Source organism: Diadema antillarum, unplaced genomic scaffold, assembly GCF_040938485.1.
Source record: "Diadema antillarum isolate AM-2024a unplaced genomic scaffold, OU_Dant_1.0 seq00000512_RagTag, whole genome shotgun sequence".
NCBI classification, from domain to species: domain Eukaryota; kingdom Metazoa; phylum Echinodermata; class Echinoidea; order Diadematoida; family Diadematidae; genus Diadema; species Diadema antillarum.
In genome coordinates this window covers 3230459-3358590 of record NW_027271466.1, presented here as the reverse complement: position 1 = coordinate 3358590, position 128132 = coordinate 3230459, and the positions used below count along the sequence as shown (strand labels likewise).

At 37.4% G+C, this 128132-nt stretch overlaps 3 protein-coding genes, 1 long non-coding RNA gene and 1 pseudogene across 7 annotated transcripts; 2 read left to right on the top strand and 3 right to left on the bottom strand.

Annotated features, from left to right (window-relative positions):
* Positions 1-28833: 28833 nt before the first annotated feature.
* On the bottom strand, positions 28834-82990 carry LOC139734197 (uncharacterized). Of its 2 annotated transcripts, none has more exons than XM_071645003.1 (2): positions 82966-82990; positions 28834-31381 (listed from the first exon to the last, which is right to left on the bottom strand). In XM_071645003.1, the coding sequence occupies exon 2, from the start codon at positions 31340-31342 to the stop codon at positions 29582-29584; it is 1761 nt and encodes a 586-aa protein (XP_071501104.1). In that variant the 5' UTR covers positions 31343-31381; positions 82966-82990; the 3' UTR covers positions 28834-29581. The 2 variants fall into 2 exon arrangements, with proteins under 2 accessions (XP_071501104.1, XP_071501103.1); XM_071645002.1 differs by lacking the exon at positions 82966-82990 and adding an exon at positions 39582-39959.
* Positions 45666-46745, bottom strand: LOC139734181 (uncharacterized; annotated as a pseudogene).
* On the top strand, positions 58259-75883 carry LOC139734148 (uncharacterized). Its single transcript, XR_011711145.1, has 4 exons — positions 58259-58336; positions 59225-59290; positions 66546-66640; positions 74589-75883. It is a non-coding gene; the product is annotated as an uncharacterized lncRNA (long non-coding RNA).
* A 28-nt stretch (positions 82991-83018) lies between the features above and the next one.
* LOC139734199 (protein fem-1 homolog C-like) lies at positions 83019-104960 on the bottom strand. Of its 2 annotated transcripts, none has more exons than XM_071645004.1 (2): positions 104850-104960; positions 83019-84819 (listed from the first exon to the last, which is right to left on the bottom strand). In XM_071645004.1, exon 2 carries the CDS (start codon positions 84770-84772, stop codon positions 83036-83038), a length of 1737 nt encoding a protein of 578 aa, XP_071501105.1. In that variant the 5' UTR covers positions 84773-84819; positions 104850-104960; the 3' UTR covers positions 83019-83035. The 2 variants fall into 2 exon arrangements, with proteins under 2 accessions (XP_071501105.1, XP_071501106.1); XM_071645005.1 differs by lacking the exon at positions 104850-104960 and adding an exon at positions 91009-91400.
* On the top strand, positions 104790-115270 carry LOC139734200 (protein fem-1 homolog C-like). Of its 2 annotated transcripts, none has more exons than XM_071645007.1 (3): positions 104790-104930; positions 106858-106938; positions 111670-115270. In XM_071645007.1, exon 3 carries the CDS (start codon positions 111718-111720, stop codon positions 113428-113430), a length of 1713 nt encoding a protein of 570 aa, XP_071501108.1. In that variant the 5' UTR covers positions 104790-104930; positions 106858-106938; positions 111670-111717; the 3' UTR covers positions 113431-115270. The 2 variants fall into 2 exon arrangements, with proteins under 2 accessions (XP_071501108.1, XP_071501107.1); XM_071645006.1 differs by lacking the exon at positions 111670-115270 and adding an exon at positions 107686-109828.
* Positions 115271-128132: the final 12862 nt, after the last annotated feature.

The following is a 128132-nucleotide window of genomic DNA, read 5'->3' as shown; positions in this document are numbered from 1 at the left end:
TCGAAGATTGCTCAGTTAGGCTGAATCTCTATTTGCTATTTTTTAGTGTCTGTATATATATATATATATATATATATATATATATATATATCATGTAACGAAATTCGGTGGAACCGATTCGATTTAACCGTTTCGATTATAATTTGTTATGATCGATTGTGCCTATAGCATAGAAAGGGGGCACGATTGGAACGTTTGGCAAATGCTGTAATGTGGTAGTGCATTATTATGAGTTTTAATATTTATTATTAGATATGTGGTTACTTGTTTGTCATGGGCAAGTTTAGATTATTTCAATACCAACTCCGGTTTAGACCGATGATACATGCCGAATTATAGTAACCATGTACAAGAGATACTGTTAAAACGTATAATCATTGTACGAATTTTGTAACCACGCCAACATTGTAAATAATTTGAATCAGTACTGCGGGTATATACCATGTCGTTCACGGCCGTGCGGGATTGCCTCCTCATTCCGCGATAGGAGGAGAGGCATATAAAGTGGCCGTTGTGTGACATAGTCCGCAACAAGCAGCCCGTGTATGATACATTTCAAGTGTGCTGTTAATGTTCACTTCTATGTATAATAAACTCTACATGTGTTCCTGAATTGCTGTCTTCACTGTGTCTTCTTGAGAGTTCTACCACATTACAACAGCTTGGAGAATGGTTGTACATGTTCCTGAGTTGGAGCGCCGTTCCTGAGAAGACCAACTAGCAAGCCGTTGGATTTCGGGTATAATGGTAATGTGACTTGTCGCATAGTCCGTGCCCAATCCAAGTTCCAGTCGTCGCCATTGGATTTTGGGCAAATTGGTAATGTGACTTGTCGCATAGTCCGTACCCAATCCAAGTTCCAGTCGTCGCCTGAGGAAGTTGGTAACGGTGCGATACAGCACTTTACCCCGTGCCACCAACGATACCTGTGCCACCATATGGTTGTGAAAGGTGTTCCACGTTAGCGTGACTGAGTTGGTAGCAAGAGTTGGTAACAAAACTTGGTAACAAAACTTGGTAGCAAGAGTTGGTAACAAAACTTGGTAGCAGAACTTGGTAGCAAGAGTTGGTAGTAAAAGTTGGTAACAAAATAAGTGTACCAATTTAACATCCTCTACAAGTGACGCTTGGGAGTGACATACATAAGTGATGCTGAACTTGGTATGTGTGCCGCTTGTGTTGGTGAGCTGCTTCTGACACAACATAATACATGGTAGCGTACAGACTAGTAGTTTTAATAATTTAGAGGGATCGTTGTAAACTGCAACAAAACGAACCCCGCCTACTCGGCCATCCTGACACGGCTCGCGGAGACATTTGTACAGACAGTCAAATACACTCTCTTAATTCACGACGAGAAGGCGAGTTCGTCACACATGGTGTCAGGAGTGGGATCCCTATTTGTAAATTTTGTATGAATTAATGTAGTTAACCGTGTTTTCACTATGGCACGCGAAACGCCATTGTTGGAGTTGTCACTTTTGCTAGAGAGCAAGATTAGCGAAATCGACGACTTGATTGCTCAGGTGTCAGAGTCGGTGCGCAAGCAAACTGGAGTAGCACCAACTTCGGTTTCTAACTTACGCTGCTCACCGATGACACTTGGAGGGCGCCGTAACCAGTCGTCACTGTCACGCTCGCCAGTGGTGTCACCTCAGCTGTTTGGAGATGCGAATGGAGAGGTGGAGTTGTCAGCTCCGCCATCGGCAAAGCTACTATCTCAGCAGCATCAAACTCCAATGCAGCAGTCGCATTCATCTCGTACAAGTGACCAGCCTGTTACATTTGGTGGACAACCAGATGTAATGCCACACCAGTTTGGCCCGAACCAGCGACGTCGAACAGAGCTCTGGGACCAGAGACGTCATTATGATGTTCAGGGCAACGGAATCAGCAAACCGGTTGTCATACCAGATAGATATGATGGCAAAGGACCTGTGCTGGATTATCTTTGCCATTTCGAAGCTTGCGCTGGAGTTAACCGCTGGACGGAAGTGGAAGCTCTTCAATATTTGGCTGCCAGCTTGAAAGGAGCTGCTGTCAAAGTACTAGCACAGCAGACGGGACGTCAGTTGACGTACCAAGAACTTGTGAACCGCCTGAAGCACCGCTTTGGACCTGTTTCGCATTCAGAAGTATTCCTGGCAGAACTGCGTACCAGACGACGCAGACCGAAGGAAAGTTTGCAGGAGCTAGGACAGAACATTCGCGAGCTTACATCCATGGCGTATCCTGAGTTCGAGGAAGCGGGCCAAGATAAATTGGCTCGAGGTCACTTTCTCGATGCAATAGTTGACCGGGATATCCGAATCGGCCTCTTCCGGGCTCAGCCTCGTACGCTCGACGAGGCCATCCAAGCTGCTCTCAACACAGAAGCATTCCTGCGGATGGAGAGTGACCGTCGGCAGTATAACCGAGTCTTGTTTTCTCAGGAGGAAGAACAAGACGTGGCTTTGAAGGATGAAGACACTGCTGACAAATCCATGGGGGTGTCTGAAAATAACACCACTCTCATGATCGAAGCAGTCAGCGATCTAATAAAGAAGAAGGAGAAGGAGCAGCCAGCGCCAGTGCCGAGAAACGACTTGGCATTAAAGACTGAGACACTCCCTAAAAGCGAACAGAAGGAGGATAGTCAGCCTTCTGACAACAAGGAGGACACATCCAAGGAGGGTACGAATCCTTCAGACGACGGGTGCACACCAGCCAGAGAGGCACCCGAACCTGAGACATCTCAACCGCCACTACCTAGTTCCCCAGCTTCACTTCTGTCATCCACGTTCCAGAAAGGACTGTACGTGAAGTTGAACGTGAATGGGCAGGAGGTGATGTTTCTGATAGACAGTGGTGCATCGCAGTCATATGTCTCAGAAGAAATGTACCTGCGAATGAGACCTGAGCGAAAGCCACCACTTGAACCAGTGACAAGCATCGTTCGTCAAGCAGATGGATCTCGGTTGAAAACAAAGGGACATGCAACCATGGAACTTCAGCTGGGCTCCTGCTTGTGCCATGTTGACTTGGTAGTAGCTGACATAAGAGCTGAGGGCATCCTTGGTCTGGATCTCTTGATTGGTCTGGAAACCACGCTAGATTTTGAGAACATGCAGTTGCATACTCCATGGGTATCTCTCCCATGTATAAACAATGAGAGACAGAAATGTGCAGCAACGACAGCACCAACATTGGTAAAAGGAACAGAGGAAGCCAACCTTACCGGCCTTGCTGAGGATGACACGGAGACCACGCCTCTCGACGAAGACATATCTCAGAATCGTGTGCCGCCACATCCGGTGGACTTCTGTCAATGCAGTTTGACAGAAACTCCCCCAGAAAGCAATTCATCGGCATACCAGCTTCTGAGAGACGACTTAGAGGTGTTCTCTACAGGCCGAGCAGGAACACGTGTCAGCGTCAGTGCGACAGCACCAGTGGTTGCGGGAAAGCTACCTAGTGGACATCGCCGGTGTGACGACTCTTCCTCACCTGCACGCTATTCTCGGTCACCGGGAAGACCACCTGATTATCTACCCCGGTCGAGGAGCCGCTCTCCGTTGGGGCACGCCCGTTCCTCTCGTCATACATCGGATTCATTCTGGTAGACCATGCCAGGGTGAAATGTGACATCCCTCGTGTCGACCTGTCTGCTGCAAGGGAGCAGCCCGGTCAGGAAATCAAATGAAGAGGCTGTTGAACTCTTAAAAGATGAGTTTCTGACGAACAATTAGTCTATATTATGACAGTTTTGGACAGCTTTGAACTAAAGACTGTAGCTGTCTCATTACGTTATTATGGACTGTACGTAGAGTTTTGCAAAGGAGCAAAACGTTCAATAATGTTTGTAGTAGTATATTTTGTTGTCATTTTTTTTGCTCTCTATGTGTTCGGCTCCAGGGACGAAGCCTGCATGGGGAGGGAAGCCATGTAACGAAATTCGGTGGAACCGATTCGATTTAACCGTTTCGATTATAATTTGTTATGATCGATTGTGCCTATAGCATAGAAAGGGGGCACGATTGGAACGTTTGGCAAATGCTGTAATGTGGTAGTGCATTATTATGAGTTTTAATATTTATTATTAGATATGTGGTTACTTGTTTGTCATGGGCAAGTTTGGATTATTTCAATACCAACTCCGGTTTAGACCGATGATACATGCCGAATTATAGTAACCATGTACAAGAGATACTGTTAAAACGTATAATCATTGTACGAATTTTGTAACCACGCCAACATTGTAAATAATTTGAATAAGTACTGCGGGTATATACCATTTCGCTAACGGCCGTGCGCGATTGCCTCCTCATTCCGCGATAGGAGGAGAGGCATATAAAGTGGCCGTTGTGTGACATAGTCCGCAACAAGCAGCCCGTGTATGATACATTTCAAGTGTGCTGTTAATGTTCACTTCTATGTATAATAAACTCTACATGTGTTCCTGAATTGCTGTCTTCACTGTGTCTTCTTGAGAGTTCTACCACATTACAACAGCTTGGAGAGTGGTGGTACATGTTCCTGAGTTGGAGCGCCGTTCCTGAGAAGACCAACTAGCAAGCCGTTGGATTTCGGGTATAATGGTAATGTGACTTGTCGCATAGTCCGTGCCCAATCCAAGTTCCAGTCGTCGCCATTGGATTTTGGGTAAATTGGTAATGTGACTTGTCGCATAGTCCGTACCCAATTCAAGTTCCAGTCGTCGCCTGAGGAAGTTGGTAACGGTGCAATACAGCACTTTACCCCGTGCCACCAACGATACCTGTGCCACCATATGGTTGTGAAAGGTGTTCCACGTTAGCGTGACTGAGTTGGTAGCAAGAGTTGGTAACAAAACTTGGTAACAAAACTTGGTAGCAAGAGTTGGTAGCAGAGTTGGTAACAAAACTTGGTAGCAGAACTTGGTAGCAAGAGTTGGTAGTAAAAGTTGGTAACAAAATAAGTGTACCAATTTAACATCCTCTACAAGTGACGCTTGGGAGTGACATACATAAGTGATGCTGAACTTGGTATGTGTGCCGCTTGTGTTGGTGAGCTGCTTCTGACACAACATAATACATGGTAGCGTACAGACTAGTAGTTTTAATAATTTAGAGGGATCGTTGTAAACTGCAACAAAACGAACCCCGCCTACTCGGCCATCCTGACACGGCTCGCGGAGACATTTGTACAGACAGTCAAATACACTCTCTTAATTCACGACGAGAAGGCGAGTTCGTCACAATATATATATATATATATATATATATATATACACATATTATGTCATGTATATATATATCATATACTATATATGTGTGTGTGCCTTGTTTGCAGCTGTATGTAATCATCTCTGGTATCATAAATATCATCATTAGTACCATTCAATCCCCCCCCCCCCCAAAAAAAAAAAAAAGAGCCAACCAAACCTCCAGACAACAACAACAAAAAATCCCACAACAATACAGAAAAGTTTTCTGTGCTGTCTCCTACTAATCTTGGATATAAACACACTGTTGATGCAGATTGTTCACCAGATTTGAGCGCACTAATCGGAGTAAATTGTCTGCTGCACGTTGGTGCATGGGCAAATCGTACTCAATATTGCCCAAGTAAGGTGCCCAATCCTATGACGGATGGAACAGTGCCAATATTCCTACGCGCATGGATCTCCTAGACGTTTTGTCGTCTCTTACACGTAAAAAAGACAGACCGTCCATCAGGCCGGGTGTATTAGCAATGAACGGAGTACGATTCGATCCGAGTATCACGGCTGTCGTGCAAACCTTCAAAATTGATAGATTTCTGTTTCTCTACTTCCAAACGAAAGAATACATATTCGCAATAAAGTCATCGATGTTCAAGTGGGCATACGTGGCCTGAAAAGTGAGGTTGATATGTTTATGAGACGAGTTGTATAACCAAGTCAAGATAAACATGACCCGCACTCTCTTCTCCACAGTCTTCGTGTCTGTTCATCCCCATCTCTTTATCTGTCTGTGAGTGAGTACATAATTATGTTGGTGTGCATGTGTGTGTTCTAGAGTATGTATCTTCGTGTGATTCAATTCACTTTACAATGGATGTGACGAGACTTTACATGTGAACAAAGGATATTTCAATAATGAGTGTACATAAGAGAACAGATTTCTGCTGGTGCGTGGCACAAATGTCATTTATCAGGACGTACTTGAATAGGACAGCTACAAATTTACAAAGCAGCAGCTAATTCAGCACTGCTATATCTCTATAATGAACCATCGCAGGAACATATATACCATCTTGGTTATCTGTCTTCGTATGATTTTGCTCTACTCTCTATTTCCATTTGTTGGCACCAATGCTCATTTCGTATGTGAGGTGAAAATGTCGGTTCATGCATATTATTAATATCACTGTGGTGTCCATTATTCATGCGTGTCATTCAAGATTGGTTATTTTGACATTATCCAATCACAGGCGTGGCTTATTGCTCATTCATAATCCTCGAATTTGACGGCTTTTCAAATTACAAGTACCACTGCCAGTCAGTCTCTGGTGCACAAATATCCCGAAGGGTCTGCCGAGAACTTTAATTAAAGAGCCCGACGTTGCCAAATCAACTTTGAGAGATGATGGGCACGCCTTAACACTTAATTCTCTTTCTCTCTCTGTGACCTTAAAGGAACGATATCGTTTTGGTTGAGATGGTATTCGTGTCTTAGTTGGGTTTTTTTTCTGTTAGATATTACACATGCTTTATTAAAGAGCACACAAATAAAAAAGAAATCGAACGTGTATTTCATGAAAATCGGTTGTGTAATGCCTGAGATATCCAGAAGCAAAGAGGTCCTAATAGAAGGTGGGATCAAGCTTCTTCTTTTTTTTTTTGACCACTTTGTTTTGCTTTGTGTTTGGATATCTCAACCATTACAAATCTGATGTTTATCAAATAAACTTGTTAAATACTTTTGGGCTTGTTTGCTATAGAATTATACATATAAACGGTTTCTATCATCTCTTAAAAAGATTTAAAACCCAAATCCCCATCTCAACCAAAACTATACAATCCCTTTAAAAAGAAAAAAATACCAGTTTTACCTATGATGAATGAGCGCAGCTAGTCTAGAACATATCGCAAATTATTTGCAGAGATTGATGCAAGTCAATTGCTCTTTGTACTCCCAATGGAAGGCATAGACTCTGTGGCTAGGGAGGGAGACAGTGTTTGCTGCATCAGATTATTACGTGACCGGTCACCATCTTTCCCTGATTAACCCTTTGTGTCCCCCGAGTGTCAATTGGCCCAGATAAACCAACGGCACTGCAAACACTATTCAATGTCTCTGACACAGAAAGGGTTACTCCACAAACCTTAAAGCGAGACATGCGCACTAAAGACCCCGTCAAATCAAGGTGATCTTACCATGTGAATTTTGTAACCTTAAAAAAGAAATTGATATGAGAGATCCTTTTTATATTGTTCTATCGATATACGCATACTCGCCTAATATCCAAGTCTAGAGTGAGTATCTTAAAGGACAAGTCCACCTTCATTTATTATACATAAGGATTGAGAGAATACAGCAATATTCGTAGAACACATCAGTGAAAGTTTGAGGAAAATTGGACAATCCGTTCAAAAGTTACGAATATTTTAAGTATCTGCGCAGTCACTGCTGGAAGAGAAGACTACTACAGTGTATGATGTCACATGCGTACAACTATATAAGGAAAATAAAAAGAGAATTTCACAAAACTTTATTTTTTGAATAAAGTGCACATTTCTTCGACTTGCTACTGACGTATGCTAAGGGTAATATTATTTCCCCTGCCTTCTGAAAGAGAGAAGTCGAGTGTTCTTTTGTTATGCGAGAAAAATGGAAATATGTTGAATTTTCTTTATTCTTTCTTTATATCGTTGTACTCATGTGACATCACAAGCTATAGTAGTCTTTTCATCCAGCCGTGACTGAGCAGAAACTTCAAAAATTCATAACTTTTCAATGGATTGTCCGATTTTGTTCAAACTCTCACTGATGTGTTCTACTAATATTGCTGCATTCACTCAACCCACATGTCTATGAGGGTGAACTTGTCCTTTAACATGCGTATACATTTTTGATATCTCTGTTTTTTTTTTTATGGTGATGTATCTGAATGTTTAATCTCATCTAGGTTTGACTGGTTTTGGCATTGATGTAAATATTATTTTAATCATAAGTGTGCTTCACTGCTGTTTTTGTTTTAAATATGCCACTCCCTGCTGGAAAGAAAACATTGTCCCACAGTATATGTGACACAACGTGAAACAAAGGGGGGGGGGCACATTGTGAACACAGTGTGAAATTTCTTCACCTTGTTAAATTCGAGCGTTTCAACATTGTTACCACATTGAGAACACAGTGTGAAATCTCTTCACATTATTGAATTCGAGGATCTTGACATTGTGGACACATTACGAATTATCAATTCACAGTGTGGAACAGAACGCTACGATGTGAACACTCCGTGAAAACCACACGACAGTAACATCTTCACACTGTAAAATTCGAGAGTTTCCACACAGCCGACTATGTTCACACACTGCGAACACACTGTGGGACACTGTGTTCTTTCCAGCAAGGCTGTTACAGTGTTTGTTTTTATTCTTATTTGGTAAGTTTAAGTTAGACTGTTCAATCACTGGAAAACCTGGGATCTACTGAACAATAGCACAATTAGGAAAGTATGGTACTCCGCAAATTTATCTATCGATAGCTTAGTGTTGAAAGGACACATTTAGGATAATGCTATTTTATCACATTCATCCCATGATCCTCATGAATAATAATTTTCAGATTCCAATAGCATAATGGATATAGTTTTACTTGCGTGCAATATCTAACACTTTCTAGGCAGTGATAAAGTTGGCCAATACAAATAAGAATGACACTTAGCGTATGCATTTACAAAACGTAGTCGTATCTTCGGATTGACGTTATGTAATTATGTGTATTCTGCCCTCTTCTTTCCGTTTTTATTTTTCTTTAAACCATACTCATGTTCTACAGATTTTTCATGGTTCATGGTGTAAATCTGGTATGTGTAACGTCACCTGATTATTTACATTGGGTGAAGAACAGGTAGACACGCTCTATGAAATAGGAGTGGAAACTAAAATATTACCAACGGCGTAAAAAGAGCTGTCCAAGCAGGGATATCATCAAGCAATGAAAATAGCAAAGGAGTCCTACACGAACTATAATTCACTATGGATATTTTACCGTCCTGTTCGAATCGATAAAATTATGGTTGCTTTAAAGATTGCTTTGCTCGGCGAATGGGAGCATAGATTATCACCCAGACGGCCCGCCGAGATGCGCATTGCATATCCGTTTCCAACACAAGGTCACATGTGCGTCGATGAATCGATAGCAGTCACATGATCTCGGTAAGACTGAGTCAGTAGCTCCTCAGATTTATGCCGTGTCTCAGAGTAAATGTGCGTTTGCACTTTGCAGACGGATTTTAGGGATATTTCGTGTCGTCTGCTAGGTCTTGAAAGCATTCTTTTCTTTTTTCGATCGCAAGAGTGTTCATTGATTAACCGACCTTTTTCGATTTGAGTCTGCAAGTATAGTTCAAATAGGCAAATAGACACTACGTATTATTCCTTCACACGCACAAAAGAGAAATACATCATTCATTATGTACGCATAATGTTGATATATTATATATGTACGGGTATATCATATCATATCATACGTGTATATATAGCTGTACCGTTAGATCTTATGTGTCTATATTATGTTCTTCCTTATACCCTTCACTACTTCTGTGCCCTTAATTTTCATTAATTTTTCCCAATCATCGTCAATCTGATATTGCCTTGGCTATTCTATCAATTGCCATATTTCTATTGTTGTTTGACTGTAAAGCATTCATCAAAGTTCGCAGTATCTAAGTCCCTTCCCTATTCCTCTTTATTACCCTGTTTAATGCGTCATCAGTACAGGAAGGCAATATCGCCAGTCTTATGATAAAGGGACCATTACAGAATTACGAAATTGTCCGCTCGGGACCCCGCCCGCCCCCAAGCGCGTATTGTATTATCACCGCTGCCCTTTCAGTCACTGCCCACTGGCCCCAAGTTAGAGGAGGCCTCTTAAATTGTCGCCGCTGCGTGATGTAGGTCAATCTACAAAGAACCTTACCACGTTCATCCGACAACTGCTCTTGTCCATCGATGCTGGCGATAATTAGGTAGGGCCATGCAGTATTAAGGGCGAAGGTATCGGTGGCGTTGGTGTTGGAGGGGGTGTTGGATGGGGGAGGAGTTGGGACTTCTAACATTACTTTCTCTTGGGGAATATCTGACATCATTATTACCATGGTGTAATGAGAGTCTTTAGGTAAATGTTCATAATTCATACATTTGTCACTCTCACAAAACAGACATCCAACAGCAAATTTATCAAGGGAATCGTAACGCAAACACATACTTCATTATCTGTTTGTCTCTGTGTTATTATTTTCTTTGGATATCAAACGGGATGAATATTACTTAGGACGTCATACTAATTTCGCGGTTGTTCAAATATACATATAATGAGATATTTTAGATTTTTTTTATCGTATGAAAAACAATATTCTTAAATCCTTGGCAGAGAGCCTGATAATGTGTATCAAGATATGGATGCATGGATATAATTAAAACATTATTTCCATGACGAACACCGCATAAATTATGTTCAAGGGTTCTCCAGTTTTACAATAGGTAAAGGCCAGAGTTTCCTCAAGTACTACTTCATGTGGGCTTTTACCATTCAATTCCATCAACAACTGTCCAATGAATCGGGAGAATACAAGTTTATCGTCAAAGTCAATCCTTCAGGGACCTCAGACTTTCACGATTTCTTGCGGTGAGTAAACTAGTCTCTATTGCACTGTGGATACATCAGGAATGAAAAAAATAATGGCAACATTAATTACCCAAATCAAGTTTTTGTGTTTGTTTGTTTTCCTTTGGTTTCTTCCTTACCTAAGCCAAAGGCTCAGTTAACAGATTATGTTCATCGTCCATTGTGCATCGTGCATAAACTTTTTAACATTTTCAGTTTCTTTTTGAGAATGCCATGATGGATAATTATTTTACCAAACTTGGCAGGTAACAGTTACACGTAGTATCCCTGGGGTAGGGTGATATGATCGTTATTTCTTCAAAGGCACACCATGGCTATGCCGTCTGGTTTGCTATATTCTTCCTGGTAACAGTCTGCATGCATGGAAGGTGAACTTGAGATACTCGGGTGAGCGCTCGACCCCTGGGTCTCTTGATTTTAAGTGCTCACACACGACAACAAAATGTGACCCTTCATCACAAAATCTTCACAACGTCGCCAGAATTCTGATAAAAAAGACTCTAAGCTTTAAAATGACATATAATTCAATACAAATGGACTTTCCAAACTCATCTTAATATTCGAAAGAAAACACACACTCTGGAAAGGTGTGGAAGCTTGGAAGTTTAGATTCTAGTCAAGTGCATAAAATATGTATAATTTTATTCAGCTGTACTCTTTGCAGTGAGTGGAACAAAGAACAGGATATAAAACTCCGTGGCAACCACTACGAAGGGATTATCAAACTAAACTGAACGTTTGAACACCATTATACATTCTATCCATGACCGATACTAATTTTACTATTCTTTAGTTTGGGATCGTAACATAAATGGGAAAGTGGGGTTTTTTTTCAGCATTTTTTTTTCTACAACCTTTTTTTTTTTGGGGGGGGGGGATAACAGAATGATCAGGTATGTCTTAGAGTCCCCTTTTCATTTCTTGAAATCCTTTACACACCCTTCACGTTCAGGTCTAATAACTTTTGAAATGATAATTATGTTGCTTTGAAAGTTGACATTTATCACTGACAGAATGTGTTATTCATTATAAGAACATGCTCAATTTAAGCTTAGTCTGATTATCCCTTCATTGTTGTTGCTCCGGTGATTTACATCCTATTTTTTTTGTCCCTTCCATTGCACAGGTAAAGATTAAGCGCTTGATTAGACATTGTACTTCAGAGCCTCTTTCCTCAGTTCACACTTTTCCAGAGTGTTCGCTTTCTTTCTAGAATTTAAGGGAAGTCCATTTGAATTGAGTCATATATCATTTAAAGCTTAGAGTCTGCTCTTAAGAATCTACTCGTAACTAAATATCCACGTTTGATGACTTCTTGTTGGTTTTGTGATGCAGGGTCACATATTATCATTATCAATATTATCACTATTATCATTATCTGTCCTCATTTTGTGTGGGTTTTTTGACGTTTGTTTTGTTTTCTTTTGTTTTCTCTTTTCTCTGGGGGGGGGGGGGGCTCTTACCCTGTTTCAAAGTCTCCATCTATTTCTGTGTTAGAAACACACACACACACACACACACACACACACACACACTCTCTCTCTCTCTCTCTCTCTCTCTCCTCCTCCTTCTCCTTTCCTCCCGTATCAAAATGGGGACTGCAAATGTAATGGACGGAGATACCGGCTTGCCGTAAACGGCAACGGTGATCTAGATGCGTGCTTTCCCGCTGGTCCTGCGAGAAAATCAGATTAGTCCTACCCGGTGGGCTCCGACGGGCAGATTTGGAGAAGATCGCACGTTAGGACGACTCCTGAGCTAATTCAATTTGGATAGTTGGACAGGATAGAGGCATCTACATTAGCACATGGTGTTGGTGAGGCGTCTTGCCACGAAAAGAGCGACCGATATCCTGCGTAATGTTGTATTCTATCTCCGAACACCAGGCTTTGACCGTTGTGTTAACCGAATTGTGTTAGATGTCACTTTAGCCGTGATACATGAACTCGCCGTCTCTCGTTTTCTGCTTCATAATTCTCTTTCTTCCACAGCTTTACAGCAATGATGATACACATTGTAAGGCACTTTACAAGGACACCTTTAGTGAGGACGCGTGTCCATCGAGTCGAAATGGTGCTGGCATATCATTTCATTACACAAAAGTAAGAAACAATAATTCGTAATAATATTAGCACCATGTTGCATGCATGCTAACATGTCCTTTCAAGTTTCCATGCACATATTGGTATCATCAGCCTATATTCTCGTAATGATAATAATAATAATGCCTTATTATCTTTCTTCTGACGATAACAGTTAGTCTCACTACACACTGAAGGCATGATTTTAACGCTGACTCCATTTTGATTTTGGTGTTTTTTCTCCTCAGTTTTCATCTGAAACTGCAAGGTCTTTACTGCTACCCGCGTTTCTGATCTTCTCTTGAAAAAAAAAATGAGATGGGCGACGGTAATCAAAGGCTTCAGAAAGAAGTGTAGTTATGTTTCCTTAATTAACATCTTGTCAAATTGTTAAGAGTCAGGAACCACGACTACAATAACAATACCTAAAGAAAATTAACTGCAGAAAGTTAGTGATAATTATGATTATCGTTACCAAGGTTAGATGTTACTGTTTACTGTTTTTAGATCTTAAACAAAACTGACTGATATCGCATCTGCCTGTAGGTGTATGTGCTAATATGTGTGTGTTTCCGTGTGTTTGTATGTATTGGTGCTCGTGTATACCTGCATGCATACGTATAATTGAAATTATACACGAATGACAATAGTAACAATAATAAACATAATTCATGTTTGTAAGGTGTATAATAATCATCATTAATTCTCTGTGCGCTTCGGACTACATGTATCACCAATGCCCTATCAGGTTAGTTTTCAGCGTCTCTTTGAAAGATTCAATAGAAGATGGGCTCCTTGCTATATAAGGGCAATGGATTCAACAGAGTTGGAACTGATGATGAGAAGGACCGATTAGCATGTTTTGAGTGTGTACAGGCTCGACTGACAAATATGTTGTGATGATAATCGAAGAATGGGAATTTGCTGATGAATAAACTCTGTTGTGTATCTGGAAGAAGGACGTTTTCTGAGCAGTAAACACATGGACACATGTTTATCCATGATGACACCAAGGTTGCGTGCTTTGCTGACCGCAGGGATACCAACGCCACTCACGGTGACGAGAGGAGGGAACGGAGAAGACGAATTAAGCTAACTTAGATGTATAAGTATAAAACTTCAGTCTTTGACGCAGTAACGAACTGATTATTTTTGAACGACCAAGATGTGATGTTTTTTATGCAGCTGTTGATGTGCCTGATCGCCACCCCCCCCCCTGTCACTTGGTTTGAATGCCAAATATATTTGGAAATCATCTGTATAAGAATATCATTGAAAAAAAGTTCATGCGCATTAATAACAATTATACAGAGGGGCACTGTAGAACATGAACAAGGTGAAAACATGAGGACCTATATGATAACGGAGCGTTGTGGGACCCCAGGGTCATCTGCGACTGAAATGGAATGGCAGTTTCCCATAGCCGTAGTATGGGAACGTCCATACAGATATGGAGAGAAACAGTTTATAACAGAGCCTCCTAAATCCATACCGCCTTGCGGGCTGGTCGAGTAAGACGGCATGATCGATGGTATGCTGAGCTGAAGTCCAGCAATGCCAAAATAGCTTCCCATCACCGATCTAAACAGAGTGCGATGCGTGGTTTTGTACAAGCATCAGTGCAGTCTCCACACTATAATGTCTTCTGTATGCCGATTGGATGGGAATGTAACTGTTTTTTCTGTAGATGTGTAGGATGTGGTTTGTACACTCGTCAGCGCAATCTCCACATCACGCTGTCTTCTACATGCCGATTGGATGGGTATACACAAACTATTTTCTATTTATATAGTAGTAGTCAATAACTTGAATAAAAGAATACAAGTACACGAAGTAGGTAAAAGGTCGTAAAAGAAACGAAAGCTCGTATGAGGTATTCCATAATTGTTCCTGGGTTTTTATCGTGTTTTATACACACGGGAGGTATTCTCTATTTTTGCTTTTCTCATTTTATAACGCAGGCTCTAATTTCAATCAAAGTGTGCGAGTATAGGGCTCCTCTTTCTTGCTATTTCATGCTGTAGCTCGGCGTAGAAGAAAGAAATTGCTTTATACTATATAGGAAGGATGACTAATAAAAAAGAATTCAATTAAAATGTCCAAGTGTAAGGGAGAGGGCCGAAAGGGCATTCTAGTGAAGGATATTACTGTCGACTTACCCATTGTTCCCGTTTACTTCGGGAACCATTGTATACGTGCATTGCCTGAGCAGAGCTGCCACAGCCTTTTAATTTCAACGGTCCCTATGAGGCAGGAGTCAGTCTATTATTTCCTTGGGGTACCAAGCAGCTTCTTCGACAAAATGCGCATTGATATACTTTGCCCTTCCATTTTTTCTTTCTTTCTTTTTTAATTAGCTCCACCATCGCGCTACTTGGCAAAAATACATTAAAATATCGAGCAATATCCAACATCAAACTGTGTTAATGTTAAGAAAGTGAAGCCCATTGGAGAACGTGCACATTCGTAGACATACCAATATCATCATGGAAGTACTCTCTCTCTCTCTCTCTTTGTATGTTTGTCTGTCTCTTTTATATCTCTGCTCTTAAAGGATAGAGTTCTGTTCCGCTAAAATTGAATGTCATTGGATGCACTTAGTATGGTCATTGAGACAATAAAAAGAATGCAATATGGCAATGATAAGACATAATACATGGTGATGCTTCGTCATATATAGATTTAAAGGGTCGTTTGAAAAAAAATAGAATGTTATTTTCCCAATTTCGGCCATGATGTTTTGTCAGGGTCAGATTTTATCGGTGTCGCGCTCGAGATTTCGGTAGACAATAATTTTAATAAAGGGTACTATTGACCTAACCAGCGCTATGAGTGTGAGGCCTGACGTATTAATCAGTATAGTATAATGTTATGCTCCAGTGGTTGTTAATACCATACCCATAACCCACATCATAAATTGTAAAACTTTGTCAGACAGCTTGAGCTAGTATAATGCTGATATCAATACAAATCATGTTTTATATTTCGTTCCATCCGATTTCATATTGAATGAAAGTAACCACTTTTGTTTAAAACTCGCTAACAACTCAGCGACAGATACTGCATTATTCCTTTTTTTGAAAGAATATGATACATCATCAGTGATCATTTTACTATAAAAAAAAGAAATTACAGGTATTTAAAGAAAAAAAATACGGAAAGAGTCGTACTGAAGTTGGTAGTTTAATGGTGTAGACAGGTTGTTTTTTGAGATGGGACCAGAGAGAATATTATGATCTAACAAACAAACACACACACACACACACACACACACACACACACAAATATCCACATATTCATGAAATAATACGGGCTTATCCCATGTCTATTCTTGATGAATCTAATTCTTCAACATGACATTTAAAGGGTCCTAGAGTGAAAAACCTTAATTAGAATAAGCGGATACACTTGCGAGTAGGATATCTGTGGCAACGCACTCCTAAATCAATTTATTGTTTAAATGAAATCCCGTAAGGCTGTAATAAATGTATATTACGTTGAGACCGGTAATACGGTACCATGTTATGCCTCTGCGCACGTAATATAGAGCTTTGTATTTTTAGGAAGTTACTTTCTCGGAATTGCATGTTAGACTGTTCAACGTTGTAAGCTCCAGCCAATTCCGGTGGGTTGCTCGGTAGCCAATGCTAAGGTACTGTAACTCGATTACCGACGCGCTTAAAATCGATGATTAGGCATGATACGCTGCTTGAACACGATATCTTGAAACACGAGAATGGATTTGTTAATGTCCTTTAGAGGGTAAGCCAGGCATGGACAGAAGGGGAAGCACAGACATACAAAAAGAAAAAAAAAAACGAAGAGAAGGTAACATTAAATATGCTAATCACGAGTAAGGGATGAAGGGGGAAAGAGAGAGGGAAAGAGAGAGAGAGCAGGTCAGATTGATGATAAATAGAAACAAATTGTGATTATATCGGATTTCTTTTCTTTTCTAGTAATACAATCTTGATTTTAAGATGAATTGAGTATATGAATATAAGAACGACCCAAGTCCAATTTTGGGCCAAATTCAGTTGACATGGGAAATTGTAGCTTATGCATGGACTCATCTTGTGTGCAAATGCTAAGTCCTAATTACCCCCGGAAGTGCCTGAAATAAATGAGTTAAATCTTATATGAATGTAAGAATGAAGGACTTGGGTCATTCTTACATTCATATCATAGCGCCCTCTCTCGTCCTTCTCTCATCTCTATAGCAGAATATCATGTAGGCCTATATGAATCAAAGAACGACCCAAGTCCATATGAATCAAAGAACGACCCAAGTCCATCACACAAAATGGCGTCTCCACAATTAATGTTCATGTTAATTGTCATAATAATAATGTTCTAATTAGTATATACAATGTTGCCTCCCCATCACAGTTAAATAGAATATTATTGGACAAACAAAAAAGATATGAAGTTTTTTTTAGTTTACTCGAAATGGTCTTCCATGGACTTGGGTCGTTCTTATATTCATATACTCAATTGTATGGTTCTTCTCACCAGTTGTTTCTTACTAGAAGAATGTGAACGTGTAGGTCTTAGACGTTTTTGCTGTCAATGAGGACAATCTTTTATTGTGAGGGGGTTGCTTGTGGGAGCGTACAAAACAAATTCAAACAAAGAAATGGCGAATAATCTATGGAAATTATATATACATTTATGTGTAAACATTTCTATCTCGGTGACAGAAAATGCATTATTTACTTAGGGGGTACTTCCCACAGTCACTGGTGTTATTTCTGTTACCTTGGAATCCAAAATTTAAACCAGCGATTCTCAGTGCAAAGAATTAGTCTTTCATAACTTGGTCTCCTTTTGTTCTCTTGATCTGGCAAGACTATTGGGAGGTTTATAGCATCTAATCTCCCCCTCCCTCTCTCATTTCATTCCCTTTCAATTCATTTATTGCATTTCATTAAAATTCATTTCTAACAAAGTATAATTACAGAATGGCATTCACAAACACACAATCATAGTAATACGAAGTTAAATAGATGCATTTCATATAAAAAACAGAAATAATAAAAAGTAATGAAATAAAATCTCTGTCTCCCTCTCTCTTCCTTAATCCTCTATTCTACGAGCATCATGTTGGACTCCTTTGTTTTGTTTTATTGTATTAATGTTATTCATTATCGGTTGCCAATTAGTCAAGCTTTGTACTTATCCATGGTTAATCGTTGTGTGTGGAAATTATGCCGCATGTGATTATTATAGATGTATACGAATATAACAAAAGTTGTTAAAGTAAGAAGATTTAGACACATTATGTGAGGCCATATTTGTACTTAGAATATCAATGAAATTGCTGAAAACTGATGAAACTATGTACCGTGCCATACAGACAATAAATCACATTAAAATCAAATCGAATCAAATTGAATACAATCAAATCTTAACTCCCATTCCTGACACGGCTGAAACGAATTTCAGGTCTGTGTTGAAGGTGAGCAATAAGATTAGAAAGATCAGTGATTTAGAGGTAACATTTTATATTCTAAGAATCATCTTTATTTGTATACAAATAGTGGGAAAGCATTTCAGGATTTATTTGCAAATATTGTAATGTTTATCTAACTAAGATATGAATTATAATAGAATGATATCATGGTATAGGTGAAGTATCGTAGATGCTGTTGTAATTCCCTGAAATATTCACAGCCATATATTAATGAAATTGATAAAATCTAGTCCAAAGAATTACGAAAAGATCAAAGAAATAAAGAAACAAAGTTATAAAAGAAAAGAAAATATTTTAATGTGGTCTCGAAACGCCGCAAAAAATTCGAGCAGTGCTCAATTATTAACTTTGTGAAATAAAAGGTGCGAATGCTAGGGAGGTATAAGATTTAAAAAAAAAACAATCCTATCTTCTTATCACAGTAATTAATGATCCGTTTGAGAATTGCTGCCATTATAATATAAAAATAAAAAGGACAGCTTTCAGAATTTAATGAGTTTCTTCTCCCATCATCTTTCATGCCAACTTCTATCTGTATGTCTCTCTCTCTCTCTCTCTCTCTCTCTCTCTTTCTCTCATCTTCCTCTCATTGAAAGGAATGGTATGGTCGAAATGGGGATTCAGGTTTTAATTATATCAAATATTAAACTATCATACGACCGTACGAGAGATCTGTTTTTGATATGGCCTAGATATCCAAAAACAAAACAAAACAAAAAAAAAGAGGTCATGATGATATGTGGCTCACATCATTTATTGCGATCTATTTGCTTTTGGGTATCTCAGCCATATCAAAACCGATCTTCAAATAGACGTTGATCTCCCCCTTCAGTGATTATTATTCTCTTTATTTCATATGCATAGTTTCTATCACCTCGCAAAAGTTAAAACCTGAATCTCCATAACAACCAAAACCATACCATCCCTTTAATCTTGGCGTGTTCGATGATGTACAATTGAATCATGGAATGTCCTTAATGGGAACATCTCCTTGTGTATGATATTTGTCTGCACGTTTTATTGTATTAGCTATTGCATTGTAATATCTCTTCTACGGGTCGATTACATAACCAAGTTATAGCGACAGTCTGCACTCCTGTATCTTATGATTTTGGTCCCGCATGTCTTTGCGGTCGCAAAGATACTTTTGGATGAATGGTGAAATATTCTGAACTGAATGGAGCAGCGGTAGCCTATACGAAATATTGGCCATAGGAATTCACAAGAGAAGTGCATATTATTAGCGCATTGATTACCCTGATGGAAAGAACACAGTGTACCACAGTGTTCAAAGTGCGTTCACGTAGTTGACTATGTGAAAACGCTCGGATTTAACAACAGTGTGAAGACGATTTTACACCATGGTGTGTTTTTTCACAAGAATTCTCGTAGTAATGTCCTATTTGATCCTATGAATTGCTGATTCATAATGTATTCACAATGTTCAAAACTCTCAAATTTAACAATGTGGAGAAATTAAAACACTGTGTTCGCAATGTGTTCACACTGTGTTTCATTTAGTGTTTCACACTGTGGGACACTGTGGTCTTTCTAGCAGGGTAAAAATTCCTTGCCCACGACTGATATCATACTGAGTAGAGAACAACACTTACAAATTTGATAGAATATTCTTCATATTTTTGTCCTCATCGGGAAATAACATTGATATTAATATTTTGACTAGACAAGTATTTAAACACGCCATGATCATCGCTTTTCCTTGCTGATAATGATAATTAGACAGGCATAATTACCCATACTAACTCTCTCCACGTGCGGCTCTTACTTACTTTGAATATCCTGTAGGGGCTCTCGAAGATGCTGCACACTTCACCGTCTTGTTCGGGGGGCTTCTTGCGGAGCAGGGCCGCCTCCCCGTCTGACAGCACTTCCCCGTCAAAATCGTCGCAGCCTTTGCCCGTCTGGCACTTCTTTGACTTGTGGCGCCATTTCCAGAGCCCGGCTGCGCGAACAGGCGACATGGTTGTAGGCTTGTTTAGTTTCTCTTCGACGTTCTCATCCATTTGGGCGGGAAAATAAGTCTTACCTTCTTTTGTCAGCAAAACGTCACTTTGATGATGGGGAAGAATCTAACAGCATGTTTGTTTTATTCACTTGTTTTGCCTCTGTTTAATAGCTATTTTGTTTCTTATGCAAGCGAAATGGTGATGACAGACATGCTTTTTGTCACCTAAAATTCCTTGAAATGTTGGTTAAAAGCATTATTCCTTGGATGTTTAATTCCTTTGATTTCCTTGTTTAGGCTGTAGAGAATATCACTACAAGGGGGAAAAAGTACGACACTCTTTGACGAAAAGTCAAAACTTATTGAATACTATCATACATTCTCCTACAAATATATTTCAGGGGAGGTACCGAGTGAAGAAGCGGAGGTATGAAGGGAACTTCTTTTAGTCGCAAATCCAAATTATTGGTCAAATTTTGACTTTCCTTTCCCCAAGCCTTTTATTGTCCAAAACACAAAAGGTGGAGTCGATATTTCCTAGTATATCCGATCGGAAAATTTGATCACCGAGGAGAGATCACAGTTGTACTTGCTTTCCGCACATTCTTACGCCGCCTTCTATTCCAGGTGCATGACTTCGCATCGTGTAACGACTGAAGTAGGGATGGCTGGTCACTCTGGATCATTTCCAGACATTAGACATGTCAGATCTGACAAATTAATCCGGGAGGTTTAGTCACGGTTCGGCTAGTAATTAATCACCTTCCAAAATCCCTTTTCCCGAACTGTAAGCAGCTCATTCATAAAAGATTCAGGGTAAACCTCCAGAGAAAGTTGTTACGAACAATATTCCATGAAGTCATGTGACCATCGCGTTTTGTGAATGCGAAGGGTGGATTGGGTCATGATACTACCGTTGCAGAAGTGCGCTGTGCGGAGATCCGACGATGATTGAATTCTCGTTGGTCTGAGGGAATCGTGGCGTGCACTGACGTCACAAGCACTCTGCTCATCACGTGCTAACTACGCCCAATCAAATGCACTGATTGCATTTTACATAAGTATCCTTTGCGTGTAAGAATCTGGGGTGTGCCCTTTTTACATTTTTGTGGCTGGATGAATTTGATGGATTGATGACTTGGATGACGTTCCATTTATTCGAGCTTGACTGAGAGTTACGTGTATAAGAGCATAATATACGCGCTGACACACGCACGCAGGAACCCACACAGACGCACACCAACCCCCACACACACGCACACATAATGGGCCTACTACAATGATACAGGGAACTGTGTCGTGATAACCCTTTCGTTGACGACAAATTTTCTGGAACATACCAAATAAAGGTACAAAAAAAAATGTCAATCCATCTCAATTTACTGACATTACAATTATTTCCAAAAACGGTTTCACATCCGAACCTTGACGTTTCATCAGCTTGTCTGATTTCTCGCCTTTGTAGGTCCTACCAAGCAATTAATTAATGATATACCGTTTTAAATCTTTTATGATTAGTTTGTTTCAAAAGCTGTTTGTTATGTACATTGTACGTTTAAGATGTATTAGAATGTCTTTTGGAAACTCAACAGGGACCGTTCAAAAGCGATGATTCATGTATTAGGTGCAATTTTGAAGGAAAGCGGGGTAGTCGATAAATGCATAGTCTTCTTTCTAGGATTGTTTGAATAAAGTGAAGTGGCCCTGTGTAGTGCCTTCGATGATAATGTGTTCTTACAATGTATATAGACCTATGTGGGTGTGCCTAGGTTTCTGTTATTCCGCGCGCGCGTGTGTGTGTGTGTGGGGGGGGGGGGGGAGTCTGCGCTGGTATTCATATATTAAGCATTCATGTAAGTGCATTATTGTTGTCATTGGATGGGCATTGCGCATACACTTATAATCCCATAAACTCAAAGGTATAACTAACGTGAACTTGTATCGCTTTTAGTAGTAATAATGGCGTCATCATACTAGTATTAAGCTTTCAAATATTGAGTATGGAACGGACAAAGAAGAACACAGAATATAATCTTACCTAAAAACGCAAGCCATGCTCGACTTCCTCTAAATGATCCAAGATATTCTGATGACATTTGACCCCAGTCGAGCTTGCCTTGGGTTTATGCTTTGTCTTGGCTCAAGTATTGTATGAAATCATTATTTTCTCTCCTATTTTTTAACGTCGTGTTGATATAAATAACGTAAAGCTCATTGCGTCTCGAACAAGTCAACAATAATGTCGAGAAATGTTGAGTACCCCTCCTTTTTATCCAAATTCAATCAGGAACTTTAATGTGTGAAATACAATTGTTTGTGTGAGATATACAAACTTGTAGATCTATATCTTCTTCGTCTTTACAAAAAGAAAATTGTCTAGTATTACATCATTTCTAGAAGTTGAAATTCAGATGAGGTAATACTCATTGTCACTGATTTTGATTATTTAACAATAAGAAGCATCATATTGAGCGAGCTTTCTAATTTTCTAACCAATTATCTGTAGATCTGCTCTTCAGATATGTAATCTGATCAACGGGTAACGGGTTACAGTTATCATTTCTTGCTGCAGCCAAGATAGCATAACCGAAAGTGTATAGCTAGACGGATGCGGGTTTCTGTAGAGGCAAGGCAGAGGGGTTTCTTACTCTGTTCGGACCGCGCCCTCTACGGCACTAACGCAAAACGCGATTCTCCAATCAAAGTTGACAAGCTTTCTCAATTTGTAGTGTCGTTTAGTGCTGCTATGGCTGGATGAGAGGGCTGCAGCAACTTGTGACACCAGATATGTCCAGAATAGCAATATAAAGCTTGCAGATGCAAAGAGAATTTCATAAACTCTGATTTCTATCTTTTGTATAAAAAAAAGTCCGCCTTTTGTATAATAGTGACATTGAAATTTCGATATACACGTAATTAAAGATATTTGTCTGGTGTAGAAGTCTGGTAAGAAGTCGCATCAAAACCAAACACGAGTGATGTTAAGAAGTACAACCTATCGTAATACTGGTCCATGCGAAGATAGATGGAAAATGACAAATTACAGTCCGTGCAGTAGCTCGATTCTGACGAAACATTCTTTTTATTTTCTCATTGCTGCATGAAATAGTCCCACATAATATCATTATCATCGCTATGGTAACTTTAATGCACAACGTCGGTAAGAAGGTTAAACGTCGTTAGTCCGCAGGCTTATTACAGCCTGTCTTTTGAAAATTCTTTTTTTTTTTCAAAGATTAGACATGTTAGTAATTCCGAATGTTTGATAACGTTCGTTATTCCGTTGATTCTTTACTTAAAAATGAATAAGGTTCGTTAATTTGGTATGTAAATCTCGAAAAATGAAGGAAATAAAAGAAATCAAGTAAGTAAAGTAATTTACATATCCAGGACATGAATTCTTTTGTTACTTGAAGCACCTTCTTCATTCTATGTTATAATCTGTCTTCTGTTGTAGGCTTGCCGTGGAATGTTTTCTCTATTTTCATGTACATATGTGTAACTGGTCCGTGCGTTGCTTCACCCAGCCGTTACCGGTCAACAGGGTGAATGCACCATGCCATAGTGTTGTATTTGCACAGTACTGGTGTATTATTGTGCAGTGAATGAGGAGTCTCTCTATTTTCCTCTCTCCTGTTCTTTCTCACCATCCTCCATTATCGCTATCCCTTTCTTCTCTGTTTTTTCTTTTTTTAAATAGCGTCACCTCTTTACATGACCGTGTATGTCTTGTTGTGTGAAATAGTTTGTTTTTGTTGTAGTTAAGCAAGCCGATAGTTGGTTGAAACTGTTTATTTATGTCTTTGTGCATGAGGCCCCAATATTAAGCCCGGTTTACTTGGGATCCTCCTGCATGGTACCTTGACTCTTTTTATTATAATGTCTCCGTTCTTTGTCACAATGATTTGCTTACCTGTCATGTGCAAAAAAATCAGCCATGAATTATTATGAACCATGTGTTTATTTTTTAAAGTGGTCATAGTTGATTATATTGTACCACACAGAAACAATAAAATGAAATGAAATAAAATGAAAATTCCGAACTACTTAACATCCATACCAAGACTGTCTGGTGGTCAATTTTGTAACCTTTTTTTTTTAGTTTGAAAGGTTGCTGCCGGCAGGAGTTGGAAGGATATAAATACAGTCTAGACAGTACAATCATGTATAACCACTGCGTTCAGTACTAAATTGAAGGAAGGCAAACAACCCTTTATTTTTCTTAGAAATAACAGTAGCTGATAATAAAAATATAACAGTAGATGATAATAAAACACACGGTATACAAAACGTCATTAGTTGTATAATGACAAATCCAAGACCGCTTCAAGTATAAACAGTATCACAAGTTTTAGGAACATAAACAGACCGGCAACTACTAGAAGACGTTATGGGCAAATCTAAGATTATGTCCCCTTAGATGCTCAAAATTCATCTTGATTGAATTCAAGAATGATTGATATCTCATTGTAGCCCAAGAGTTATAGTATTTATAGCCAGCAAAGGCAATATTAGATTATGCAAATTTATGCAAGAAATATTTACATAGTATCGTGTTGGGATCGGCCCGGTTATCGTCATTCTATAGGAAGAGATACTTCACAAGCAATTCACTGCGAGTAGACAGTCATTCCATATACAGTTTCATTTGTGGTTTATTAACCGGCACTTGACAGCAACACACTCTTAGGGGCGAGTGAGAGATATATATAGCTTGAGCTTGGTTAACACACCAAAGTGCTCCGGTTGGAGAGCATGAACAAAATGAGATCCTTGGAACTGGGTGCCATCTGCTTTTATGCACCAAGACTGAATCACTGTATAAGTAAAAATTACGACATAAGAGTTCAGGGTTAAAGTCATAACGGACATGAATGGGGTTTGGCCAGATACGCAAGTCCCGGCTAATCAGCTAATGGCATGAATTGACATTCTTTGCGGTGTATCTCTTTGGAGTAAATCTGGGGATTTCTCCGATAATATATGCTATCCGCCAAAGGTGCCAGTCAGCTGTCTAGACCTAATTCTTTTACTGAATGAAATTTAACATACAGCATCCTCCTTGTTTGGGAAAAAAAATCCGGTTTCCTCCCCCCCCCCCCCCTTTTCTCTCTCTCTCTCTCTCTCTCTCTCTCTCTCTCTCAGGTTAAACGTGTGAAACAATGACTGATTTTTTTCTTCCTTCTTTAAAGGCACAAACAGCAATGTCCTCTGCAATAATACATGTTCAATAACAAGTTTCATTACAATCATTTAGACAATACAAGCACTTTTAAGTCAAACAAGTTATGTGTATAAACATGTGCTCAAACAGTTTGACTGAAAATTTAAAGATAAACGAATCACCATTGAGATTAAGTAATCATCGTTCAAATAAAATATGACTCAATCTAGTTCGCTGAAAGGTATACATTGTAAATAATGATATCAACGAGTCTCACATTCATGAAAATATTTTACATATTCAACAACTCCACAATTCAGATTGTTATATCTGTTATCATAACTTCTATCAAGCGAAGTTCACAATTAGTATTTCCCTCTTCTTTCACTCACACTTTCAATGAATGTATTAGTAAGTTAGAACTGTGAGCTGCAGTTTGAAATCCATATTGCTTTTACATGATATACCATAATAGGTTAAAATACAGATCATACATGGAGACATAGGAAGCAACAATAACTAAAAATCTGTCTGAAATATTTGTAATCAGTCACTTATTCCGATGCTGTCATTTAGACAAATCGATTCGCAACAATTCAATACTCTATATTCAATATTCAAGAATGCTACCTTCCTACTTCCTTAATAAGACATAATACCGACACTGTGCAGACTTATGCACTTTCCGTGCAGTGTCTTAATAATCATTCATATACTCCCACTGTGCAGACTGTGCATATGCAATAACAATAACGATAGATAAAAAAGATAACACCTTGCGTAGGGGAAAAATAGAGAATAAAATCAGTCGACTTTGTTTTCAATCAACCTAATTGAAACGACCTCTCTGTGATCTAGTACAATTTGCAACTTGCAAGACAAGATCAGCTGATTATGCAAAAAAAAAAAAGAAAATGCATTTTCCCTGGCTAAAGTGTCCCACATATAAGCATTCGAGTACATTTCCAACGTTGACCAATCATACTTTGTACTTTTAGAAGTTCTAATTTATTCATTTGAACTCCTGATTATCAAAACTATAGGCACTGAAATGTAATCAATCATTCATGTTATAATCAAAGTTTGCTTTATACGCATTTGACAAGTGTCTTACGTATTGGATATTACGTGGATAATGAATGGGAAGATCTGTTTTTGACAAGGATATGGTTGATGATCATCATTTTTACCGCTACTGTGAAGGATATGTCTTTAATAAGAGTGAGACTGCATTTGCCTCTCTTATTCAACTGGCCTCAGGGAGGAATGAAGAGGACCACTATTGGGCCATTCCATCTATAAAAAACGAAAAAAGTTTATTTTTTTTTCATTTCTCTTATTTTTCATAACAGGTGGTGTGACATTCCTCTCCGTAACAATTTGAAATTCGACATGTTGATACAAATTTGATTCAGCAATTATTTTAAACTTTACCTGCTTGTGAAATGAATTTGCTCAACAGACTGGGATTTTCTAGGAACCATTTGAGCACAACACACTCTTCAGCTTGTGCTAGAAACAGATAAGGGAAAATCATCACAACTGTGCTTGTGGCTCTCCTAAATGACAACATCGAATGTACTCGTAAGAATCCACTTGAAGTGAAAACAGGCAACTTTGTCATTACTAGAATTGATTGCACATGACAAATCCTGCTATATATTATTGTTTTGATGTTTGATTTTTCAACTGGACACTCCAGAATATGCCATGACTTGTCAACGTCATGGATAGGATTTCTCAAAGTCATGTAACTTGAAGTTCAGTTTTGCCATGAACCACAAGTGACAACAAGCAACTTTGTCATGCAGTTGCGAGCATACGCACATCTATGTTCTGACTCTCTTTGGTCTACCATGGCTTTTAAAATCTTCCTTAGTTTTTGGAAAATTGAAAAAAAAGGATTTTGCACAAGCCTCATTGTACGTGGAAAAACATACAGATGGAAAATGAAACTTCACTTTCTTGTGATGTCACGCTTTTGAAAACCTTACAATACAATACAATACAATACAATACAATACAATGCAATACAATACAATCCGATCATTTATATACCGCTCCTACACAGTAAATGACTGTGAAACCTTTCACAGAAACCTTAGACAACTTGCACGGTAAGCCTTCAAGAGCTTTGACAAAAAGTACCAATTTCAAACCACAGCTTGTGTTTGCAAATAAGATCAAACGTGTCAGTGTTCATGACATGCAGTATGTGGATTTTAAAGCATAGACTGACATGATTACATTCTCTAGTCGAGGTAGGTTAAGCATCTAGGACACAACCTAAACTTAGCATATTTTTCTTTTTTCAATTCATAATGGATTGACCACAGAATATTACAAATGGGCTGGAATTAGAATGTCAATATAGAGTATCTGTAGGTACATGAGATAATGTAAAACTATTAAAGACTTTTAGAGTAATACAACTGTACTCTGGTGTTACTTTTATTTGTTTGTTTTCATTCTGACTTTCCGTTAGGTACCTGAACCAGGGAAGTACGCATGTACAAATCCATTTCATTTCTTGCATTTTGTAGATTAGTTTGTGGAACAAAATGTAAGGCTATGGGAAAATTCAAAATGAATTTCATGAGTGCACTTGCTCACGAAACACAACTGTCCCATAAAAAAAGTTGTGTTGTATCCCATACGCAAGGTGTATTTTCTCTGATTAAATAAACTTTATAAAAATCTGATTTTTTCTATTGAAGTAAAACTTTGCTAAAATATGTTTCCCTTATTGAGTATTGTAGCAAGAAAAAACAAAACCAATAATATATTCCTTTTAAAAGATTTTCAATACAAAGTTCATTTTGAAATATCTACTTTTTTTGTGGTCCCATAGGTAAGTTGGCACATTTTTCTTCACATAATACAACCCAAGGTCAAAATATTCTTCTCAGGGATACCTTTCATACTGATGATAACCTGTACAATCTAAAGATCGTTCATTACTTTTCAGAAGTTTGAAATTTTTGAATGCTGATGCGTAACGTGCGCCACTGCTTGGGCTTGCCCTTTCAGACACCGTCTATTAGCGTACGCTATCAACACAACAATACAATGTGACCGTGTATCACAAAACAAAACAAAAAAAGTCGCATCCCTTGATTTTATATGACTAAAAAAGATGGAATGTGTCAACTGGTTCAATCTTGAGTTTATGATTATTTTCTGTAAGAACTATTCTTCTACATTATTTTTTAGTCTAGGATCATAACATGAATTAGAAAGTGTGTTTTTAGCAATTTTTCAACAACTCTTTTTTTTTTGGGGGGGGGGTAGAATGATCAGGTGTGTCTTAGGGCCCCTATTCATTTCGTTAAATCATTTGCACACTCTTCACTATCAAGTCTAATAACTTTTGAAAGGATATTTCTACTGCTTTGAAAGTTGTTATTTATTATGAATAAAATGTGTTAAAAGAACATGCTCAAATTCCAGCTTAATCTGATAATCCCCTCATTGTTGCTACGGTGGTTTACATCCTGTGTTATGTCCCTTTCATCGCTCATCTAGCTTAGTAAAGAATAAGCGCTTGAAAAGACCCTGCACTTCAGAGTCTTTTTTCTCAGTTCACACTTTTCCAGAGTATGTATTTTCTTTTCAGTTCTAAGGTAAGTAAATGGAGTCCATTTGAATTGCGTTATACATCATTTTAGAGCTTTTAAAGGCTGCCTTTTACTAAAAATTCTTGTTTGGCGACTTTTTGTCGGTTTTGTGATGCAGGATCACATAATGACAATACTAAACAAAATACACCGGTATCTCATTTAACCATTAGGCCTACTGATCAAAGTACTTATTGCCTTAAGTCAAATAAGAATATCTGACACTTAAAAAGTGAATAAGTTGCGTTTCTTTCTCCCTCTCCTTCTCTGTCCATCTTCTAACCAGCTTGCATTGGGGGTAATTTCTGACTATGGTTGCCTTTTCTGCAATGATGATTGAAAGCCAGATCCTATCACATAACAACAGCCATCGCGTACACATTGGAATTATTACAGTTGTTTATTGATTTAAGAGAAATCGATCTCATTCTGACTCGGATTCAGATTCCTCTGGGGTCTTCAGAATACTGGGGTCCGGAGTCAAAGTCTCTCCAGTCATCATCTTACAAATACCCTTCGGCAGCACCCCGTGGTATGGAATTTTGTTCTGGAGGACAACCCTCGATGCTATTTCTTTTAAGGATAGCATACTAGTCGTAGGACAAAGCAAGTCACTCAGCACCTTGAAGTCTTCATTATTGGGATTTTCATCAAAGATTCCACATTCCATCAAATAGGTAAACATTTCCCCAGGAGTTTCGCCGTCGAAATCACTCTCCATGTTCACAGGGCAGCCATGACGGACCATGATCTTCGCCAAGTCAACAAGGAAAGACTGGTCGCGCTCAGGTTTTGTGGAAAGTGTAAGCACATATCTATGAAATATCGAATCGTAATTTTGTTCTTTGTATGTGAGGTCATCGTACCACAGCAGCTTGCACATCACACGCTTTACACGATTCAATGATGTTCCACGAAACATGTTCTTACGAAATGCTGAAAATAGTTTGTCCATGATTTCGAATGTAACTGAGCCTGATTTGTACTTGCCTTTGTCTAACGAAGAGCATGCAGCTCGAACTACAGTCATAACCTTCTCTGCTGTCTTGATAAGGGACTCGAGGAGGTCAAGCTCAGAAAAAAAGTATGCAAAGTCAAAGAGCAATCTTCCAAATATTTTGATCAGCTCTGGACTATGCTCAACTAGGGAAGAATTGCTGACATGTCGAATGACATCTCGATATTCGTTGACAATTTCGCACCCCTGGGTAACAACTTTGGTGTCCAGGTTGTCATTTGGCCCAAAGAAAGGATATATCCCATCCATCACAGTCCCCAGCACTGCTTTAGAGTGTGATTCACAGGACAGTAAATACTTGAATATATTGTAACCTCTTGAGGCGTCATCTTGTTGCATACACTGACATGCAAACCTTGCCAAGTGCTTGAAGAAATATTCCCCCTTAGCCCCTTCAGGTATGATTCTATCTCCAATAAGTAACCACTGAACTTTCATGGCACGCATGTCACCTTTGATAGCATTAATATCAGCAAGTGAATATTTTTCCGTGCATTGAATAATGGCTTCAAGCTCAGGATCAGCTCGTCTCTCAGGAAAATGGCAGCGCTGGGAAATGACCTTGCATAATGTTTCATAAGCTTCGCAGAGCCCCCCAGCCATGTATTGCGAGAAGCCAAGCATTTCCAAATAGGTGATCTTATCTGGTTCTGATATTCCACTGTCATTGCACTGCGGAGACATCAGGAATTCCCCCAGGGAACCAAAGCCAGACAGTGCTGCTACATGCAGAGGAGTTAGTCCTGCTCTGTTATCTCTGGAGATAACACCATGCTGCAGAAGTGTCTGCACGATTTTAATTTTGTTCTCTTTGGCAGTATCCGTTGAAAACGGGATAAAGCCAGTTGGCCTTTTGCAGCTCGCATGTAAAGGTGTGTCCCCACTCTTGGGAGAGGAGAAATGTGGGTTAGCACCCATCTTCAAAAGAAACCTGACGATGTCTTCCTGTCCCTTTTCACAAGCTATCATCAGAGCAGTCCTTCCGTCATCAGCCGTGGCATCTATGCCACCCTCATCGGTGTGACTGGCCAAATACTTCTGGATGCCCTCAGCACACTCAAGGCCCATTAGTGTATCGTCTGCCATTGCCTGTGCCAAAGAAGGCATCCTGATTTCCTCTTCTGTAACACTCGATGAACTTGCAAGGGATTCCATGACAAGTGGCATAAGTAATTACTGCTTTACGGTTAGCCGTCTCCGTCAAAGCTGTAAGATACAATTCAAATACAAAGAATTCGACAATTACATTCTGCTCTTAAGAAAATTTGTAATGTAAATATTTACACAGATAATGACTGCAGTCTTCATTTCTAACAAATGTGAATAACTCTAGTGAGTAGCGAACATTTCATGCATACAGTATCCACTGCCATTTTATATGCAATGATGACAAATATCATAAGTTACATTCTGCAAGTAAGTGATGAGTGCCCAAGACATTAACAAAGATAATGACTGCAAAAAAAAAAAAAAATCATTTCTACGAAATAATACTACTATTTTAGTAAACAGTGAATATTAATCATATACATAAATAATTAAATATAAACTTATTCGCTGACGGCTTAAGTCGACGTTATCTTAAGAAACTCACATATATTCAAATGTTTATTTATGACATAATATAAAAAAACCTGCACAACGTAACGTTACTATACATTTGTCTGAGTTCGCATTTTTGTTCTTTAGTGATGTTAGTAATGATGGTTTTTTTATCTACACATTACATGCAGTACGATTTAAGTGACCCATGTATTACACGCAATCATTATATTTCAATGCATATAAACTCATTGGAGGAATGAGCAAAAAAGAAAAAAAAAGCATGGCGAAAATGTACACGTACAATTTTCTCTTTTTGGAAAAAGGCACACATTCAAAGCATGTTTTTACTCAGATATTCAAAGAAACAGCTTGGAAAAAATTATCCTAACGTTGTTACTTCAACAAAACCTTCAAAGCCCCTTCGAAAATCAGACCCAGTTTCCTCATTAGACTATAATATGGTACGTTGGCCTACTTTTTATGGGTCATACGGCGATTCATGAAGACACTACGGGAAGTGTGAACTAAAAACCAACGTCTGTTTTTTCTGCTTACCTTCAGTGGTAAATTTTGGCCCCTTGTCCATTTTGGAAAGGAACTTTGCATGTCTTGATATTCCAGAGTTTGATAATCGAATATAAGTATTGTCTTTTTTTGTTTCAAAATTGGCTTACTGCAATGTGCTTAAAAAATTTAATGAATGTTGCAGTGCACACATTAAAATTCATAACGCATACTAGTCTCAAACTAAGGAAGGGACTTTTGCTGGTGAAATTAACTAAAATGATGTGTCTCCATTCAAAATTTCAGAGTTATGGTTTCCTTTCGAAGACACACACACACACACACACACACACACACAGATTTTATTGTTCGTTCGTTTGTTTGTTTCATTGTTGTTTTGGCTTCGAATAATGTTAAAAAACACTGTCAGCCTCAGGACTGTTTTAAGTCAGTCAGTATTCAAAACTATTTTTTTTTCACTTTGCTGCATTTGTATAAAACAGCACAACGTAAACGATAACATTCACATCGAAAAAACACATATTGGACAAAGAAACTGCAAAACAAAGCTTGACTTAATCCAATTAAAGTCGTATTGATGAAGAATAAAATTAGATATATTATAAGAAGGAACATACAAAATTGCGATATGTCATGGCCTATGTTAGATCACGTGAGTAGACAGAGCCGAAGAAAACAAATCGAGACCATCTAGACTATTTGAATAAAAAAGAAAACGAAATCATGGATTACAATGGATACACATGTGCAATTACCTTAATTTGAAAATGATGGGATCAATGCTTGACGAAATCAATTTAAAAACATTTCACATTTGAGATTGATTGAAAACGTGTCCGAGACTTTAGACGCTTCTTACAATGGGCTCTTTCTCTTGGAATTTGACTTTGGCTTTGGTAGGGAAACTTTCGATTTGTTATTTCTCAATTAGTAGCGTGATAATTTGTTGTAGTTTAGACTATTTATGAATAGGTGTCCATGCTAAATAAAGGATTATTACCTAATAGTTCCTCAAGTTAATTGAAGAAATATATCCATAATGATTGGCGTGTAATGCAAACAGGAATGACCTTTTCCAGCTTTCATGCAGTATTTCTTAACGTCTATCTGCAAGCATCTGCATAATCTGAAAGCATAGTTATGTCAGGATTCATTCATTGTTTGTAGAGTTCCCGTCCATTAAGCATTCATCAATGTTTATCTTACCGCAGTTCAATTTGAAAAAGGGAAGGGTTATCAGTAAGCCCGTGTCAAAGTAATGGGATGTTAGCCCCTTGAGCTATCGCGTCACGACATTTGTTGACCCATAATGTTCTACACAAATTAACCTTATCTCTCATCAACTGCAACGACCTACGAAATTAAGCCAGAAATTGAACTTTCTATGATATACCCAGCCTCACACCCAGCTGCTGGTACTAGCGGCTGTGTGGTAATTCGTGGCTGGCGTAGGCATATAAAGTAAGGAGTTTGACTAAAAATAAAATTTCGACGCAGAAGCCCATCAAGTTTGGTGTATCATTGGAAAGCTATTCAAAAAGTAAATGAGTGGGTTTTGTATCAGTTTTACATTCAAATTGTCCGAACTATGCAGGTTTCATTTGTGTGTGTGTGGGTGTGTAGCGAAATTCATTATGTGTATGTGACCGTGCACCACAAAACAAACAAAAAGTCGCACCCTTTGATTTTAAGTGAGGACTCAAAAAAGGTGAAATGGTTCAACCAAGTCAATCTTCAGTTTTTCATATTTTCTGAAAGAGCTATCCTTCTTCTACATTACTCTTCAGTTTGGTATCTTAACATGAATGGGAAAGTGTGTTTTTAGCAGTTTTTCTACAACCCTTTTTGGGGGAAGAGTAAAATGATCAGGTGTGACTTAGAGGCCGCTTGTCATGTCTTGTAATCCTTTGCACACTTAGTCCATGGGCCAGGTCAGATATTGGTACCACCAAAAGGGACAAAACCTTTGTGGTGCCGTTTTGTTTGTTAGGGATATATAAGTGTATCAAACTATGATAGCAATTCCAAATGAGTAGCTTAGTCATGAAAAATGTAGTCTTTAATCAATGCATTCTGGGCTTTCATGATCAGCCCGCGCGTCTGAACCGAGACTATACACAGAACGATAAAGCACGGTCTCTACGGAGCGCGCTGTTTTGAACTCGGTGTATCTCTCTGTGGAGTGATAGTCTACGTTCAAGGCATCCGCGGCCATATCCAAATGCTGTTTTACATGGTATACCTCTCTTTATGTAGGAAAAATGTATGGAATGGGAGACGTTACCGCAAAACGGTATTTTCTTATCATTCATTGCCATTCATTTTCTCGCTAAAATACCCATGGAAAATTATTTCTACGATAAATTGCTACATTCCACTGTGCATATTTTCATATCTTTTGCCGAGCAAGAACTAACAATATTTAAGGTTGTTTTCATACAGTTTTATAGCCAATTCAAGGGCTACATCAGGATGAGTTACTATTGAATCAATGAATAATTTTAAGACATAGCTTAATCAAGGCTTACATATTATTATAATAAGATAAGTGATAATAAATTTCCTGTTTGGAAGAACAATGAAAATTGGAATTATGGAGTAATCACAATAAAGACGGCAGTTCAAAATGATGAGATTATACAGAGCGGAAGAGCGGAGTACAGATGTAAATTCCATTATGTATAAAGTTAGATAACAGCCTCAAACAAGGTATTTGCAGATCTAGATACCAGCAAATGACCGCGGTCGTACCCTATATGGCCGGGTTGTATACAGCAAGGGAATTGGAGGGTTTTGTCCATTCCCATTCCTAAACTTTTACCCACAAAACCAGACTTTTTTTTTACATGTACATCACATTTTCAAATGACTTATCAGATATTGAGTAAGTCATTCAACAACTGAAGAAATTATCTTTTTTTTTTTTGGGGGGGGGGTTGTTAATTGTGCTTCTTGCAACTTGGTTATTCTAGCATGACGCATGGCAAGGAGCAAAGTAATTTCGATTTAGCAATTCTATTTGTTTCTCGGTATCTACTTGGATTTTTTTTATACCTTGTGTCAGAAGGGATCGTTATAATAATTCTTCCCTGTTCTAGACTTATGAAACTCTACCAAAATGCAATTGCTCTGAAAATTCTGACAATACTCTGCAACAAGCACTAATTTGCTCCGTCGACATAGCTCTATTTGCATTTGCGGGGATTTGCTACTCCCCAGTATATCGAAAATCGTATACAAAAACAAGACAGTAGAACAAAGCCGCCCCAAAACTCTCTCTTTTCGATTAACGTCCATAATATACATCTGCGTGCCTATTTTGTATTTGCTCATTAGTTTGTTTGAATTAGAATTAATGCTCGTTTTTCGTATATCTTTTGGTATGATTATCATGGCACTATTTATCCAATTTCCCGTCACTTTATCCTTTCCATTAGGTGTCGAAGTAAATCTGCTCTGAAGAGTGTTTCGTATACTTAGTAACATTAACTCACCCGTTTTGCAGAATTATAGGTATTAAGAAGGATGTTTTGCTATATCTCGTTGCGCTCGTGATTTTGCTGAATATGTAGATATCTCGCTATTGACGTTTTGGTACTTGGGAGTTGTTTGTTGAGGTGTCTATGTCAAAATGATATCGAAAGAGGTGCTCCGCTGATACTGAAAATTTTAAATTTTGCTCACTATAAGTTTAATATATTGTCTGATCACCTCCAAATTTGATGTCGTTTCCCGAAACTTATTACACATATACGTTGTATAAGATATGTTTAATTAGTGTTAACGTATTTTGGTTACCATGGCAACAAATAAACATAAGCAAGTTCCGTTTCACATTTTGACCCTTTTTTAGCTTCTTGTTACTTATTATCTTATGTATTCACAACATAAAATAATAAAATTTTATACTTTTAAAGGAAGTATTCAATTATGTTTGAAAGAAACTACAGCGCCCTCTTGTGTTTTGTCTTGATTTTTTTTTTCTGTGGTAAACACCATTTTCTAAAGATTTGGACCTGTAAATGCTCCGAAAAGGTTAAAGTGAAGTTCAAATGTGTCTTTATATGTCTAAATAGAAATCAACAGCAAAAATCTATTTGCAATTTCGCCTTGACTGCCCGACATATGTCTTAAAATTAGTTGATTTAATATTATTTAATGGAATTCTCTTTGTTTTCTTTGTATTTTGACAAATTGCTCCCTCTTTATGGTTTCCAAGAAAAGTTTTGATGGTGCCATTTTGTAGAGTATGTCTTGAGTTACATTTGTGCCACATCTCAGAGCAATTGATAGAAAAATATTGAAATGATAGAGGGAGCGGATTGTGCCCTCCATGGTTTACCGAGCTTAAAAAAAAGTATTTGGAGTTATGAGGGTTAACGGCTGATACTGAGACTAAGCTACTTCTCTGGAATTGCTATCATAGCAAAATATCATCTACAGATACATACCATTTCAAAATGCATAAGCAGAATTTGTCCCTTTAAGTGGTACCAATATCGTAAAAACCTGGTCTTGGCCCATGGACTAACTCTTCACTTTCAAGTCTAATAACTTTTGAAAGGATGATGCTACTGCTTTGATAGTTAGTATTAATCATGGGCAGAATATGCTAATAGAAGATGCTTAATTTCAGCTTAATCTGATAATCTCTTCATTATTGTTGCTCCAGTGGTTTACATCCTGTGTTTTGTCCCTTTCATGGCACAGCTAGCACGGCTTGGTAAATATTAAGCGTTTGAATAGACCATGTATATACTTCAGAGCCTCTTTTCTCAGTTCACACTTTTCCAGAGAGTGTGCTTTCTTTCCAGAATTTAGGTAGGTTAGGGGAGTCCATTTTGAATTGAGTTATACATCATTTTAAAGCATTTTAAAGCTTCAGAATCTACCCTTAACTAAAAATCCATGTCTGGCGACTTTTTGTTTGTTTTGTGGTGCAGGGTCACATATTTCAATGGTAAAACCGTAATAATTAGCTATTTCACCAATGCAATTACACTATGATGGACTTTTGATGCAGCCACATATATAGCTTGTCTGAAGAGAAACATATTAGCGTTTAAATCAGCTCTATACTTTTATGTTACGGTATACCATTATTATTATTATAATTATGATAATTATCATAACACTTAGAATAATAATAATAATGTTTTATTTCCAGGGTAACATTTTCGGTGTATGCTACTGCTCTACCAGAGGGCCCCAACGTTGCTAGGTACTGAACATAAGATTTTGAAAATCAAAGATTTGTACTTTTTTCAACTTGGCCAGTTTATGTTACCCCTCCTGAGAACTTTATTGGCTCAGAAGACATTTATATACACCGGTCCTAGATTTTCGAACTCGCTAAGCTGTGAAATACAAAATTTCCTATCTTTATATTCTTTTAAGCGCAGGTTGATTTTTTTTCTATTTAATCAGCACTAATATGTTTTTTTTTTTATTAGCTACAGGTTTCGTCAACCTCAGGTTCATCATGCATCCACCAATCATTCAATCACTGAATTCATTATAACGTAATGAAGTAGCTATCACAATCCTTGCACAGCTGCATGCAGCACCAACTCATGAAGCACATTTTCTACCATCCCCTGTTCCATTTCCCTTGTTCAGCATGTGGGCATTCTCTAATTCTCTCTTTTTCTTTCTTTCCTTCCATTCTTTTCATCTATTCTGGAAAGTGTGGTCATGTTGTTGTGTGTCTCCTGTTTTTACCCGTCCTGTCGTATATCATATTTGAGACAAGTGTTTGTAAATAAGTACAGGTGTAATTCATAAGTTTCATGAGTGGTTCACAATATACAAGCTTTGCTTTTTAGTGGACCTCTCAATTCTTTTTTTTTTCAACTGAAGCAAGACTTTGCATTGTTTTTTTTTTTGCCAGTATGCCCTCTTATGTTTAACGGTATATCTATTTATTTGTAACGGCAAATGCTTCTGTTTATGATGTAATTCCTGAATTTTCTTGTGTTACATGTATGTTTTGTTGGAGAAAGGAAGAATGAAAATAAATGAATTGAATTGAATTGCATCGGGGTGGAGAGGGGCATGGTGGGTATAAGCATTTTGTTTAAGGACTTAAACACTGGGCGGGAGTCGATTTCTAAAATGTCTCATTGCAAAGAGAAAAATGGGTGGTTTATTCCTCCACAACACTATTGTGAAAGATGTGTCTAGAACTTATAGATTGTGTTTCATTTAATTTATGCGTTTACTTTAGTCTGGCTATTCTTCACTTATGAAACTACTCTGATGTCTGTGAAAGTAGATCGGCCTACAAACTTAAATTGTGATTATACATGTATTTATTAAGAGTGAAAATAAACCGAAGGGTGTTTAAGAATTCAAGCCTTCCGCCAACTATTCCTAATAATAATAAAAAATAAGGACAAGGTAAAAAAAAAGAAGATCCCAAGCTTCGTCAACAATGCTCCTCTTCCCCAATACATATCCGATCGACATTAAATTTCATGAGCGTCATTTCAAAACTCTTTACTCTAAACACAAACCCATATTTTTCTAATGAAAACAATATCCAAAACTGTCCATAATGACGGTACAAACGAACTCGGTTCTACTATGAATGTTAAGATCATAACATATCCCAGGATGTTCGACAACATCAAAATCTTCAAGGGATCATTGTTTGTTTGTTTGCTTGTTTTCTTTTCATCGGAAAATCGAAGCTTAGCGTAGGTACTACACGCACAGCAACGCAGTGCAACATGCTCAGAAATCTTCAGACTTGCATAAAATACTACTTCCCATATTTTTTTCAGATTTCTTGATACAGATTTTGAACGTTTTGAAACAGGGATATCGACGCAAAAATGATGCAAGCGTCTCATCGAAACGATATTTTGACTTTCATGGAGAAATGAAGACTGGTTGTAGCGTGACAGGTATCATTCGAAAGCGCGATGTGTGAAGTATACAATGCATTTCGTAACGCGTATGACGTCAAAGTTCAAAGTTCTAGCAGTACATATCTTAAAATGGCGATTTCATCGCAGCTTTTACGAACTGATTTCGTCAAAACCATGTAGATATTAGATTTGAAAGCGTCATCTTCTTGGCTGCGCAAGAACAAACTCAGAAAGTATAAAAGATTAATTTTCAATAAATTACCATTTACCTGGTTTTCACACGTTAGCAGATACATTGCACGAAATGGAATCTGTCAAATTACCTAGTATAAGCACACGGCAGTATACCACCGATCTTAATACCAGTGGAGTGAAACTAGAACTCTTTTCATGTCCATTATCAACTCAATATTTCCCTTCTCCTGTATATAGAGCCTTCGGAGAGAGGTTCTACGAACACTTACCACTGAATTAGGTTGTATGCATCATCAAATACGATGAGGTAAAATTTATTTTACTTTTCAGTTGTTCACCAATTTGTTATGCAGTCTAACACAAGTCCATCATAGAAGTATTGTGGCCCCTCAACAATGTCCACTGTCAATGATTTTTGTTGGATATCACAGCCACAATCTTGTAAATGCACAGTAATGATCAGAATCAGACATATATCCCGTCGCATAATACATCATGCGGCCCTCAGTGCTGTATGAGTAGCGGTTCAGTACAAGGAAGCGCGCTGAAACTTTCCAATGTTTGTATGTATATTGCGTTATTATCAGCTTCCGTGTACGTATGCAAACCCATGGGATTCTGGGAGCTGTGGGGTCACGTAGGTCACTGAAGGAATGACGAAACATGATGTTCTCACTATCTCATGTAACTATAAAAACTCAATCGGCGTATTCGATTTGTCTCCCTCCCACATGAGGGAAATTTTGCACTTTTGTTCAGAATTGAAATTAACCGATTTGCAATTTTTCATTAAAAATGTGAGAAAATATAACAAAATTATGAAAAAAAAAATGTTAATGGTTAATTCGTTCAGTATTTCTGTCCTCTTGACCCCCTAGATCTGCGACTATTTACAAATCATACTAAGTGAAAGACAATTAGAAAAAAAGTCAAAGAAAATTACGATTAATAAGCATTGAAATGGAGGGTGATGATTCAGAAAATTCCAGAGAGACAAGTGGAGGCACGTCCCTCCCTCCCCCTGATTTCGTCGTCTGTGATACAAAGCCAAACGAGCAGGGCAAACGAGAGAAAGAGAGAGAGAGAGAGAGAGAGAGAGAGAGAGAGAGAGAGAGTTTTCTCATCAAAGTTTGGGACAAAATGGCAAAATTTGGGACACAAATTCAAAATTTGGGACCACTCACAACTCAAAATTTGGGACATGTTGTACAGACACTGGTGAAAATTTGGGACAAATGGCAAAATTTGGGAATGTCTCAAATTTTCCTATACATTCCCTTGTTGTGCAAAATTTGGGACAGCTGAGAATCTTGAATGGATTACACATAGAAATAGCCAGGTTGCAGGACAAGATGGACCATGTGACAGAAGTGACGTGGGGATGCAGCTCAGTGGGATTGAAAGTGATTTTGAGGTGAGTATTTAATTAATGAATGTTTAAGCCTCATTTTTAGACCTATAGCATGTTGTAATTCTACATTAGATTGATGTCACTAAGTTATTACAAAAGGAAAATGAAAGAAATGGGGATGCCACAATTGTGATGGTGTACATGTTTACATGTAGTCCCACATGCATCATATTGTTGTTTGTTGAGGGGTGACTGACAATTTTTGTTCCAACATTATAGAAATAGCATGCAGATCATTGCAAGTATACACTTGTTTGTCCCAGATACATACTACATTTGGTGGTGTTGCATTTCTGTTGTTGCGTATTAAGTAAGCCGAATATTTTCTTCTTTCTTTTTTGTCCCCCATCACCTCACCGTGATCGTTGATTATCACAATGCTCGATCGCTTAAGCAGATTGCATCAGTGCACGCTGTTGTTGGTGTTGAAATGTTTCTTACTATCACAATCATATAGCGTAGCTATGGTTAAACACTGTAATGCCAAAATAAACTGAACAAACCTGGGCCTTAAATGTACAGTGTATAATGTTTATTGTCATTTATCCTTATATGCGGTCAACCAGTCATGGACGTGGCGCGGCTAGCTTGGATGAGATTAGTTGCGAAATGCTGTATGGTGTCTTCAAAAATACACATTGAATACGTCGTCCAATACAAGCCTGCAACACAAACATGCTGCGTATCAAGTCATTGATTGGGCAATATGCTTTTGGTGAAAGATGCATGCTTGCCAACTACTTTAAGCGCTAAAGTGGTAGATTTGTGTATTGTGAGGTTCGAGATTAAAGCAACCGAGCCCGAGTGCGAGGGGGGAAGGTGTGGGAGGGGGTGTCTTCCCTCCCACAGTTTGGAGTTTTCAGGTTTTTCAACTTCAAAATATATGTGATTCGGTGCAAGAACAGATGGTAATATTTAAATAGCTTGTTTGAAGAGAGCTAATCAATGCACAAGGAAGGGGGATTAATAGTTACTTTCATTTTATCTCAATGGCAGGTTTGCTACAAATTGGTAGGCCTATATTAGAGTATTGGTAAAACATCTGTAGCAAAATCTAAAAAATAATGGTAGTCTAGGTACCGCCCAAATCAGTAGAGATGCCAAATTTGAAGATTTATGCCTTTTAAAGAAAAATGGTTTGTGTATGAAATGTGGGAGAACTTCAACTGAAAGGTATGGTGCGAAATTACTCTAGCGCCAAAAAATGAGTACCATGGTAGGGGAGAGCGGGGTGAGTTGGGACGCGGGTCAAGTGGGACACGTTCTCTGAATCAAAAACTGTTCAACAAATCAGCGATTGGCTTATATCTACAATAAGCCCCTAGCAACCATACATCACACTAAGAAAGCCATGCAGTTCGGCAAATTCTAAGTATGTATAAATTGCTATTGAAAATTTTCCCCAAAATATAATGTTTTTTTAAAATCAAGTTAATTAACCTGTTGTCTTTGTGTTCATGATTTCAAGGGCACAATTGAAGCTGGTGGTGAGCCTTATTAATATGCAACTAATATAACTTGTTTTTGACAAATGCCTGCATGGTTACTGAGCAGTCGTACATATTTATGTATATGTCATGTGAGGGACAGTTGGGACAACGTGTCCCATTTGTCCCTCATAATAGCATTACATGTAAAGCAGTTCAGATTTTCAAACATGTTGTTCAAACTTGTTTTGTTGAAGTAAAGATCATTTTAAAGCATGTTTGACTGTTTTCATTACCAATGTTTCATTATGCCTTCCAACTTTGACATTTCTATAGACCATCTAGGATGTCACACTTTACCCCCACAGTCCCATTTCTCCCTTGCCGTTGTCCCACTTCACCCACGGGTGGGTCAACTTCTCCCCCAAAATAAGTTTTTTTCTTTTCATTAACTGCAGAAAATTGAGAACAGTGCTACCCCCAGCTTATAGCTCTTTATGTAACCTACCATATGAACCTTCATGCAAGCCCAACAGGAAATGTAATAATCTCTTCTATAAAAAGATATAAGAAGAAAATCGGCGAACTTGAAATAATGTCCCACTTCTCCCCGCTCTCCCCTACTGATTTCATTAATACACATCTGCAGTTAGATTAAGATGAACATCGCAAATAACATGGGCATCTTTGTTTTGCCAAACATGTGTTGTGTCACACATGAAGATCCAACTATTAAGTTAATGAATGACTTTCTGCTTTTCCAATTTGTATGCTAGTACTCAATATAGTGTCTCTGTTCAATCCAAGACATAGATTTTGCTTTGTGGCAACTACTATTTATTTTGTTATTGAACTAGGCATTAGTTTAATATTTGTATGCATGCTGTCCAGTCCAGAAAGCACCAGAGTGTTATTTTGTACAACAGTTAGGCCTACATGGTATGTCCTGGGAAATCATCACACTGTATTACTGTAATGTCTCTCTTGCCCTTGTGATATGACTTGTGTAGGATGCAAATTTCTTTGTTATTATTTGGTACTGAACAAGAGTTTTGATGTCTACCAATAAATCATTGTAAAGAGAAACCCTTCTTTATATTTATTTTTGGGCAATTAGCATGCAATCTTCAGTGGATGTAGCTCTTTCTTTTTTTCATCACTGTTAATATCTGACCATCCATAATTATTTCATCATTCTAATCTGATTTTGATTCTGATTTCAGTTTGATGTGGCTACAGTGTAGTTGGCAGACTGAAGATTTTTTTTTTTTACAGAATAGTGAAAGTCATCAGTGATAATATTCTAGCAGAATTATTCAAAATACCAGATAAGCAGTGGCGGTTCCAGAGGGGTGTGCACTGGGCGCACGCCCACTCTTTATTTGTTGTTAAACAAAAGAAATGAAAAGATTAAAAATGAGATAAAACCCAGTCGTAGAACCAGAAATATTGTTTGCACCCCCCCCCCCCCCACCGCCTCCTTTATGGAATTCCTTGTTCTGCCCCTGGATAAGTACTCCTCCATCTAATTGAGAAAATTGTATTTTGTTTTTATCTTGTAGCTAGGTGAGATAAACAGAACATCTACACAGAGTACATTGTAAAGAGATTATTAATCTCTGTCTATCATTATATCCCATTATTTTTATCTTGTCACATTTTCCCACTTGTCCACTCCCTTGTTATGTTATTCCCTTTTCTTTCTTCTCATCTTCCATCTCTCCTCCCCTTCTATCTTCTCTCTGTCAATCATTGTTCTTCTTAATGTTATTCAATCATTTTCTTTTCTAATTCTGTTACTAAATGTAGCAAAAAAAGCTGCTGAAAACTGCTTATCCAATGAAGGCGAGCCAATGAAGTAAAATGGAGTCAAAAGGGGCCTGAGCTTTCGATCCTAGCAGAATCTTCGTCAGAGGCAAAATGACAAACAGGCAGGGAAAGCAATCACATATAAGGACTTCACACAACAAGAACAGACAGGGACAGGCTGGGTACACAAAACAAAGAAAACAAAGGAGAGGGTGGGAAGTCATGGGCAAGGAGCCCAACAGGTAAAGGGAGGGGGATTAGAGCGAGCAGGAGGGTGGACAGACAAAAGGCAGAGGAGAGCGGACAGACAAAAGGCGGAGGAGGGTCAGTAATGATCATGAGGATCAAGGAGGCAACCATTGAAGGAAAGGATGAAAAGGGAGGCAACATCAAAGAAGATAAGGAACACCAGAAGGATATGGAAAGGGAAAGAGTGAAAAAAGTAACAGCAAGGGAAGGGGGGGGGGGCTGAACAAACAGGGAGCCCTAAAGGTGTACCAGGAGGAGGCAACAAAAGGAAGTAATCAAACATATCAAAGTATATACACATGTAGTAATGGCAAAAGTGACAATGGAATAACAGTAATGAAAAAATTAATATATATATATATATATACAGATAGATAGATAAAAGAAATAAAATAAAGCACATGTGAAAACTGTATACATGTATGTAGATAAGCAGGCAGGGCAAAATAAGCACAAGTATGTATAAACAAACAAACCTAGTGTGTGTATGTGTAGGCGGAAAAGGCTGTATAAAAAAGACTCGGGCTATAGGAAGGAATAAATTGGGGAAAAAAGGATCTGCAAATGAAAAAAGCGCAATGAAAGAACAAAATGAAATTAAAAAATGAAAAAGAGAAAAATAATAATGGTGGTAATAGTAATGAAAAAATAAAGGTGGTTAGTCATTTCCCTCCTGGATGTTGAGGCCATGGGGTTGGATGGTGTGAAGTCGTCTCATCCAGAGCTTCTCTCTGCTGGTTCTGACTGTGTCTGGACGAGTGCCTAAAGATTCAATGCCCTGTAGAGTCATATCAGTGATGGAATGATCGGGTAGATTGAAATGGTGGCCCACTGGAGTGTCGAGCTTGGCTGTGTTGACAGTAGATCTGTGTCCATAGAAGCGTCTTTTGAGTGTAGTCTTGGTTTCCCCAACATACTGGATTCTACAAACTCTGCAAGTGATGAGATACACAACATTAGTGGTAGTACAAGTGATGTTTCCCTTTGTGTGGTGAGAGAGGCCGGTAGAGTTGCTGGTGAAAGAGTCACTCTCATGGATGTGTATGCTACAAATGATGCACCTACTGGCTGAACATTTGAATGTGCCATGCTGTAAAGGAGAAGAATTGTCAGTGAGGGAGGGTACTTCAGCACGGACGATGAGATCCTTAAGGTTGTGGGGGCGTCGGTATGCCAGGATGGGAGTATCTGGGACGGCCTGTAAGAGACGATCAGAGGTGTGAAGGATATGGTGATTATCACGAAGGATATTGTGGAGAGAGGGTAGATTGGGATGGAAAGTGGTCACAAGGGGTATTCTGTCAGTGATGTCCTGCTTGTTGGTTTTCGGTTTGAGAACTTCAGATCTGGGGAGAGAACGAACTTTGTTGATGGCTTGTTGAATTCTCCTGGTACCATAGCCCCTGGCTGCGAGATTTCTCTTCAGGTTCCTGGCATGGAAAGAAAACTCAGAATCCTCAGAGCAGATACGGCGAAGTCTGAGGGCTTGACTGTAAGGGATACTGGTTTTGCAGTGGCGGGGGTGGCAGCTGGCTGAGTGGAGGTACTGATGGGTGTCTGTGGGTTTAGTGTAGAGAGTGGTGGTGACATGGTTGGACTCCTTCCTAACGGTGACATCGAGGAAGTTGGTCTTTTCTTGGGAGAAATCAGAAGTGAATTTGATGGTTCTGTGGAAAGAATTGATGTGGTCAATGAAAGTATGGAGGCTTTCTTCCTCCCTGGTCCAGATGAAGAAAATGTCATCGATGTAGCGCCACCAGATCCATGGACGACAGGGGGCTGAATCTAACATCTGCTGCTCTAGCTTGGTCATGAAGAGACAGGCGAAGGAGGGAGCCATCCTGGTACCCATAGCTGTGCCAGATACCTGTAAGTAGTGCTTGTCCATGAATGTAAAGTTGTTTTTCGTCAGTACATGTGACATGAGGGATTTGATGTCAGATATGGGGGGGTTGGAATGGCCGCTGCAAGTCAAAGCCTCACAGGAGGCTAGAATACCTTCATCGTGGGGAATATTGGTGTAGAGAGAGGAGACGTCGAAAGTACCGGTGATTGCTGTCTCGGGTATCTGGTCCTTGATGTCATCGAGTTTCCTGAGAAAGTCTGGTGTGTCATGAATGTAGGAGGGTGCGAGTGAGACAAGAGGTTTAATGTGGTGATCAACAAAGAGGGAGATGTTCTCTGTTGGGGAACCATTTCCAGAGAGGATGGGACGACCGGGATTGCCAGGTTTGTGGATCTTGGGGAGGAGATAGAATCGGGCAGGTTTGGCATTAACGGGGGAGAGAAATTTGTGAGCCTTCTTGGTGAGGTGTTCATGTTCCTTCATGTCATCGAGTGTCGACTGGATCTGTTGGGAGAAATTATCGGTGGGATCAAAGTCAAGAAGTGTGTAGTGGGAAGGATTGCGGAGATGTTTCATGGCTTCATCGATGTACTGCTGGCGGTCCATTACTACAACAGCTGATCCTTTGTCTGCGGGCTTGATGATGATGTCAGGCCTGTTTTTGAGAGATGAGAGAGCCTGGCGTTCTTCCTTTGGGAGATTGTCATGTGATGCAATGTCGAGCGTATCTGCGGAGTGGACTTGAGATGAGACAGCTTCGATGTACGTTTCCAGGGAGGGAACTCTGTTCTTGGGGGGAATCCATGAGCTTTTAGGATGAAAGGGCTCAGGAGCAGAAGGGGGTTCATCGAGAAAAAACTCTTTGAGGCGTAACCTGCGGTAGAAAGTAGAGAGGTCTTGGCTGAGTGCTATCTGATCGACCTTGGGTGGAGTGGGGCAAAACTTGAGACCTTTTGTGAGAAGAGACGTTTCTGCTTGAGATAGGGGAGAAGAAGAAAGGTTAACGACAGAAGTGGAGGATGCATCAGTGGATGTGGTGTGTCGCCTGAATCTGTTGGACCTTTGACGTTTCTTCGTGAAGTTGCCTATTTTCTTGTTCCTGCGAGCAGTGAGGTCAGACATATGTTTTGAGAGACAAGATTCAATTTCATCATTGTATTTGAGCCACTGGGTGTCGGTGCAGCAAGAGCGAAGTTCAGTCTCCAGTCTGTCGATGTCAGCTGAAAAGGAAGTGAGAGAGGCAGCACACTGTTCGGAGAGAATGTTAATCAAACGGATGGAAGCTCCATGTAGAGTCTGGTTCCAGCGTTTCCGTAGTTCAGGCGAGAGTGTTCCAAGAGCTGGAGTGCAGTGGAGTTGGAGACCTGTGGGTATCATGCGGTTGAGGGAGTAGAATCTGTAATTATCCTGGTGAAATGAGAATCTGAGGGCCTTGAGCTTGGTTTTCCTCAGTTGATGAAAAAGAGATAGATGGTTAGCCATGGTAAGCATGGGACAGAGAAGAACAATGATAGCCAAACAAGGGAAGGAGAAATACATAGCCTGTCAGAATTGAGGGAAATTCAAAAAGGGGAGCAAGATTGACCTGTAAGGCGGATAAATCAAAGGGAAAAGGGTGAGTACAGTCGGTCAATGTACAGCTAGGCCAACCTGTGCTAAGCAGAAAAGTGAGTGAAGAGAAATGATAAAGGGCAATGAGACAAGCTCAGAGATAAAGGCACAGAACTGAAGAGAAAAGTACCAGGAACGGAGACAAACACCTGAAAAGAAAGTAACAAATACGATACAAACAAACAAATATAACACTGTGGAAACAAAGATACTACAAGTCGAGAAGTGGGAGGGAAACAGGGCAAGGAAGGAGACTGAACTGGAACAAAGCAATAAAACAATTAAAACAGAACAGAGAAGACAAAGAGGATAAGGAGGATCACGTGGGCGTGATGCAACAGCAGAAAAGGAACTAAATGTAGCAAAAAAAGCTGCTGAAAACTGCTTATCCAATGAAGGCGAGCCAATGAAGTAAAATGGAGTCAAAAGGGGCCTGAGCTTTCGATCCTAGCAGAATCTTCGTCAGAGGCAAAATGACAAACAGGCAGGGAAAGCAATCACATATAAGGACTTCACACAACAAGAACAGACAGGGACAGGCTGGGTACACAAAACAAAGAAAACAAAGGAGAGGGTGGGAAGTCATGGGCAAGGAGCCCAACAGGTAAAGGGAGGGGGATTAGAGCGAGCAGGAGGGTGGACAGACAAAAGGCAGAGGAGAGCGGACAGACAAAAGGCGGAGGAGGGTCAGTAATGATCATGAGGATCAAGGAGGCAACCATTGAAGGAAAGGATGAAAAGGGAGGCAACATCAAAGAAGATAAGGAACACCAGAAGGATATGGAAAGGGAAAGAGTGAAAAAAGTAACAGCAAGGGAAGGGGGGGGGGGCTGAACAAACAGGGAGCCCTAAAGGTGTACCAGGAGGAGGCAACAAAAGGAAGTAATCAAACATATCAAAGTATATACACATGTAGTAATGGCAAAAGTGACAATGGAATAACAGTAATGAAAAAATTAATATATATATATATATATACAGATAGATAGATAAAAGAAATAAAATAAAGCACATGTGAAAACTGTATACATGTATGTAGATAAGCAGGCAGGGCAAAATAAGCACAAGTATGTATAAACAAACAAACCTAGTGTGTGTATGTGTAGGCGGAAAAGGCTGTATAAAAAAGACTCGGGCTATAGGAAGGAATAAATTGGGGAAAAAAGGATCTGCAAATGAAAAAAGCGCAATGAAAGAACAAAATGAAATTAAAAAATGAAAAAGAGAAAAATAATAATGGTGGTAATAGTAATGAAAAAATAAAGGTGGTTAGTCATTTCCCTCCTGGATGTTGAGGCCATGGGGTTGGATGGTGTGAAGTCGTCTCATCCAGAGCTTCTCTCTGCTGGTTCTGACTGTGTCTGGACGAGTGCCTAAAGATTCAATGCCCTGTAGAGTCATATCAGTGATGGAATGATCGGGTAGATTGAAATGGTGGCCCACTGGAGTGTCGAGCTTGGCTGTGTTGACAGTAGATCTGTGTCCATAGAAGCGTCTTTTGAGTGTAGTCTGTTACTGTTACATCTTTTCCTCTCTTTTAATACTTGTGATTTTTGTATGATTTTTAGGCGGTTTTCATCCTGTGATACGGAATTTTTTTTTTTATGTGTCCCCTGGAAGACACCATACAACTTTCTTGGGCTAATTTTCCCGCAAAATTTCGCGCCACGCCGCGCCGCGCCACGCCGCACTGGTGACCTGACTATTTAGCATAAGCCCATGGCCAAGACTTGTCTGTATCACATCATGTTACATGTAGAACCCCTAGTTGGATTTTGTGACATTGGTCATGACCTAGCAGTTAATAGAACTAGATAGCCTAGAGGTAAACCACTCTTGTATCACACCGCAATGCATAATTGTTAATTACTGTGTTAATACTTTTTAGTTATTCATTGGTCTAGACCTTTTTATTTTGTGTGCATAAAGTAATACAAGCTAAAGAATGAAGAAGCTGAGATAATGTAAGGTACAGTATGATAAAAGCATTTTACTGTGTACATTATAGATGGATAATACAGAGTGTATATTCTTATTGACTGAAGCATAGGCCTGTAGAATTGTGGAACACAGATTGCTTTTCATAGGATTATGTATCATGCCAATACTCAATACTTAGCTGATTTGATGGATGTCATATTCCTTTTTTTTAAATTCCCCAAATATATTACATATAAATAGTCTTAATAATTGCAGGAGATATAATTGAACAATCTTGTCAATCTACATGTATTATAGAAAATGAGCTTTAATTTCTTCTTCTCAAATTTATGACTATGCACTCAATACAAGATGTTTTGGCAAATGTGTCAATGAAAAAAGAAGAGGAAATCTTGAACACTTATAAAATGCTTTCATATTTCTCAACAGAACTGATGACTAGCTGAAATCACAAATTATGCATTCAATGATTATTTTTCAACCATTGGTCATAATTTGTCAATGAATCAAGGTTTTAAAGATGATGGTGTGTTTATATCCTTTTAAAGCAGGACTGTATATATGCATCAATATTCTTTAAGCCCATCACATGTGGTGAAATTTTGTCTAAGAGCTTGTTTTTTAGATGAAAAATGACACTTGTGCAGGATCTGATTCTATAAGTATCCAGGTTGTGAAACAAGTTATACCATTTATTGTGAGAACATTGTGTGATATTTTCAATATTAATTTATCAATTGGCATAGTCCCAAATAATATGAAAATTACATGTGTAGTCCCAATATATAAAAAAGGTGATAGAAGTATGAGTAATTATCATCCCATATCTATTCTTGATACATTTGCTAAGATATTTAAAAGATGTGTTTATAATAGAGTTACTGCATTTCTTCAAGATTCAAATACACTCATCCCAAATCAGTATGGCTTCAGAAATGGGCACTCCACTTCTTCTGCAATATTAGAATTTATACAAAATATCATTCTAGGGAGTGAAAACAAAGAATTTACTTTATCTATCTCCATTGACCTGTCAAAAGCCTTTGACTCTATTGATCATGATATTTTGTTGCATTTAAGCTTAGTCATTATGGAACACGGGTATGCCTCTAAAGTTGTTTGAAACTTATAATCGGCAACAAAAGGTTTCAAATCAGTTTATAAGGGGGTCCATTCTTGGCCCTCTTCTTTTTCATGATATTTGGGACTCATGAGTGTACTGATAATTTTGTTTTTCCATTACAGTAGTGGTATGATAAAACCTGTAGCAAACATAAAGTTTTTGGGTGTTGTTTTAGATGATAAACTGTCTTGGAGTAGTCATGCTCTTATGCAATTCTTATGCAACAGTATCTATTTAGTGCATTACCAGCCCCCTTACAATGATGTTTTCATCTCAACAGCAGTATTCATTCTTATTATACAAGAAACCAACAAAGTTTTCATCCTCCTCTCAACATAATCGAATAATCCCAGTCAACAATTTATTCATTTTTTTTTTTATCAAGGTCCCATTTTGTGGAAATAATTACACCAAATGACCTGAAAAATTGCAAATCATTGCAGCAGTTCAGAAACAACTTAAGATTCACTTTCCGTATTTAGTAGCAACATAGTTTTGTATTCTGCCAGTATTTTACTCTGTATTCTTTTCCTTCTTCAGGCTGTTTGATTGTATACCATTTGTGTTCTAGATATATTAAGTTGAGAAAGTCTTGTATACTTTGGGGCCTATATATTCCCATCAAGCCTGAAAGGCTTTAATTGGTCCCCACAATGAATATTATGTTTATACTATGACTTGAAACTGTAATGGTTGTTGTTTTTAATGTGGAAATTAATGAATTTATGAAATGAAATGACTTTATGAATGCAGTCTCCACACACCCTTATCACATGGTGTCTATGCACTCAATAAAGATGTTTTGGCAAATGTGTCAATAAAAATAAAAGAGAAAATCTTAAACACTATAAAGGCGTAAATATTCACATCTGAATGACGCGCCTAAAATATAAAAAACAACAAAAAACAAATGCCTTCATTTTTCTCAACAGAACTGATGACTAGCTCTTTGGATATTGTTGTCCTGAAGATGTCATGGTCTGAATTGGTCTTCTTTGCTTTTCCAAGTGGTAAGTTAAAATGTGACCATGCATCACAAAACAAACAAAAAGTCGCACCCCTTGGTTTTACGTAAGGCCTCAAAAAAGGTGAAATGGGTCAACAGGATCAATCATTAGTTTTTCATATTTTCTGAAAGAGCTATCCTTCTTCTATATTATTTTTTTAGCTTGGGATCATAACATGAATGGGAAAGTGTGTTTCACCAGTTTTTCTACAACCCTTTTTGGGGGAGAGTAGAATGATCACAGAAACTCCAACCCCAAGCACCTTCTGATCTGGAGATTCTCCCGCCTGAAACCCCAAGCAAACGGGAGACTCCAAGTTTATGTGTGCGAAGCGCGAAGTTCCTAGGGTTACAGATGCTCTCTGGTGCTATCTAAGGCTTCTTTTTGCAACATACGATAGCAAAGGTATGAAATCCTTTCCAACGGGAGACATTGAGCCAGGGCGGGAGAAATTAAATCTCAAATGGGAGAACGGGAGATTTGGCAAAAATGGGTTTTCGGCGGGAGATCTCCCGTCGAAAACGGGAGAGTTGGAGTCTCTGTGATCAGGTACAATTTGTATGTCTTAGAGGCCCCTTTCCATTTCTTGAAATGCTTTGCATACTCTTCACTTTCAAGTCTGATAACTTTTGAAAGGATAATGCTACTGCTTTGAAAGAACTAAGCATTAATCATAGACAGAATGTCTTGGAACATGCTTAATTTTAGCTTAATCTGATAATCCCTTCATTGTTGTTGCTCAGGTGGTTTGCATCCTGTGTTTTGTCCCTTTCATCGCACAACTAGCAGGGCTTGGTGAAGATTAAGTGCTTGAATAGATGCTGTACTTCAGAGCCTCTTTTCTCAGTTCACACTTTTCCAGAATGCACTTTCTTTCCAGCATTTAGATAGGTGAGGGAAGTCCATTTGAATGGAGTTATACTTGTATATCATTTCAAAGCTTAACGTCTGCTCTTTCAGAATCTGCCCTTAAACTAAAAATCCATGTCTGGCAACTTTTTGTAAGTTTTGTGATGCAGGGTCACATATGGGACATTAGATAAGATAATAGATGAATGATATATGTTTCAGATGCATTCATCTGTGTATGCACATGATAGGTGTTTCGTTAGAAATGGATATAAAAGACACAGGAGAAAGAAAAATCTATCAGTTCAGAGGGATATTTACCCCTCTCATTATAACAAGGGTATACAAAAAGTACATATTGTTGTGTTCCCAGTGTGCAAAATTTAACTAGACATAGTTTCACAAGGACTACAAAACAATTGTGAAAGCTAATTTGAAGCAGAATCGTCACGAGTACTTTCACACTATTACTCAATAAAGGGGTGACATCATGTAGAAATATTGAGTTCCTGTAAAAAAAAAAAAAAAAATTACACATGGGGAGCAATTATTTGTGTGGAATGAGATAGAAAAATGATGTGTAATCTTAAATAGTGCTCGTAAATCAAGCACAGATGTGCTCACTTTGCTTCACCAGTTTCCTTTAGAGTCATTCATGGCTATAAGAAGTTTTAATAGGTAGATAGGGTCTCACAGCATTAATTAATATTATTGATAAAAGATCAATGATAAAGGGATAAATTTGTCCGAAAAAAATGCATTTATATAAGCAATATCTTGGCATACAAATGAGTTTTACAAGACCATTCTATCATTTGCAATAACATTGTAATTGATTGTAATATATATTGTACAACCAACGACATACATAATGTACTTTACCAGAGCCAATAGCCATTTAGTATACTATTAATTCCTTTATTCTAGATCTACTGTCACCAGGGGATTCCATCCCAATGAATTGTATCCTGCTGATAGCTGAAAATTAATCAATATATGCCTGTGTTTGTGCCTTCTACTCATTCTCTATATTTCAGGTGTTCAACCCTTCCACTCATCAAGAAATGTCTGAACACAGTACAATGACAAAGCAATGTCCACACATATTCTTGGTGAGCTTCTCGTTTCTGAATAGTCTGTGCCATTTGTTCTCTTTTTCTCTTGTACCTCACTGTAACATAAAGATACCTTTGAGAAAATTACATAATAATATTATCCAAAGTGTATACCAGGGCACTGAGTGTACAATTCAGTAATAGTGCAGAAGTTGTCCTCTTGTAATAGCCATGATCTTTCGATATAAGTTTGTAAAATGCTTACTTATTGGCTGATACTGAGCCTGTAAGAAATCACAATAATTATGATAGTGTCATTAATTGCAGTAATGAATTCACCCATCCCAAACTAAATTCCAAAATCCCCATAGACTTGATAAAACTGGCTACCAGGTTCTCGTATTGAATGGGTTAATTGGCCTCATGAACCAGTAAGCCATGCTTACAATTTATATACTAATATTGTTTACCCTTTTCTCCATGTTTAGCACATTGAAATCTTTAGAATGCAAATTATGAATGCTTAAAATTGGGATTTCTAATAGCTACATGAACTTTCAGATAATATTTCAAAACCTTAGCACATGAATTACTGAAATAATTGCACAAATTGGCTTCTTCCTGCATCATGTACAGCACACATGTTGCCTATCTGGTGTCCAAAAACGAGTTATTGAATTAAAGAAGGCATATAATGTACCATGGTGAAGAGAATCATTGAAGTGTCTACCAAATTTCATAGCCTGTATATCTCCTACACAAATGTGAAAGATTCCTTTTTTTTTTTGGGGGGGGGGGGATAGTACCACATAGGTGCATCCTTCATACAATGGAAATATGGACATGGTTAATCTGCTGAGCAAAAATCTCTCCACTAACTGACACCCTATGAATTCACTTGACTCTTGGGTTGATGTAGCCTCTTACTCTTGAGAAAGGGAATATACATTACCTACATGTACATGTATATTGTTTTCCTTTGATGAATCTGAGATGCTAGGAATGTGGTTATTCATATAGGGGCATTCCAGACAATTTTCATAATTTCACATCATGTAGTACATATAACCAACAGAAGTGGAATACTGTATGGACTGTACAGTTCATATTTATGTGAGGAATTCCAAAGCAATTATGCCCCTCTCAACCATTTTGCATGTGATCTCAACAAGCAATGATTCTTGATGTGAACAGACACAGAGTCACTTTCAAAGTCAAAGTGCTTCATGAGCACTCCTTTGCTCAACTGGGGTGCAAGTCTTTTTGTTGTTCTCGCTGTTTTGTTTTGTTTTTTTGCCAATATGAATGATGGAATACATATATCAAAGAGGTGAGCGTCCTTTCTTTAATCTTACAGGAAATTGATGCTAAGGAGACTTCACATTCAGCATGGACTTGATCTGTATAAAAGGTAATAAAGCATATTCAACTTTTTGTCTAATTCATCACTTTGAATTGTGTTAATTTGTGACCCTGCACCCAAAAACAAACAAAAAGTCACCAGACATGACATTTTAGTTAAGACCATATTCTGAAAGAGCAGACTTTAAGCTTTAAAATGATGTATAACTCAAATTAAATGGACTGTCCTAACCTATCTAAATATGGGAAAGAAAGCACAAACTCAGGAAAAGTGTGAACTGAGAAAAGAAGCTCTGAAGTACAGTGTCTATTCAAGCGCTTAATCTTTACCAAACCATGCTGGCTGTGCGATGAATGGGACAAAAAAACAGGAAGTAAACCACCAGAGTAACAACACTGAAGGGATTATCAGATTAAAGTGAAATTAAGCATGCCTCATTAACCCATTCTGTACATAATTAATGCCAACTTTCAAAGCAGTAGCACTATCCTTTCAAAAGTTATTAGAGTTGAAAGTGAAGAGTGTGGACAAGGTTTTCAGAAATGAAAAAGGGATTCTAAAGACACACATAATCACACTATTCTACCAAAAATGTTCGAGATAAACTGCTGAAAAAACACACTTTCCTGCCCATTTCATGATACCAAATTTTAGCATAATGTAAAAGAAGACCCGCTCTTTCAGAAAATATGAAAAAGTCAAGTTTGGCTAGGTTAACCCATTTCACTTATTTTCAGTCCTCACGCAAAATCACTGTGTGCGACTTTATGTTCGTTTTGAGGTGCACGGTCACATTTAGTCTTAGTATGTTTTTGATAATCATGAAGTAGTCATATATTATTTTAGAGGACAGCCAGTAATTGTTGCGATGCATGATTAAACTTTTGATAGTAAAATTTTGTCAAAACGAGTTTGATTGTTTGCTCATTATGTGTCAACAATCTCTTTTTTTTTTCAATGAACACCATTTTGTTTTATGTGTACATCATGCACTAGAAAGCAAAGAAAAGGATAGTGCAGGACATACAGCGTGTCCCAGAAAAAACGAAACCGAGTTTCATTGCAATTCTTTGCAATCACAATGATTGTCATACTTTGCTTCATGAGATATATACATGAATGGAAAGATTTACTTATTTGATGACCAACTCATTGTTCATTATTTATTCATGCATGAATGAGTTAGAACAATGGAAAGTGGTGCTCCTACATTTTATTTGCAAGGGCAAATTGCGACTTTGATTGAGCTGTTCAGGCTTTTTGGCCATCTTTTGCAAAAAATATAATCATAGCCTTAATATCCATTCTTTTTGCTTTCATATGACATCTCAGGCATATAAAAAATTGTCTACGCCTGCTAGAGAAAACTCAATTTGAAAATATACTTCCATTTTACCCAGAAAGATATAGTAAATAAGGAGCCATTTAGCTTTCCCAACGCCTGCCCGACTTGGCAGATAACAATGACCTTCACGCTTCAATGAATTTACACAAACATGAAGGGAGGAGGTATTAAAAGGGATTGTTACAGATGGTTTGGAATAGGGTCATAAATTATCACTTAATCATGAGCTTGCCTGACCATGCAACAGACCACAGAGCAAAGAATGTTCATCAGCAGAATTTTTTTTTTTTTTTTTGGGGGGGGGGAGGGGGGTGGAGTAACCGACCGAAAAAGTATTCCGTGCCCCCCCCCCCCCCCAAACAAAGATGACTTTTTGCCCTACTCTTGTATCTTTGAAATGTTAGAAGCGCAAGTCCAGTGATGAATAAAGTGATGTAGGCCTACCCTCTTTTTCTGCTTTGCCTCCCCCTTCAAAAACCTCAAAACCGTCAGTGATGAAGGATGAACCACGCATGAGGGAAATGTAGCTAGGAATGAATACACTGAGACAAGTTTGAGGTACAAAATCATCAAAATGTGTGCCATTGTAAATTGCAACATTGATTTCCCATGGCCATTGGACTGCATGCAGCCTGAGAATGCACATGATATTAGTCTTCAATTATTGGTTAAGTCTCATAGCTTATTCTAAATAAATGACAACCAAGGGCTTTCCATCTCATACAACATTCTCTTTAAATACCCCCCACAACATTCACTGTAGCACTGAGGTTGTTTTGTATGAATTCAATCATGTCAATGATGCGGGTGAGCCCATTGTCTAATGCTAAGTCGGGAGAGCTGAATGCTTGTTTTTTGACTATCCGTAGAATCGGTAGAAATGAAGCATGCTTTCATGCAAATTTTTCTCAAGCATTTGTTATTCATATTTGACACATAAGGTCTCATATGAAAGAAGAAAAGTATGGATATTTAGGTTATCAACTTTGTTTTTCGAAAATGTAATGTTAAGAGTTTGAAAAAAAAATCACTTAAAGTCACCATTTGCTTGTGCGAATGAAAATTTGATAGCACCACTGTTCATTTTCCTAACTCAGTCATGCATGAACAATGAACATTAAGTCGTACATCAGATGAAAGAAGAAAAGTTTATCTTTCCATTGATGTAGATCTCATAAAGAAAATGTCTGATTTCGGTAGTAAAAAGTTGCAAGGAAACTTGTTTTCGTTTTTTTTTCTGAGACACGCTGTATATACAGTAGGCTGTTATGGCAGATATTATTGCTGCGTATGGGGAAACTGAATGATAGTAGCGTGCTTGGGTAAGAGATGAATTGCCAGGTATGGCATATACGTACTATATTAATGAAGAACTAATCAGGCAGAGGATCATGAAGTCCAAACTACTACACTTGATTCATTATCGCATCAATTTCCTCCACTTACCTGATAAAATATTATCATTAACATTGTCATTATTTTCGTTACACTTACAAAAGCTGTTTTGCAAGAATTCAAGTAGACATATTGATATATACGGAAATTCATGCCAATGCAAGATGAAAGGAGCTTTTGTTTCTTTTCCTTTGCATAGTGAAAGCATTTCATACAATTCAAATTCCACTGAAAATAAAGAGTATAGGTGTAATGTGTGTTTCATTTACTTTGAGAGTTCTTTTTTTTTTAAGATGACTGTGCTTCTCATCAAGCATTAGCTGCATTACGTGGTTATGGCAGATAAGAGTATGATTTACTCTTAATTTCAATTATTTATATGCTTTTCCTGCAGATTTTGGTTCACCATGCTCATATAGTGTTCATATACGTGGAATGGATGTTTTGCAAATATCCTTTTGTCATTACATGTATATATCTAAGGCACCAAAATACTTCATCTTTCTTAATTTAACAGACTATAAAATGAATAGCACTCCTTGGCCTGCTGTGGTGGAAAATGTCGTCCTCTGCCTCAATCATCTTCATTCATGGTAAGTACCAGGAAATAGATTTGAATGACATAACACTTTATATGATACAATTATCTTATTTGCCTACATCTGTCCCTCAATATAATACACAACAACACAAGAGGGGTTTAATTTTGATTCGAGTTGAGAATGTAAATCTTGAAATCATTGTATTTATATTTGGTACAGTGGTATCAGTCTCACCACATATGATTAGAAATATGCTTATGTGTATAAGATATAATGTATATCGATGAAACAGAGATGTTGATAATGACATAAATTTTGCTTTCATCTTGCGTTTATAGAATGGGATTAAAATCCACTTTTGTGTTAATATCAATTGTCAAGATGAATCGAAGTCCCAACAATTAAATTAAAAGGTCATGTCACAATGGGCTTATTTCATCAAGATTGAGCATAAGTTGGAATCAGTTGGAAATTGCATTTCATAAACAACAGTGCGATTGATCGCAAGTAATGCTCAATCTACTAAAAGTTACACTTGATTTTTCTTGATATCAAAAGTGTCTTTATGAAAGAGGACTTACACTCAATATTGAACTTATGCTCAATTTACAGAGTTACATTCAATAGATTTAGCACAAGATCAAATGCAACTCTTTATGAAACAGGCCCCATGACTCATGTTCTGAATCTTATGTCCTTCTAAATCAGTGTACTTAGGATAAAAGAAAGAAGCATCAGTATTCAAACTGTTTGATATGACTTTCTACTCTCCGGTCCAAAGCCAAGTGCCTATAAGCAAGATTTAAAACCAGCAAAAGCATGCTACATCATGACATCTAGGATATAAATCAAAGGAAATTTGAATCTCAAGGGGCCATCCAAGTATTAGAGTGGCAATGTAAAACAAGGCAAAGATATTTTTTTTTCTTCCTATTGCAGAATATTGATGCTGATGTGAGTTTGCATTCTCATGTGGACTTCATTTGCACTGCCAAGGTACTGAAGGTGAGCATATTCAACTTTGCTGAATTTATTGCACATAACATTTATGCTCTCTTGTTTTCATACAAGAAAAACTATGATATAAAAGCTACAATTTAGTATTATGCAAATACATGTTCTAAACCTGATGATTTAGATCATGATGTTACCTGTGTTTTAAGTGCAGTTTCACTTTTATCTCAGCAGTTGCTGTGTCAGCTCTAACTGCGAGAAGAGACTATCATGTCTTCTGTATATTTAGCACATCTCAAAATCACTATCTCCTTTGTAGGATACCTGAGATTTCTTGCACTCAATCAAAAGCTTGCCCTAGGGTACAAATAGCTTTGTACATCACATCTTTATTAACTGTCCTTATTTAAATAGATGGATATGACTACGGTAAATGATCATGGGGTATATCATCATAAAACTCTTTTTAGATGCTTTAGATACACACAAGGTTATTGGTCTTTTTAATGCAATCTCATTATCCACACTGAAGCATCTTCGGTACATGGGGTACATCAGGGGGGCGTTTCATCAACAAATTTGCTATCAGCCAATTAGACGCAAGGATTTCAGTAGCTTTTAACAGTTGTCAGTGTAAATCACTGACAAAAAGTTTCATGAAACGGTCCCCTGATGTGCAAAAGATGGTTATAAAAGAGATATTAGTATAAGATCCAATACTCACAAAGCAGGTTGAAGGTATATATAGCATTAACATTTTGTGGCCACTCCTATACAAAACCTGTCAATCTGTGATAAAAGGACAATTTCACAGTGATTGGAAGTTAGGTATAGTTTAGCTATTAATGACAAGGCCCAGTGCAACTTTGCAGTTTAGAAATTGCAAACCTGTTCTGTAATCTGCAATGATATGTTTCTAAATTGATAGAAGCAGCAGTGGCAGATCACAATCAACAACATCTTGTAATGACATAATGATCATCCAATTGGGACCACATGGCGTAGACAGTGCTGTTCAGTGATTACATTATTGTTTTAGGTGTGTGATGTGATGAAATAGCTTTGTTGTTATGATATGGATAGTATGCACATTGATATTTGCTGACTATTATAGTATTGCATCCTAGAGAACACAGAGCTGAATGATCATAAAAGTAACTTCAGTTGACATTTTATTTCCTGGTTTCAACCCTAACTTTAAAACCTGGTGTCATCTAATTGGTGTGTAGGTCTAACATGAACACTTCACACTGACATAAGTTCAATATCCATACTACAAAAGCTTTAATCTACTGACTTGATTGGTTAATTCAAATGAGGAAATACTTTGCTTGGAAATTAGTCAGAAGTTTGAAAGCAAAATGTTTCTAACCAAGTAGGCCTACTGTGAAGCAAGATACTGGTTCTGTTCTTTTGTATTTTGCCTGACTCAATATAAGTTCATGTGTAACACTGATAAAATTATTCATTAGAGTTTGAGAGAGTTCTTACAATATCACCTCTGGAATGATTTTGATTAAACTGCTTACTTCATTTATTGTTGCACATTTCATTGAGGGGGGAGGTGCCTCATGCTCTTATGCGCTCATTACTGATTACTCTGCACATTCTGCCCTTTCTGCACGATTTTGTACTCTAGTTGATTATTCTGCACTTCGTATCTTCTAGATCTTGTCAATGTAAACAGTTCTACTTGTTCTCTTGTATTTATATGAATTATGATATATGGTCAGTTTTACGGTAAAGGGTGTAACTTTCAATTTTTAGCCTTTTGGCCCACCCTGAACACATAGATTTACAGATCTCAAAGATTTTTTCCCATGTGAGTCACCTTATGAGTAGCCACCTTGGGTAGCATAATCAGGTCCAGGTATTGATGCGTTTTGTTTTGACAGTCACATATGTACCCTAAAAATGACTATTTTGTTGCATTGAAATTTATATAACATTTTTGAAATGTTAATAATTTTCTACAGCAACTGCAGAGATCTAATTTTTTATGTTAAAAGCATAGTTGTATGGTCAATTGAAATGACCAAATTAGTTTGGTTTGTATCTGGCCCTTTATTTTAGAATACTATGACTTCAAATTTGAGGTTTCGGAGGCTTCATTTTCCGTTAACAATTGTTTACAAACTTTGATGGACAGTAATGATCAGTGGATGTATTTTGGTTACTTTCTTTTATGCTGAAAATAGTAAGGTACAGCTAAACTTTAGACTTACATCAAAGTTTACTTGATTCTAGGGCTATTTGAAATTTTGTGATAATTTTATTCCATCAAGTGAAATTTCCGTTAGCAGTTTTGAAGCCTCCGAAACAAAGTGTTTAGTCAAATAATATGAATATAGATAAGAGAAGTGACCTAATCTATATGTCAAAATGTAGGATATGGGGCCCTAACCTAATAGACCAAAAATAGTTAAGATCCGCCAAACTCTCTGAAAATAGGAGACAATACAAATTTTCCGTTAACACGTGAAGCCTCCGAGATGCATGAAGCCTCCGAAACAGCAAAAACATCTAATTTGACATTTCTGATAAATTCTTTGAGTGTCTGCCCCAAATTATGCCATGAAATCATCAACAGACATGGACAGACAACAAAAATAATAAAAAAACATTATGATACTGCAATAATTTTTTGAGCTAATACACTTTATAGAGAAAAAGTGGTTTCGGAGGCTTCAAAAGGATGTTAACACTGCATTTTTGTGATTTTCTCTGGACAAAATCAAATTAGATTTATTGTTCACCCACCCAATGATCGCTTATGACATATCTAAAGATATTTAATCACATTCAGTGTTCTGGCTGCTTTGTTTACTCACCAATATAGATTTACTATACGATTTACCTATTTTTCTTAAACAGTGCAGACGTGTCACACATAACTCACCTTTTCATTCAGCAATAAAATATTAGCAGATGAGGATGTTGCCCCACAAATATGTTTAAACAGTGTATATCAACTAAAAAAGACAAATTTACCCATCACTTTCCTACATAACATACATGATTTTCATAAAAACATAAGGCATACCAGATTAATTTTCCAGATGTTTCAGAGGCTTCATTTTATGTTAACAGCATGTAAATGGAATGTTTTGATTACAATTTTGTAATTCTAAGTCTATCAAATAACTGTTTGGACTGAATGAGACTTAATGATTCCTCAAGCAAGGTGTAGATAGTTGTTTAAATGTATGAAAAGCATTTATTCTGTAGGTTTCCTTTTGAAACAATGGAACAGGCTAGATATTGTGAGTAATGAAAGTGACTTCCAGCTTGCGTGCATGCCCACATCATGCAACAGTAGTGCAACAAAGCAAGTAGTTGTGGATACATCAATGTTCATAAGTTGGATAACTCATTTTTACTCTTGAGAGAAGTTGAAGTGTTGTGACCATATTTGTATCACTCTTTTGACTGGTTAGACTTTGATAATGAAGAACAAACAATTGATTATTTAGTGCTAAATACACTTTTTTTTTTAAAGAACTGAACACTATTCCTGTCCTGAAGAGTCAAGGACTTTAATAGATGGTTATTCAAGAGGGAAGCATATACTTAACTAAGAAATATATTACTTTTGAATTTAAGGTTGTATCTTTTATGCATGATCCAGAGCAAATGGTGGAAAATACTTTTTGGATTTTTACACTTTCGACTCACTATCATCTGAGTATAATAGTTTCGAAACACAATCTTTTACATATCCATTTATAACCCATTGACAAATCCATTCCATTGTTACTCACATGGCATTTGTTTTTGCCATGTACTAAAATCTTGACTTTTTCAGCTTTCCATTTCTTAACAAGTTCTTTGGCTTTCATTTCCAATACTTATTTGGAGGAAAATAATTAATCAATAAATTTGTGATTGGATTTGACAATAGCTAACATCTTGCAGATTATCATTTCTGTGGTGTGACTTGGATCACAGGGTACTGTTTTGGAATTTTGACATTTGATTACTTCATTCAGACAGGTTTTCATATCAATCTGTATGTCAGATCTGAGGCATGCAAGGTGCAACACAATCTTGATACTATACCCTATTTTCCATACTTTATCATGCCGGCAGTGACCACATGACTATTTTTGATTAAACAAAATGTAACTTGTGTTACGAAACATCTCTTCGCATACATGTGTGAGACTCTATGACATGTTTGCGGATGTAGTTCTCAGTGCAGTAAATGGACAGTAATGGTTGGGATAGGATTGTTTATAAATGACATATAGACCTCTACTTATAAATAGCCTGTTGCCATGGGGTACATGTAGTTTACATGGGTGGGTGACTGGAGAAGTTATGTTCATGAAGAACAATATTGAAATGATTGAAATCTTTATAATCTGTTTAGTCCTGGCTTTTCTGGAAAAAGTTACAAGCCCCTAACTATTTTGAAATTCAAAGGGTTAAAACTGTAGTCTGTGGGTTCATATACTATTTAAAACAAACTTGTGGGTTTCTAAAAAACTTAGATATTTAAACACATTTGCTGCTTTTCAATTTTTTGCTAAAAAGGTTGTCATTTTTAGAAACAGTAAAAGTTCTGTTAGCAATTTCTCAATGCGTACCTTCAAAAACAGGCCTCCTAGCTGTCACAGGAGTCACACAAACTGGAATTTTATAAAATAACTATAAAAAAAAAGCCTTTGAAGAATTAAAAAAAAAAAGAAAACGAAAATGATATGAAACAGGGGTGACTTGTATACCACAGAAAAAGAAAGTAAAATTCTAACTATCATATAATATTATAGGGAACTATACATTTGGTCAACATTTTTTTTGAATTCAAATTCGTACACAGTCATGGGTAGGGTATGTACATTTATCTTTTCAACAGGCGATTCAAAAAGATGACTGGGATCTTGACCATTTCAATTTCTATTGAGCTCCATGATAATATCACCAATATATTGATTATTCCAACTCCATTTTGATGATGACAGTTTGATGATGACCCTTACATGGAATGGCTGATCGGTGTTTAAGATTGCTCTTCTATAACCATGATCACTGCATTTGATAGCTATAGTAGGGGATATCAGGCATGGTCATATATGCAAAAGAATGTTTATAAACCTTTTTTCCCCTTTCTATATTTTACAATGCTATGTTGTAATCTGACCGTCATGCCATCACATAGTCTATTTTCTATCCCTTTCTCATCAACAGTTGAAATTGATTTCACATGTACATATGTATATAAAACAATTATGATGGGTGGTTTATGTCAATATACATCCCACAAACTGCACTTATAAAGCAAGCAAACATAATCTTTGCATTAAGTCTATAGCTACAGTTCTAACTCATTGAAAGTAATTCTTACTGCATTATGATGAAAAGTTTGACAAATGCATACAGCTGTTCATGTGTGTGGCCTAATCATGTTCTGCATTGCCAAAGTCATGGATATGCAAATACAGTGTATGTATACAACTGAGCATAAAGATTTAAAATATTTTTCTTTGTCTCTTAACATATATGTTGGAAAGTCTTTTTTCTGCATACAAATAAATACTATTTTACATGTTACAACATTGTTAGTTATTTGGAAACAATCAGCTGCATTAATGTACTTCATATCACCTTTAAAATGGGCCATTTTTGCATGTTAACAGTCATGATGAAGCCTCCGAAACATGCGTTGCTGCTAACTTTAAACCGCAAAAAAAAAAAAAAAAAAAAGATGTTCCTAATCAGTGTACTTTTATTGCTACTGTTGCAGTTTCCTTTAGAATCATATTGCCTCATGTAATGTCATAAATTCGAACTGAGCATTGCTCAAAGTGTACACGGTTTGTTATTCACTTTTGTGGAAGCCAATTTCCTTATAATAATAAGTACATTTTGTATGAAGGGTAAACATTATGCACTGCCATAAAATGTACATCTGTATACTGTTATTCACATTTTATTGATGCCTTGTTCTTATTCTAGCATGTAGTGATAGTTGCTTACTGTAGTTTTATTATTTTAAGTGAATACAGGACTAGAACTTTGTGTTAGCAGCTTTGAAGCCTCCGAAACACACTAGTTTGTTAACTGAAGCCTCCGAAACTCACAAGTCTGAAAATTTCAACTTTGTCAAAAATAATCAAATTTCTTTGGGATTTGGGTTGATAAATGTTTGTTACCAAGAGATTATTTAGGGCTATGTTTAGAGTGGCTCTTGCTTCTAGAACATTCTTTTAACTTAAAAATAGTTTGTCAGGTACCATTTTTACCTTGAAATTTGAAGTTCACATCCAAATAATTGCAAGAGCGAATATCTGTTGGGGGAAAAGTGTTTTGATATTTCAAATATATGTTCACAGCAAATGAAAAGTTGCATTACCTCCACCATTTATCTTCATTTGGTTGCTGTGGGTGACCAAAACATTCTTGTTGTTTTTACCTAAATTTATCTAAACTTCCATAATAGTAACTTCATTTTTCATATTTAGCCTAAGAATTAAGCTCTGGAATGACAAAATATTGAAAATATAGACATTCCTATATAAAATAAAAGCAAAGATAAAAATGGAAACACAACTTTAATTTTTGACCCTTGCCACATCAAAGTTACACCCTTTACTGTAAAACTGACCATATGAGGAAAATATTGACAACACAGTGACTGTATTCTTGTCTATATGGTGTCTCTGTAAACTCTCAAAACACACATATAAATCATTATTACCAAATATCGAAGAATGCCAATAATTCAATATATTCAGAAATGAATGGGGAGATCCCCAAAGATATGACAATGCACTAGTTCTTGGAGACTCACTGGATCACAATATTCTTTGTAAATCAAGAAAATTCTCATATCATTAGTTGTGTATTTCGAACCAAAAAGTAAATTCATTTGTGAAATATCAGGAAATATAGCATTAATCATGGTCTTAATGTCCCTCCCCCCCCCCAACACACTCACAGAAGAGAAATATTTGAACATCATTATGACAGTCACATGTCCTAGCAAGGTGTTATGTCCTTCTCTAATGAGACCCTTTTAAATGATTATAAATGATCAGAGCTGTCTTGTCTGAAGTTACAAAGCATTTGTACTCAATTTTCAATTCATTGTTATTCATTGTTGCAAAGACCCTCTTATAGACAGATTTTCATTTTCAGAAACATTCCTCAAGCATATTGCAGAATCCACTGCATGAGCTTTAGTGGAAAGTACCTAGCAATAACACACACAGATAGTGCCATCACAGCCTTTGCGTACATATCAAAATCATATTCACAGTTTTCTTTTGTGTGATCTCATGACATCCTGTGTCCATCCCTACAGACACATACAAGAGACCTGCCAGAAATGATGAAATCAAAGGAGAAAACTATGGAAGGATGAAAAGAAATTGAGAAATACCAACCCAAAGACGTATGGTGAGTATGCATACATGGTGGAGAGATGATAACAGCAAAAATATCTTAAACCGTCGATAATCTTGCAATTTTTAGAGACTTTAGAGCTGATTGTATACTGTGCTTACCGAAAATTATTGATAGGATTTATGCTTGATATGTTGTTACCTAGTGATGTTTAAAACATTTCTGCATTATTACATGAAAATACAATTGTATCACACTTGATAACACACATTCAGGCCTTTGCATCCTGAAATAATGTTATTGGTACAGCCAGCTTAATCAGCATCTACATTATCCAATGCAACATAGTTAGCATTTCAAAATTTGGGATACAGGGGAAACTCGGTATAACGAACACTGCTATAACAAGATATCGGTAATAACGAGGAAATTTTCCCGGTCCCAAATTTCCTTCCTCACAAGTCTATGTAAAATGCTACTCTTATAGCGAGATCGGCTATAACGAAATAACTGCTATAACGAGATAAATTTTGTGACTTCCAAACAAAGAAAAACATAGCCAATCAAACCTGCTATAGCGAGGTAAAGCAAAATGCCTTCGGTAAAGCTTTACTTCGCCTGTGCTATCATCTTCCGAGATTGTAAAGCTTGATGCGCCAAAAACAGTCAGTGCACTCCAGCTAGCACTGCATGTTATACGTGTAAGTGTGTGTGTGCGCGCACACTGATACATGCAGAAAATGTGGTGGGACGGCCATAATGTATGCATGACATCATCATGACGTTTAGCAGGAATGAGACAATCTGATGCTGTGATTGGCTTTCTACATAGGGAATTCCCCATCTTCACACACACGCAGTCATAATGTACATACAGAATGTGTCACATACACACACAACATTGTGCAGCCCATATTTAAGCTTCCATACAACACACACCCATACGATAACCACATACCAATCCACATACGATCTTGATACAATCGCAAGCTTTATAAATTTACAAATTCAAACATCTACAATTAATAAGAAACACATTCATGACTTGATATTGGATTTCCTGGGCGAAAAACATCTTCTTACCCATAAAGGTGAGTAATTCCCTCACACACAATATCAAGTTATCAGTATTGATTGAAATATGATGGGTAGTCCCACATGTGCAAATTAATGTCTTTATGTTATGCCTTCTTTTATGCCTACTGATATAACGAGATATCGGCTATAACGAGGAAAATGACTCGGTCCCGACCATCTCGTTATATCGAGTTTCCACTGTATTTGCAAATCAGTTGCCTGTGAAGTAATTGTCAAACATGCACAAAGCACAGCCATAATCATAAACACCTTTTCCTAATGATTGCTTTTCTCTGAGAAGATTTTTAGCTGTTGCTCTAACAACATTTGTAATGGCATTTGGAGTCCTAGGCTGCATTAAAATGTCAAAAAGAACACTGAAGTAAACCTTACCAAGCTAACCCACCTTATCATACCATACCATGCCAAATTGGGAGTGTTCAAGTGCTGTGTGGAGACCTTGATAGTTATTTTTGGGAGTCACAAGAGTCACACATTTTGTAGCTACCAAAACATTCATCTTGTGTGCATACCCTTTATACAGGTCCTTTTATACAAAGAGAATGATTTTTTTTTTTTTTGGTGTGTGTATTATGACGGAGTATGTGTTGCACACATTCTTTTCGTCTTCAAAATGACTGTTTTGAAAAAATTTGTGATCAAGCATTCTCTAGCATGGCATAGCATGGTACAGTATGAAATGCTTTTGAAGCAATTTGCAAAGTGGTCCACATTTGGTTCAGTATGGTATATTTCAGGGATATTATAGATAGAGCTCTTCTCTGCCAAGGATATGGTACAGTATGGTATGCTCTAGAAGAGCACTAGACTAAAATGCAGCTTTGGTTTCATATGATCCTGTTAAAGGGATTGTATAGTTTTGGTTGAGACCTAATTTCAGGTTTCTAACATGGTTTCATGAGATAATGAGAAACCTCTGGTGAAATATGAAAGAGCATGTAATTCCATGAGGAATTCAATGTTTATTTGATGAAAATTGGTTTTGAAATGGCTGAGATATCCAAAACAGAGCGATTCTAGTAAGGTGTGGGACCCACACTTTATTACAATCGCTTTGTTTTACTTTGTTTTTGGATGTTTCAGTCATTCCAAACCCGATTTTCATCGAATAAACTTTGAATTCCTCCTAAATTGGTATGCACTGTACTATTTCGTAAGTGTTTTCTTGGTATCTTGCAAAAAGTTAAAAGTCCAATTCTCATCTCCACCAGTACTGTACCATCCCTTTAAATATAATGAAGCAACAACAATCACACAACTTTTATTCACCCTCAATCTTGGTATATTCAGTTATAATCATTCTGTCACGGGTAGATGTGATCATGCACCACAACACCAACAAAGTGAAATGATTTAACAGAGTCAATTTCAATTGTTCCATACATTCTGAAAGAGCTAAATTCTTCTTCTACCTTATTCTTAAGTTTGGGATCATAAAATGAATGGGAAAGTGGGTTTTCAGCATTTTTCAACAACTCCTTTTTGGGTTGCAACTGAATGACTAATTGTCCTTCATCAGTGTAAATATGCACTGAATAGATCAGTGTTTTTTTTTTTTTTTTAATTAGTAGCCATGATAAAAGAAATCATAGGCGTACCAAGGAGGTTTAAGAGAATGGAGTCTAACTGCTTTATCTCCTTTGCTAGATGTTTGATGCCGCCAGTCAAAAATATTTTTCAGTGAAGCATGTGCCTAACTGGATCTGCCATGCAGATGGAAGACAATTGGCTTGTGTCTCACTGCATAATCACCAACCACTTTCCAGGAAGATATGTCTTTGTGATGGTAATTACTTTTCACCATCCCTACTTACAAAAAATTGGTGATATTATGGTAAAAGACATAGGGACGCACAAATAAAAATTGGGCAAAAAATGATGAAATAAAAAAATGAAAATTACTTGACTGGGCATGCGCGGGCACAAATTTAATATATCTGTTAATAAAGAATCATACTTGAAGATAATTCCATATATCTATCAGTTCTATAAGGTGAAATTAAATGGAAAAGTGATAAAACTGGTTTTTCAGTATGGTACAGTTCTACAGTTGTCAACACTTTCACATGTTACAGCTATGATTTTACACTTTTGGACAAAGTTCTGGACGGGATTGACTTTTGTTTTTCATATACTTATGCTTTGTCAAGAAGTGAAAATTCATTTTGTTTAATGAATAAACACCCAAAGTGCAGCTAGTCAACATTATGTTTACATTCAAAATGGATCTTCAGATTGCTTAACAAGACGGCGGCATCAAACATCGATCATCAAAGACAGATATGATCCTGTGGAATTCTTTTGTGCATCAATAGTAAACTGACAACTGTTTAAACGCAAACAGAAGAAAACTGATCAGAAATGAATATAAATTATGAGTGGAAAAATGAGCAAAGAAAATGGTATTCCATCGGAATACGAACCAGAGACCTCCGGATTGCTAGCCCGGTGCTCTACCGACTGAGCAATAGAAAGCCCTAGTTCAGTGCTCGTCCCAGAAACCCTAAATTCTCAATGCTCAGATGGTCAGAAGCTTTAGCAGTGTGTATGTGTGTGACATACACACACACACTTAAGCTTGGCATAAACCCAAAGGATAATTCAACGTGGGGATAAATGCGAGGGATCACCGAAGTGATGCAGCTTTTTGAGTATGTAACAAAAGCAAACAGAAGAAAACTGACCAGAAATGTATGTAAATCATTAGCGGAAAAATGAGCAAATAATATGGAATTCCATCGGGATTGGAACCCGAGACCTCCGGATTGCTAGCTCGGTGCTCTACCAACTGAGCTATGGAAAGAAGACCTAGTTCAGTGTTCGTCCATGATTTTCATTATCATGGCTACTACTTAAAAACACTGATCAATTCAGTGCATATTTATGGTGATGTAGGGCAATAAGCCAGTTCGCAATTCAACTTTACGCATAGGCAGAAAAAATGTCAAACGTACCAACAGAGGCGTTGGTTTTTTAATTCACTGAGATAAGCATTTGTGATGGAATGATTATTCATGCAATCCTTATAAATGGTGCTTGCCAGCACATCCATCTGACAGATAAAATGGTATTTGGCAATATCAACAGAAAGAGATTGTTAATACATTCAGTGCAAAATAATGAAAGCTTTTCCAAGTGTTATTTGACGGATCATTCTGGCCATCTGGTCTACATAAGTTCATTCTTTGTTTGAACAAGATTGAGGAATCCCATAAATTGTTACGTAAAGCTTACTGGTATGAGCTGAAAAAGAGTGCAGTGCCCCTTACCGACTGACAAAAAAGAAAGGTCATTCATACCAATGTGCCCATGAGCTAAATCCGAACTTGCTTATTTGTCAATCAGTTTCAATGAAAACATCCTCTTTTACGATAACTTTTAAAAAGTTTATGCTACTGCTTTGAAAGTTTACATTAATCATGGACAAAATGTGTTAATAGAGCATGCTCAATTTCAGCATAATCTGATAATCCCTTTATTGTTGTTTTGTTGCTACAGTGGTTTACAATCCTGTTTTTTGTTTTTTGTTTGTTTGTTTGTTTTTTCCTGTTCATGGCACAGGTAGCACCACTTACTAAAGATTAAGCGCTTGAATAGACCCTATTCTTCTGAGCCTCATTTCTCAGTTCACTCTTTTCCAGAGTGTGTGCTTTCTTTGCAATTTTTAGATAGGTCTGTAGAGTCCATTTGAATTGAGTTTTATCAATTTAAAGCTTGGAGTCTGCTCTTTCAGAATGTGCCCTTAACTAAAAATCTATGCCTATTTTGTCGGTTCTGTAGTGCAGGGTCACATATTTGACATTATGCACCACTGCAACAGGAGTTACATGTATGATTTGAAAGTCCAGTGCTGAAAAGTTTACATGTTTTGTTTTTTTTTTATTTAATTGTATTGCTTTATAATGCAATACTCATAGAAATGCTAAATATTCATGTTCATTCAAAGTATTTAGTGCAGCATTAGTAATGAATGGAAATGGTGGTTTTGGGCCTAAGGCTTATGATTTGATACACTAATTCTACCTTCTAGTGAGTGAATGGTTGAAAATTACTTCCGCTACCTGTCTCTTCTCTATCTCTTCATTCTGCAGAATATTGGCATCAGAAAAATAGAATATGGAACTTACTTTATAAAAGGGACATTCCAGACAATTGTAATTTCACATCCTGTAGTATAGTACATAAATCAACAGCTCCATGAATAAGATTTGTAGAATTTATTGTGGTTCCTGAGCAGAGAAATCAATACTCTGAAAAACCCAAAACAAATTATACTGAACAAAGATGATAACATAGGAGCCTCATATATTTCAGAAATGTAGCAATGTAATTCCATCACAATACAAAATGCTTTTAGTTCACCTGTGTATAATTTTTGCATGCCTTCTTCTTTTGTTCTGCTTCCTTGAGCCTCTACTTCTGCATTCTTGTGGTGAGGCTGTCATGTCATCATCCTTGTTCATTGTGATTTGTTAAAAATGCTGAAAACACTCCTATTCCTCATCCAAATCACTACAAATTCTGAAAATCTGCACCCAGTGTAACCAATTTATAGTTGTTCATATATATATATATATATATATATATATATATATATATATACATAAAAGTCTGAAAATCATCTGGAGGTCTCCTTTCACAAGATAGATTTAAACTTTTCAGATTAATTTGATAGCAAATGTTCCCAGTATCAAAACACCAACAGTTTAGATGAGTTGATCACATCATTTCAAAACTCTTTATCGTTATTTGCTCTTGACAAACATGCACCACTCCTGACAAAATATATGAATCTGAGTCCTAAAAGACCTTGGTATTATGTAGAATTGAGCAATTTGAAATGAAAGGAACATAAAGAATATGGATGAAGAGTCCCAGGGAAGAGTCATGACAAACATGAACATGGTGATAATAAAAGAGCATACAGAGTACAACTTTGTTCTTGATGAATCATGCTTTCCAAGAATACTATAATGCATGTGTTTCCTGGGCTGCCACTGACCAGAAAATAAGTTATTTCATATTGGCACAATCTTTGCGGAATATGAAAAAGTCCACCAGTGAGTTTAGTGCACATTTTAGCAGAAAGTTGTGAGATAGTGCAACAATATTCAATCAAAAATAGCAGAAAAATTCCTAAACAACCCTCTTGCAATAAAGTTCAGATAAAGTTGATACAGTTTTCCCCTTAGGGTACATACACTGATATGAAAAGATGGTTAAAAAAGAGACATAACTTTATGTATAAGATCCAAAACTCACAAAGCAGGTTGAAGGTATATAGCATTAGAATTTTGTTGCCACTCCTTACAAATCCTGTCAATCTGTCTGTGATAAAAGGACAATTTCACAGTAATTGGATGTTATGTATAGTTAAGCTTTTAATGAAAAGGCCCAATACAGCTTCGTAGTTTACTAATTGCAAACCTGTTTTGCAATCTGCAATATGTATCTGAACTGATACAAGTAGCAGTGGCAGATCACATTCAGCAACATCTTGTAATGAATGGATTATTACCACCAATGCAGTCAGCATATAGGCAAAATCACAATAGGGTAACAGCCCTGTTAAAACTAACATGTAATATTTTGGGTTTTGTTACATGTGAGTACAGCTTTAGATCTTATCAGACCTAAATCCTTGTGAACCCATTCTTCAAACACATTAGTTTTGTGAATAAATGATAAGGTTTTGCTTTGGTTCAGGTCTTTGAATATTCAAATGACAGAGAACTGAGGATTGAGGTTGATGTTATTATGTTGAAGGAGTTTCATATAATCTGGGTAATTGTACCCGAAGGCTCCTGGCTGGCTCCCCCCTTTTTATTTTTTTACTTTGTATACTATGTTAGGCTGTTTCAAGAAATCCCATATAACATCCTAAAAGTGATAAATTTGTCATGGATGATACACAGGGCTCTGTATCCTTTCTCCTATAAACTGTTGAGCAGAAGATGAGAATAATTCTGCTTCTAAATAGAGCAATGTACTGTGCATCTTCACAAGTGGTTATTATCCAATAATCCTTCAAATACTCAATTCGTATGATGAAAAACATAATTTTTGACATTCACTCCACAGCAAGTTTTAAAACTATCTAATAAGAAATGTAATGTTGATATGTTTCCTTTTGAATCTGCAAGAAATGCTAAGGTTTGGTCACTAAGTCTCATTCCTGCATTTGGACAGTCATATGTGTGATGTATATTAAAAGAATCATTTTACAAATTATTCAATATCACACATAATCTTAAAGCATTTTCAGACACTTAGGGAAAAAATGTCATTAATGCATTGTCAGATTGTTAGATTATTTTGACAATTTCTTCTGTGTTTACCTGACAATCAGGTAGGTAGATTACAAAGGGTTTGAAATACATGTTCTAGATTAGTTTGCCATTCTTCTTGTTTCCTGTCAGTGTAATCTATGATATTATGTAAGTTGGAGAATTATCTTCAAAACTTTCTTAACAGCGTACAGAGCTATTCATGGCGCAGCGCCAGAGCACATACAGGATCTTGCAGAAATAAAATCATTGTATCAATCATTTTACCATGATACTCTCATAACTTCTCATCAGGATCAAAGTAAACACTGTTGAATTATCCTTCAGGGAAATAACAAATTTCCCTTGGTAACAGGTATTGATTTAGAATAATCTCTCTTTGATTATAAGGCAAGCAAGTAGACCTAGGTTTTAAGGCCAGGTTACAACTCATCTTATTATTGTACAGTGTATATACACACATGTATACATGTCATGACTATGATTTTGTGATATCCAGTAAAGTACATGTATGACATTATTGTATCTGTACAATAGAAATACCCTTCATTACTGTTTACTGTTATTATTCTGCAATTAGTCCATTTTCTTGTATTTTTTCCATTTTTCATACACAGGCCATCTATAACCATGCAGGCAATTGGACAAGACACACCAACAACTCTGTGATTGGCTGTAAGATTTGTGAAGTCATGTCCAAGAATGATATGTTCATTGCCACATTTCTACAATTGATATACTGGAGTATCCATTGCTTTTAATTCTATTTGATCGTCTGATTTCATGGAATTACACGCCAGAAATCTAAGTTTCAGATTACAGTCTGACCTCTCCTATCCGGACATGTAGGGACCAGCCCTCATCCGTATAAAAAATTTGGCTGGATATGAGAGACTCAATGTTTAAAACATGCAGCTGCCTACTCAATGGTAGCTACAGTCATGTACATATTTATCAATTTTGTCACATCCTCGTCAGCTGGTCTGCGTTCTGAAAATTGGCTCAATGAATGATTGTCTATAATTATGATGCTCCGATTGAGAAAAAAAAATTCTCTCCTTGTTCTTGCTGTGATATTGGGTTGTGAATATCTCAGTGCATGCTATTTTGATGAAAATTTGATGTGGATGTATGTTAAATATGTTAGGAATAATATGTAATTAATGTACATGGCTTCTGTCTGAGTTTGGAATCTCCCTTTGCCCTGTAATTACTAGATGGAAAAAAAAAATCAAGATTGCATCTGGATAAAGGGAGGCCCGTTAGGAAAGGTCGCACTGCAATTAACTCTTTATGTGCCAAGTTTGCACTCCTGACTCAACCGACGGCGTGCAAACTTCGCATATTCTGCTCAAATGCACAAACCCACCTAAACCGATCGATTAATCGCCAAAAGCCACAGTACAATGAAAGCTTTCAATGCACTTTCGCCTTTCTTCCATATCAATAGTGTACATGTTGTGTGGTGATTCATTAACAAGTGGTGTTCCCTACAGGATTTGTGTGTAAATTCTAAGTTTCTGTCACTGTTTTGTGTGCAAAGATGCGCCTTTGCAGTAATGTAGCTGGTCATTTGAAAGAAAAACAATCATAGATTAGTCGTATACAATTTATATCAAACCAAAGCTTGGCATTATCACTACAACTTTGCTCACTGCATGTCCAGGTTAACCGAGCTCTATAGAAGTTAAATAGATTAAAAAAGGAGGGAACATCTTCTGAAAGCATGACTCTGTTGGTGTCTCAGAATAATGTGGCACACAGGGTGTTTCCATCAATGGCACATAGAGAGTTAATTCTTGATAAGAGAGTTGTACAAATGTAAGTTGTTTGTCGAAAGAAAAGAGATAAGAATGATTAATAAGTACAGCAGTTGTAATGTGCCATCTATCTAGTGGCCTGAGAAGTATACCCCCCCCCCCCCCCCTCGACGGTCGACCATACACATATGCTTGTTCCAACTTAATAGAGATACCCCCTTTACGGAAGGGAATGGTTAGGATTTTGACCCCCTATCACAGGCTTTTGGAAGGGGAGCACCAAAATTACCCCCTATTTCATGATTTTGTAAGGGAAGCTAATAGTGAAGGAAAAGTGCCGGTAAGTGCCTAGAGTTGTCTGCTATAGTGTACATGTTCAGTGGCGGATCCAGAGGGGGGCGCAAGAGGCACACGCCCCCCTTTATTTATCGTTAAGATAAAGAGAAATAAAAAGAAGAAAAAATGAAATGAAACCCCGGAAGCGGCACCAGAAATATTAGTTACGCCCCCCTTTACAGAATTTCTGGATCCGCCCCTGCATTTTCGTAGCGTGACGTACGTGCAACGCATATCATGGTGAAATATTCTATGAAAAGAAGGCCAGCTACAGCCTGACATGCTTTGCAGCAAAGTATGCACCTGTGTTTCAGATTTGTATCTATTTTTATTTTCATTTTCCGTATCTAGCTGTCTTAGGATTGTTTGGGAAAGATTTGTTAACTACCCCTTATAAGAAATATTTAGGGGAAAAATAGAAGACCCTCTATTTTAAAGGACAAGTTCACCTTCATAAACATAAGGATTGAGAGAATGTAGCATTATTAGTAGAACACATCATTGAAAGTTTGAGGAAGATTGGACAATCCGTTCAAAAGTTATGAATTTTTGAAGTTTTTGTGCAGTAACCGCTGGATGAGAAGACTACTGCAGTGTGTGAATAACTTAGATGTCACATGCGTACAACAATATAAGGAAAATATAAAGAGAATTTCACAAAATTTCATCTTTTGAAAAAAGTACACATTCCCGCGACTTGTTACCGACAAATGTTATGGGTAATATTATTCCCCCTGCCTGTAGAAAGAGTCAAGTCAAGTGCTCTTTTATTATGCGAAAAAAGTGAAAATATGTTGAATTTTCTTTACATTTTCTTTATACTGTTGTACGCATATGACTCACAAGCTGTAGTAGTCTCCTCATCCAGCGGTCCCAACACAAAAATTTTAAAAATTCATAACTTTTGCATCGATTGTCCAATTTTCATCAAACTTTCACTGATGTGTTCTACTAATATTGTTGCATTCTCTCAATCCTTATGTTTATAAAGGTGAACTTGTCCTTTAAGTAATTTTCGGGGATTTTTCACTGAGCTGAGCCCCCAAAAAGTACCCCTTTCCTGAAAAATTGGGATTGTGCAGTACGTATGACCACCTGAGTGGGGGGAGGGGGGGGGGTGTATAATTGAGAAAATATACTGGAAATGTTATTCTTCTGTACTCTGCTATTGAATTCAACAATTTTGACACATACATGACTGGATTGTGTGCTATTTTGGGCATTGATTTTTGCAGTAAGTCATTTTGTAATTCATCTTTGCACATAAGCAGAAAAAGGGTCATTTGCCATAACAACACGGATGTAAGTTTTAATATTCACTGAGATAAGCATTGGTGATGTATTAATTGTTCAAGTATCCTTATAAAAAGTGCTTGCCACCTGACAGCGACAATGTTTTCATCAAAGCCTAGTATATGGCAATAATGACAGAAAAATTGTGTTGATAGTATACAATGCAGATTAGTAAATAGATACTTCCCACTGGTCACCTGCTGGTTTACACAAACATTCTGTGTTTGAACATGAACTCCACTAAATTTTTATGTCGGGTGAGCCTACATATTATGTCCCTTTAAACATGAGTGAAGTGCCTATTGCCAACTGAGAAAATCATTTCACTCTGTTTATCAGTTATTTTCTGAAAGGTGCGCAAGTCAAGTCTATTTTATTGTGTATCATCAAGGCTAGTTTTCAACTTTAAGTGAATGCATGTAATTGATGTTTATGCCTCTTGTGGTCAGGAAGTCATTTGGCATTGGTATACTACCAAATAACCATAAATTTGTGCTTTGATATCAGTTTTGATCGATAGAAAAAGTGATGGGAGTATGTTTGTACCAGTTAGCATTACCATAGATCGGTGATTGTCATACTATTGTAATGCTGATGGAAGCAAATTTTCACATGTTGGTAGACAATCATAATACGAATAGAATGGAATGATGTATATGAATTTTGCATTTTTATTTTGTCATCCCAACAGCCAACATTGCAGTATTATGCCACTTGTATTGCAGAAAGGGGCCCTAAAAGGTATAATGCCCGAATGAAATGATGATTCCTATGTTTTGAATGTCACAAAATTTTTTTGAAAGTGTTCAAGGTGTATAGGCTGAAATGTTGGTTGATTTCCTGACAGTAAAGTGATTGTAGTAATTTGTTTACCACCACTCATATGTGAACTTAGCTTATATTGTTTCAAACTCCCTTTTTGGTTTGGCTTTCCATTTATCACAGAAAAGATGAAGGAGCTCCTGAATACATTACATCAGGAATAAAACATTTCATGTGGGGCATTGCTTCTACATGTGACATGAAGTACTGGTAACATTCATTGTTGGCTGTAAATCAGTTGTGCATAGTGCAAAAAAAAAGAGCTAAGCTTGACATGAATAAAGCCTTGCTATGCTTTAAAAAGAATATCATCATGACACTACAATGCATATTTCATAGGAATTTGTCAAGCGTTTTGATATACTTGGCACATGTGCTGGGTTGATATTTGTTTATCACCTACCAGTGTACATGTGCCTTTGTAATACAACATATTGCTAAAATGTGGGAATCGTTAGTAGTTTGAATATTAGTATTCAAAAGCAGGGGGGGGGGGGCATTTGTGTATTTGTCCATACAGGCATCATCTTACTCTTTATGAAATACATCTTGCCAAAGATGTTAACTTCATTATGTGATAAGGGATTTTATTCCATTCTGTTTATTTCCAACAACAAATTTTAAGATGGCACGTAGACCTGTTTATTCGAAGTAAGCGCACAAATGGGTTTCTTTTTCTTTTTTATGCCAAAAGTACATGCCAAACTCTTGGTGTGTAGAATAAGTCTTTTTTTTTGTTCTACATGTACCATAGCCAAGGAGGAAATGGAAGTTATGACCTAAGTTTTATTTAAACTATCTTTTCCATGTATGCAGAGGATTAAAAAAAAAAGAAGATACGTATGCAACCCCTGCATTTGAAAACGATGAAATGTTTGTAAATTGTTATACTACAGTCTGTGCTGTCTCTTATACACACATTCAGTGATGTGTGATTGCCGCTTACTGTATCTGTCATTCATATGTCATATTATGCATATTGTAAGTGATGCATTGATAAGAATAACATGAAGTGAATCTGTGTTATAATCTAAGCTTATTCGTACATAGCAAACATGAACTATTGGTCCTGCATTAATTACTTTGGATGTATCACTGAAAAATAAAAGCTAGTGAGTGAAATGCAACTAGAAAACCAGAACTTGAAATCTGTTATCGCCTTCAAATTATGGTATGTATGATTATATAGTGTTCATAACTGAGAGAATGATTGATGATGTGTATTATCGTATGAATTAGAATACCAACTACTGTACTTGTATGGCATGCAAGGAGAATGATACTTATTGTAGTGCCTAAATGTTGTGTTTGTGTGTGTGTGTGTGTGTGTGTGTGTGTGGTTGTGTGGTTGCTCACACTTTTGCAATATTTGATTTATGAGGAAATCATCATTGCGAATGTAAGCCCCCATTTACAGACATAAGCAAACATACAATCATACATTTTTATACAAAACCTGCAATATTTATGTACATGTACATAAACACTCTGTGTGTGGAAAAAAAAAAATCATTTCATGAAATTACCTGAAAACACTTTTTTTTCTTGATCGCTTGGAGGCAAAGATTTCTACTTTCTAGATATGTAACTTATTATCACAAAGCATCATTACAGTGATTTGTCACAGAGCTGATCTTTTTTTTGCTTACAGTGTAATCTTTGGTTCATTGATTCAAAACAAGCTGTTCTGGATAACTGCATATTGTGCACTGTGAATAGAGAAAGATGTAAACATCTTCAAGTAATGAATTTAATGTCAGAGAAGGAGAGAAATGTTGCTTTTGACAAGCATGATAGATAATCACCTTGGAAATGTTCATAATTATAGTTCTGACATACAGAACACGAATAGTCTAGAAACAGACCCAAATTAAGATTTCTTTGATAAGTGTGTCATTCATATTGTAGCATGTAAGGCTAGAACTACCCTTACGTGAGTAGATTGCTTGAAATATAATATTTTTAAAGGATGCGTCATACCACAACAGATTCCTCTGAAAATCATGCATGATAATGATATACCAAAACCTCACACTGCATAAGACAAAGACTATTTTAGCTCCACCTGGGTAGACTTCTATGCTAGAGGGCGCTTCTTCTCACTTTTGAAAAATAGCCTTCAAAAGAAAGTTTGATAAAATGATGACAAGTAAGAAGGGGACTGTCAAATTTAAAATTTTGTAAAATTTAAACATTTTTCATTGCAAATTTGTATTCTGATTACTGATGTGGAATTAGCATATTTCTTGGTAATTGTTTAAAAAGTGTCCCAAATTTTCAATGCCCCATTGGTTTGCATTAGGGAAAAATATCAAAACTCAAAAATTGTTTCATATCTCTTTATAATACAGATTGATTTATAGATTCCAAACTGGCAAATATTAGCATGATAACTTCAAAACAACATCCCTATTTATAAGAAAAGGAGGTCTGTTTGGGGAATACAAGGCTGTAAGTGAGAAATATCTGCTGTCCCAAATTGACACAAATTTATTTCATACTACACCTGAATATCAACTGCAAAAACTTGATTTAAAAAATATCTGAGCATCTTATGAAGATAAAAATAGATGTGTTTGATAGCTGAATATCTCTGGAACATAAATCAAAAAGAATTAGCGCATTAAACTAAGAAATAAAGGAATAAATGGAAGCCCCTGTTGAGCTAAGAAACAGTTCTTTTGATATTATGTCTTTGTTCAACTTTACAGGTCAGGTCCATTTTTGGGGCATTTTTGGCAGTGAAAAAAAGTGAATGCTCTAAATTGTTCCAAATATTGAAGGGAATTGATTATTCCCTTCTAGGAATAAAAATATCGTTGAATTTGAGCGAAAAATAGTGGCATTATTGAGCCTGTCCCAAATTTTGCTTTAGATATCTCAATAAAAATGCAAACTTTGGGACAATTTTGTGTAGAAAACAAATGGCTGAAGAGCAAATCTCAGATTTAGTGAGACCTAAAACAAAATGGCCGCCTTGTCCCAAATTTTGATGAGATCTCTAGAGAGAGATAGAGAAAGTATGAGAACGCCCTGGCATAATGTTATTTTATAATCTATAGATGACTCAACGGATTTTGAGGGACTACTAAGCCGATAATAAATGACATTTCTTCAATTCTAGGTCACTTCAATTCAGTTCAGTTCATTTTTAATGTTTTACATCGCAACGTAATCAATAACATCATAATTATGCACAGTGTATGTGACAGTCAAAATTCAACAGAAAGTGGTAAAGAATATTATTTTTTCATTATATTCTATGCTTAGGCAGAAATGTTGCTTTGGAATGACTTTATGACATCCTAAAGACAACTGTAGGTATATTTACCCCTTTAAAATGGGGGGGGGGGGGGGTGAAAGGGAGGCAGAATTCACTCCACACAGCTGCGAGGTTTACACCATATCACGGCAGCCAGGTCACGGCAGCCCCGTTTGCGCCGTAGTGCGCCTTGGGTGGATGGAACATTCTCCTCCCCCCCCCCCCCCCCTTTCCGTGTTCTAGTCTTGTTCATTCCAATCATCGCTTTGTTTTACATACTTATTGGTATCAGACGCTGACCAGACGCCGCTGCGTCTGTCGGGCTTTATATGCGATAGGGAGAATTCAGAACACTATACTTTATAAAACGCACTGGTATCCGCTATAATGTTCAATGTGCTAACTGTTGCTTTTTTATTAAAACGGGATTACTGTAACCGAATAAGTGGATTACGTAGATGTGTTCCTTTCTCTCTCTCACTCTCTCTCTCTCTCTCTCTCTCCTTCTTTGTCTCTCTTTTGACTAGCTTGTTTTTGCGGGGAGTAATTTCTGATTATGGCTATCTTCCTGCAATGGTAGTTAAAATCAGATTCATAGTATCATCACTATACTCGTCTATGCCAAATTACACCGGTGAGGCTCTTTTATTAGCACAGTATAAACACTAGCCTCTGCTGAGCAGAGCTGTATTTGATAAAACCGAATAAAAACAACAAAAACCTATACAATGGACAAAACGCCATTTAGTCGGCCACTCTTGTGGTGCAGAACATGATAGTGAGAGGGGCGAGTATCATCAACTCCGGCTATGAGCTATTTCGAAGAGTTTAGACTTATGTATACCGCCATCAAAAATTCATGGAATTCAGATTCGTTTTTTTTTTTTTTTTTTTTTTTTTTTTTGGTGTGGTTTTTTCGCGAAAGAAGAAGAGAACGACACAGAAAGATAGACTTCTGTTCAATCATTTCAGCATTCTGGCATCACCTGTGATAAAGTCCTCATGTCATCAAACTAATGTGCGTTATCATCGTGATTGTAAACTAAAATCGACAATAGTCGTTTCCAGCATAGTGACGCCCTTGAAGTTACGATGCGATGGACTTGCGAGTTGCGATGCGACGTGTTTATATAAAAACCATTACGGATTTATGACAATCACAGACCTAAACAATTACAAACATTGTATTCTAGTTTCTTTCTCCCCCACTAATTCACATTTCATCAAAGGCAAACATTTTGTTTAGAAATTAAATAAGGCATTTTTTAGTATACAGAGCATGTGATATATAAACGCTACGACAGTCAGATTTCCTGCGGTAAAAGCAAATTACAATGATTGAGTATTTGTCTGAAGCTTGAAAAGGTAGAAAACCATCACACAATTTACAAAATGGGGTTATTCAAAGCATCTTAGGATATTACAAAGACAAGAAAGACTGTTCAAAGAGGAAAAATAACTATGGACATATTAGAATGATGTTTCTAGGTGATTATCCTGCGATTCTCACATGTTCAATACCTTTCATAATTATAAACAAACGTCGTTTTTACTGTGAGGAGTAGCCAGATTGTTTCTGCACAGGAAGAAATCAGTCTGATTCTGTGGTAGATTCAGATTTCTCAGGAGTCTTCAGAACGCGAAAGTCCGGAACCACAGTCTCTCCATCGATCATCTCACAAATACTCTCTGGAAGAAAACCGTGGTAAGGGATTTTGTTCTGGACGATAACTCTGGCTGCCATTTCTTCTAAGGTCGTGATACTGGTCGTAGGACTTAACAAGTCAGCAAGCTCGTTGATGTCTTCTTCATCGTCGGAATCGAAACAATCATCTTCCTTCATCATGGCCAACAAGTTCACAGGAGTTAGACCGTCTTCATCTTTCACCTTGTTCACAGGGCAACCATGACGTATCAGGATCCTTGCCAAGTTAACAAGGAGAGACTTGTCACGCTCATAGTTTAGTGAATCTAACACTACATGAAGCATCGTACCGTTTTTGTCGTCCACGTATGTGACATCATCGTACCTGAACAACTTGCACAGTACGCGCTTTACACGATTCAGTGATGGCATACGAAGGCCACCACAAAACATTTCATCGCAGTAGGTTTCTGCTTGTTTCCACATAATGTGATAAGTAAGTGAACCAGCCTTAAATTTGTCAAGGTCTGAAGGAGAAAATGCGGCCCGAACTTTAGTAATTACTTTCTCTGCTGTCTTTATAACGGACTCAAGTAGTTCAAGCTCAGAAACATTGTATGCAATATCAAAAAGTAATCGTCCAAAACTTCGAAGCAGCTGTGGACCGTGCTCAACTAGGGAAGAATTGCTGACGTGTTGGATGACATCTCGATATTCGTTGACAATCTCGCACCCCTGAGTAACAACCTTGGTGTCCTGTGTATCACCATCCTCAAAGAAATGTGATATGCCTTCCATTACAGTTCCCAGCACTGCTTTCGAGTGTGATTCAGAGGACATCAGATACTTGAATATATTGTAACCTCTTGTGGCTTCGTCATGTTGCATACATTCACATGCAAACTTAGCCAAGGGCCTGAACAGATATACCCCCTTAGCCCCTGCAGGTATGATTCTATCTCCAATAAGAAACCACTGAATTTTCATGGCACGCTTGTCATCTTTGATAGCATTAATATCAGCAAGTGAATATTTTTCAGTGCATTGAAAAATGGCTTCAAGCTCAGGATCAGCTCCACTCTCAGAAACATGACAGCGCTGGGAAATGACCTTGCATAATGTATCATATCCATTGCCGTAACTTGTATTCATGCATTTCGAGAAGCCCAGCATTTCCAAAGAGGTGACCTTATCTGCTTCTGTTGTGTTACTTCCACTGCACTGTTCAGATATCAGGAATTCCACCAGATAGGCAAAGTCAGACAGTGCTGCTACATGGACAGGAGTCAGTCCTGCTCCGTTTTCCCTGAAGGTAGCACCATGCTGCAGAAGTGCCTGCACAATTTTAAATCTGGTCCCCTCGGCAATGACCTGAATCCAGTAATCTTGTCTGAAGCAGATCACATGTAAAGGTGTGTCCCCACTCTTGGGAGAGGAGACATTTGGGTTTGCACCACTCTCCAAAAGAAACCTGACAATATCTTCCTGTCCCTTTTCACACGCTATCATCAGAGCAGTCTTTCCATCAGAAGCAGTGGCATCTATGCCATCCTCATCGGTGTGACTGGCCACATAGTTCTGGATGCTCTCAAGGCCAGCTACTTCACCCTCCTGCATTGCCCTTGCCAAAGAGGGCGTCCCCTCCTGTCTTGTATCATCCGTCGATCCCGCAACGGATTCCATGACCAGAGACGCATCCGCTGCTTCAGAGTTAACCGTGTCTCTCACAGCTGTAAAGATACAATTAAAACAGAAAGAATTTGACAAATATTTATATTTTGCGTTGAAGGTGATGAGTGCCTCTAAATGATTGCGAAGATTTTATGTATTCAATTCAATTCAATTTATTCATTTCCATTCTTCTTTTTTTTAACAAAACATGACACAGAATAAATCATGAGTTATATCATAAACATATACATTCGACTTTGCAAAGGATAAATGATACAGATTAATATAAGATTGCATACTCGTGGCAAAAATACAAAGTTATGCTTCAGTTGAGAAGAAAAGGGAATTGAGAGGTCTACTAAAAACAAGCTTGTATATTGTGAACCACTAAAAAAAAAATCTTCCCAGACATTAGTTCCCCGAAAATATTTCCAGACGGTAGGCCTATAGTTGGATGTTGCTCATCAGCGTCCCGTGTATTCAGCACATTCGTCTCGCATACCATCTTACACATTACAGAGGTGAGTAATACTCCACATGCTATCGAAAGAAAAACAAATCAATCGCATTGGATTTGCTCCTGATAAGGATGACATCATGTTCGGAACACGCACGCACACATAGACATCATGTTCGGAACACGCACGCACACACACACACACACACACACACACACACAATAATATATATATATATATATATATATATATATATATATATATATATATATACATGTATATACATTTAATTTGATCCCCTGTTTTAACAATTTTTCTATCGTGACATTCCTTAATGTAGGTATGAATACGTACAAATATGATTATCTTATCTTTAATTAACTCCATTCGTTTTGATTTACATGGGGAATCAGGTTGTAACTTTTTGTAAGATAATTAGAAACGACTTGTAATAATATAATCATAAAAAATATGCAATTTTAAGAGGAATATGAAGTTTATTAATTTGATGAAAATCGGTTCTGAATTGACTTATCAAATGAAAAAAACAAAACAAAAAGGTCCTTATAATTAAAGGTGGGATTTATATGTTTTATTGGGTTCATTTTGTTTTGCATATTTCTCATCAATATAACACTTTTTTTTTTAAATCTATAAACTCTGATGCTCTTAGATCAGCATGCTGTGTGATACTTTACATCGGTCGTTTGTAACTAGCTCTTTCTCTCAAAAAAATATTAAAACCTGAATTTCCAACTCAACCGAAATATTACATACTCCCCTTTTAAACCCTGGAAACAACTACTACATCCAATGTATAACATTCATAGCATATGTGACCCTGCATCTCAAAGCAAACAAAAAGTCGCCAGACATGAAATTTTAGTTCAGGGCATATTCTAAAAGAGAAGGCTTTTAGCTTTAAAATGATGTATGATTCAAATCAAATGGACTCCCCTAACCTATTTAAATATTGGAAAGAAAGCACACACTCAAATCTTATATTTTCTTATTTGACTATTCATAAAAAGACATGATATACTAATAAATAGGCATGAATGTTCATGATAAAGAAACCAATTGAGAACACGCAGGGGACCAAATAAAAACCTTTTTAGACGTTCTTTCGAGACGAAGTCGACGTAGTAGACCTAATAAAAATGTTTTGTAGACGTTTATGAAGGACGAAGATGTAGCAGGCATAATAAAAACGTTTTGTAATATCCATTGACGTTTTTAAAACGATTTTCTCCCTCCCCCCAAACCCTGTGATTTGCCCCTGATAGCAGAGACTGGTAAAAATCACGTCAAATTTACGTCTTTTTTCTTTGTCACGACACACGTCACATTCGCGTCACCTGTGACCTGCTACAACAAAAGAATCTGAAAGTCTGGGAGGGCAATTGAAAATGGCATGACATTATTTTCATGCTCTTCTACTTTAATTTCATATACAGCACAACTCATAAAAGTACTCGGTTGCGGAGATACCGATGATTTTATTAGCGCATGTCAAGTGGTTGTGGAAATCAGAGTTTTGAGAAAAACACATTCAAAGTTTTTCTTCCGACGCTATCGTGATCAAGGGGAGGCGAGACGGTTTTCACCACTTGACAATAAATTTATACAGTTTTTCTGTTTATTAACATTGACATATTGTTATCTGTCACAGTTGACTGTGTTGCTCAATGATATTTCAATGCATGCAAACTACACTTATCAAAACTCTGGTTCAGTATTGTCAGTACGAAAATAAGTACTGTATGAACAAATATCACCATGATTATTGAACAATGACGGCGTGTATAGCAAATGAAACCAATAAGGATTCTCACTTTCTTGAAGTCTTTGACAACAATTTTCATTCTTTCTATAGCTCTACAAGACACTAATAAGAATTTACGATACTATTAAGCGACTGATTACTTTTTGGTAGTTGAGACTTTATTCTTTTCATGTCATGCCTCTAATTTGACTCCTATTCAGTTTCAGATGAAATGGTCGATGCAAGTTTGTCACCGAAATTTCTCCACCAAATATTTTGTTAATCTTCAAAGACAAAGCACCCTGTACATTAATGGTACCGTATCTCGTTTTGTAGGACTGTTCTAATTACAATAATTTTTCATTTGCCAGGGCATTATATGTTCCTGGATCCAGCAGTAATATCGTTCTTGACTTTGTGTACCCTCTGGCTCTGAATTTTCCATCAATATGTCAACTGTTGTGTAATTGGAAATGCAAAATCTAAAGCGAATTACGAACTTTGCTTATTGTGCATTAATTATGTGTACACTTTGAGGTGCAAAATTTGCATTTTCATTATGTCAGTACATAGGGTGCACCATTGTGAATTGATCAAGAGACTATTCCGCATGAACTTTTTATATCAAACCTCAAAGATGGTCACATTTAGTGCACCGGTGTCTTAATTGTTAAATCATTTCAGAAGACATTAATTTACATTCATATTTCCTAAACATCCCCAGCTATCGTCGATGAGTCGTTTGCATCCTCTAATGCCTATCTGTCATCTTGGAGTTTCGTATGAATGTTCTTATTATTTAGGCTTATTGCTGGACCAACGATGCCACAGTCCCTTGGGCCTACGTGTCGTGATGTCTGTTGACTAATTGTGTTTTATTACACATCTCCCAGTCACATCGGTATTCTCTCGCGCGGACATCATACTGAACCCAAAGCAGTGCCATGGCCCACCGCGGGGCCTGAAAATAGTATTTCCACTTCCAGATCCTGTCTTTCAATAAAGAGGTAATACTTACTTGTACGTAAGGACGAATTTGATATATATGATAAGTAGGAATTGATTGTAATAAAAGTAAAACTTGAGTTGCAAAAATCGTTTTATGTAATGTGTTGGTACAGACCTCCCAATTCGAGTAATGATTTGTTTGTGGAATTTGAAAAAGTGATGATGAAAATTGATGATTTGAAAATGTCTTATTATTTATTGGGAGATTTGAATTGTGACGTGAAGAGTACATGTATACCCTGGCACACGAGAAAACTTGTGGACATCATGGAGTCCTTTAATGCTACACAGTTTATTCATGAGCCCACAAGAGTAACTCAAAGTACTACGACAACAGTTGATCTTATATTTAGTAATAGTGACGACAAAATATGTGACAGTGGAGTAATTGAAACGTCTATTAGTGATCATTATATGATATACTGTGTTGTTGGAAGGTCCAAATGTCGTAGTATTGGGCAGCATAAATATAAAACCGGAAGAAGTTTTAAACATTTTGATGAAGAACTTTTCTTTAATGATGTTAATAATATTGATTTTGATTGTGTATTTCAATCGAACGATCCGGAAAAGGCCTGTTCTATTTTCTCTTCTGCGATTATGACTGTGGCTGATAAACATGCACCACTACGGAAAAGGCGTATTAAGCAAAGAGATTCACCTTGGATGACCGACAGTATTTTGAGATTGATGCAAGAAAGAGATAAATTGAAAGCCCGGGCCCGAAGATCTACATTAAAGTGTGACTGGGATAATTATAAGAAGAGCAGAAACTTGGTTACAAGCAAAATTCGTCAAGCAAAATGTAATTTTATTTCGACTAAGATTGAAACGGCTGCTTCTAATGTGAAAAATGTATGGAAAACCCTACGATACTTAGCACCTGAAAAAAAGAAAGAAAGTCAAACCATTTTTGTTGTTCATAATGATAAGCATTTAACTGGACAAGAATTATCAGATGCATTTAACGATTATTTTTGTACCATAGGTACTAATCTACACAGTGCATCTGACTCTGCGGAGAAGAAAATAAGGTATCCCCAAACACCCCAACTGTTTACCAATACGTTCCTTTTTGACAAGGTATTGCCCAAAGACACTGAGGAAATACTACGGAACCTCCCATTGAATAAATCTACTGGACCAGACAATTTCCCCGCAAAGCTCCTGAAACCAATAGCCTCCATTATTGCACCCCCACTGACACACATTCTTAACCAGTCACTGCAACTTGGTATTATACCTAGTCAGTGGAAGTGCGCACGCATCACTCCAATTCACAAAGGCGGCGACAAATCAGACATTGAAAATTATCGCCCTATATCTGTTATTTCGAGTTTGGGCAAAGTAATGGAAAAGGTTGTATATAATCAAGTTAATAATTTTTTGAATGAAAATAAGATATTAACAGAATGTCAATCAGGTTTTAGACCAATGCACTCAACGCAAACTGCATTATTAAACGTAACAGAAAAATGGTTGGATGCGATTGATAAAGGTAATATTGTTGGTCTTGTGACAATCGACCTCAAGAAAGCGTTCGATACTGTCGACCATTGTATATTATTGCAGAAGTTAGAAATGTATGGATTTGGCCAACATGCACTGAGGTGGTTCAGAAATTATTTTGAAGATAGAAAACAATATACGTCTGTGAATGGTTATATATCTACTGAATCTGATTTGAAATGTGGTGTACCCCAGGGCTCACTTCTAGGCCCTTTATCATTTTCTATTTTTGTTAATGATATGCCATACAATGTAAATCATTGCGAGCTATCTTTGTACGCAGACGATACCTGCTTGTTTACTGCATCGAAAGAGCCAACTGATATTACCAGGAAATTGAATATTGATTTGCTTAGGTTATCCAGCTGGTTTAAACAAAATAAACTCACCGTGAATGCAAGGAAATGTGAAGTAATGTTTCTCGGTACACATCAGCGATTGAAAAAGTACCAAACAGTACTTAACAGTTGTCATATTTATATAGATGATAATGAAATAAAGAGAAATGAATGTTGTAAATACTTAGGTGTTATTATTGATCAGAATTTATGTTCGAAACAACATACTGATTATGTGAAGAAAAAAGTGTTAAAGTTGTTATATCTATTTCGTAGAATAAGATTGTATATTAATAGACGCACGGCATTATTGTTTTACAAATCAATTATTCAGCCTAATTTGGACTACTGTGATGTAGTTTGGGCAAACACATACAAGTCCTATCTTAATGAATTACAAGTATTACAAAATCGGGCACTTCGGATTGTACTGAATGTGGATTATTTATTTCCTTCGCAAAATTTGTATGATGTACTTAAACTAGAAAGACTTAGTGTGCGTTGGAGAAAACACTCAGCATGCGTTATGTACCAAATAACTCATAATTTTTGTCCATCATATTTAAGCAGTATGTTTCATGTGCGTGAAACCCCATATGTAACGAGATCTGGCAAACATAAACTCAAACTCCCCCAACGCAAAACTAATTATGGTATACGATCTTTGATCTATCGTGGCGCAAAATTATGGAATGACCTAGATATAATATATGGTAAATTTGTTTCAGTTGAGAGTTTTAAACGTTATTTGAAGACCATTCCAATTGCATTGAATGCTTTACATTATTGAGTTTATGGCATTTTGATTTGGTATAATGTACAAGATATTATTTTTGCTTAGCTCTTTTTTTCTCTCTCTCTCTCTTCTTTTTTTTTTCCTCCCTACCTCTGATTTTTTTTTTGCTCCTTATTGCTTGAGTTCTTTTTTTTCCTCATATGTACCTCGCGTATATTTATATTTGTTTACTGTTTCAGCTAAATTTGTGTATTTCTTGTACAGTCATTTTTTTTCATCTGTTGTTTTTTTTTACTACTCTCCCCTATTGAATGTTTTGTGTATTGCTATGTTGTTTTTACTTTGGTTGGACCCCTTCGAAAAACAGCAATTTGCTGAAAGGGCTATCCATCCCACAAGTGGTAAATAAATAAATACAAAATACAAATACTTACCACTGTGCTTTAATACGATGTCGACATCAACGAACACATTGTTGTATTTAGCTTAGGCCTATCATTAGGTTGTTGTTTGTTTGTTTTTTGACCGATTTGTCGATGTGAGGTAGACAACTCCGTCGTAAAATTAATGGTGGCTGCCCATTACTGTACTTGTGTTCAAAATCACAAAACATGCGTCTTCTGCTGCTGGTTCTACGGTTGGGCGTACCTCGTCGCATACGAAATCATATCACGATCCTCCGTACTGTAGCGTGTGTGTAGGCCCTACTGGTGGCACGGTACGACCAAGAAGGTACATGTAGGTACCTACACTCTCTCGACTCTGCCATGAAACAAGGCACGCTGCAAACCTCAACCCATGTAATGATCGCTGTCCGTACGCAAACCCGTAGGATTGTGGTAGCTATATATAGCTCTGGAGTCACATCACATCATTGGATGTTTGTATAGCTGTAGGGATCAGGGGGTCACATGACATTGATCGAGGAGAAAAAACGAAAATAATGTTATGTTCAAATTTATGGATAGCCAAAAGGGCCAAAATTAAAGTTACATCAAACACACATTCCTAGATTGAAGGACAATGGATACGATATAATATGATATTGATGCGACACTTTGTTTGTCGGCTTAATGGTGTAGCATTTTTATTGCCTAGATGGCAAGGTAAACAAATATGATTTAGAACTATACAGTTTTGACATCGAAAGAATCATGACAACATAGCGAATCGCCTGTGACTTTAATGTTGTACATTGAGAAATATGTATATAAAAAAATGTAAAATAACTTTCCCATATTAATTCAGATGACCTGTCCGTTTACGCAACGTCGACTTGCGAGATTAAAATCTCATGTGTTTCTTTTTTCTGACTTTCAACAGAAAAAAAAAATGCCCACTCCCAGCAACCAGAGCAGTGGGAACTGCATGAAATAATTATGAAACTCTTGGTCCTGAATACGGGAGAATGGTGTCATCGACTCTCTCTCTCTCTCTCTCTCCCTATCTCTGTCTGAATTTTTTTCTGCTCAGTCTAAATGTTTTCAGGTCGTAAACGTATTTCCTATATTGACATGAGATGGAAAATTACATATACAGAGTCTCACCATAATTATAGGCATATAGCTATGCTCAGTAGAATGCCCGCATGCAGCTATAGTGCTGACTTTATTCTGCTTGCATCAGCTACATGCCAGTCATTATGTAAACATCATGTTGGTGTGTGGCAAGCCAAACATAAAAGAACCCTTATTTTGACTGGGAGAGAGACATAGAGAAAGATGAAGGTCAAAGGGGCAAAACATTGTTCTTATAATTCAGACCTGAATCTAACTCAGTCCGTAATGTTAAGAGAGAAGATCTCGCAATAATTATCACTACAATATTCCTCTCTACGCTGGCTACACATCGATATTAATTTTGATCTTTGGTTGATTTCGAAATCACAGAGATGTCCGTAGGTTAACATAATGGTGATTACATTAGTTTATATAAGTTGCTTCAATTCCCAGGAAAGAAAAAACTTTGTTACTATGGAGTCGAGTCGAGCTCATTCAGATCTAGCACAACTCATATCAATATCAGATTAGAGTAATGTTCTCCTTTCCTACGTTTTTTTTTTTTTTTTTTTTTTTTTTTTTTTTGGATATAATTTGACCACTTAGTCATTGCAGTCCGACCATAGAGGAGTCAATGCTGCATGTTTGTCAGGGCCGGCGGAACCGAGGAGTGGGTGTTAGGCTCCCACTTTATTTATCATTATTATTATTATTCTTTTTTTTTTTTTTTGGGGGGGGGGGGGGGAATGATACATATAGGAATACAAAAGGTCCTACCACACGGACCAGGGAGACTTCACTTTAATTCGCTTGAAATTTGTGCAGTTCAATGTAGTTAATTGACTGTGAGTGCAGTTGTGTATAATATAAGAAGAATGCCGATGAAGGCTTAAAATTAACCAGTGGTGCGCGAATCCATAATTGCCGAATGGATATGGAAATTGCACGAGAAATGTGAATATGTCCATTATTACCTATAGCAAACGAATGATAGTGCTTTTTCTTCTTTTGGAGGTTCATGGCAAAAAAAAAAAAAAATGAACGGGATTATAATGGTTCTATGTTGTAAGAAAAAGAAATATATAAGTTACTTCGGTAACAAATTTACCGTGTCATTTTACTGATGACAGCAATGGTAATAACAAAAATGAAAGTAGTAATAAGGGTAATACTTATAATTATTATTCAAGTCCTTTACGATTGCACGCTGATTGTACAGGCGATACTAATTGTGTGCAGAAGGCGATTCTTCCCTACTCGTGGATTCTAGATGGAAGGAATGTGATAGAGCTAGGCCTACTCATATACAAACACATCTTGGTCTTATTGTTCTTATGGGAGGAGTTCTCATTGAAAAAAAAAAAAAAAATGAATACCGATCTGCCAGAAAAGGAACATGGTTAAATGAAAATGATGGGTATCAAGCCAACTCACCTCAATCTTGACATTGAGTATACAGGATCCTATCTTTTTAAAATCAATGTGGAATGTCTATAATAGGTCCTAGCTACATATGAATGTAGGCCCGCGCGCTGCAAGAATAGAAGTTAAATGTCGTTCGTATGAGGGTCAATCCATGTCAAATCATCCAGTGCTTGTCACCCGACCCCCTCCGATTTTCTTTAAAATCGCACCAAATGTTCCCCAAAGTGTCTGACGGAAAATTCCAAAATATTTTGCCCCAAGGTCAATTGGTTGCTAAGATACAGCCTCACATAGCAACAGATGTGCATTCCAAAATATTAGTTAAAAGAAAATTATGCATTTTTGATTGATTGTGGTAGCATGGATATTTATGCAAAAGTGTTCATTATCTGGAAATTGGAAGAACTTTATAGTCTTTGCAAGAAAAAGTGACTGTGACGCGAAATTGATTTTTCGTTAACGTGCACGAGGTCACCGAAAATGGTGTTAAATGTTAATTTTGAAAATTTCAATGCATATTTAGAGGCTAATATCTTCCACATTTCATCACCTTAGGTTCTAAAATATTATGCTGTTGAAGGCTTTGACTTGCTCAGTAATTTTGAAAAAAATCAGCGGATTCGTGCCCACCGTTTTTACGGAGAGCGCCCTCAAAGTTGACAAAAATGAAAAATGTGCCAAATTCAAGGTCACCGATCACCCTTCGTCCCACCTAGGAATGGCATCAATTTTTTTGTATTGATAGACATTGACCTATACTATCTTGGGTTACCAAAGAAATTTTGCTACCGAAATGTTCAATGGTAAATTCACCCCACTGAAAATGGTCGTAAACGGCCAAATTCCCATGTAATATCACATAATGGGTTTAGAGGACATTTCAAATGTCCATGCTTTCAAGATGAAAAGCCATAGCCCTGTGATATTTGCAGTAGGAGTAGTCTGCTATACATATTTTAGTAATATATACCACACAACACCTTTATTACATAATAATGACCTTGAAATTTAATCCAAAATTTGATAAAAACAATATGTCACTCCATTTTCCTCATTGCACTGCACGTAATAATGTGTTTCGAAAGACTTTTCACAGAGCAATATTTCAAGAATTATGAAAGCTGACAGCCTAACATATTAAGGTTCTAAACTGTTTGTGCTCTTCTTTCAGATTTAGTGTCAATTTGATCATGAATGTTATACCCTTGACCTTGAAGTGCTTCTAAAAATAGCTGTAAATTTGTTAACTACAAATTACATACAGACAGGTGTTTTATGGCATGATATACTTGTGATTCTTTCACAAACACAAAAGCTTTTTATAGTGTGAATGTTATATACTGGAATTAATGTATACATGCTTGCAAGATATGTTACAATTAATTACTTTGTTCTGACAATGACCCTCAATTTCAATCACAAAAGGGGACAGTAATATTTTGTGATTTTGTGTCCATTTCCTATGGAAAACAGTGCTTTTGTGGTGAAACTCATAAAAACTTGACTATTTTTACTATTTTATCACTTTGATTAATTCTATTCAAATTATGGTAGAAAAAATGGGCTGTGACAATTTCCAATTAAAAAAAACCACAAATGCTGTAGAAAATAAAAAACAAAGAAATACATAACAAATATTCCAAAAACAAGAAAATACATAAGAATTGAAATGATTATGGAATTTTCATAAGTTACAGAACAAATCCCCCAAAAAAGATGACTCTCAGTGCTTTTAATGTGCATTTCACAGGCTAGAATAAGAATCATTCTTATGTGTTGGGCGCAATGTCCATAATCAACTATTTATTATGTACTTTTTGTATGGGCAGGAATAGGCATTTCTCCTGATTTTGAAGGTGATAAATTCAGGTTCAATGTCAAAACGAAATTGTAACATATCTTGCAAGAACCTATAGATTTATTCCAGTATATAACATTTACACCATAAAAACTTTTGTGCTTGTGAAAGAATCACTAGTATGTTATGCCATAAAACACTGTTGTGTGTGTAATTTGTAGTTAACAAATTTAGAGCTATTTTTAGAAGCACTTCAAGGTCAAGGGTATAACATTCATGATCAAATTGATAATAAATCTGAAAGAAGAGCACAAATAGTTTAGAACCTTAATATGTTAGGCTGTCAGCTTTCATAATTCTTGAAATATTGCTCTGTGAAAAGTCTTTCAAAACACATATTACATGCAGTGCAATGAGGAAAATGGAGCGACATTGTTTTTGTCAAATTTTGGATTAAATTTCAAGGTTATTGATATGTAATAAAAGTGTTTTGTGGTACATATTACTAAAATATGTATAGCAGACTACCCCTACTGCAAATATCACAGGGCTATGGCTTTTCATCTTGAAAGCCTGGACATTTGAAATATCCTCTAAACCCAATATGTGATATTACATGGGAATTTGGTCGTTTACGCCCATTTTCAGTGGGGTAAATTTACCATTGAACATTTCGGTAGCAAAATTTCTTTGGTAACCCAAGATAATATAGGTAAATGTCTATCAATACAAAAAAATTAATGCCATTCCTAGGTGGGACGAACGGTGATCCGTGACCTTGAATTTGGCACATTTTTCATTTTTGTCAACTTTGAGGGCGCTCTCCGTAAAAACGGTGGGCACGAATCCGCTGATTTTTTTCAAAATTACTGAGCAAGTCAAAGCCTTCAACAGCATAATATTTTAGAACCTAAGGTGATGAAATGTGGAAGATATTAGCCTCTAAATATGCATTAAAATTTTCGAAATTAACATTTAACACCATTTTCGGTGACCTCGTGCACGTTAACGAAATGTCAATTTCGCGTCACAGTCACTTTTTCTTGCAAAGACGATAAAGTTCTTCCAATTTCCAGATAATGAACACTTTTGCATAAATATCCATGCTACCACAATCAATCAAAAATGCATAATTTTTTTAAAACTAATATTTTGGATTGCGCATCGGTTGCTATGTGAGGCTGTATCTTAGCAACCAATTGACCTTGGGGCAAAATATTTTGGGATTTTCCGTCAGACACTTTGGGGAACATTTGGTGCGATTTTAAAGAAAATCGGAGGGGGTCGGGTGACAACTTTTCTGAAAATTGGATGATTTGACGTGGATTGACCCATAAGAACACAGTATTGTTTGAATATGAGGTCTAATAACTCAAAAGATCATACCAGCAAACGTAACTTCTTCCGCAGTTTGTCAGGTATTTTCGCAATGCAGAAAGTAGGCCAATGTGTGCTGCTGCAATTTTCACCAGACTATATACACGAGTATTAATATTTCTTTAATTATCAAATCAGTCAGCATCACCTAAAAAAAAATAAAATCTCTCTCTCTCTCTCTCTCTCTCTCTCTTAATAGCCGGCTTAACAGGCATGCAACTTTGGCGTTGAAATAAGGTCATCCCAGTTTTGCAATATTATTCTCTTATCGGCTGTTTATAGGCCCAAAACTAGACCAAACATGATTCATGATATTTTCAGTTATAATGCATTATGTATTCTATATAGGCAAATTTCTTTTCCCGGTCCATAAGTCAGATATACAGGAATACTAGTATCCGGCGGTAAAGAGGACTCGTAAACCTAAACGCGTATCACTTGCATCATGGACCTAAACACTACATGGACTGTTCACGGCAGTCTTTCTTTGATGTAATGATCGTCACCGAGACCCGATTATATGCATCTTAATGAGTACATTCAGGTGTCTGGACAATAACGATTGTGTGATCATGTATCGTCACTAACAAAATGATCGTTTCCTTTATTTCAGTCTTGTTTCGCTGATGTGCCTCTTTCATGTGTATTAGGTCCATGCTTGCAGGAATTAGGATTGTATAAATCAGTAATTAGATTAATAAAAAAAAAAGATCATTTTGAACCGATGTGCTTTCTGCGATGGTTACAACCCCTGTTGGACGATACAATAACGGTGATTCACAACATTCATGAGGCCAAACCTGTTTGAAAAGCACTAAAAGGAGCGGGCATGGTTATTATTAGCCTTGTAGTTGTATTGTTTGCAGGGCGGATCCAGGAACTCCGTGAAGGGGGGAGGGGACTTTACAAAATGAAAGTGGGCGTACCCCTCCATTTTTTTTTTATTTCTTTTAATTTCTTTGGTTTTTACAAGAATAAAAAAGTGGAGGGCGCCCGGTGCACCTCGCCTGGATCTGCCACTAGTTTGGTAGAATGTGTGTTGAGTTATCAACATCAACTTTATTATATTCAGTGATGAATCAGCACAGCACGAAGAGGTTAATATCTCATCTTTATCACATTTTACCTTGTATTTATGGCCTATCCCTTTATCACTAAAAAGATATCATAACTATTAATCGACTCTTTGGCCTATTATTAGCCTAATGTATAGTCCAACAGGCTTTGTAGTTAAATATCAATCTGTTTCACCATAACACTGTGAATATATTCAAAGACAGTGGACAATTCTGAATGAGCGAAATGTAGACCCTACCTCATACTGCTTCACCTTCACTTTCATAATACATGTATTTTTACTTTAATATGAGACTGCCCCTTTGTAAGCTAAGGGGCCTATCTCACATTAAAACTTAAAAAACAAAACAAAACAAAACAAAACCAACTCTCTTGATGATGTAATCATGCTGCCATGGCGATGATCTGAGTCCATGCAGTCGATCTGAGTCTAAATAAAATCGATTAACTGTACTCTTGATTTCTAATGAGGTTTCCTGTATTATAGGTTTTCCCCGCCAATTTCGCACTTTTGTAGTCGCATTCCTAATTGCTGCATTCAATTTAGCACAATTTATCATAAATGGCATGTTCGGTATTTCAATTTTATAATCTTTTCATTCTAATTCATTTTGGAGCATTCAAATTACCTTTAACATCATTCGAATCAGCACTTTTTCAGTTCAGATTTGTAAGACAAGCACCATTTCGCAATTCGTTCATTCAGTTTAGCACGATATATTCACGTGATCACGTATACGCTGCGCTCGTTCATACGAATTCATTCTTGGGCATCCAATTTCTCATTTACTGCATTCAATTTAGCACATCCGTTTATGCTTTTATTCCTTTTGTTCCATTTTCATTCATCATAGGGGCAATTCCATGGGAATGTGGACATGGCACTAAAATTTCAAGTTTATCATATTGCAAAAGAATTACTCATTATGTATTACCCATATATTAAAGTTAAAGAAACTCAAAGAATCATATCAATCGGTCAAATATTTTTCGAGAAACAGCAACAAATGTTGATGACAATTTTTCAGTCGAATCCAAATTGCTAAAATGCATGCTTAACTTAATATACATTTTTTTAATAGAACAATTCTGCTAGCACTTCAATTAATTTATTTTAAAGAAGCAAACTGGTTCTACGTCAGTCTCCCATGAGGAAATGTTTATGCCACCTTCAAAAAAAATTTTAATCACCACATGAAAGTTCAGCCCTTGAGCCATGTAACGCGAGTTACCGAAACAAGAAATATTTTTTTCATTCTGAAGGAAGCAGTGGAGGTAATTTGTTGGGAATCATAATTTTCTAAATTCATCATACCCTGATACTGTACACAGGATGTTGACTTGAATAAACACTGTCATCACATTAAAAAAATGTCAATGAAAAGTGTAACGCGAGTTACCATGTAACGCGAGTTACCGGCATGTAACGCGAGTTACCGACTATAAACACAAGTTTCCACCAACATAAGCAAATTTTAACACTTAATTGAGCTAGATTGTGGTAAAAACAATCAAATGCAGTGTTATACACACTATGCTAGACTGAAACAAAGGAAGGCAGCCTAACAAACTGTGATTGTATAATACTAGCATCAAGGCCACATTGAAGAGTCTATAGCCAGGCTTTCTTTGCATGTGTACATGTACATCCAGCAGTAAATGAGAACACATTTGAATTTCCTGCATCAGTATTACAGAATTTTTATTACAGAATGCTATAAAGCAGCAAGTGTTGGTTCTAATCCTTATTCTGTGGTCTAGTGAAGAAGACGCCTGTCTGGAGATCAGGAGGTTTTGGTTCGAATCCTGCTCGAGTACATTGTATGTATGCCCATGATTTTTTATCATGGCTACTACTAAAATACTGATCAATTCAGTGCTTATTTACGCTGATGTAGGGCAGTTTGTCAATCAGTTGCAATGAAAACGTCTCAATGGAAGAATTTCATGAATTTGAATAATAAAATATGCAGTACCCGCTGCATGATATAAGGATTAGAAACAACGCTTCCAGTTAGGTGGAAGTTCGGTGGTCTAGTGGAGATGACGCCTGTCTGGGGAGATCAGGAGGTTGTGGGTTCGAAATCTGCTCGAGTATGTATGCCCATGACTTTTTTATCATGGCTACTACTAAAACACTGATCAATTAAGTGCTTATTTACGTCGATGAAAGGTAATAAGCCAGTTCGTAATTTAGCTCATGTATACATTGGTACAAATAACCTTTCTCTTTTTTCTCAGTTGGGTCGGCACTTCACTCATTTTCAAAGTGGCATAATGCATAAGCTTGCCCGATATAACAATTTATGGAATTCGTGTTCAAAAAAAGAATGAACTTGCATTTAGATCAGAAGATCAGAATACTCCATCAGTTTATAATTTAGCAGCCATCCATTTCATTGTTTTGTATTGAATGCAGTAACAGCTTATCTCCTTTTATATAGCGAAATACCATTCTTGCTGTCAGGTGGATGTGCTGGCAAGCATCATTTGTGACAGTGCACCTCAAAACAAACAAAAAGTCGCCAGACATGAATTTTTAGTTAAGACCATATTCTGAAAGAGCAGACTTTAAGCTTTAAAATGATGTATAACTCAAATCAAATGGACTCTCCTAACGTATCTAAATATTAGAAAGAAAGCACAACCTCAGAAAAAGTGTGAACTGAGAAAAGAGGCTCTGAAGTACAGTGTCTATTCAAGCGCTTAATCTTTACCAAACCGTGCTGGCTGTGCGATGAATGGGACAAAAACAGGAAGTAAACCACTGAAGTAACAACAATGAAGGGATTATCAGATTAAACTGAAATTAAGCATGCCTCATTAACACATTTTGTCCATAATTAATGCCAACTTTCAAAGCAGTAGCACAATCCTTTCAAAAGTCATTAGAGTTGAAAGTGAAGAGTGTGGACAAGGTTTTTCAGAAATGAAAAAGGGATTCTGAAGACACACATAATCACACTATTCTATCAAAAATGTTCGAGATAAACTGCTAAAAAACACACTTTCCTGCCCGTTTTATGATACCAAATTTTAGCATAATGTAAAAGAAGACCTGGTCTTTCAGAAAATATGAAAAAGTCACGTTCGGCTAAGTTGACCCATTACACTTGTTTTCAGTCCTCACGCAAACTCAGTGTGTGCGACTTTATGTTCGTTTTGAGGTGCACGGTCACATTTAGAAAAGGATCACATGCATAATCATCGCATCACAGATGCTTATCTCAGTGAATTTAAAAACCAAAATGCCTGTTGGTACAAATGACCTTTTTCTGCTCATGCGCAAAGTGGAATTACGAACTGGTCTATTTGCCAATCAGTTGCAAAGAAATGTACTAGTTTTCACCCCTCACAAAGATAGGATTTTAATTTTTGAAAGATTCTAAGCTTTTTTGTAAACTTGTAGATAGGGTTTGATACTTTTATGTTTTGTTTTGAAAAGACTTTCAACATTTTTCATCTTTACACTCTGAAAAATTACAATGTACTTTGATATACACCTAAATCATCTGGGTATATATAAACATATTCAAGGTCTCTATGAGGAGTGAAACTCTTATTAGTCTTAAACGCATTCTTCTCTATCAATTGGGTTTATTAGAAAAATGTTTGTTTAATATTTATTCATTTTACTATCTACAAAACTAAGCCTCTCTCAAAATATTCAGCACAAGATTCAGTGCCATCAGAATAGTGGAATGTCATCAATTTGTGTCACCCTGTGTTAGTGGACATAATGTAACGCGAGTTACCGTAACGCGAGTTACCGTAACGCGAGTTACCGTAACGCGAGTTACCGACATAAAGGCTCCCTACATTTTACCAGGTCATTGTTACTCAACTTTGATAGTGTTAATTTATGAGTCCTAACCCACTATCAATTCAAGGTAGGAAAACTTTTATCACGATTGTCTAGTATGAGGAGACTTTCCAAAAAGAAGTCTTCATAGAATTGACCATGTCCTTTTTGTGTAACGCGAGTTACCAAAGTTAAATGATTCAAGAATCCCAACATGTTTGTCCTTTATTTTTCTTTTTGGATTCATTTGGTTGGTGTATGTCTACTTAACCCATGATGAAAAAAGTAACTTGTAGATCCTACCAATTACAAAGTTATTGGCACATTATCCCATAAATGTACCCATTATTTGTAACGCGAGTTACCGTGGAATTGCCCATAGGTATTGTTTGCATGCATGTTAACATTTCATATTTTTCGTATTCATTCTTTATTCTGATATTACCTTTGCAACAGTACTTTCAAAACATGTGTATGATGTGTTTATAATCACCGATAATGTTCGATAGCTTTATTTCATTCACAGATACATTAATCTTTAGTTTGTTTTGACATTTATTGGGAGAAGGAGGATCCACTTTACATCGTGATTATTTCTTTCATCTGCATGTTTCATTATTTTCATTTGGTGGGTGCTATATCGCGTTAATCACCATTAGGAATAAAGTTCTTGGATCGATCAGCTCTAGCCATCAATTTGTCAAGGTTATAACCCTCAAAATAACGCTTCTATGATTCTTTCCCTGTCTTCTCGAGAAATACGCCTGTATCTAACTCGTATTGCCATGACTGGACATAAAGTGAACTTGAATCTATGGTACAACATACTGGTGCATGTATAGTTCTGATAACATGATTGTATGAAAGAAGAGTGGCGTTACAAAACAACAAACGTGAGTTATTTAGGGCCAAAGACACCTTTACTATATACTTAACAGTGTGTGGATGAAACAAAAATTCATAATTATGTAAATACGTATAAATCACGGTTCTCGCCTTTTCGAAATAGAAATAACATTACGCCAATTTGAATGAACATGTTTGGAATTTGACTGCCCATACAACTACGCGAAATTGAATAACTAAAATACCATTCTTCGCCAGTGCTGGCGAATTTGAATGACTGAAGACCACGTGCCAATTTGAATGCCTGTTTTACGAATTCGAAAGACACATGGTTGACATGTGCGAATTTCATTGATCGAAATAATAAATTGAACGAATAAGTTGCAATTTTGAATGACAGAATGTGCAGTGATGAGGATTTTCGCTAAATTGAATGAACCTTTTATCGAATGGACTATATAGGCTGACAAAAGTGCGAAATTGGCCGGGAAAACCCATATCCCTTTTTTTCGAATTTACCTTGAAATCTTCTTTTTATAGGCCTGCTCGTCTTCTACTGTAGGTTTGGCACGGAATTGACTTTCACTTAAGCAGTGGCGTATCTAGGGGAAACGGCGCCCGGGGCAAGCGTGAAAATTGCGCCCCTATTTCTGAAAAAGTGTTCAACCCCAACCCCATCCCGGTAGGGACTTTAAACAAAGTCTACATGATATGCTTTTTTCAAGCACTTAAAATGGGTCTTTTGAGGGTGATTTAAATGTAGCGAATTTTGATAAATTTTGGCGAGCGAGCGCAGCGAGCGAGCCGAAAATTTTTGTATTTCAGCTTACAAAACATGGAATTCTTGCCATTTTTTTGCTTATCAAATCTTACAATTCTAATCAAGATATAGTGACGGCCATATAGATAACAATTTATACCAACAAACTGAGGACTTTAAAGAAATACTCTAAATTAGTGCGCGCGAGTGAGCCGAAATTTGTATATTTCTTCGTCATCATCACGTTTTGTTCTTATCTCTCTTTTTTATAATATATATAAATTTTGGCGAGCGAGCGCAGCGAGCGAGCAGAAAATTTCTGTATTTCAGCTTACAAAACATGGAATTTTTGTCATTTTTTGCTTATTAGATCTTACAATTCTAATCAAGATATAGTGACGGCCTTATAGATAACGATTTATACCACCAAACTGAGGACTAGAAAAATACTCTAAATTAGTACGAGCGAGTGAGCCGAAATTTGTATATTTCCGCGTCATCATTGCGTTTTGTTCTTATCTTGTTTGATTTGGGGTTTTTGTTGCGCCCCCCCCCCCCGTATGTTCGAAACCGTTGGCGCCTTTTGATCCAATTGGCGATCGCTTCAGAACGAAAGAAATTGCAGCCGCTGCTCAGTGAAACATTTTGCCTGCTAAATAAATAACATGTGTGAACACAACAGACATTGTCATTTTGTCCGCGTCATCATCAAGTTTTGTTCTTCTTTTTTATATATATTTGGCGAGCGAGCGCAGCGAGCGCGCCGAAAATTTGTGTATTTCAGCTTACGAAACATGGAATTCTTGTGTGAACACAATAAACATTGTCATTTTGCCCGCGTCATCATCATGTTTTGTTTTTATCTTGTTTGATTTGGTTTTCTGCCCCCCCCCCCATCATTCTCCCTCCCCCCCCCCCTTTCCGGGCGAATTTTTTTTTTCTTCTTCTTCTTCTTTTTTCTTTTCTTCTTTTTCTTCTTCGTTTTTTTTTTCTTCTTTTCTTCGCTTTTTTTTTCGTTTTTTGCGCCCCCAAGGAGTGGCGCCCGGGGCACGTGCCCCCCTTGCCCCCCTAGATACGCCACTGCACTTAGGCCTAATTTGGCATATTTAGTGCACCATGTGAGACTGATAGCCGAGGTATACAATGTACAGTTATGCCTTCTATATCAATGTGTAATTCCTCTTGACGTTGTGACATCAATATTTCCCCTTTACTATCCAAATGCCTTACTGCATGCAGTCTGTCCTTGAGATCTTTTTCATATTGGCACTGCAAAAGGTTGTAATGTCAAACTTTGAGTCACAGAATAAAAAAAGGGGGAGGGCGTCCTCGCCCTTTCGTACATGTCGTTGACGAATACAACCCACGGCACCTACCTGAAACCGAACTTGAACTCATAACATTGCATTCCCAGCGTACTTGTCTATGACCCCATTGTATTCGCACTGTGTGTATATCGCTCGCCATGGAGCCTTGCATGCCTACACGTACTAAGTTGATTTGCGATCCTGCGTTGCAGCCTACGTACCGAGCGAGTACAATAGTGCCGTGCTCCTTTCGCTCTACTCGTACACAGTATGTGTATAATGCGTGTGTTCAATCTGTAGAAAATAGCGCGTCATTCAGTGAGGCTATGATTTGCTGCAAATGCTACAAGTAGTTCATTGACCGCAAGAAATCTTGTAACTTACCCTTACAACGGAGTGGTGTCGGAATGTCGCACGTCGAGAAAATCTTAGCAAAATGCAGTGTTCGATGATGTAAACAACGTGGTAAGTTTTCGCCGGACCTCTCGTGAAGGCTCTATGGAATGGACATTGAGTTTACTGCGACTGTCTGCTCCAGGTGTAGCTGTATTATGTATGGGCCACGGAATTGTGGGCAATCATTTGCACTGCCAAATGCACAGGCTAAACTTAGGTCCTTATGCTTTACATGCTGTATCGTAATATCTGATGATGATTATGCCTTATTCTATCTACACCACGTAGGCTATATACGGTAATCCTATATAGGTTCAAAGGGAATAATAATTGGCGTTGTGTTATGTTGCTATCAAATTTCGGTGTTGCGAGAGAATGCGCTGTGTATGGTCTATGGCAAGCCAGTGGATCATCAGACGATTTTTTTTTTTTTTTGCTTTTTATAACAGTTGAGGGCTATACTACTATTACTAGCTGGTGAATGAGAAAGGCCCTAAGATATATCTTAGTTGTTGTTTGTTTTGTTTGCTGTTTTTCTTTTCAGATTTTATATATACCTGTATGTGTGTGTGTAGTGCACAGTTCCCTAGTTATATATGTATATATTTTTTTTATTATTTTTATTTTTATTTTTATGAGCGCTTATAGCCATGTGTTGCTTCACTGTTCGTACTATTTTGTGTCATACATCAGCTGTGCCATTTTCATTGAATTTACTCGGTAGACTACCGGTATGTGAATGAAGGTGTACGTAACATTATTGCCATTTTCATTTGGCTGTGAACAACTGATAATAATAATGATAATCAAAGGAACAACACTGCCATTTGAGAGGCTTGATTATTTAGCGTTAAAATGCTTCACATGTTCAATGTATTACGCTCTGTCAGGAAAGGGGGATTCAGTGCGTGTATAATGTCAGATGAGCGTGTAAAGTTAGATGAGCGGAAATAAAACAATCGGTCGGGAGTTCCAGAGCCACATGTTTTTGGCCAGACACAGATGATACTGATATGTTTAAATTACGTAAATGTATTCTGTCATGTTTCAATTCATCAAAGGTATCATTGCAAACAGAATTTGATAATGAGAAATAATATTATTGCCATAAAATAAGTATCGTTGTATGCCTACACAAATCGAATAGTTACCAATTTGCTACTCGCGCTTTTCTCGCTTGCTTTAATACGTGAGCGCTCTGATTGGTCAATTAGTTGACATGTTCTTTCTAAAACATACTTCAAATAGTTTGCGTTAATGGCAGCCTATAGGAATTGAATAACACGAACACGCGTGCGCCAAGTCGTATGCACATCATCTGCTGAAGTTCAAAGGATGATCAAGTTTCAGTTGTGATGGGGCTTTAGTGTTTCGCATTTTTTATGATGATTTTTTTTAAAGATAATGAGAAACACGTTATGAAATAAGAAAGAGCGTAATTCTGCGAGGAAGTCAACGCTTATTTGGTGAAAATTGGTTTTGACATTACTGAGAAATATATCACAAACGGAGCGATCCCAATGGGAGGTCGGATCCAGGTTTGAACTATAGAATTGCTTTCTTTTACATTGTTTGGGATATCTCATTCATTAATTTCAAAACTGATTTTCATCACATAAGCTTTGAATTCCTCTTTAATGCTTTGCTTCGTAACATTTCTTGACGTGGTTTTTAAGTATCGCGCAAAAAGCTGAATCCTCACCTCAGTCGATATTATATCCCTTTAATAGCGAGCCAGTCTGATCAGGGAGGTCCTGATCCGATTCAAAGCTACCATCTTACCAGTCTGGGTGCAGAGATTGAACCTTGTTTTACCGTCCACCCGATGTTTGTCCACCCTAGTTTGTCGTTGCCTTCTATTAATTGTGAAATATATTTTGCATTGTCGTCGTGAATATTTTGTATCATTTGTGCATGTATTCTTATGGAGTCCCATCTTTGATATAACTTTAAAACTTGTTTATCATGATCTCGTTTTTACTGTTCTCTGTTACAGTCATTGTCTAATGCAAAAGTAGCTTCTACTGGTGACTGGCGTAAGAGCAGTGACATTGGTGACACGAAGATACACACAAAGGTTGGTATGTCAGTCAAACGTTTATAACATGGTTATGTACGTCATGAATGTGCACGGGAATTACAAGGATATCGGTTAGTCGTAAAATGACTCCAGGAATTACAATATCCTTTGACACCTCCAAATTTCTTTTGCTATATCGAATTTTTATAATCAGCTGAAGAGTAAAGTATTAGAGAGATATGTAGAATATGATTTTCGGACCAGAATTTTTCACGTCGTTGTAACGTTAGTTTCTTTGCAACTGCGTTCGTTATAATGGGAGGTGTATGCCCTGTATGTACAGATAGTTGTATGAGTCTGCCAATGAATCCATCACTGGTACACATATGACTGACTTCAGTATTCAGGTGGATAAAGTAAACTAACTGAGAGACTATGGTATTCTTCTAAAACTCTGGTGTATATCAAAGGATGGGATGTACAAGATAACTTGATATGAAAATAGCCTTTGCCATCATTTCCACTTATGTCTTTATGATTCTTTCCTTTCTCTCAGTACGTGGAAAATACAAATGTCACTTTGATAATTTGCATTATGTGCACTGAATACGCAAATACAGATGAATCCTTGGTAAATTTGTGGTACCGGTAGCTGTTTTAATGCGTGCGTCAGGCAGCATGGAGTGTTTATCATTACTCCAGTATCATTACTTGTAATTGAAAGCAAGTTTGTACAGCTATTAGTATAGTTAAATACATTTACAAGCTCACTGCAAAATCCTCGATTGACAATTTATCATGCAGGATTGTCTTCAAAGTCCGGGAGAGATTGGACTGGTACTCTTGGTTCACCTTTACTTGAAGTTTCAGCTGGCGTGGCTGGTGTAATGAATTTGGCAAGTGCATTGTCTAAAGGGGAGGTGAAAGACTTGAACAGTGTTAAAGAGTATGTGGGAGATAAGGTTAAGTGGCACATTGGTGCTACAAATACCGATGACCGCACCCCTCTGATGATTGCATGCATGAATGGGCAAATTGCAATTGCTGAGTGGCTTCTGGAAAGCGGTGCCAACGTGAACTTCTGTGCCAGAGACGGCAACACAGCATTACATATGACCTGTAGGGGGAATGACGAGATTATCCGCCAGTGTCGCAAGTCTACCGAATACCCACTGCAGAGCATGGACGATAGGATCAAAATACTCCGCCTGCTTTTCAAGCATTGTGCTGCAGCTACGAAAAATCTTGATGGCCTTCTTCCTCTACATGTTGCTGCTCTGCACAGTCAAACAGTCATCGTCAAGTTTTTAGTTGAAGAAAACTCTGAAATGCCTGTGGAGGACAAGCTCAGAGCATTAGAGATACTTGGCTTTTCACAGTCAGTCTGTGACAAGTTCCACTATTCAGATGCATATGAAACTTTTCGCAATGTTCATTCCATGCGAGAAGACCTCAAAGCCGACACGTCTGAGACATTGACTGGTTCTGATTTTGAATCAAACACTGATCAATGTGAAAGTCCCTTCTTGAGCCATCCAACATTTAGTGACATAGAGTCGGAGAAAGATGAACACAATATCAGCATCCATGGATTTGTAGTAGGAGATAGAGTGCTTCCCATTGGTCTGAAAGAAAAGTATCTCTTTGAGCCACTCGCTGGCTTCGCCTGTAACGCTTTCTTCTACAATAATCCAGCTGAGGGATACATAATCTTCCAGTTCTTGTTGTCTATGGAGTCACAATCTAGACTTAAACTTGGAACTGTGGTTAAGCGGCTTGCATCAAATACTGGATTCCTGTCAAAGGCAATGCCCTTGAATAATGTCCTTCTCCAGTCATGTGAATTAGTAGCCTCATATCGAGATGTCGTCTGTAAATTGGATAAGGCTTGTCTTCTGAAGAATGGCCCTGCCCTCTTTAAGTATCTGAAGGAGTTTTCCTTCAATGTGGCATACTTTCATGGAGGAGTAGAGTTGTGTGATTCTCTGGTAGAGTCGGTAAGAGGTGTGATTTCTTTTACTCAAGACGTCTTCAAAAGTTCGGAAGCTGGCGATACCCTTACTGTAGGTGTTGTCTCTGTAACTCATGGAATGTTGTATTCTCTTGGGGAAGAATTTGTTGACCATATGTACAGTGGCATGAGTAAGAAACCAGTGAGCTATGTTACATATGTTATCTTAAAACTTCTTCCGTATGACAGTGTTTGCTGTGTTGACGAGGACAAGAACACAATGCTCCATTATGTGATGCAGATCGTTCCCTTAATAGCACATGACATAGATTTCGCTGTGGACATGGCACGAGCTCTTGTGCGTCATGGCTGCCCACTTCATGCTGTGAATTCTGAAGGATACACAGCACTTGACATATTGCTGGAAAATTCCGAGTCAGGCGACGTTCAAAGGCAAGAATTAATTGCCCTGCTAGATCAAAGAGCAAATGCCCTGACACTTGAAGAACTAGCAATAAGAGCAGTCCTACAAAACAAGATACCATACTGGGATGTACTTCCGCTGAAGATATGTGAAATACTTGATGGAGTGAACGACCTAAACATGTCTGAAACAGACTCATCCTTCGAAACTGGCTCAGAGTCCAATTAAAGGAATTACGTTAAAAAAGTACATATTAGGTATTAAAGCAAGTACACTTGTATGAGCTGTTTGGTTGTTAGTGGTACTGTACTGGTTTCTTGTAAAGCTATATAAAAGAATGCTTTCGAATTTGTCTTGATTAAAGCTCGAAAAAAAATGAAAATCCATTTTATTTACTTTGAGTTCCTACACTCGTACCACACATACATGGTACAACACAATGTAGCATGGTGATGTTTGTAAATAGAAGCTTCATACGTACGACACATGAAAACGAAAGTTTTCATAAAGTGGTGTTTGCAGGCATTAGAACATTATTATACAACCCAGTCAAAATGCAGCAGTTGTGTTAGATTGAGACATCGTAATGTGAAGCATCCCCTGTTTGCATATCATAATCGTCAATTTAAATGAAATTCACAGATAAATTCATTGTCCCTTACACATTCAATATTGCCCTACTCTTGGACCCCGTTTACAGTGCGGGGCTGGGCCGAGCCGCGGCCGAGCCCAGCTTCACTTGCGAGGCCGAGCCCCGCAATTTTGTCCGTTTACACTGCCGGGCTCGGCCGCGCTTTTAATTCAAACCTCTCAATATTCTGTCGTAGTGGCGCTCTGCTTGTAAACAAACGCAATTTGGTATAGTCTGGTTTTCAGACCCTTTGCCAACTGGATTCCGTGGCGACGAAGTGGCCGTTCGGGCAAAGGCCTTTGCCGAAGGAAAAATCCTGTGCAGGACAAAACCACCTTAAACTATACTAGCTTTCGTCGTTTAGGGGTGTAATATCCTGGATAGCAAAATAGTACGGGCAGAGGGTTTGGAAGCCAGACTGAAATTGGCCGCGCATTTGGCCCCGTTTGCGTTTACACTGAGAAAAGGCCGGGCTCGGCCGCGGCCGGAGACCACCTCCAGAGCGACGCCAAATGCGCGGCCAACTTTTGCGCGTTTACACTGAAGCGGGGCTGGGCCGAGCCGCGGTCGAGCCTCGCACTGTGAACGGGGTCTACATTGGTTATAAACTATTACATGGACAATGAAACAAATGCTACCAGCAAGATTTAAAAAATGATAATTATATATTTTTGTCGTGCAAGGTGCAATGTATGTAATGGAGATAAACAAATTGTAAAATTTGATTATATCTGTCCTGTTTTGAATAGGCCTCCGACAATAGCGATATCTTAGGGTGAAAGTGGAGTAGTGTTTGTCAATGAAATAGGGTCAATCCACGAGATTGATACCCACTATTATAGTCATAGGCCCACGAGCACAACATTGGAAAAAGGTAAATTGATAATAAAGACCATGGGCTCAACATTTGTCTTGAAAGGCCCACTAGTTTGACGCTAGGCATAAAAAGGTCAATGAGACTATCTTCGAGTACATTCAACCCCTGTGATGTATGTGTATAATGTCGGTCCCGTGGGCATTTGTTTTCCTAGTGTCGGAGTTATTGGCTTTATTTGGCTAGTGTCGACCTGATGAACTATATAGGTAGTGTTCTTATTTTACTTGATGTCGAGTTCGTGGGTCTTGTGTGATTTGGAAGTTGCATGACCCGTTTGCTGTATGACTCGTCATGTGACCCGTTATGGGTGTGACGTGCACCCAAGGAAGCATGTCATTCTGGTGGTATGAGTTTGATCATGCTTCAAATGCCAGAAACATGTGATTCACTTTAACATGTCATTTTTTATATTTTGTGAAAGCCATGGAATGTTTCGTATCATAAGTCTCAATGCATCATGCAAATTATAATTCCAAAGATTCTGTTGAACACCACCTTGACAGCAGGAAATTCATTGTAATAAAAAAAAAAAAACTGCAGACGTGTGACGATTAAAAAGTGAAATTGCCTTTGTTATTTTGCTTTAACAAATACAATCTTCGTTCTGTTCTTTGTAGTAATAATACAAGTCGTGTTTCTTGAACATCGTACCGTGATGCCTAGGTATCAATTGTCATTTGTGTGTGTGAACAACAAAACAAAAACACACGAATGCACAAAACGGATATGCCTGCCCTTATCATCTATATGTATTACAAGTTTGACAACCCTGTGCTGTTTTTTAGTTGAGATTGATACATGTACTAACTAAACAATAAAACAATATGTAAAATGTCAGTCACTCATTACCAAAATTTCAGTACGCACCCTTAGTCATTATGTTTGTGTGTAATCCAATCTTTCAGCTTTGACAGACACGGTTAGCTGTGAAGGAGAGCGTGTTTGCGCCAGTCATGGAGTCCCGTGCAGGTTCGTCGGATGATACGGGAGAGCAGAGTACGCCCTCTTTGGCACAGGCATTGGTAGAGGGTGAACTGGCAGGCCTTGAGAGCATCCAGAACTATGTGGCCAACCACACCAATGAGGGTGTCATAGATACCACTGCTTCTGACGGAAGAACTGCTTTGATAATAGCATGTGAAAAGGGACAGAAAGACATCGTCAAGTATCTTTTGGAGAGTGGTGCAAACCCAAATGTCCCCTCTCCAAAGAGTGGTGACACACCTTTACATGTAATCTGCAGGAAACACGCGGACTGGAGGCAGGACATTGCCGAGGACACCAGAATCAAAATTGCGCAGATGCTTCTGCAGCATGGTGCTACCTTCAGGGAAAACGGCCGAGGACTGAATCCTGTCCATGTAGCAGCTCTGTCTCGCTTTACTTCCGTGGTGGAATTTCTGATGTCACAGTGCAATGGAAGTGGAATGCCAGAAGTAGATGAGGTCACCTCTTTGGAAATGCTGGGCTTCTCGCTATACATGGATAAATGGCACAACCATGCGTATGATATGTTATGCAAGGTCATTTCCAAGCGCTGCCATATCCCTGAGATTGGAGCTGATCCAGAGCTTGAAGCCATTTTTCAGTGCACAGAAAAATATTCACTTGCTGATGTTCAAGCTATGAAAGGTGACAAGCATTCCATGAAAGTCCAGTGGTTCCTTACTGGGGATAGAATCGTACCTGAAGGTGCAAAGGGAAAATATCTCTTCAGGCCCATGGCATACTTTTCATGTAAGTGCATGAAGCATGATAGACCAACCTTAGGTTACAATATATTCAAGTATATACTGTTACGTGAATCGAAGTCAAATGCAGTGCTTGGGACTGTTATGGAAGGAATATCTCCTTTGTTTGGTGTATCATTAGATAAAATTGACCCTAGCATCGTTGCCAGTGGGTGCGAGGTTGTCACTGAGTATCAGAATGTCATTCAACACGTCAGCCAGTCTTGCCTGATTGAGCAGGGTCCACATCTGCTGGAAAACTTTGGTGAATTAATCTTTGATTTTGCATTCTATTTTTCTGAGCCTGAACTCCTTGAGTCCATGATCAAGACAGCAGGGAAAGTTATTACTAAAGTTCGAACCGCATTTTCTCCTTCAGACCTTGACAAATATACAGCTGGGTCACTTACATTTCACGTCATGGGCAAACTAGCAGAAGCATATGTGGATAACATGTATAGTGGAATGACTAGGCAATCACTTAATCGTGTTAAGCGTGTACTGTGCAAGCTGCTCTGGTACGATGACGTTACATACGTGGACGACAAAAACAACACGATGCTTCATCTATTGGCATACTCAACATCACTTGCGCATGACTCATCTTTCATTGTTGACTTGGCAAGGATTTTGATACGTCATGGCTGCCCTGTGGACAAGATAAACGATGAAGACGGCACTCCTGTGAATATTTTGATGGAAGATGACGGTTTTTGTTCCGATGATGAAGACAGCAAAGAGCTTGCTGACATGCTGGGTCGTACGTCTAGTATCACAACCTTGGAAGAAATGGCCGCGAGGGCTGTCCTCCAGAACAAAATACCTTACCACGAGGTGCTCCCGGAGAAGATTTGTGAGATGATTGATGGGGAGACTATGGATCCGGATCCGAGTGTTCTGAAAACACCCGAGAAATCTGAGTCAGAATCAGATTAATTTTCGTTGATCAAGAGCACGATGACAACTCCTGACTGCATTCCATGGAAGATCAAATATATCGTGTTCATGAGAATTTGACCATTATAAATGTCATTAGCCAAACTCCAATAAGACATGAATATAACGCAGTTATTCCCCATTTTTTCTGACCGTTCTGAAATGCATTGGACAATCCAGCTGTAAAATGGTGCGGTTGAATCTATTCTTCCTGAATTAGACGTAATTTACCTATAAAGGTTCTATCTGATGAAACTTCATATTTATGTGGGAATATGCTTTGAATGAAATCTAAGTACTTAATTTGAAAGCCAGGAATGCCGCAGAATTGGGTTTCCTGTGTCTCCCAGACATAATGAGAGTCTCTCTCTTTCAAAACAACCCCCCCCCCTAAAAAAAAAAAAGAGGAGTGAGGGACTGATATCCCACATTTTTCATAATGGCAGTCTGGAGCTTCAAGTCTATGAATCACAGTTGCTGACGCTTGATCATTACAGCCAATTTATTCTCAAGTCCAGAGCTGTACAGTTTATAACATGTGATTTCTTGCTTTTTGTGTTACTGCATTGCTCTTTTGTCTCTTTGAAACAAAAAAAAAAAGGAGTGAGGGACTAATATCCCAGATTTTCATAAATGTATGGCAGCCTATAGCTTCAAGTCTCTGAAAGATGATCAGTTGCTGCAGCTGACGCTCAATCATCACGGGAAATTTACTCTCATAGTCCAGAGCTGTAGAGATTATGGCATGCGATTTCTTGCTTTTTGTTTTATTTCAATACTTTTTTAGTTTAGAAATTTGGTTGTAATTACCGTAGGGGTGTATGCTGTTTCACGGGTATCAGGGATTGTCTGTGTGTGTGTGTGTGTGTGTGTGTGTGTGTGTGTGTGTTTAGACTGAGCTCTCGAAGTTGAAGATGAAGATACGTGTACATGTAATTTTGTAAACATGCGATGCTGGTACTCTTTTACCTCAAGCCACTTCTCAAAACGCTCTCTCTCTCTCTCTCTCTCTCTCTCTCTCTGTAAATTATGTTTGTGATTTTACAATTTCCTGCCATGTCCATTGAACTGTCATTCTCCCTGTAGATGCTTTTATTTGCGTTGTTGCTTTTGGAACAGTCAGTGCGTCTAGATAATCTTGGATAGCGGTTATATCTCTTAAATGGCTAATGCAGAAAGAATTTCCGTCGCAGTTTTCTTTCCGTAGAAAGATTCATTTAATGAATCTCTCAGACACACTTGTACAGAGTATCAAATCTTAGAAAGCTTGCACGAGTCCCACGTAGTGAGCCAATGGTCCTTTACCAGAAAGATTGAAGGGTTTTTCGTGAAGGAGTTATAACAACAATTATTGGCATACCACTGCACGAATTTGCGTTTTCTGAGGTGCTTTGTATTTAAGATAGGAAAGGCTGAACGTTATGAATTTTGAATTACCTCTCAATATCAACAACAAGATATTGAGTCAGTTCGGTGATACGTTTGTACTGTATGCTCGTTACATTGGCGGTTTACATTGTCGACATCGGCAACTAAGATGAAGAGACCAGTTAAATTGGCACTAGTCAGGAGCACTTGCGACAAAAGGTAACGAACATAGGTTCCTTTACATGTAAGATATACATTGCGTTTCTCCAACATAGGTTTGTTATGTAATATTAAGTAAGGATATCGCCATGTCTTTTGTTTGTGCGCCATGAATTTAAAGATAAATTGGCAAGATTTCTTGCATGTCACTATAAGTATCATTCACTTTGAATTTTATAATCGAGTGTGTTGCTTTTAGAATAATGTTATTTATTGCGATGTTAATCGAGTCCGGGATATCGTGATACATGACGTGACCTTGCATCACAGACCTCCCCCCCCCCCCCCCCAAAAAAAAAAAAAAAAAAAAAATCGCTATACATGGTTCTTAAGTTAAGACAGATTCTGAAAGAGCAGACTCTGAGCTTTATAATGATGCCTAACCATTCCTAGTAAACTGTATTGGATGGAAAACATGCACTGAGGAAAAGGGCGTACCAGGAAGAGCTAATACAGTGTAATAGAGTATTCAAGCGATTTTACCAAGCCATGCAAACTGTGCAATGAATGGAACAAAAACAGAATCGTAAACACCACGAACAATGAAGGGTGTATCAGATGAAGCTGAAAAACGCCATGCTGTTTTACCATAATCTGCCAATAACAAATTCTAACTTCAAAGCAGTAGCCCCAACTAATTAAAAAGATGATAAGGGTTGAAAGTGAAGAGTGTGGAAAGGATTTTTAATAAATGAAAAAGGGCCTCTAAGACATGTAGGCCTACCATTCTAAAAATAATAGTAGAAATGTTCTGGGAAAATTCCTAACAACACCATTTCCCAGTCGTTTTATGATCCAAACTCTAGCATAATGTGGAGATTATTTTTTTTATTCAGAAATATAAAAAAAATCAAAATGGACTATGTTGACCCTTTCACCTATAAATTTTTGTGTCGTCATGTGAAATCACATTACCTGCGACTTTTTGTTGGTTTTGTGATGCACGGTCACATGCATGTACAATGTATTAACATGTATATTGTATATTTCGCGTCAGATATAGCTCGTACATGTAGGTCCTACACTTTGTACTATTATGATTCATAATGATGTAAAGGGTTTATTGATATTACGGTTGTAGCCTACATGTATGATCTTTTATAGCATTAAATGTGCTTCTGATTGGATTTGATATATATAAGCAATGTGTACGTTTTGACATAATTATGATGTACATGACATTTGAAACTTTGACGCGTGTCTCGCTGTAGATGAAGACACAGCAAAGGAAACTTTTTTTTTCACTAACATGCTTTCAGTAGTAATCAGTGGTATTAGAAGTCAATATCGACTGTTTTATTATCGATGCCGTCACAGGGCATGTCACTATGTTATATCAAATGTATCAATCAGTTTATCTAATGTCATACTATACTTCCATCTTCAAAGACAATCGCGTTATGATAAGCTTTTAAATTCTTCGACGAGAGAATGAAAAGAAAATCCCGTTGAAGAATCCATGTATATATTCAGCGGATAGAGATTATATTTCCATAAATGTAGCTGGTCATGTACGTAACAGTCTTTTCTTTCGTCAAAATTTATCGGTAGAGACACTATTTTTTAACCTTGCGTCTACACCCGTTTGGTTTCGATGCAACTTTAACCAAACAAATTTCAACAGTACATGTAGTCGAATTTGATAGTGCTTATGGATGGCTGCGCGTCTTATCGTTATGTAACCTTCAACATTACGAATTGAAGGGATAGGGGATGGGAATTACATCCGGAAATGAGATATTTCACCGTCCGACGTATGGACTTTGTAATATTGAATGTTATCAAAAGAACTTTCTGTTTCACCAGTAAATGTATTGAATACATTGCAGAAGACATAATATGAATTCGTTAAGGTTGTATTGAAGGTGAATCAACAATCAAAACACAAACAGACAAAAAAAAAACAACGAAACTCTTCTTTCTTTTTGAATCTATCTTTTTTTTTTCTATGACTACGTTTGAACTCAATGCCCGGAACCCGCTACATGCATACGACTAATAAATCGCTATTACGCAGTATAGATTTGGCACTGATTTTCAAAAAGTGAACACCTTTTCATCAACAGAAATGAACAATAGTTATACAGTATTTGGATATAACATGTATGAATGTATGGATGGATGTGTAATATGGTTAAATGATTTGTTTTCATGATCCACAGGGGAAATAAATCGCTTGTTTACTTTCTTGTTTGTAAATACAGATCTCTTTATTCATTTCTTCGTGTGTATGGTTTCATGTACTGAGACATGGCAACTGTCTTACTTTCTGTATGACGGACTACGTGTATATACTTGCATTTTCGTTACGACTATTAGACGAGCTATTCATGCACGTGTATAGTCTGGGTACCAGAGGCTGAACCTTGTTTCATTGAGAGATTAATTCTTGCGATTATCCAAATCAGTGACGTCCACGTGCCCAACAGACTCCACGTGAGGGTATACACGTACTTTATTAAAAGTGATTTTATAGGTAGCAATATCTTTCTCATCTACGAGATTATTCAAACATCCCTTGCGCGAAATTTTCCATTGAATCAGAAGTTAAAGGGGAATACTAAAAAAAAATATTATATATGAAGTCAAAGAGTAGGACACATAGACAATTTGTCGTTTACATCGTTTAAAATGGCCTTTTTGAAGTGGAGTTAATGGATATTGAAAGTTTACACCTGTCACCCCCCTGAAATCTAGGTCACAGCGTAAATTTCGAGGCTTTGCTGATGACGTCATGGGATGAAAGGAATCGCGCAAGGTCTCGAGCGCCGCAGGCCCCCGCGCGCATAATGCATGCATTGTATCATACAAGTTGTTGTACATAGTATTTGCATACAAAGTTTTGGAAGTTTGTTTTTCGATAATGCACGACTTCGTACGTTAAGGCAATATGCAGTGATGATCAGGATGATTTCTTGGAGGAATTTGAATGTGGGAGCAATGATGAACTGAGTGATACAGTACACACTAGTGATGATAACGATGATGAAACTAGTGGTGAAGTTGGAGAGATAGATGTTGCTGACGAGCCGCACGGTGGTACGGCGGGGCGCAGGAGCGAGACGCTACGGGCGAGCTAGTGGGGAAGGCCCAGGGCGGTCCGGTTGAAGCGGACGGACTTAGTGGAGATTGCAGTACGACTGTACTCAGCCCTTGCCACACGGCAGGCCAGGGGACAATGTTGGTGACGCAGGACCAATGCCAGGTAGACTTCAAAATTTAGATGGGTAAGAGTTGTTTTTTTTTTAATTCTGAACTGAAAATGAACCGAGCTTAGTGCTGACGTGATCTCGTACTTCAGAGCAGCCGTAGACCTAATTGAACACAGCCCAGTCGCTGTAAGTAGCGCAGCGTCTGGTCGGGCTACGTATCACATCACACTCACTCCTTATACACAGCCCAGTCGCTGTACGTAGGTACGTTGCGACAGGTATTTTCACAGCGTACTTACAACGTCTGGTCGGGCTAACTCACTCCGTACTCCCGTTCACAGCTCATCAGCATTCTGTCTAGCTAGAGCTACATTGTAGGTACCCTCACAAATTCACTGCATGATCCATTCATTACTTCACCGAGTCCATCAAAGTTTTATCACTATCGATGAAAATCGCAGTGCTCTGTATCGTTTATTTCATCACCAGATAGGCCGGCCGGCCAAGTCAAGCCTTCGACTAGCCGATGCCCGCGCATTGATTGCGTGGTATCCTAGTATTAGCGATCCACGTACGCCGAATGTTTCGCGAGTTTTTTTTTTTTTTTTTTTCGCCAATTTCACGAACCTGGTGCTTTTTGCGAATTTAAAAACACTAGAAAATATTAACTCTCTTTCCGTATATATTTCCCCCTTCCGTAGTGTACTCCACAACCACGAAGTTAAGCACTCGCGAAATTATTGGCAAGTCCCGATTCGCGAAAAAATAGACTCGCTAAATACATGTACACTGTATATGGCGTACACAGCTCTAGTACAGTGACTACCGAGGAACTGCTGATATAATACATTGTACGTACCATAGAGGTACGCGGAGGCTACTGCACTGCGACATACGCGGCCGGTGATGGGCGCATGCATGTGACTGATCGACTACGAAGCACCATCGTACAGGCACTAGGCCTGACAACTTCTGTATTCGTGGCCTAAATAACACGTAACAGACTCTATTTAAACGAGGAAATGTGTGATTTCACAGGAGACTTGAAGTAAAAAACAATTTTGTTTCATTTTTTGTGACATTCTGATAAAAAATGTCTTGGGATTTCGGGGTATGAGCCTCGACATCACGCTCTCATCGAGAGCATACATAGGTAAGCTTAGGCTGTTGTGTGATACTTCCGGGTTTGCCTTTCATCCCATGACGTCATGGACACGCCCCCCAAAATAACCACGGATCTTCCGATTGAGCATGATTCAGGATACAATTTTTTTCTGAGCAGCCGTTCTCCAATACGCAATTTTCTAAATGTATGAATTAAAGGCCGCTGTGTTTAACATGCTCTATGCTTGAAATGGGGGAATAATCCAACAAAATATGCATTTTCTTTAGTATTCTGCTTTAAAGTTTTTTATCAAAATGGAGATCTATATTGCCTGCTGATAAGCAGTCCACTAATCAAGGCTACAGACTTGGCACCTGAAAATTCAGGACGTATGTACATTTAGTGTGTCTTAAAAGAATAAAGCACTTACTATAAAAACAGGTCTACGTGAATTACAAACTTACAATGTACAAACTGTGTACATTGTACTGTATATAGATATATATATATATATATATATATATATAATTATATTGTACACTGTATGTATTGTAATTACATGTAGCTTATTAAATAGCGTATGAGGGGGAAAAAAACATGGTTCCGCGTATAAGCGGGACACTGGGGTCCGCGAGGAAGCTTCCGTTTTGTCATATCGATACCTTATATTTTACGCCAGTAAGATGTATTTTTGTTTCAATATAACTGGTAATTTTGAAGAAAAAAAATCAGCTACAGGCTTTACACTATTCAAAGAACCACACAACCCCACTTTTGGTCCAGGAAAAAGATTCACCAAGTTTTCCCGCGTAAGCGGGACGCCAAATACATGAATTCATTTTGTACTGTTTCAATTAACATTGACAATCGTGTTTGATACTACAATGCATTGCAAAAAAAAAAAAAAAAAAAAAAAAAAAAAAAAAAAACCGCCTATGCATTTTAAAACACGCAGATTAGGTGCAATCATTATTGTAATAACACACACACACACACACACACACACACACACAAAATAAGCTATCAATGTGCACATGATATTTAGCGACACATCAAAGCCACCTGTAAAGATTACAATTGGTCATACTTCTTTGCTGTTTTTTTCTCTCCAATGTTTTGCCAAAATATTAGAGAAATAGAGTGTATGTGAACCCACCAAAATAGCAACAGCAGTTCAACATTGGTGCATAAAATGAATTCCTCGTGTAAGCAATTTCCAAGACACCAAATCATTCACAAGGAACTTAATTCTTGAGATTCCCTTGTGCAAACAAAAGGGAAACATTGCATCTGTTGATGCATGACTTTTGTTTGAAATATAGAATTCAAACATTGCTTGTCTTCTTTCATTTTTGAGCCATTGAAAGGGGTATCTCAATGAGCGGCGAATGTTTGCAGCGGATCAAATTCTAGGGAATTCTAGGGTTCTTAAACAGTTGCATTCAAATTCGTAAACAGTTGCAATCCAATTCGAAAACCGTTTTCATTGTCGTTAGCGGTTTTACTTGTTGCAAAGAAATTTTAATCATGTCTAAAAGTTCTTTGCGATAAGAAAAAAATATTAACCATGAAAACTTTTTAAGAATTTGATCGCAATTGTTTACGTTTGTTTATTGTTTACGATCACAAACATTCGCCGCTCATTGAGATGCCCCCTTTGAATAGATTTTTATCCACGCATAAGCGGTACTTTGTAGTGGAAAATTGTGTTTGCCTTCGAAAAGTAAGATACTTGCCTGAATAACACTAGTTAAGAGCGTTTGTAGAGCTTGCACTTTCTAAGCAATGACATGATGATACCAATAAAGGGAGAGTGTGTTTCCTTTTCATGATATCATATATATATATATATATATATATATATTATACAATGTATATATATATATATATATATATATATACAGTACAGTGATTACAGTTTGTACATTGTAAGTTTGTAATTCACGTAGACCTGTTTTTATAGTAAGTGCTTTATTCTTTTAAGACACACTAAACACACACACACACACACATATATATATATATATATATATATATATATATATACTACACAGAAAATACACAAGTATGCACCATAATGACCAATAATGAGTATGTTTAGCCAAGTCTATAATTAGCACTGGAGTGTACGGGAATAACAATAACAACAACAACAACAACAACAACAGCAACAATAGCGCATGTCTCTAACGTACCCTGCACGGATGATTTCTTGATGTCGTTCTTTCTGAGACGCTGTAAGGACACCCTTGTTTGCTTATAGAAATTTGTTTATCGCAAATAAGAACTCGAGACAATGATTATAAGTATATATAAAATATCTTCTTTTGCACGTTGGCTGGTGTTATACGAATGTACAATAGACCAAAAAGTCACTTTAATATAAAACGTATTGTTGGACTGTTTAATTCAGGGTTATGTGAAACTGGTTTAAGTCACAACAACTTTTTAAGGTAACTGTGTGTGACAGGTATACATTCGTTCCTTTTTTTTCAAAATTCGATGGCACATACAGATATACGTATGATGAGAACATTTCTGTATTATAAGTCATTATAATCTGTATCTTTGTAGAAAGACCTTGTCATTTACAGGCTACGTAACAGACACAGTAAGTTGTGTTCACTTTGATTGTATAATGTCATTTTGTACGATTCCTTCTCGACAAGTCTTTTTACCTCTAATTGCAGTATTTTCTTATCAAAGCACACTACAGGTATATATTTTTGTACTATGAGATTATCTGGCTTGAAGAATAGTTATACTTCAATATCAAACAATTTCATGACGCAATTACTTGTTATTATTCTGCTAGATATGACGAATTTTTGTATATAGAATAGATAGACTCATTGTATTCCCGACCACTGTGAATTTCGTTGCTGTAATGTTTCATGTGTTTCTTAATTTGACACAATCTATGACGCTGAAAATCATATATTGATATGCAGTGAACACGTTTATTTCCCACGAAAAAAAAAAAAATGAAATATGAAGCAAAGACAGAAAACAATGTAATCCAATCATCAAAGAGATTATAAGTAATAACACAATTTTTTGTTAATGTTTTCGTATCGTAAACTTCCCGCGCTTTCGGAACTTAGTATGGGCACAGTCATTTTCCTTTGCAAATATTGGCATAAGCGTTTGAATTTCCTGTTAGGCGCTACTAGGAATAGGGCAATAACAAATATTGACAGTAATTGAATACTATACTCTTGTACATAGCCAAGATAATGATATACTTACTTCGTGATAGAGGAGAGAAAAAAAATTGGGAACATTTTCCAAAAGAGTTATGATTATATAGACAGGCCTACTCAAAAGTCAAAGAAGCTCAAACTGAAGTTTAAATCTTGTGAGCAATTCATTTTTAAAACGAGGAAGGGGCTCGATGACGCAGTAAATTTGACATGCTACAGACGAGTCAACTTTCTTTCTTCCCAGGTAATTATGTGCCTATGTAAATATCCATGAGCTGCGATATCCTCCAATTATAGAACATGATGGACATGTAAAGTATTGTACTTTTTGTTCAATAAAGTGGTTGAAGCCTCGACAAAAGTGATTATCATTTGACAGCCCGTAAAACAAACATATTCGAATCGATAAAACACGCATGCATATTTGAACATACGATTTCTTCATTTGCTTAGTAATCAATTACGCTTTTTGAAAGCTAAATGTTCACATCTGACGAGTTGAAATTTTGAAAGGCGCGTTTATGAAGAATCTCTTGGAATTAAGTATCAAACAACATATCATGTACAGCAAATTCTTTGGAATAAATAGGCATGCACTTATACCATGTTTTGCAGGAGCTAGTTGTTTCTCCGCGTAGCTGCTTACGTATGCAACCCAGTCTGTTGATGCTGCAGCGATATTTACCTTCATTGCCTATCACAATGAAAGCCCGTTCAAGTTTTGTAATTTCCCAAAGATATGAAATGGTAATGTTTTGGGTTAATCGAATTTAGAGTCACCACATTGACTTTAATGCTTGCTTGTTTGGTTGTATTTCTGGGTTTTTTTTTCAAATCCCTCACAAGACAGGAATACACACATACATTTTGTGCATAACGTGTTAGTCGATGCAAATGCTTAACATTATCATAACTATTAAAAAGTATTTCCAGAGAAAATCGTAAAGATAACATTAATAATCCGGCTAAATAACACCTCATTCAAAATATTATTATGTCATTACAATAAGCAAGATTTAGACGAAAAAAAAAAAGAAAAAGAAAGATATAAGGTAATAGATTTCGGAATTATGTACTTGCAGTAATTGTAGAAAAGAAAAGCAGGAGACCGCGATGATAAAGCAGCTGCTTGACTTGGATTTAGGCCTTGGGGTACAATTTGAAATCAAGTTAGACTTAAATTAATATGAGGGACGTGTTTACGAAATAAAATTGTATAATCAACTTCAAAATATCGCTACAATTGGTTTATTAAGAGATGAGAATATAAGTAAAGAAAAAATTGGTTTTAATTTGTGTCGGAAGTTCGAATGTGAATAAACAAATTATTATTGTTTGACTGTGCTGAGGTGAGTGCTGTGCTGTGCTGTGCAGGGTGTGTATAACAGTTAATGATTCAGGTCGTGTTTCCGCACATACAGCATTGTACATTCGAAACGGGACAAGAAATACACCCTGAAAAGATACACCATAACTGTGTAGACCTACAATTAAGCGTCAAAGTGCAAGTTCTATCGGGAAAATAGAGTTTTGGAAAGTGTGCTTTTGCGTCCTTATATTACGCGCTTTGTATTCCAAAATCACCAACATATTTTATTGTGATAGGTCTGCATCCGAGTTAACACTGATACCGACCCAAATATTGAGTATTGTTTTTAGGCGGTATAATTTTCGATAGTATACAGGTATATGTGCACCCATCACCGTTATTCTATAATATTCAAGCAAAATATCCCAAACACAAGGACAAGATTATGTAGTATGAATACCTCTTAATCTCTACGTAATTAGTATTCTCCATATGACATAAGCATGGATGAAAGTGAACGGGTGTTCCAAAGATGAATATAAAGACGTGTTCAATATGAGTACATCAGTTCCGTAGTCCATTGGATAGTTCCGTCAGATATGTAACTTCGTCAATTCCGGTGATATGCAAGGCAGCTTCATTTTAGATGTCATAGTGGTAGGAAATGAGAAAGAGAAGGCGTATAAACTATTGCGAGACTCGGTTGAGACTTATCAAAAACAAACAAAACAAAACAAAAGAAATCACCGAATATCTATTTCCAGATTTTGAAAATGATTATTATGATCGACTGTAAATGCTTGATAAAATATAGCAAAGTTACAGTACTCTCTGTCTCTGAAGTTTGATCGTTTCGTCATCATTTCAGGGAAATTAGTAGTCAATAAATTATTCATAATCACAATATGATATTACAATACTCCTATTTGAAGCGCATCCACATCTCATGTATAAAATACGTAAACGAGGCAAATCAGCCCTACCTAGACGTGCATTTACCGGTTACTGTATACCGGAGTCCTTTAATCGACATTTCGTGATAAAAGGGGGCTGGAGAACATAACACATTGCACGACGACTTGCTCTTTTTTATGCATCTAATGGCTAATATCCCAGATGTGAACACTATAAGGAATATTGATATTATTATCATCACTAGTTACGGGTACCACATTTATCATCCTCTTTCACATGGGCATCTATTATTGTGTATATCAGGGAGGTGGAACACCTCCCTGGTGTATATCATGGACAAGCACAATTAGTCTGGTAGGAATGGGGGGTCCCCATGCACCCCCCGAACACATTTTTTTAACTTACTTTTTTGTAACCCTTAGGGTGTCTAGTTAATGATTTTTTTTGTTCCCAAGAAAAAATCGTGTCCCATGGGGGTCATTGGCGGCCATCTTGGCAGCCATCTTGGATTTTCAGGGAAAATCATTATCTTCCATAACTTTTGAACTACACAGCATAAAATTATAAATAAAGCATTTCTTCAGGGTAAACGTGACACGAGGAATCGATTGCAATGGTTATTTACGTGATTAAAGCAAGTCTGAAACAAGAAAATCCTAAAAATATGCAAATTTCGGTGTCATTTTCACCGAAAAATACCTAAATAGTTTAACTTTTGAATTACACAACATACAGGGACAAATAAAACAGTAATTCAGAGTTAATATGGCATGAGGAATCGTTTGAGAGAGTTATTTACATGATTAAAGCAAGTTACATACAAGAAAAGTCCAAACATGTGAGGAAAACCAGTGTCGTTTACCCTAGAAATATTCCCAAGTGAATACAATCTCATATCTCCTAAGAGTAAACTAACCTCTTTTTCTTAACAGTCTGGTAGGAATGGGGGGTGGGGGGTCCCATGCACCCTCCTTTTTGTATCCCTTAGGGTGTCTATTTGATTCTTTTTGTCTCCAAGTGAAAATCGTGTCACATGGGGGATCATTGGCAGCCATCTTGGATTTGCGAGGAAAATCATTAATTTCTATAACTTTCTATAAGTTTCCAACATACAAGGACAAATAAATAATTTCTCCAGGGTAAATTTGGCATGAGGAATCGATTGACATTGTTATTTACATAATTAAAACAATTATGATACATGAAAAATCCAAACATGCGAATAAAAAAACAGTGTTGTTTGCTCTGCCCAAATAGTCCATATACGACCATACATGACAATTATATACCTCATATGATTGACTAACCACTAAAGTCTAGGAATGGGGGATCCTCATGCACCCTAAATTTTTGTATCCCTTCCAGGTGTCTATTAGATGATGATTTTTTTTTTTGTTTCCAAGTAATAATCGTGTCGGAGGGGGGGGGGGGAGTCATTGGCGGCCATTTTTGATTTGAGAGGAAAATCAGTAAATTCTGTAACTTCAGGGTAACTGTGTCATGAGGAATCGATTGAGATGGTTATTTTTATGATTAAAGCAAGTTTGATACAAAAAGTCCAAAATACGAAAAATTTGGTGTCATTTACACCGTAGAGTACCCAAAATCCGTATACATACATGACAAACTACTTCACAAAAGTGACTTGGCACTTTGTCTTTAGATCATAGCTCAAATATGGTGTTTTGTTTATAAAAAAATATGCAACATGCAACTCCAAGCATTTTGACGCCTCACTTGTTGAAATCAAATGAAAAATGTAAGCACGATGGCAATTGATATGCAGATACCCCTAAAAAAGCAGATCGAAAGAGGTCAACATACATATTTTGACCACATGTGAAAGTGACTAATCGACAAAATTCAAACCTAAAATGTAATTGAACACTTTTTGAGTGCATCTTCTATTTCATTTAATTTTGTATTTGAAGAGTTTGAGTAAGTGTATTTTCATAAAGGAAATCACTGTACCAAAATGCTCTGTCGGTTTCACCAATTTAGGTGTCATATTGTTATCATTAAACTTATTTAAGATTAAGTTAAAAATGGTTCATTCAAACGTATTTGTTTAAAGCCTTCCTGTCTGAAAATAAACATATGAAAATCACTTGACAGTCAGAAATCCACTCTCTCTCTATGACTTTAATTTGTCTAACATATTCTTAATTCTCATCCTATGCAATTATACAAACCACAGATTCGGTAAGCGATAATATGTTAGCTTTGGGTTTTACACTTCTGGTAATTTACAGTCATCATCAAATCGATCATTGTAATCAATGTCTGGCTCCTCCTCTTCATCCTCCTCCGTCTACGGAGTAACTTTCTGAAGCAAGTCAATGAGGGAAGTGGGAAGGATAGGGCCACTTGACCACACCGGATCCATGATACCGAAGGCTGTCTTATGCCACCTTTGTCCAGGATTAAAGCGGTAGCGCACCAGAAGATTGGCTAGTCAGATCGCTTGAAGATGGCAAGGTGGTACCCATGGTTCACACATTGAAAGTGTGAAATAAGGTTGCCTCTGCCAGGTGGGAGCAAGGAGAAATCCACCTTGGATTTGGTCATCAGTTGCTCGCCCTCTCCCACCATCTGTTTCAGCATGATGCTGCGAACGCCATTATGATAGACTTCTCCCGGACCTCGCTATACATTTTAGGCATGTGAATGCTTCAATGTCATCTGTCATCTCTGGCTCCACAGACCACCCATCACCAAGAATTGTGAGGAAAAAACACTCAACTTGGCATATTGTAAAGTCATATTCTAATATTTTAGTAGTGTTTATTATGATATAATACTGAGCAACTTATTAGATTTCAGTAAAATACTTCTGAAATCACGAAATCAAACAACTCTCACCTGAATGCTATGTGGTATATGGGGTGGCTTTTGTTGATTCTTTAGGGGTCCAACTTTTCCCAACCCATTAAGGCACTTTAATTGTTACATCTTCCCCGGTAGTCCAGGTATTTTGGTATACAGTATATGAGCTCCCGTTGATTCTATATAAATGCAAGTTAATTGACATTGGCAACCTGGCAATACGTGACAGTCCGTTTATTAAGAAAAATACTACATTATAGAATGGATTAAGCAAGGACCAAGGGGATCAAGGAAATGTGTGTCTGGATCCCTCACCAAAGCTACCTTGTACCTAAGTTTAGAAGCGCACTTGAGGTAGAGCACGACCCTGGTGTCCGTCTTCTTATACTGGTTAGACAGTCACTCATGGATATCGCGCCATTGTCTCTTGGAACATTATCATTGTGTAAACAAAAGGAATGTAACAGAAATCACATTCTCTGAAGCTTAAGTGATTCCTGTTACATTCTTTTTGTTCACCTAATTATTCATCCCAGGAGACAATAAGCTCTATCCATGAGCTGCCGTCTAACCAGGAGAAGGACACCAGGGTAGCGCTCTACCTC

Excerpts from the sequence above, each read along its gene's own strand:
- LOC139734200 (XM_071645006.1), top strand. The coding sequence starts at position 107,769 with ATGAATTTGGCAAGTGCATTGTCTAAAGGGGAGGTGAAAGACTTGAAC.
- LOC139734199 (XM_071645004.1), bottom strand. The coding sequence starts at position 84,772 with ATGGAATCCGTTGCGGGATCGACGGATGATACAAGACAGGAGGGGACG.
- LOC139734197 (XM_071645003.1), bottom strand. The coding sequence starts at position 31,342 with ATGCCACTTGTCATGGAATCCCTTGCAAGTTCATCGAGTGTTACAGAA.